At 40.9% G+C, this 121,896-nt stretch overlaps 1 long non-coding RNA gene and 1 other non-coding gene across 2 annotated transcripts; one reads left to right on the forward strand and one right to left on the reverse strand.

Annotated features, from left to right (window-relative positions):
- The first annotated feature begins 13,472 nt into the window (after positions 1-13,472).
- trnar-acg (transfer RNA arginine (anticodon ACG)) lies at positions 13,473-13,545 on the forward strand. The gene has a single exon. It is a non-coding gene; the product is annotated as a tRNA-Arg (tRNA).
- A 12,862-nt stretch (positions 13,546-26,407) lies between these two features.
- On the reverse strand, positions 26,408-120,883 carry LOC112842786 (uncharacterized). Its single transcript, XR_003214806.1, has 3 exons — positions 120,775-120,883; positions 28,378-28,474; positions 26,408-26,466 (listed from the first exon to the last, which is right to left on the reverse strand). It is a non-coding gene; the product is annotated as an uncharacterized LOC112842786 (long non-coding RNA).
- Positions 120,884-121,896: the final 1,013 nt, after the last annotated feature.

The raw sequence follows: 121,896 nt of genomic DNA on the forward strand, positions 1-121,896 counted from the left end.
TACAACTGTGCAGACACACTGTGGGCCAAACAGAACAGAAACTATTTGTATTTTTGCTGATATTTGTCACGCTGTTAGAAAAGTTGCATTTGAAATCACCTGTCACTTAAAAAGCCTTACTGGCTTTATTACTGCTCCAATTCTGTAGTGGTAGCTAGATGCTGAGTACATCGACCAGTGTAATAAGGATTAAATGTGCTTACTTGCTAATAGGTCAATGAAGCATGTTTATATTCATAGTTTATATTAATATAGCTGTTAATTACTTTATATGGTGGATCAAATTATGTATCATGTCACTTCTGTGTTGTGTTTTATAGCCTTTTGTGGGTTTTTTCTATTTGTGTCGACATATATTATGTCAGATAGTTTGAATGAATATAACTCTCCATGAAATATATTTTATGTATTCCAGTTTTTTTCTCCTCTGTTTGGTGGTTGTCCTTTTAAGCTGGTATTCAGCCTTCACTGAGTGTATGTGAGGAAGACTTTTTTAGTTGATACGCGTAGGCTGTTTATTCTTTGCCGTATTGTTCCAACTGTTACATATTTTTATCATTTGTATTAAATAATTTTATTATTCCAACCAACATGAGTGCCTCGGGCATATTTCTGCTTTTATATATCAATGAACTACTTTTCAAATACATCTATATTTTGGTCAAAAATTTCTATGAACTGTGTCAGTTCATTATAAAAATGACTAAATGTTGGTATGCAATATGTACAAAGCAAAATGTAGGTTAGAGGAGAAATCTAATAGTTTCTTTTTTTTTTTCTGGTGCAGTATGTTAGAGAAAGCGCTCTTGTTGTTTTTTTTTTTATTTTTCCCTTTCATTAACTTTATCTCCAGGTCTCCTTTCTTATTGTGTTGTATGAGAAGGCAAATTAGCTTCTTTTTATTTTGAAAGTCTTGTCAAGACAAGTTTTGTGTTCCTATGACTTGGAATTGGAGAATCTTCCCCGGTGGATCTACTACACAGACCGAGGTCCCCCTACAGTATCTAGTTGAGAATGACCGAGCTAAGATCCTGTGTGACTTCCAGATACAGACACACAAACTGGTGTTGGCTTACCAACCAGACATAGTAGTGATGGACAAGCAGATGAAGACGGCTGTAGTGATAGACGTAGTGATACAGACCAATAGCAACATCAGGAAAAAGGAACACGACAAGCTTGAAAAATAACATGGAGTGTGAAGCAACAGTGCCCCCAGTGGTAATCGGAGCACTCGGTGCAGCGACTCCCAAACTGGGCGAAAGGTTTTAGCAGATCCCAGGAATGACATCCGAGATCTCTGTCCAGAAGAGCGCAGTCCTAGGAGCAGCAAAGATTACTGCAGGACCCTCAAGCTCCCAGGCCTCTGATAGAGGACCCAAGCTTGAAGGATAAAGACCGCCCAGCAGAGCGACTGGGACTATACTCTCTATATAGTAACTAGTTATCCTTCCATTGTTTATTCCATAATTTTCATGCAAACATGTGCGCTCTGCATCATTGCCCCATAAATATATATGTTGTTATTGTCTGCTGTCTACTCTGTAAAGTACAGCGAGAGCAAAGCGTGCACGCGCACTTGGTCAGTAAAGCTGATGCTGAGCTAAGTAACTTTTCACGAGTTAGCTGCTATAATATAATAACTTCCCAATTTTCTAGATAAATAAAGTGTATCTTATCTCGGCTGGCCTGTGCTCATGAAATTTTAGATTGTTTTTACTCCTTGGCAGAGACCTGCTATGTCAATTGAAGAGAGGTTGTTTTTTTTCCAACATTGTTCCAAATTTTGCTACAAACAATGCTATTTCCTTCCTCCCCTCATTGGATTGTATATATTTTAATATAGATAGCTTTTCTTGCAGGGTCTTGCTCAGCTGACCTGTTGCTTCCACTTACAGAACAGTGAGATACCACTTGGTTGGAATTTCTTATTTATCTGTTGTGGCTGTAGTGTACAAAGGTTTGTTTGTGTGTGATATATAGAAAAACGCAGGATTGACTGGATATTGCTGTGTGACTTGCTAAGCCCTTGTCCTTGCCTTCTCCTCTGACAGCAAATAAAAAAGTCAGACATCCTAGAATCCTGGATATCAGCACCTATGAAGCAGATGAAAACTGCCAGGATTGTGTGGGCGAGGGGAAAAGAGAAGTAAATAAATAGCTTGGAAAAGATATTTTCTTCTAAGATTTTATGCGTCTCAGAGAGGCGACACAGTTTCTTTGTAAGGGGAATATTGGTGTGACTTGACAGGAGTTTAAAAGATTTATGAAACACACAGTGAGTGGTTGTGTGTTCCTGTATGTGCAGCCTACACTCCTGTAGAGGGTAAAGAAATATCTCTTTCCCCCTTGCTTTAAATTCAAACTATGATGCAAGTCTGGAAACTTACACTGTAAACTATAGATGTTAGGGGACAAAATGTGATTACTCTGGACTTGTCTGCATGTGTTTTGCCACTTTCTATGCTTGGCTTCAGATGAGTGCTTTCAGGCCACTAATTGGACAGCAGACCATGCCTGCTGAATGGCATATGTTTCTGCCTATAATGACCCTCCTGTAGTAGCTCGGTGAGTGGACAGGAGGAGAAGAGGGGATGCCGTCTGACCTGTAAATGTGCCAGAACCCCAGCTCATTGCATGTCTTTGATGTGGCATTTTGTAGTTCAAATCGTGCTACGACAACGTTGCTCGCAGACCTGAGTTCGTCACACGGACATGTTCTATGTTTGTGAATGTTTCTGAGTCCAATTTCAATAAAAATGCCTTTACTGTGCTGATTAACAGGGCATAATCAATGGCCTTCGTCTCCACTCCAGAACTTAGCCCTAAATTAAGACGATTTTCATTGTGAGAGTTGAATTTCAGTGATAACACTCCCTGCTGTGTCCCCTATTCAGATGTTGAGTGTGGATACATTATTGAAGGTCAAGATAGAGCCCAAAGCAAATGGTCTGAAAGGATAAGACAGAGAAAAGGGAAGAGAATAAAGATCTTCAGGATCTGAAGATTCTCTGTCTTTCAGCTTTCAGGCCTGCTCAAGGATGAGGACGGCCATTTCTTTAATTGGTACTCCAGATTTTTGAAGCTTTCTCCTTTAGCTCAGTCACGACACTTCATAGGATCATCTCAGCCAAAAAGACAGTGAAAAACCGAAGGAATAGAGATAAAGGGGTCTTATAAAGAGATTAATACCACTAGGAAAATTACCAACGCTAGGTGCAAGTCTTCTTTTCAAGCAGGGCTCTTTATATATGTTCCCGCACAAGCATTTGCATTTGATTTAACGTGCCGGATGTTCAAATGTAAACAATGGCTGGAAGCTGTATCTCGTGGGAGAGCATTTGTAAAGGTATCCCTGCACAAACTAAAGTGTCACAGCATGACAAAAGTACAATCATACATGAGCGCCACCATTCATCCAAATATCTGTCCAGGTATCAGCTCGCGAGCAGCTTGTTCCTTCAAACTGCTCATGCATCACGTGTAATCTTGAGGGAGGATGTATCCCGTCAGTGTCTGCAACGGAAGAGGTTTACTGGCGATTTGCTCTGAGGTTTTTTTTTCCATTAACTGAACTGTGTTGCTTCCTGAAATCAGAAGCCCCAGACTCAGATAACGCAAGTGGATGTAGTGTGTATGTGAAGGGTGGGGGGGGGCACATGCAAAACAGAAGAGAGGCAGACTGAATCAGAGGAGAATTCGTTTGATTGGTTTTAGTTTAAATACCAACAAATTAAGCAAAAACTGATGACTAGTGCTCCCGTGTGATATATACACGTTATTTTAACGAGTAGTGTCTTTGACACAGTTTTTGTTTAATCATTCATTTCCAGTCACATACACAAAGAAGACACACAGGTATGAAAGATTGTGCTGAGCACTCAAGTATTGACAAGCAGTGTCTGACAGCAACAGGAAGTAAGTTTATTCCAGTAGAGGGAAACAGATGGAGAGCAATGGACTAGCACCACCTTGTGGCCTTTGGACCATTTTCCTGACCAAGTAGAAAAATAGAACTTTCTCAAATGGCCACTAGAACCAGTTTTGTTCTGTCTGCGTGTGGAAAATGTGAATGTTTGAAATCTGCAGATGAGCAATGTCACCACCAGCAAAGGAGCTGCACTGGATTGGTCTGAATGTGGAGATGGCATCGAGGGTCAGGTAGCTCCATGTGCTGTGAGACTTCTTAGAGTATTTTTTATAGGCACAAGCTGCATGGCTTTATCACTCAGTCTGTCAATCGGTCCATGGACAATTTCAGTCAAAACAACTATTATACATGGATTGCCATGCAGTTATATATGTTCATGTTCCCCTGAGGATGACTCTTAATTGTTAGTGAAGCCCCTTTTCTACCATCATTGTGAGGTAGAGTATGTTTATCCCATTATGTTCACCTCACTGGTGCAATGCTTAAAATCTAGCCAGCAATTAAGCATCATTTAAGCATGAGGTTTTCATTGGTATAAAAAATGGGACAAAAGCATTGATTGGAATGTCATGAGATTCGGTACTCACATTCATGCACAACTTCAACTCATTAAATATAACTTTTGAGGTCCTTTGACTTTTTACTTGGTGTCACTATAATATTTTTTTTAAACTTTGTGATCAATTGATTGCAGCTTTAATTAGATTTCCATCAACATTTGGATGTGCAGTCATGTGAAAAACAAACTTAAAAACAAATCTATGTAGTACTGTGAAAAAGTACTACCCCCTCTGTAAAGAGGGGGTAGTACTTTTCTTTCCAAGCTCCTTAGACTACCCCCTCTGTACAAATTAAAAGTATAAGTAGCAGCCAGATGCTGAATGCATTTGATGCATTTGAACAACTGATCATCAGGAAGTTCGACAACCTCTATAAAAGCTTTGGCAGTTTGCGGGTCTGGAGCGTTCACGCGTGTATTAACACAAGGTCAGATTGTGCAATCAAGCTACATATCAGGCTCAACAGGTCTCAGTCAGCATGTTAAATGTTAAAGTTCATGACAGCACAATTAGAAAAAGACTGAACAAGTATGACTTCTTTAAAAAGTTTACAAGCCTCTTTCCTAAAAAGAACATGACATCATGATTAGATTAGAAAGTTTCATTGAAGAACAAAAACAGAAGACTTCTGAAACAATGTCTTTTCAACAGACAAGACCAAGGTGGAGACGTTTGACCATAATTTACAGCGACATCTTTAAGGAAAACCAAACACAGCTTATCAGCACAAACGCTTCATACCAACTATCGAGCACGGTGGTGGAGGTGTGATGATTTGGGCTTGTTTTGAAGACACAGTACCTGAGCACCTTGCAGTCATTGAGTCAACCTCAAACTCCTCTGTACACCAAAGTATTCTTGAGTCAAATATGTATCTGACAGCTAAAGTTTGACCACAATTAGGTCATGCAACAGGATAGTGATCCCAAGAAAAACTGCAAATCTGCAACAAAATGACTGAAAAACAAAAGAATCAAGAATGACCCAGTCAAAGTCCAGACCCCAACCTGAGTGGCTTGCTAGTGTGGGACTTTAAGATAGCTGTGCATAATCGTATACCCGCAAAACTTGATGAACTGAAACAACGTTGTAAAGAAGAGGGGGCCAAAATCCCTCCACAACAATGTGAGAGACTCATGAAGTCAAAAAGAAAATGATTACTTCAAATTATTGCTGCTCAAGGTGGTTCTACAAGCTATTGAAGCATGGGTGGCACTTAGCTTTGCACAGGACTGTATTGTGAAAATACTTTTCACAGGACTGTGTTGTTAATTGCCATCTAACAACACGGTTTACATAGTACCTACATGTATGTCAGCAATGTAATTGTAAACAATGTTAGTGTACTCATTATTATTCAAGACAAAGCACCACTGTGCTGAAGCGTCTAGGGTAACTTCAAATATTAAGTCTTAGAAGTCGGAGCCGATTTATTTAGACAAATGGTATACAGGTTTTTTGAGTTAGCCACTCACTTTAATATATAGTATATTATTAAATATGATATATATCCATCTGCATTTATTCAGGGAATACAATACCTCGGTCTGCTTCAAAGGGTTCATGCACTCATTGCACAGTCTGCCTGATAGGCACACTTGACGGTCAAAGGACGCGGCTGTCACAATCCTCGAGTGACTCCTGTGATTGACAGCCAGATAACAAGTGTCACGTAGACCATTTGCAATTGTTCCATGTAATCAAGTCTTTACCTGGCATCTGTGAAGTGCCACTGTGGTCACTGGCAGCATGCTGTCTCAAAAACCCTTGACACTTTTGTTGTGCACCTTGCCATCCCCTCTATTATCACTCTACACCGCCCGCTCTTGTTATTTACTCTCTAAATTCATCTGCATTTTTATTTATTTATTTTTATGACTTTTTTTTTTTTTAATTTCAAAGCTGCCTCACATTACAAGCATCAAAAAAATAACCTGCACATTCATCATCTTTCAATTTAGAGCCACGAGATCCAACCTCCAAGATGCACTAATACTCCAACAGGGACGCAGATATTTGCATTTTGATTAGTGGGGGGCCAACGTCTCCTGTCTCTCTCTCTCGTGTTCAATTCCCCCCGGCAAAGCTGGCAACAGTCAAACTGCAACTGCACAGATTGAAATGATACAATTAAATAATGAATCGAACGGGAGGGTTGCTTCGGTGCCATGTTTGATGATTACTTTAGAGTAGTGTTTCCCTGTCATTTAGTGTCAAGAGAGACTCTTAAAAATCTCTTCTGCTCTTGCTTTTCAGCTTCAGCCTGCTTTTTTTTTTCCCAAGGTTTGGAATCTGTGACACCTCGTATTGTTCGGCGGTTTAAATAGGGGGAAGGAGAGCAGTTGTTTGAGCTGTCTTGTGTCACTCATAAAAAGCACGCTATAGGGAAAAACCTGCTAAATTCAAACCAAACCTTGTGGGAGTCGTTTATTGCTTGTATTAGTAAGAGCTCTTCTTTGATGTTCCATCTCCTACAAGGGCTTGGATGGGGAGAAAGGAAAACAGCAAATGAAATAAAACAAAAGTTTTCATCTCCCTGATGCCTTGCCATAATTCAGTGTGCCAGAGGAGCTGCGCGCTGTCTCCAAATACTTTGTTTGTGTTGCATTAATTTCACAGGGTGTCTTGTATAGCGAGAAAGAGAGGAGAGGGAGAGAAAAAAAACACATCTCTTTCCAATCAAATCTGCCTGACAAATCGGTTCATTTGTGTATGCAGACAAGCTTTTGCTCACATGTATTCTCAGCCAGACCTGCAGAAAACGAGCCATCCCACCCGCTGAACAAAAGGCTGACCGTTCTCTTTAGGGAGCACAAAGGAAATCAGAGTGGCATGTGTCAATCAAAGCTCCGGCGTTGCCATCTTGTAACTGTAATCGGGGTGAGCATGGTTATGTATCAAAGGATGGAGAGTGAAGTAATACATTACCATATGTTTGCATAACCTTGGGACTCGGTAACCTTGAAAAAGACAGCTGTTTCTCAGCTTGGATGCTCAGTCATCGCGCAATAAGATTTCAATTACAAGGTGTGATGGCAGAATGAGAAGAATGAATTTCATGGCTCTTTCTTCAATGCCTCACATTCCTTCTGCTTATATTCACTGATTCTGACCAGAGTTTGAGTCTTTTAGCGACAATTATTTTTAATTAAAAGCCAAACGAGAGTTTTAGTTGAACTATGTACTATCTCTCGCTCTCTCTTTCTCTCGCGCGCACACTCTCGTCCTCCCAACCCTTCTCCCTGAGGCCTTTCCGGTTCCAGTCGCTGTTTGTCTTGGGGCATTGTTTTATTACCTTCAAAACTCTACTGGGAAAATCTTAAGACAGCAGTTGCCTAGCAACAAGGACCTGACGGTTCCGCCACAGGAGCGGAGTGAAGAGCGGCCCGGAGCGAAAGGGAGACATGGAGGGGAGGGGGGGAGGGGATGAGGTAACACTCTGACTGGAACAGCAGCAATATCGTCACAGCCGGAGCCGTGGGTTAGGACCTGGTGAAGCAGCAACAGCACGCTGACCTGTCCCCTTTTGAATCGCTGGTGGAGGCAGAGAGGGGTGATAAGATGAATGTGAATCAGTTTATCTGGGGTTGTAACTGTTTTATCAGAGGGTAAGTGCTTTAAAGTCACTTTGTTAGAGGTATGATTACAGAAAGTTCAATGTGCAGCTATCGCCTGTTTTCTTTATTGATTAAGTCGTTGTTCAGGGAGATAAAGTTTTTTAACACAGAGACTTGAAGCGAGCGAAATGAAATGCATCAATTTAATTAGCTGTGGAGGTCCAGGCAGGCAGGTTTGGTTATCTTCAGACGGGTCAGTTATCATGGTACGTTTGTACACTGTTGCTCAATTTAAACAATTCTAGTGGTACAACCTGAATGTCGTACACTGATGATGTCCGCACGAGGAGCAATTCACTTGTCTCCAGTGCTGGGCGTAAAACTGGGTGTACTAAAATTAGTAATCTCATTACAGTTACAAAGGTTTCCAAGTTATGTGTACAACCAGGAGATAGAAAGAAAAAAATCAGTGCACTTTCACTATAGTCATATGATTTTGGTTGGTGTAGCATAGAAATGGGTTCTACAACTTTAAAGCATTGGAGATATGGTAAAGTGCAACTGCCTTTTTGACAGAAACATCTGCATTATACTGCTAACACAACTTCAACTCTTTGCTAGCATTTGCACAGACCGCATGCTAACACAAAAGCTAGCTGAGAACCAACATCAAAAGGTAACAAAGCCATTGAAGAGCTTGTAGCTGCCATTGGTACCAGTACGTGTTTCCACAGTACAATCAATATGGCGATTGAGCTGCTGTCTCTTTGGGCTGGTTTTCAACTTTGCGTTTTGTTGTCAGTTTTGTGTTCACACATAAAGAGAAAGATTGTACATCTGTGCTGTGTGACTGTGTGGCGCTTTAGCCTTAGCTAACCATTATGGGTCAGTGCAAATCAGGTGACGCTCCAGAGTAATGTCAAAGTAATGTAACGTGTCACTTTCTTCAATGCGTACTATATATATACTTTACTACTTTACTGTATTACTTGCTAACACTTTAAAGGACATTGCTTTGTCACTGACACTTGGTTGCTAATGAATTTTCTAGTGTAAACCTCTAACATATTTAGCACCCTTTTATATGTCAATCAGTAGTATGCTGCACTCTCATTGGCAGTCACTTTTATTGCTCATCTCTCAGCTAACATCTGCCCACTTTGCATCACCAGTGGTTATTTTGTCACTTGAAGTCACTCAATAAGATTGCTTCCCTATAGCCACTGGTTACCATGACGCTGCAAATGACTTCCTGTGTGAATGGCCCTTAATACTAAATGATGACAATCAGCAGTGAGGATTGTACAGAGTTAGACACTATTTGACCGTTTAAACACTATAAGACAACATTTGTGTACTTGTAGCAAATATTACATTGCTGTACTTTTCAGGGTGAATGTATTTACACCAAAAACAGTCAAGCGTAAATACAGGAGCACACTGTTTGATACCAAACACCAGATCTTATCATGGACATTATGAAGGATGGATATGGTTTCCAGGTTTAAACAGTGGGGCTAGTGCAGGAGGGCTTTAAGCCATCATTCTTTGTAATTGTCAGCAGGGGGGACTCCTCTGGTTGCAAGCAATTGTAAACATTTTCCTGATGAGAGTGTTTGTTAAATTGCTAGTTTCAGGTCAAGAAAACATGAAGTCCATTTTCTAAAGGATTTTTGTAAAAGTCAGAAAAGGGAGATTATCTAGGATGCCCTCATTGTGAGGACAACACACTCAGCGTGGGGTGTCCTCGGTTTCCCAATCAAATCCACTGGTCACGACATCCGGTTTGAAACTGTTAAAAAATGCTAGGCTTGGGGGACTTCACAGACCACACCGATTACATCATGGTGACTACATTCATATTTAATACTGTCTATGGTCACAATGTGGGTGTCTGTCTTGTCATCTAAATTCTACACAGCAGAACTATCTATCATGAGCTCCAAGTCTACTTTTGTTTTCTCTGACAAACAGCCCGAAACTTTAAGACAAAAAAAAAACAGATTTGCCATTTGCAGTTAATTGTCCTGTAGACCTGTTTTCTCAGGACTGGAAGTGTGAATTGTTTTATATTATTCTACTATAGCAATTCTGACGATCACCATAAAATCAGATAAAAGACTTTTCCAGTGCAAAGTCAAACTCTTGACTCGCTGTCAGTGTCTTGTATTTGTTAAAGGAGATGTCAGTGGCAACTGGTCTTTTTCAGTGAGGACCTGACACGGTGTCAAGCCAGGAGGCTTTCTCTTTAACTGCTGATGGAATTTGCATTTGTGCTACTTAAAGTGCCCCTCTTCCCCTGCCTCTGTATCCACCCTTGCTTTCACCCTTTTGGTTCAGGAGACTTTGATAAGCAGCAGCCTACAGGCAAAGAAAAATCAGAGCTGTGGTTACAAATTGAGGTCACGAGAGAGAACGCAGTGTTTGCGGGTGCACCTATTTAGGCTTTATCTGTGTTTACAAGAATGAAAACACAGTAAAGTTCCATGCATTCACTTCACTACATTGCCTTAAACCAATGCAGAGTGACTCCTTGACATTTGCACTACTGCTAGCTGCACTAGAGATTGCTTTGCTGGCACCACACCAGATATTTAATCATAATTAGCCAAACAATTACCAGGCTAATTGTTATTGGTGCGATATTGGAGTGCAAAGAGGAGAAATGTCAGGTTTATTGGCAGGGGATGTTCATCCTCTGGCTTGCCTTTGTCTCGCTTCACTTTAGAGTGTCAAACTCATCCCTCGCCTCATCTGATTCTTCAACACAAAACCTTCCGTACAGACACGGCCCCCCAAAAAAGACAAGGTAACACACATCTGTACATCGTCACCACTTGGTCGAGCCTATTTGTGACTGTTCTCTGACGGAAATAGAAAAGAGGGGAAAAAAGGAGTAAAAAGCCATTTAAAGGCCAATGTGAATGGCAGCGCCTTTTGAGTATCAGCATTGTGTTTTACAAAAAAGAGGTCAGGCTCAAAACTGTGTGACTGATAAGTGTGGATGTTTCAGAAGGGTCACGCAGTGCTCAGTGAAGTGAGGCCTTTGCTCTCGCTATTGATAGCTCCACCAATACACCTCATGCAGGGTGGAAATCGATGTTATCTGGTGACTGTGAACTTTGTTTGTGCTTCTGAACCCCGACTCACATGAAGGCCTGGAAGATTTTATCCAGAAAAGGTAATTATTTTTATTTACTGCAAGTGCTTCGCTTTGCTTGTTAAATGAAATAACCCACCCTTTTTTTTTTTTCCAGAATTCCTTCGGTGCACTTTTAGCAAGAAAGTTTTTTGCTCTGTGCAAAAAACAGTGGCTCAATTGTATTTTCTGTACAACAGAAGACTTGAAAGAGAAACTCTTCATTGTTCTGGCACATTTGCATTGTTTTTTCTTTCCCCTCATAAATTCTGCTGAGCTCTTACAGTTTACACTCACTTTGATTCTGCCTCCATCTGCCATTCCCATGAAACCCATAATTGCTCATCTATTCATTTTGTCAACAGTCTCTTTTAAAAATCATCTTTGTGAAACGATTAGCTAAAGCAGAGGAAATCATAGGAGATTTAAAGCATATGATTAATTCATTCCTTGTTGTTTTGTCAAATGGAAGATGACAAGGGTGTCAGATGACAGTTTATTAGATAGATTTCCTTTCTCCTTCGAAATTACAGTCTCATTGTCATTAGCCTTTGGGAGGCCTGCTATTGGTCTAAGAGCTAAATTGCATAATACTTGGTATTTATGCGTGCTGCTCCACTATGATTTAAGCTGAAATTAGTACAAAAGAACAAAAAAGGCAATATTTGCAATTGAGATTAGAGTGATGCAAGTAATGCATGATGGAGGCCAAATGGCGATCTAAGTTAGAAATGTGTGATTTAATCTTGATTATGACTTAATACACCATACGCTTCTTGCAATTAGCTGTCCGTGGATGACCCTCCTATCATTTGTTAAGAGTTCAATGTAGCGTAAAATCTGGGGCAGGTCAATCCCAAGTGTTTAATCTGCTCTTGGGTAAGGGAGATAAAAAAAACGGCGACGTCAGCCGCGCAGGGTAATTAGCCGGGCGCATCATGTATGAGAGGCTGTATCCCTCTCCCGTTCTTCCATTCGGGCTCATATAATGAGTTAAGCAGGAACGGAGCAGACGTGTTGAGAAAGGGGGGGAGAAACGTGAAAGAAGCAGGAGCGCACAAGGGTAAGGGAGAGAGAGGTGCAGCAGAAGATGAGACATTCTCAGAAGACCGAAGCAGCTCTGCAGCCTGTCAGGAGCAACTGTGTGTCCATCACATATCAGAGCCCCAGTGTTACAATTCTGATAAGATAAATCCTCGTATTAGACCATAGTTTTACTCTTGAACTGTATCACAAACATTGTTGAGAGCTCATCAGCTCCTGATTTTCCTGTATTATCTGTTTAAAATGTAGGAAAAAAGGATCTGAGTAAATGTAGTTTGAATTTACCCATTTAAAATTTCCATTGTAACTAAAAGTAATTTATGGGATTGTTGTGTCAGTTGGATGGATTTAGAACCACCTATATAAGTCCAGGCTGGATTATAACACGAATATGATTATTAGAAATGAAAGTGTGTTTCTCAAAGATTCAAACATCAGGACAAAGCACATCAGGCACAAAACTTTTCTGCCTTCTAACTTTCAAAATGTGAGATCTCAGAGTACCTCATAGAGCTTTGTTTTCGTTGTTTTCTATGAGGATTTTCTTCTTTTGTTTACCTTATACACAAATATGCTCATACACACACACATATAAGAAGACTGTTATCTAGTAAGCCCAAAAAACGTATATATTTCCAACTCTGACTGTAAAATACTTTCAAATAAAGAGAACAGTAGCCAAACAAACAAGCCCTGAGCAGAAAAGTATGAAATAAAACACAATCCAAATTCTAAATATAACCTCCATGTCAACAGAGAGGGAAGAGGCGTGTGTAGCTCGCAATCCTGGCGAGGAGTTAAAGGTATGAAAACTGGAAAGCAGTAAAATAAGAAAAAAATCAATATATTTTTTCATGTAAATCGAACCAAATTTTCCTTGGTTTTGTGACCATTAGTAGGACTTTGAAGCAAACATAATTTAAAGGCAACGTATGTTTCATGACAGCACCGTGTGTTTTTCCATTTTCTTCATCATGCAAGAAACCAGGAAACTAGGAGCTGTCAAATAAAAAAGCATACGAATAAAGAAACTGTAAAAATGTTAGTCCTATGTGGGATTTGGGTGAGTCAAGTGCTGCATGGATGACTCTTTCATCTGGCCAATCCACAGTTAGCATCACCCTGGTTTTCTAGATAAAAAGCCAAACTGATTTTCCCATTGGAAAACAAATTTAAGATACATACATGTATTCTTAAACAAATCAACACCACATTTTGATTTTGTGGGAAGACTGCCAGGTGGGCCAGTGGCGCAATGGATAACGCGTCTGACTACGGATCAGAAGATTCTAGGTTCGACTCCTGGCTGGCTCAATTCTTGAATCCAGAAGAAATTTAAATCCTGAATTTACGACTTCTGATAGAAGGAAGGGTTTTTATCACATTACATCATCATCAAAGATTAGATTTCCATACCAAAAGTGCAAAATTGTTACCTCATTTCCAGTTTTTAGGATCCATTACAGCCCTCAGTTGGTCTAATGGATTATACCAAATCCTAAACTGGACATGTTACTATAATTTAATATCATCAGGAGTTGAGGAACCAAACTTCTCATGTGTGTACATCTTATTTCCTTGAAGGTATCTACATCAATAATTATGACTTCATCATGTTGCCTAGCAACTACCTAGAAACACGCTAACAATACAGATTTTTAGCATTTATGCATCTACATCAACTGACGAGTATCTTTTTTAATTTTATGGCAGTAGCATCTCATTAATAGCCACTAAAGTTGAGTTATACTATATAATATACTATGATAGTATCAATTTTCCTTGCAGCCATATTGCAATGGGTTAAAATTACCAATTTTTAGCATCTACCATCGATATTTTTCTGCTTTTCTCGGTGTGATCAAGTATATCAGCCTGTGGTCTTAAATCATGAATACAAATGAATAAATAAAAGTTTCAGTAACTATTTTGCCAAATGCTTTCAGACTTTGCAGAAACAGTTTTTGTGCAAAAATAATTCCTTTTCCCGAACATGTGTCAGCAGATCCAATTTATTTCACCAAACATCTGTCAAAACAGTTAACAAGCAATCAAAAAGATCAAATTCATAATTAAGTATTTAGCTGCATACAACCCATATGGGAAAAAAATCAGTAAGAAATATTTGTGTTTGACGTATATTTTGTGTTCAGTGTCTGTACTAGACTTACAAAACTTTTATTCTGAAAGAGTTATACTGCAGATAAGGGATAATTGTGCTCATTTTCAATATAGGATGATTTCATCTTTATTCCGGTCATTTGTTCTTATAAATCTGCCCTGCCTCTTTGATTAACTTGCACAAAGTGAGCGCTAGAAAGTTGGTGTAGTTCCTCGACCACTGCTCGAACAGTTACCCAAGAAAACACCGCACTTAACTTTGCAGACCTCAGATGACCAGAGCAGCCACCAAACACGCACAACTCTACAGCGATCGCATTCTTCAACCTGGCCCGAGAGCGCGACACCAGCAGCTGAGCCCCCTCCCTCCTCCGCACGCTCGCACCCTTAATCAAGGTTGGAAGATGCATTTGGTGAATTCAGAATTTCGAGCACCTCTCTACTCTACCAGTGTCTCGACTTCGCCTGATTAAAATGATAGAGGGGCTGGAGAATGTTTGATCTCCAAATCAATTTACATTTAAGATTCAATTTTGCACCTGCAAGACTTTGATTTTGGAACTTTACGCCTTCCCCCGTCTTGCGAGGACGGAGATTAATCTGCACCAGCTGTTGAAGGAAATATTGTTGATTTTTCTTTCTCTCTCCTCTCTTTTACTCATAAATAAATTCAAATAAATTCTCACAGATGAATCAGCCTGTGTGATATGTTAAACTATTTTTTTTTCCCCTCGATTAAAAACGTGCCTTTAAAACTTTGTCTGAGGTGAATATTAACACGGAGTGTGATCTAAGACTATCTGCTCCTTACAACTAATATACCCAGGGACACACATAGATGAGAACATGAAAACTCTCGCACTCACATGCACAGAGAACAAAGAAGCAATCCAGGTCCTTTGAAGCATAGAGGGAGTTATTTATTTGGGGGAAAAAAGATCCAAAGGGGTGGAATGCAATCGATGCTGAAAGGTGAGAGAAGAGGAACTGTGGGTGCAACAAACAAACAACAGGGCCCAACACTAAATCAGAGCTTACAGTCTTAATGTACACCTCCAGGGGGACATATCTGTTTTAGAACAACCCCAATGACTTATTGATCCTGGAATTGAATTACCCGTGCCCTCTCCCCCTTTATACAAGCCCACAATATTAAGACATGTTTGATGTTTGCATGCATTTAATTAAAACAGTTCTCAGGAGAAACACTTTAAGAGCTCGATTTGCAGTGTTTCAACAAAAAAGAAAAAGAAAGCAAGCTTCACTTCATTGCTTCATGATTGCAAAATTATTAAAAAATAAAGTTAATACTATAAAGCAGATATCCAGTTAGTCCTTCAACTGAATTGTGGGAGGAAAGTAATTGCACTGTTTTATTTTTTAGGTATATTTTAAATGTTCTATTTTGTCAGCTTGGAGCTAAATTATAGTTCCACCTTTAAAAAGAAAAATAATTGCAAAGCAGTGTTTTCCATCATGGAATAAGTGGTATGCTTAGACAATGATTAAAAAAATAGTTTCTTATTTGTTTATTTAATGCAGTTTGGTTGTGGCGTGGACGTGATTTACAGATTTTTATGTCAAGGATGCTTTTGATTGATTTTTCACTTTTCCTACCCGAATGCAGACGTTAGATTAGACCGAAAGGTTAAAGCTACTTTGGAGTAAATATTCCTGTCAAGTTGACTTGACAGGGATTTGATTTGCAGTTTCGCTGGGAAATGTTGGTGAATTTAAAGTATGTTACAGAATATCATAACTAGACTGAGAGGTCTTCAGCCATGATTGTAGCTCTGCGCTCTTTGCGCTGACAAGCTGCCAATAATGAGGCGAATATGATGATGTTAAACAGGTAATTACCATGTTCGCCATCTTAAACTGGCGTGTTTTAAGGCAAACATTGCTGGATAATGTGTAATTATTAGTCAAGGCAAGTAGGCAAGTAAGTCAGGGCTGACTGGAATTTGTTTCATGAACGTGCGCTAAAAAACAGACTCATAAACATGAAGCAATCATTTGGAGTAAAATGCAGCTGAAATGTATAAAATCAAAGGTTTATTTATTCAAATAATTTATCATTAAGGAGAATGTGCTTGGTATACCGTAAGTTACATTTATAAATGTCGAGGAATTTTTATTTTCCAGATTTATTAAATTGTACTTACATACAAACTTGTGTTAAAGTCAGAATTTGGGGCATAAATAGTGTTTTGGGTGAAATGCGATAAGTTTAAAACCACAGCTCATCTGGGGGATGTAACAGGGGAGGGATGGAAATTTGCTTTCACACTAGACCTGTCTCTCTCATGGTGAATTAAAAGCAACCAAAGAAATTACGATATATCATCTGCCAATTACAACATTAAGCACAAAAGTCGGTGCTAATCTCTCTAGTTATGAGTTAAAATTGCGACATTACTGTTGCAAAAAAAAAGGACTACAAAATCCACTAAAATCCATTCAGTGCTTTTTATTTTAGTAGGGACCAAAATGGTTGATTGATGGACGAATGTGTCATTGGAGTCACATGTCAACCTGCACACACTTTTATAAATTTGTAGTATGCATACATTAATGAATTCTACATGTGCAACTGCTTAGCAAGAATAACTTATGAAAACGGTAAATACGTGTTCTTTGAGATGCTGCTGGTGTAATAGAAATATGCACATGGTGACCTTTGACGCTGGTGCTTCGAAACGCCAACAGCAACGATGTTGGAAGGTGAAAGGTAACCGTCCCTTTTTTAAAGAACGATAATGTCTGCATGAGCAGACTGGACATGCACGTCGCAGTTTTATCAGCCGGCGAATCGCGGTTTGTGTTCCATTTGGGAACTTTATTGAGTTTAACCTTTTATCAGGTGGGAATCGGTATTTGATATTTGGTAACTTTAGTGGTCTACCTCTCCGACCTGTCTTCCCCATGTGATGTTTGTGTATTGTATGTACGGTCGGAGGTTTAAGGTGGAGCTGGTTGCCGGTGTTCTGACAAACCCCCCCATTATACCACATTGGAGCTCTCAAACTTAAACTATTATTAAACTATTCCATAGCTTGATAAACTACCGTAAGTAGTTTATGCACATTTCTGCTGTCACAGAGTGATTCCAGCACAAACTTAAGTGGTTTGCTACTTAAATTTGCCCATCAGAATATGCTTGTAGCTCATAGTTATAAAGCCAGGACGGTTTGCCACTTCATTTTACCCGTTAAAGTATGCTTGTAGGTAACATTCACAAAGGTAGCATGGTTTGGCACTTAATTTTACCCGTCAGAGTGTGTTTCTAGCTCTTATTAACAAAGGTAGGATGATTTGCCACTAAATTTTGGCTGTTAAAGTATGCTTGTAGGTCACATTCACAAAGGTGGGATAGTTTGGCACTTAATTTCGTGTTGTGCGCATGCGCAAAAACAACGGGTGGGATGGTTTGTCAGGTAGGATGGATTCCCAGAACACCTGTTTCCTTTGGGATCAATAAAGTATTATCAATCAATCAATCCAAATTACTGCCCCTCTCCTCTGTTTTAGGTCATAGAACTACATGGATTTCTCCCAGCCAATCAACAGAGATCAGGCTACATCACAGATACTGGCATCAATCTTATCTGTAGCTACTTCATTGACCTTGATGGAGATCTTGTAATAGAATAATAGAAATAATGACATAATCTTGTAATAGGTTAATTTTGAATTTCCCAGTATTTTAATGAGTACCCTGTAGAGGGTTACCAGAAGATTAAGTTACATTTTTTTTTTCCTTTTACATCATTAGTGCTAAACATTTTTATTTAAACTGCCACACTTACCCAGAATGTTTAAATGTGACACAAAGGGATCCTTTGTAAACATGCATATGTAAGCAGTTCAGAGTGGCAGACTCCTCTCGCTACAACCCACCATGTCACAGCACAGACACAAAAGGAGACCATATGTGTATCTGTGAGATGCCAGCTGCCTTGACAAAAAGGCAGTGTTTGACTGGGAATGAAGCAGGCTGATACATCATGACATACATGCTCGAGGAGTCAGCCTGTTTGCTGTGTGGACCGTGCTTAAAATGCCGGGCTGCGTGCCCTTGTCATCATGGGCAGGAAACATAAAGTTCATATTGACCCATCAAGACATGCGGATGTGAAAATGATGAGTTTTATGTAGTTTATATATACCAAAAGAAACGGTTTATTGTAAAGACTTTTATTCTTGAAAGGTGTGGAGTAGGCTGATGTTCTGGAAATTTATGGAGGATGACAATTAATTAATGTGTATATGAATTACAGGAACCTGGAGTTGTATTATCTTTAAAAGTCAACCCACTGTCAAAACTCTGCACGCAAAGAAAGAGCAGATGACCACAGAGTCCTAATAATCTCCCAAGTTAGCAATTATCCTCGCAGACAGATGTTGTGCTGGGATGATGGCAGAATGGGTGTGGGTGGCCATAAGGCTGTCTTATGATCATGGCTGTGCAGTAAAGAGTATTGGGTCTTCAAAATCAAACCCACTTGGAGCATAAATGCACACACAGAAAATATTACGAGTTGTGAGGTACAAGTGTGGCATCTCGCTGACACTTTGAATATCATCAATATTTGCCTCTCTCCCTCCTGGGAACACAGCAAATGCCTGGCCAACAAAGCTATCAGTGTTTTGTTGAAAAGTTAAGTTGACTAATGGCAGCGCCAGAGAAAACGTCACTGTCACAGTCACCATAATCAATAGGTTTCTTCCTACGAGATGGGTGAATGTGAGCCACAAATTTCGTGCCAGCCTGGCCGTTTGCTCCTTAGATCTGTCAATCATCAGTACTGAGGCTGAGGACAATGAGGTCATGCAGTGTATAGGTTTTTCTTACCATGATTAAAGTAATAACTTTTTTTAAAGACCTTGTCTGAATGATGAAATGCCTGCATTTATTGGCCTCTCACCGATACCAATGTCAAATGACTCTTGTTTTAGATAGACTTTAAAATGTTCCCCACAGGCTCGTGTAACCCAAAGATTTAAACTGCATTATTTATTAAGTATTGTAGCAAATACTTGAAAGTCTATCACTGATTCTAAGGAGCTTGGAAAGAAAAGCATCTGGACTTTTTTAGGTTCCTTGAAGATGTGTCACCTCTCATCTGAGAAGCTTCTTTAGTTCTAAGAGCAACTGGTGGCGAGTCCCAGATTTTAAGCCCAATGTGTGTGTCCCCAATCAGGGTTATGGACCCCCTATTGATTCCTCTATTGGTGTGGGTCACAATCAGCCAAGGATTTAGGTGAGCTCACTGTGAAACATAGCCCCACCCTATCATGTGATTTACTGAGGTCAGATGGCCCAGGATGTGAGTGGGCGTTAAGGTGTCTGGGAGGGATCTCAAAACTGGATTATAGATGGCAGACAGTTGGTGTCGTAAACCACCGCCTCTGTTCAAAGATGGTCGTTCACAGTGGACATAAATGGCCTCTTTTACTCCTCTTTCAAACCATCTGTCCTCTCTGTCCAATATGTGAACATTGGCATCCTTGAAAGAGTGACCTTTGTCCTTTAGATGCAGATGGACAGCTGAGTCTTGTCCCGTGGAGGTGGCTCTTCTATGTTGTGCCATGCGTTTATGAAGTGGCTGTTTGGTCTCTCCAATGTAGAGGTCTGAGCATTCCTCGCTGCACTGTACGTAGTGTATGCTGTACAGTGCAGCGAGCAATGCCAATGTTCACGGAAATACAGTATATAAAATAAAAACAGAGTTTGTACAATCCTAATGTGCTTGAAAATCAATGGTTGGTATGACCACCTTTATTCTTCATCGCAGCATGAACTCTCTTAGGCAGCGTTCTTCTCATTTCTATAAGGAACAGTTCTCCAGGCTTCTTGAAGGACAATTAAAGCTCTTCTTTGGATGTTTCAGCCTTTTCTTCTGTTCTTTGCCAAGATGATCCCACACTGCTTCAAACACATTGAGGTTTAGGACTATGGGGAGGTCAATCCATGACTGATAGTGTTTTATTGTCTGTTTTTCTAGCCAAGTGATTTTTATTGCATTGGCAGCGTGTTTGAGATCATAGTCATGCTGCAAAATGAAGACAGTCAGATGCTTTCTCGATTGCATTGCATGGTTGGTCAAAATCTAACAGTACTTTCCTGTGTTTATAAGACCATCAGTTTTAACACGATCTTCAACACCCACTGGCCCCAAACCATGACCTTCTTTGTGTGTGTGTCTTTACCTATTTAAAGTGCCTCGATATATAAATAAACATAAATTGAATTGAATGTGCGAGGAATATTTTCTTGGCACACTTTGGGCCCCATCGACCTAACTGAGCATCACTTAAATCCCACCACCTACCTGAATATTGTTGCTGACCATGTCCTTCCCTTTATGACCACGTTTTCTGATGGCTGCTTCCAACAGGATAACTCACCATATCACAGTTCAGATCATTTCATACTGGTTTCTCGAACATGTCTGTGAGTTCACTGTACTCAAATGACCTCCACAGTCACCAGATGTCAATCTAACAGAGCACCTTTGGGATGTGGAGAAACGGGAGATTCTCATCATGGGTGCACAAACAACAATATAATGTAACATGGACCAAAATTAAGTAATGTTTCCAGCTCCTTGTTGAATCTGTGCCATGCAGAATGAAGACATTTCTAACGTCAAAAGGGGGCCCAACCCACAAGGTGTACCTAAGAAAATGGCAGGTGAGTATAAAGGACAGTATTAAGTGACGACTGAAAATTGCTTTAGCTCAGCATCACCATAAAGCCCTCTTACTACATGTTACATTCATTTGCAACTGGCATGCAGCTAATAACACACAGTTCACTCTTAAACATACAATTTGGAAATTATTATCCATCAAAATATAATAAAAATTCTTATTTGAACTCATCAAACTGTGACAAAGATGATCAATGGATTTTATTTGCCAGACGCAAATTCCTTATTACGTTATTTTGATGCTGCAGAAGGTAAATTGCCTCCTATTTTTGGCCAGTAATTTCCAAATTGATGCCCTGCATAGCTGAAAGCCAAGCCGGAGCAGCTGCAATCAAAAGATCAGCCTGCAAGGTATTATTTAGAAAATTATTTTTAAGCCATGTTTGCCTGTTTGTTAGAGAGTACAAAGTGAAGACAGGCAGGGATGATAGGGGAAGAGTGTACGAGCACAGAGAGAATGTAGGGCAACCGTGGTCATGAGTCAGACCCAAACTTAAAATGCACCCAGGGACCCCTTAAATGTATTAGGGTTTCCCATAAGTGTTCCATAAGTGTTTTCACAGAAACAGTCACCAGTGGCAGATTAAGACAACAATTATTTGACACTTTGGAGATAAATCCAGATGTAGAAAAAGACCAAATGATCATCACTTAAACCAAGAGTTCCACAGATATGTTTAAATTATTGTCAGCAACGTTAGTATGACAGACAAACTTTCAGAAATATTTCAGTTTTACTTCAAACCCATCATTATAATGAGTTGGAGAGCCTTGAGGGTTAATATACTACACTATACTGTACTATTCTACTATATTGTGCTATTCTACTGTCCCCCTTTTGCCTTCGGTGTGATCCCAAAGGAAACATCTTTTATCTAAATGTCAAAAGTCTCAGAAAGAATTCACTGCAATGTACCTGCAATGAAACTCATTTCTGTTTAAATTATAACTGTAACAGTACTAAGAACCCAGATAGGCGTTCTTGCATTCAGAACATCTACTGGCACATTAAAAAACTTTTCCAAAGACTATTTTTTAGCTTTTTTGGAGGTTTTTGCAAGTTTGAGGAGGCGATTGGTATCCCTCTTTTGTCTGAAAGTTGAACCAGTTAGCTTAGCTTGATCCACAGATAAGCTCTGTCTATCCGAAGCCAAGCATTACCTGTAAGCCAAGGCAACAATCAAGGACCCTGTCCATGTGATAGTCCTGTAAAACCTCAATGTATTGTTCATAGTTAAATGACCTGTTACATGTTCGCTGTCACATGCACAAACATGCAGCTCTAAGTAATATGGCTCTTATTTCAGCAACATGTTAGCCATAGCATGTCCATTCTAATTGTCTTATCTAAATCTTGTCAAGAAAATGAAACAGCATGGGTTTTAAAATGCCCAATTATTTTTTAGCTAATACGCTAAGTTAGCCAGGCTTAGCTTAAATGCTGCACAATGTGGAATGAGCGATTTTTACCAGAGTAAAATGCAAAAGTACATTTGGCCCCATGACGCAATCGGCAATCGTGCAGCACTGCATACATCTTTATGACTAGTTTCACCTACTGCCTGCCAGAAACCTCCAGCAACCAGTCGGGGAATACACATTTTTTCCCAGCAGCCAGTGGTTACTTGCTGGTCACTGACTGGTCTCTAGGTCTGTGTGACTGGGGCATTAACCAATATGTAGCATACATTATCAGAATGCAAAATCAGCTCCCTTAACCTGTGGCATTTCAAGGCAGGCAGTGTTAGCTCAGTCAAATCTAAAAATAAACATCAATTTAAACACACCAAAGTGAATATCACACATAGCACATTAGCAAGCAGCGCTTTGACAACAGAGAGGATACGTAAAAGCCAGTTTAATAAAACAGGCAAGGTGATAGGTGCAGGCTCAGCCAGCACTTTCTGTTTTGCATATCTGAGAAACCAGTACTAAGTTTCACCAGCACACCACCTTCCCTGTATCTCCCTGTAGATATAGACATCTGACCATATCACACCCCTTTAATTCAGCTGTTTGTTTGTTTTGATTATGTTTTAGTATTGTTTTTTAAGAGATGCAGGCCTGTGTTTTCATATGATTGAAAAGAATATGATGCATAACTGCAGACTGAACAGAGCAGCTCAAGCTTAACCATCTGCAGCAGTAATACTGGTCCATACAACAGTGATGGGGAACATTTATCTACAGAATAAATACTTGTACTTTTGATGCTTTATGTACAATTTTCCAGTAATGCAGTTTTATGTGTAGTGTTTTCATAGTGTTTGCTAAATGGATAGTGAATAATTTTGGCAATACAGTAGATAGTATTTTCCAATTCTTCAGCCAGGAGGGAGTTCAGAAAGGTGAAGACGTCCAGGAAGAGAGCAGCGAGCTCTAAATATATTTGGCATAAGCACAAAATAGTATTTTGTATTTTTTCTGTAAAAGTCACGCTGCCTGTAACATAAATACAAGATAATAGTATTGTTTCAATTCAGGTCTGATATTTTGTTTTTATTGATACTATATTTCCAAAAACTTAGTAAAATAAGGTTTTTGTCTACAAACGCTCTTATTTAACCTATTTTACTATGACAACAGGGAGTGAACAGACTTTCTAATCTCTATCTGCATCAAATCACTGTATCCACTCTTATTAAAATGGTAAAGTTTTGCAAAAAACTAACTACACTTAATAAGTGAATGAATAATTAAATACATGCTATTTCTGGCTTTACAAACTTCCATAGCCTATATTGAAAGCATTAGCAGTTTTAACTTAGCAAAAGATAACTTTAAAGGTTAGCAAACTTACTCTGTTCTTGATCAGCCTCATGCTTTATTCAGCCTCATATCAACAAAGTAGACCATGTGACCCGGGGTTGAGTTGACTCATCATCAAGCCAAAGCCATGTTTTCCTTCCTTTCTGCTGATGGGAGCAAAAAATAGATTTCAGTTGGGAGGAGAGAAAGACTGTCAAGGATGAGAGGGAGCGTCAGTTTGCCAAGATCAATAGGTGAATCAAAACCACTGCTGATGTTTCACTCTTCAGTATCCCACTTTCATGTATTCACCTTCCTTTTTCTCTATCAAGTCTTTCTTCATCTGATGCTGCCAGAAAGCCAAAAATGCTGACAAACAGTTGTCTGGGTGCTTCCAGCATCTTTATTTGCACTCGATCCAAGAAGAAGAAAAAGAGGCAGATGAAGAAGGAAAAAAAAGCAACCTCCAGCCGCCCTACACCCCCTCTTAAACACTTTGTCTCTCCCACACTCTTGCAAAGCTGCTCTCCATAGGTGAGCGAAACTTAAGTGCTTGTGCCCCCGAGCTGAGGAACACCCTGGTCCCAAACCTCTGTGCAACCAATTCTCTTACTTTGCTACGGTCTCATCTTCAAACTTTCTGTTTCTGCAGCTAGCCTTTGCTTTGTCCACCCACACTGCGAGCTTGCTGCACTGATCAGTGTTTGCTGCCGTTATGCTTCCTTAACGCATTTTAACAAATTAACTTTTTGCTTGTATAACATATTTTTGCTCCTATTATTAAAGCTTCCAGCTTTTGTCTTGAAAGAAATACAAATTAACAAACAAGCTCTGAATTAATTATGGAGAGATTCACATATGTTAACCATGCAGGGCATGGAGAAGTGACTGTCATTTAGCAAAAAAAACCCAAACAAAAACAAAAAGACCTACACCTACACCGGAAGACACTAGAATGGCATAAATATAGACTATTGTTTCCAGGCTTTCGTTGTCACTGCGGTTTGAAAGAATTAATACAAACCAAAGGCGTGTGTGGGAGACACTCACAATGCTTGATCTGATTTTCTTCAGGGAAGCAACCGTCCTAAGCTACGAGCCAGAGCCTCCTCCACCGGGCTATTCACGCTAATGTTGATGTTTTGACAAATGGGCAATAACAGCGAGTCTGCTTTTCTAACTGAAATTGAATTTGTATAGAGATGAGTGGAACAGGGGTGTAGGCCCAGGACAAATAACTTAACTCCATCAGATGCTCCTGGCAAAACTGCATTAATTTGAATCTATTAAGAAGAGAGGATAGAAAGAGGTGCAAGCGGATGACACTCTTGCTCTCAGTTCCCTATAGTCGCTTAACAACGAACGGCAAAGCCATTTTATTGGTCTTAAACATGAGCATAGGATGAGTTTCACAATAAAAGACTTTGCATATGCAGCAACTGCATAAGAAAAAAATACAGCATAAATATATATAGATTTGTGTGACACAATGACACAGTGCAAGCCACGCTATATATTTAAAGGCTTAGATGTATGTAATGGGTTATGGGCGATCACAGGTACGTGGCGATCCCATACTGTACCGTAAAGCACTTTAAATGCAGTACGTCCTGGGGCAGATGGATCCCATAAATGGCCTAAACTTTTGAATTCACACATGCCAGCCACAGCACACACCTGCAGATCATTCCTGCCAGGTGAAAAGCTTCCATTGTGAAAATTTGAAGTTCTCTGAAGGAAATAGGCTCTTTTTAAGCCATCCTGCAGAGCTTATTGGATATTCTCTTATATTCTCAAGAATTTTAAGATTAGCTTCTAAGACATAACTAAAATGGATATATAAGGACTTTTTGTGCCATGGCCGTCTACGCTGACAATATGTGGACACACATTATTTTATAGCCTTAAAAAAACACTTTAACATGAAATAAGCCTTTCACATATTGCCCCATGCCATTTTATTAAATATTCAGTATATGAATGAATGAATTATTCTGAATCTCATCATCTGGAAACCCCCAGGTAAAACAGCCTGCAAGGTCTTACTGTATGTTCATCTTCCTAAGGCTGTGAGGTATAACTTGATAAGTAGAACAAAATAAGGGGGGAGTTAATGTTCACGAATTGTAGTGATATATATACATGCATGGTAAAAAGAAAGTACACACTCTTTCATTTCTTGGGTTATAAATAAAGAAAATTGTCCAGTCAGATCTTAAAAATTATTGAAATTCGACCTCAGATGAAGAACAACACATGAAATATTACACCGTGTCATTATTAATTGAAGAAAAAACTGAGCCAAAGTGCAGAAGCAGCATGTGGAAAAACTAACTACACCCCATGACTCAGGAGCTTGTAGAACCAACTTTAGCAGCAACAACTTGAACTTATTTCCTGTTTGGCTTGTGGTCCAGTCTTCTTTACAGCATTGCTTCAGTTCATTGAGGTTTGTAGGATTTCATTTATGCATATCTCTTAAGGTCCCACCACAGCCTTTCATGCAAGGTTGACATCTGTCAACATCTGGTTGACACCAAAATTCTTTCCTTTTTCAGCTGATCTGTTATAGATGTGCTGGTGTCATGCAACAGGACAATGAGTTTCAGCCACCTCTTAGCTGTCAGACGGATGATCTCAGGTCCTGCTGCTGCAAAAGAAACACTAATAGCTCCAACCATGATTGATGATTGGTATGAGGTGGTTGTGCTGATATGCTGTGTTTGGTTCTGTCCAAACATGGTGCTGTGCAATATGGCCAACCATCTTCACCTTGGTCTCATCGATCCAAAGGACATTGTTCCTTATGTTAAGATTTGCTCAGATGCAACTTTACAAACCTAAAATTACAGATAATTGTAATTTATTTGAATACTACTTATTTTTTGCACAATTGGAGCCAATGCAACAAAATCTCATTGTGTACTACAAGATGTAAATTTGAATGACAATAAAGTATGTGTTAAAGTGTTAAAGACGCTCTCTCCTGATAGGCTTGTTCAGTCTTGTCTTAATTGTGCTGTCAGGAAGTTTAACAACAAATGACAAAACACACCATGTACATGTATGTTCATGTATATCGTGTAGTACAGGAACTATACTACTGGAAGCAAGGGCGTAGATTTGGCATGGATGGAAGGGACATGTCCCCACCAATATCCAGCGATTATTGAATTGTCCCCACCAATAATTTGATCTCTTCGAGTAAAGAAAAACAAACCCGATAGAAAGAAAAAAAACGATCTGTGAAGGTCTCAATCACCTAGCGGTGCAGAAAGAGTTAAATTACGTTCTCTACTGGAGTCCTACCTCATGTGACAAATATGGCCAATGTGATTGGCTGTGCCTTTCAGGGAGCTTTGTTTAGTTTTAGCAGCGGCAAGCCTGCGCTGCGAGGACCTGCAAGGAGGAGAGGAGGATGGCAGCAAAAAGGAAGAACCTGGATATAAGAAAGTATTTTTCAAAGAAACCTGTAAGTCACTTAAAGTCAAGTTCACTCATAAAATGTGTCATAATAACGTTACAGGCTATGCTAGGCCATACATGCCAACATTCCGGGAGAATCCTGAATTTCAGTGCCCCCCCCGAAAATCTCCCAGAGCCACCATTCTCCCCAGTTTCTCCCGATTTTCCACCCGGACAACAAAATTGAAAAACCATATCCCAGATTGGCCCAGCCAATTCCAGTTTCCATCAATGGCTTCTATTACTGCAGCTACTTAGTTTTAATATTACTCTTATTACTCTTTCTGGGTCGCAAAATAAACTTTTAACATATTTTCAGGCGAGAATGTAGCTGTGTAAACTTCAAATATCTGTGTTATTTTACTTACATTATAATCAATAAGCTCCCTTTTGGCCCACATCAGTCTAAAGTCGTATGTAACCATGAATAACGTGATGCCATGTCCACCAGGAGAGACTGGACGGTATAGATGTAAAACAAATATGCCAGCAGTTTATCTCAGTTAACGAGAGGAGAAGGCATGTGTTTGGCTGCTTCACATAGTGGACATTGAGTTGTTGTGTGGGGGCACCAGTAGTCCATGTCTGTTGCTGTAACAGTAGTTCATGTTTAGAATAAAACATCCCAGCTGACTGGTTTGATCGGGGCAATAGTGGCTAAAATGTTGCATAATTTTGCTGAGAGATCTTTTACTTTGTGGTAATCTCAGATGAGTAGTTTTATGGACAAAACCCACCAGGTCATTCAGTGTTCCCTTAGTGCTAATGTATCAGAGATGTTGGTGTACTATAACTGAACTAAACTGAACTAAAAGTCATATTCTTTTATTGTCATGACTGTGTTTGAAGCTATTTTTATTTTTGTATGATACCTGATTGGTGGTTGAACCATCCGTCCCCACCAATGCCAAAACCAAATCTACGCCCTTGACTGGAAGGGTGCAGTAGGGCTATGACACACAAATAGAATGAAAGAACATTAAAAATGATTAAAAGCTTTAAAAATAATTATGCTAATACATGGGTTAGACTTTTACTAATGAAATGAAAACATTTGTGTGACCTTGCTCTTTTGCCTTTACCTTTGGGACCTTACCTATCTCACCTATCCTTTATCTGGCATCAGGAATAATATGGCTGTAGTTCACTAAAGTGAGCATCTGTTTCTGTTTGGAGATGCTCGTGGATAGATTCTGCAAAACAAAGCAAAAAAAAAAAAAATCAGTGAAAAGATTTCTACAACCAGATTTAACCAGCAAATGTTTTTGCTACTAAACCTTCTGGTGAGCCATGTTAAACCGACCGGTATAGACTTTGCCTTTATTGCAGTAAAGCTGTGTTTTTATTCCAGTTTGCAAGAGATGTGAAATTTTAAAATGTTCACCTCCAGCAAAGTAAAGCAAAAGAAGATCCAAGCACTCTCCTTAAATGAACAGCAAGCAGCTCGTCAGTGCAATTACTGTGACATTACTGTTAAAAGGATTTCATTTATTTTTTTGAGAAAGAAATTCAGGATATTGGATCTATCCTGCTCACATTATAGGCTGCACAGGCATTTAATACAAGAAAACTTTATATTGAAAAAGATATAACCTTTTTACGCTGTAATAACACTTTCAGTGTTCCCATGACTCATAAGAGCTTTAGCATACTCACACAGTAAGGAGTCATTTACAGTATAGTTTGGCAAACATTGCCCCCAAACGACTTATAGAGCGTCATTAAACCGTCCTTATGGTTGTATATGATCTCATTGTTTTTCTGGCTGGACTGGCAGCAGCGCATGATTTGTTTTCTTCTCATTTCCTTTTCATGCCGATTAAATTTGCATGTCGGAGAGAGCAAACTATATCCTCTCTTGGATTTGTTCCAGAGTTGAATGTTTTTCTCTTTTCCTAAAAATAGAAATAAAATGTATTGTTTGCACCATGATGTGAGTGGATAGTAGGTGTTTTGTCCATAGTGTAATTGGAATTGTGGGTAGCTTCTATTGCTGAAGTGGAGCTAAATCCAAACATATGGCTAAAATAGAAATTGATAAGAAAAATGAATAAATGTGGTAGGAAACGGTGGAGAAAATACGGAATTAGTGAAACAGATTTGGAAGCGATGATAGGTGAACTTTAAATTTAACACAGAGGCACCTTCTCACACAGATGGTTTATCATGAAGCAGTAGCATCATAATCCAACGAATGGATTAAAGTGATTAAGTTCCAATTGTGGAGCTAAAAACAGACTGCACACGATTCCTCTTGACAAAAGTGTGTGTTCCTGTGAGGCAGAGCAAAATCCGTGCCCCAGTTTTGGATTCTTATCAAATTTAGACAAACCTTGTCACATCAAGCTTCACTTATCTCTCCGAGAGCTCCGCTCCCCTCTGTCCTGACGAGACCTCGCCCCTCCCCGCGACACATTTCATCTTTTGACCTTGTCACCAGTTCACACATGACCGGCATTGGCCTAAACCCCTGTCAACATAAGCTTTATCTCTTCCGATCGCTAACGTTTTTTGACAGACATACGGGTCTCGAAGAGCCACGGTTGAGATGAATCTGCCACAATTTGACCATGGATCACGCTTGATCCGGGATAAAACACTGCAATCTTGGCCCTGTCATGAAAGCTGACAGATCCCCTTTGTTCGCGGGGAGCAATCGGACAACCAAAACTCTTTGCTGTGGCAACAACTTTGCCTCCATCTTTGGGACACAGGGGTCCATTTGCGCTGTGAGCTGTCGGTTTGACGGTGCCCTGGGCGCACCGTGGGACTGGAGATCCACACACTTTGCACAGAGTTGTCACTCTGTCAGAAAAATGTGCCGCGGAGTCGTCACGAGCGTGGCTTGTGCGACGCCGCCAATGTTTTCCATCAGACGCGGTTCACCTCACATGGTTTAGGAAATATGTTTAGCGGAAAGCGCAGGTTGTAGCTAAGGTCAAAGGTCGTGATGAAAGTCATTGCAGCTTATCTTGATCCGTGAGCACTCCATCAGACTTCAGCATCAGCTCGAGATTTCCTCGCTGCCGCTTGCTGAGAATGACATCCTTGGAAATTACGATTTTTTTTTTTAGGAAGTTAACTAATACTGCAGAATGAAAAACACTCTGAAATCCTGAAAAGATGGATGGCGATGGAGAACGAGAAATATTCAGAGGTATGGAGGAGGGAAAAAAGCACCATAAAAAAATATATATAGGAAAATGTTCCCACCTCTTGGTGCTGCAATGTGCACCATCAGATTCTTCACCCGGGGACTGTGGAGCACTTAACTCCGTGCTGTCGTGATTTCTCCAATTACGGGTGACAGCTTCCAATCCGCGTGGGAGGTGGATCACCTCTGGAAGTGCCAGGCAGAATACGAAGCGCACCACAACATTAATAATTCACCGGCAGAACATTCATATTCAGTCTAAGCGCTGCAGTTTGGGGCCCATTAGTGATAAAGGCGAGCCGACGCTCCCTTATACCTTTCAGCTTGATGTTCAATCGCAGGTATAAAGCCCACATGTTTGATTTTTAAGAGCCGAAATGCTTTTATTTCATTGCCTCACACATGCAACCACGGGAACAAACATCACGAATGCTCCTAAGACTCCAGACTACAGGTACTAAAATACTGCAGGGAAAGTTTGTTATGATCCTAAATGGGTTTAAATGAGTTGTCAAGGCACTGTTTTCACTACGGACACCAAATTAATCCATCAGTGGCTTAATTATTTACAGAAAGAGAAGTTTGCAAAGGCAAAATAAGTCACAGAGAAGTTTGAAAGACATGCTGAAGTTTATTGTCTATTGGTAGCGATTACTGGCATCGGTGCCCAGCAAGTACACGATGTACCCAACCAACTGCCTGGGCTCAGCAGGCTGCGGCACACGTTGCTTTTTCATACAAAAAGAAAAAAAACACACCTGTTCTCCAGAGGACCAGAATAAAATGAGCTGAAACACAATACAGAGCAGGCATGAAAAATGGATTGCATGTGGGTGCGCGGGAAAGAAAGCTGGAATGGCAGTCATAGCAAAGCGATGAGCTTCGGTCTAGACGAGTTTTTAAGCAGCCACGAGTCTAAATTATAGCCACAACACTTTCGAAGTCGGCCTTTAGGAAAGATGTGAATTATGTCTCAGAGTTACATTCAGTTAGGACCTGTTTTGTTGGGTGTGAACACGCATAATTGCCGAATCAGCAATTACAACTCTGAATATAACAGTTTATAAACCATTAATAATTAAGTTTGTGTGCAAACACTTTACATTACATTCTTATTGAGTCCTTCGAAGTATGACCTCAGGCTACAGAGGCTCTAACAACAGAGTTTCTTTCTGTCTCCTTAGTCAAAGTAGAAGTTTAGTTGTTCAGTGAATAACACTGACAATAGCTCTGTGCCCATGTAAACCCCGACAGTGAAGCCTGCACGCACTGGTGGACCTTGAAACACAGAAAGAATTCCTTCATTTCATTCATCATTTCTTCACACCTCTGCTTTTTCTACTGTGACATGTCAAAATGTCTTCTGTGAAGAAGTAGAAGACAGCTAATCTCAGTCTGTCGCAAAACCCTTTAAAACTCACCAGAAAAAAAGTAGCGTTGAAACTTTCAGGGAGACTAAATGTTCTCAAGCGGCAGCTAATTTGCTTGATGAACATGTTTTTGACAAAATGCTTTACATGTTGGCAAAAATGCCTCCGCGTTCAGCAGGTGTGATCTGCACGATGAGCTGCAAGCGTGTGGGAATTTAGGGGTTGATTGTGTCAGTTAACAAAAATGCAAAGAAGTGAAGGGTTTACAAATAGCCGAACAATAACTGTAACGAAAAATAATGTCAAGTGCAAAGAAGTACAATTTGCATACAATTTCACAGCCTCAGCACAGCTGTACCGCCTGTGTATCGGCTTATTTATTACTTTTGGCTTGGTGCGTGTGTGTTTGTGTGCGTGTGCGCTTCTCAGTTTTTGTATAGGCTCCTTTGTTGTTTGCATTTCAGAGTATGGACTTTCCGTTAAATGGATAAATGTTCTAGCGGTGGGGATTCAGCTCCATTACAGTGCTTGTCACGTTATCCGACATTACTTTTAAGACGCGACTGGTAGCATCCTATACAAATAAAAAAAAGTATTAAAAAACTATTTAACAATTTGTTTTTTTCCACAGCAGCCGAGTTGTTTTGACCCAAAAACCCCAAATTAACTAACAAAAGCAACAGACTATTAATCTAATACGGCCACAGGTGGAGTCTCCCAAGTAAGTTATTTTGAGCTTGTGCAGGCCACCCAGGACTGAGAGAGATGAAGCAGCAGCCTGGCTGCCCACCTCCTTACTGCCCTTCCTGCAGGCCCACTCATACCTCTCCATTCCCACAGTGAGCGAGATGGAGCAGGAAGGCCTATCTTCCTTCAATGTGTATTCCCCTGACAAATCACTACACAGATGATGTCACTCCCCTGTTAGAAAGGACACTGAAGAAGAGCTAAGGAGTAGAATTCTGCCATTAGCCCCACCTTTCAATAATGTTCTGGGCACGTTGCTTCCCGAAAAGCCAGATAGCAGTGCTGAAGGATGAAAAACCCTGTCTCTTGAGGGATAATGACTGTCCCTCAGTTGAAGGAACTAAAAATAATTTCAGCTTTTTAAAAGTTATTTTTTAGTTTCTAGTTTGGCACAATGGTGCAGTAGTACTGTAGCCTCATGGTAAGTAGATTCCTGGTTTTAACCTGATGGGCTTTTCTGCATGGTCCTCTTCACTCCCTACCCTCCAACACAGCAACACATTACAATTACAGCGTCTTCAATATTGTTCAATGTTCTATTGACTTGCCTAAAAGTCATGTATTACAGATTACTCATTGCTTTTCTTAAAAGCAATGCAGTACATTACTTTATTACTCACTGGATTGTATTACTCCATCAAATGGCCTGAAACACACTGTTACACAATTATCAGTTAACAATGTAAACCTGAGTCCCACACACCGACACAGATCCTCAGTCCTAATGAGGACACACACACTGGAGCTTTGTTGTAGTTTTAATGTACGAACACAAAGCAGAGTTGAAAAACAGCTCAAAGAGCCTTTAAAGTGACAGTGATTCTATTCCAGAAACACATACAGGAAGAAATGGAGACCATAATGCTGCAAGCCTGGCTTCTCATCACTGCATATGTTACCTGTTGAAGAGCAGACTGGTTGCTGAGTTGGTGTTGACATGCAATCTGGGTTCTTGGCTAGTTTTGTGTTAGCAGTGTTGTCTGTGCAGATGGGTCCAAAAAGTCGTGGACGCAAGTGCATGACTTTACCGTCATGCACTTTTGTGCAATAGAAATAGAAATAAAATTAATTTCCATATCTTCATTCCTCAAACGCTGTAGAGCAGGTGATTGTAGCACAAGTTTTTTTTCTTGTATTAATTTTATTTATGCAAGTGTGATATATTGACATTTTGTAACTCTTAAGCTTTGCCCTCCAAAGGAAGTTAATGCATGTTACCCCATATGTGAAGCATCACAAAATTTAATGCCTGTTATTTTATAAGCTTGTTCATGTATCCTGTTCAGTCCTGTTTCATTTATATAGTACCAGTTGACAATAATAGTCATCTTCCATGACCTCTCCATGATAAATTACTCATACAAAACATAAACAAAACTGTAATATAAGTGCGTGCCAGGAGAGATTAGTCATTATGTGTGAAGCAGTATACGAGTATGAAAAATGTTTATTATACTGAAGGCACTTTGAAAATGCCAGTCAGGTATCGACCTAGAAGTATAGTGACTACTCTCTGTAGGAGCTTACTAGTATTTTAATTCTAACCAGTTAAGAACAGGCACCAATTAAATCCTGCTTCTGGTGATCATTCACTGATGAGTCCTTGTGATGTGATAAGCATTCTCCATCAGTCCTGCCGATGCTTATTATTAATTACAGAGCAAATGACACGATATATTGGCATCCACTTCACACTTCAGATGCATTACAACAACTAATACAAGAGCCACAAAAGAGCGTTCTTGAGCAGCATCCCAGGACAAATAAACTACCTCGAAACTGCCTTTCACGCCACGAGCTTGGTTACTGTTTCAGAGTTACTGATGGAGAACAAACAACCACTGCGCTATCCTCATTCATCAGAGCAGAAAAAGAAAACACTTGAGCACCCCTGAGTCACAGATAAGTGAATTTTGAAGCCTATTTTTGCTGCCAGAATAAGTCATTTTTATGACAAATGCTACTTCATGAACACAGTTTGGCTGGGAAGGAGAAATTTCTGACACCGGTTACTGAGTTACACTTTACAAAGTCTACTTTTTAAAGTCCTTTTTTTGCAGTGGAAATGTACATTCATTGCGAGCAGGGCTTCAGGGCTGGGAATGCTAATCCGTTTACAGGTCCAGCACTTTGGTCCAAACCGACATCTCAAGAAATCGGATGGTTTTCCTTGAAACTTAGTACAGACATTCATCATTCAGTGCAGTGGTACGCAGTGACTTTTAGAGAAAGGCAAGTAGAGACGATGACCTCACACAACACTTCCTCCACTGTTTAGCAAGACAAATTGGTAAAGTTTCATAATTTTGTGCTGCCCAAATTTTATTTTTTTATATACGTTGACAACCTCCTGCATCTTGCTGAGCCTGAACCTGTTCCACTTGCTTGCTTAATTAAACCTGACAAGACAGAAGTTTCCCTCTCTATCATCAAGTCTTTCCTTCCTAACAGAGTTATTAAAAACTTCACACTACAATGTAACTCCTCTAGATCACATGCTGGGCAAGTTGGTTAGCAAAACCAATCCGTTAAGATGATGCATCACACTTGTTTACTTGTTAGTGGTAGCTCTATTTCCACATACTGTGCAGATCCTAAATCAGAGTAGTGAAAGTAGAGCCAGTGACAATCTATCACCAGCCTCCTCACAAAGACCAAAGGTTTATCCATAATGTGCATGCACAAACAACCAATAACCAATATAATTAGAAACAGACACTAGAGTTGGATGTCTCGAGACCGGTCTTGCACTTGAGACCGGTCTCGAGACATCCACTTTTACGTGGTCTTGGTCTTGTCTTGGTCTCGACGGACGTTGGTCTTGGTCTTGTCTTGGTCTCGACGGACTTTGGTCTTGGTCTTGTCTTGGTCTTGTATCCCTCGGTCTTGTCTTGGTCTCGCTGTCTCGGTCTTGCTGTCTCAGATCGACATAGTGGTCAGGAGATTTGGAGTCAACAGTATCCATGACACACAACGTAATGTTCGATAATGTGTCATGCACAAAAGCATCAGCTCTAAGAGCCGTGCTCAGAGAGTGCTTTGTAGTGAATCAGAAGAGTCGACTCCCATTGAGCGAGAGCCGGCTCCTCACTTAATGTCCTTTCGCTGCTCAGCTCTCACACAGTGGCTCAGCTATGCTCCAATCCCTCCATATTGTGGCCAATCACATGTGAGGATATAGGATAATATCATTATGTGAAAAACAGAGAGGGTGAGAGACGAGACAGTCAAGTGGAGCGTGTGTCTGTCCTCTCAGTAAGTGAGTGAGACAGTAGACAGTGGTGAGGAGGAGTGCATCGCAAAAACACATAAATAGGCCTGACACCCGTAAACAAAGCAGCATCTGGCTGCAGTTTAAAGACTTTTTTGTCTCGGTCTTGGTCTCGTCTCGACTTTGTCTTGGTCTTGACTCGGTCTGTCTTGGTCTTGGTCTTGTCTTGGTCTCGATACCCTCAGGTCTTGGTATTGTCTTGACTACAAGTCTAACAGACACCCAAATCAGCAGCTACTACAGATTCCAATGGCTCAAAGTCAAGCAGAATTAATCCTGCTTCCAGAGACAACAGCCAACTGTGGACACACGATGGCAGTAATTTAAAGGACGGAAACAGACCAGATGTTTTTTTTCACAGAATGAAGTTCGAGATAAAGCAATTTTTCTCGTTGTAACTTTTTTTTCTTTGTGTAATATCTTCCAACCAGAAGTGGATATGGTGGCACGGTAGAGTATGGTCTTTGTGGTCCATGCCTGAAACCTGAAAAACTACTGGATGGATTTGGCTTAGGCATTCATGTTCCTCTCAGGAAATGCAGCATCTCCTGAGTTATTAAGGACCAGTAATACATGATATTCTACATTTTTTCTAATATTTGTTTACACACCCTATAAATATCTCATCGACCTCTGCTTGGAAACATTTAAACGCTACGGCAAATGTCAGCATTGTAACATACTACAATATTGTAAACAAACTAATGCTGTTAGTGATATCATTTCTAGGTTAAGTGTTGCTAGCATGACTTCTGCATTGTTTATACCTTCACCAACGTGCCAAACACAAGAGTAATATCTGCGTTGTGTGTATTTGGTAATTAAATCTTTTTTAGTTTTACTGGCATGTTCATTTGTACTTTAATTGGTTCGGAACGTCTGAATTTGAGCTAATTAGTAATACCCATGACAATGTTAATTAGAAAAAAACAGAGAGGGGAAGCTAAAGGAGAGAGATGAATATACTCTTAGCCTGAAATTCAGGTGAATAGATGCCCTCAGTGTGCACCGTTATGTCTTATGTACGCCGTTTCACATTCCCACGGCTGAAGAGCACAGAGAATCTTTTTAATAACAAAAAAATAATAACTCATATTCCTGTTGGCAGTGTTTACAGCCATGATCTCAATAGCTGTTGCACTTTAAAAAAAAAGAAATCTGTGTTTCTTTGGATCCCTAAATGAAGAGCTCGATTTCTGTCTCATGATTTACTCTTTTTAACACAATTATACATTTCATCGCGTGTAGCATATAGTTTACATATTGCGCGAAGATACTGAAAAGAGCAGCGCATGGCGATGCTTTAGCCACGAAGGCGTGTAAAAGGAGTCATTACTAAGTTTAAAGGAAAGTGATGACATTCGCCTGTCAGCAGGTGAGTGTGAGCTCCATGAAAGCCATATGACCTTTTCACACAAAGCCTGCTCTCCACTTAGAAAGAAGTGAAAAGGGTGAAGAAATTGCAAGAGGAAGAAAAATATTTCATTTAAGATTATGAACTCCGTATCAATGGTGGCTGCATAGCGACACCTGATTCTTAATAACATGATTTCTTCAAAGGTATTCAGCAAATCGCGGTGCATTTACATTTCAAAAGGAGAAAAATTGCTTTCATTTCACTCTCCCTGTACCCCCCCCCACACACACTCTCCTCCTCTAAAGGTGACTTTTATTTCTGAAAGTGTGTTTTTAAGAGTTTATCTTAAAGTAGGTTTGTCACGAGTGATGTCACATCAGCATATGTTTGGGACTATCTCTGGAAAAGTCCTTGGGAATCATCGCAAAGCAGTGACACAAATTGGTGGCTTTTACATAAATGAGCATTGGTTCAAACAGTTTTGGGGGAGAGATTCAAGGAGAGGCATGAGTACACATTTTCCTCTGCCGGGCTTGCACAGTTTTAAGTGTTACTTTTTGCAGCACGACATGATCTAAATGTACCAGAGTCTGCTTGATCCGGCAAAGCCATATTCCGCAGTCATACTGTATGTGAACTTTACCTTTAGTCCCTATATATGTCTATGACATAACTGAATGCATGGTTTAGCTTCTGTAGTGATTACAAGTGGCTTTTGCATAGGCTCTGCACTTGAATTCACAGCACTGTTTCAGACAAGTAGCATCACGGTTCTGAATACACCTCCCATGATTGCTTGAGGTTGAACGAGGTGTTAAAAAAAAAAAAGGAATACATTTAAAAGAGTAATTAATCATCTTAATCTCATGGATGCAATGCTCCACTTTGGTATTTGCCTCAAACGCTGTGAGCTGTTCATCAAAGCCAGCCATGTAGGTAATAACTTCCTCAGTGCTTTAACACCCTTCCTGAATTTGCATTTAGATCGCAAGATGATCCCAAGCAAGCTCTTCATAATGTCCATTCATCCCTTATAAAGCTGCAGCCATGCGGTATGCCATGCTGGGTGGATACATACTGTAGTTTGATACAGCAGTAAGTACATAAATGCCAATTGATTTGTTCCGTCTATTGCTTGTTTCTTCCAGGGCCGAATGAAAGGTCTGTTGTACCTTTATGACGTGCATCTTAGCCGGTGAGTAAGCCTTTGCGGGTAAATGTCACCAAAACAATATCTCGTGTTTTTATATATCTAACGCAAGACCGAGCAAACACGGAGAGCTGACAGGCGGGCTGTGTGCAGACAGGTGAGAGATCGTGACACGCTCGCCATGAAGAGAAGCACGCAGCTGCTTAGAGCAAGCAGTCAACAGGGAAATCACCGCTTTTAATTTCATCTTCGCCAGTTAAACACATGCGCCTCACTTCCTCTTTTCTCCTTGTACTCACAGAGAGGCACGCTGGGGGATCGTGCACTGTTTTGTGGGTCGTTACAGAAGGTCACAGTCATGGACCCGTGCCAGTTTGTGAATTGTGCCAGGATGTTATGGGGAGAACAGCCTGAAGTGTTGCTGGTTGACAGCACGCGTTAGATTTCTGAAATCTGATGGTTTCTTTAGTTGGATATGTGTACTGTGTGGCTTAATACAAAATTAGACAGCCAGCAAAGCAAGCTAACTCATCTACTGTTACTTGATAGGGACTAGTATTTGCATTAGCTGTGTATAGAGTCAGGGGTCTGTTATTTCTTTAATAAATTTATAGTTTAGTCCATGCCTGCAGTACAGTAGGATTAGTATCTCCAACTGCAGGCATTCACATTTGACTGTGCATAGCAGCAAGACCCCCTATATAGAACAGACCATGCATCACTGACAACAGATATCAAACTGACACGGCATAAAAGAGGCGCGGAGGTTGAGGCAGGTTGTAGATGAGCGGTAAGCTGGCTAAAGCAGCTTAAATAATGCGCCTTATAATAGATCTGTCAATTGGATGTGTAGAAGGATATCAGGGGAGTCATCGGCTGATGTGGCCCGGCACTGGGATCACCTGGTTTACATGGATTCGATGTAAAAACTCGCTAAAATGTTATATCATTTGTCCAACTTCACAAGAAACAACCGCTAACATTCACTGATATACAAAGATATTACTAAAATATTATTTTAGCGTAATTTCTTGTTTTATTGAAACTGAACTCTTTTTCAGTGTGGCAATTCAGTGCTGTTTCTTGCATGAAAGTAGTACTGTTTTATCACTCTTCTTTTTCATTATGGTAAACCTTTTTGCATCCGTTTCTGCCTACTTTCAAGTTGGCCCCAAAATGTGTTATATCTTTAAAGAAAGTATATTCAAGTAAATGAGCTGCCTAGTTCGTTAGAAATATACTGTTATTATATAATATATTATATGTTATATAATCAGCTCAAGTTATTCATGTCCAAATCAATACATATTATCCATCACCTACTCCTACATAATGTTTATATAAAAAAATATAATACTAATTCCCTTTAAAGTAAATATTGCCCAAAAGGTGAGAGGTTTGCTCTCTCTAAGTGCTTTTTGTTCTATTCTGTGATCTCTCGCTTTTCTGAGAGTCTGTAATTTACCAGAAAATGTCGACTTTAATATTTATTTCTCAGCTTTAGAACTTTAACAACAGGAAAAAAGTGTCCCTGTAGTGTAGTGGTTTAACAAATGAACGATCCTGAGTTTGATCCCGGGAGGAGACATACTGTAAATCCCTTTGACAGTTGCAGCAGGAAGGGCATCTGGTGGAAAAATCTGCCAACTCAAACATGCAGAGTTACCTGCTGTGGTGACCCCTTGTGAATACAGGAGCAGCTGAAAGTAGTTTTACTGTAACAACAGTCAAGAAAAAATAGAAAATTGCTATAATAATACAGGAAACTTTAACAAGTCACTGTTATTTGTGAATACAGTAAATTACTGTAAATGCTGATGAAAAAATATGAACCCACATGCGGGTCATGGATTGTTCACGAGTCAGTGTTGAACATATTGTGAGTGTTAGCAGGTTAAAACAACCTGCTGCACAAACTCAGGTCTCGCTCTGTTTGAATCCACCCAAAACCCGTCTGCTCAAAATCAGGCTCACTGCCTCATTTAACACACACTCAGCACAGACTGAAGAAAGTTGGTGCAAACTACTATAACAATTCGAAGAGGCAATTGCTTGGATCATGGACAATTTTTGTGCTTGCAAGCTCAAAGACTGTAACACCCACTTAACTAATAACCTATTACCGGATTTTCGGACTATAAGGCACACTTAGAATCCTTTAATATTCTCAAAAATTGACAGTGCACCTTATAATCCGGTGCGCCTTATGTATGAATTCTGGTTGTGCTTACTGACCTCGAACTGATTTTATGTGGTACACGTTGCTCACAGTGTTGCCAACTCCTCAGTAAGGAAAATCGCTATTGGCTGTCCTAAAAGTCGCTAAAAGTCGCTAAATGACGTCATCGCCTAATTTGCATAATTGGTCATGCTAATATAATTGTAACCTACGTTGTGGGAGAGAGAAATAACATCTTGGAAGAGACAAAGTGAGTAAAAAACGTCCTAAATGCATTTAGAATTTATTTAGAACTACAAATTAAATTTATTTTAGCAATTATTGTTTTTTTTTATGTCACAATTCCAACCCTGCTCCTTTATCCGGGCTTGGACCGGCAAAAGTGACCAAAATAGGCACTCAGGTGGAGTTACTTTGTGTGTGTGTGTGTGTGTGTGTATAAGTAGTTTTAAACCTCGTGATCCACAAAACAGCAGAAGAGTAAAAGAAGAACTGACTGCGTTACAGTCAGTGCGGGAGCAGCGGCTTCGCTCATGCGCGATTCATTTGCAGTTCGGACGCATAGGTGTGAACATCTCCTGCCCTGATAGCAGCGGGGGGAGGACTATCCTCCGCCCGTGAGCGCTTTGGAACGGGTGAGGTGCCCATGGCAGCACCCGCTGCTTGTTGAGAGTAAAAGCGATACCCGCTTTCATGTCAAAAAGTCGTCATAAATAAGTCTCCAATAACACCAGAAAAAGTCGCCAGATTTGTCGCTAGTCGCTTTTTAGAAAAAAAGTCGCTAATGGGGTCTGAAAACTCGCTAAATATAGCGACAAAGTCGCTAAGTTGGCAACACTGGTTGCTCAAAAATCTATCAAAAAAGTTTTTAGTACGACATTGGTAAGCTACGAAGCCGCACCGCTTGACGGATTGTTGGAGCAATACGGCTACAGCTTTAACAGAGTAAGAAGTTAGCATGAAGTTAGCTCGCTAGTTTCTACCTAAACATGATATAGCATGTTCTTACTGAGAGATTTCTGAAAAAATTAAAACATACAGCTCTGCTATCACTTCCAACATAAATGAAGACAGAAAACTAAACAGCAGTGACGTTTGTAGGGTTACTGAAGTTAGACTAGCTGGTATATAATGATGTGCTACGTGATCGCTAGTGACACAGCTATGTTAGCATAACAAACAGTGAAGCTGGAGGATGAATGCTAACTTTTTTCCACTCGATAAAAGTTAACATGACGGTTCCTGATGGTTAGAGACAAATGCAATCGCATGGCAGGATGCTGTAAACGGACCAAACTTCAGTCAGGAGAACAACTGAGATAATCCACAATACGAGGTTAGTCATTAATATACTTAAACAACATGGGAATAGAGCAGCTGCGAGAGAATTCAACATTAATGAATCAATGGTACGGAAGTGGAGGAAGCAAGAAGAATGAGTTGAGTAAAGTTTGACTTATCTGACTGTTTTGTTTTTCGGACCATAATGCGCCTTATAATCCGGTGCGCCTTACGGTCCGAAAATACAGTAGTTAATAAGTTCCGGTTTTGGCTGGCTAAGAACAACAGCGAACGTTCAACTAGCACTCGATCACCAGATCATATTCAGGCAACCAAAGCCAAAGAACTGACAGTATGATACCATAAAGGCACTGTTGTAGTTTTACAATAATAACAGTATAATCCTGTAAATGCTTAACTTCTTAAACTTCTTACAGTTTAATGGAATTCAATTCAATTAATTCAGTTTTATTAATACAGCGCTAAATCACAACAACAGCCGCCTTAAGACGCTAAATCCTGTAAGGTAGAGACCCTACAATAATACAGACAAACCCCAACAATCAAACGACCTCCTGTGAACAAGCACGTTGGCGACAGTGGGAAGGAAAAACTCCCTTTTGACAGGAAGAAACCTCCAACAGAATCAGTCAAGAATTAAAGCCATGTAGATCCTTGACAATGACTAATATTTGCTTGGATTTCCAGCCACACCCGCAGCTTTTATTTGACTTTTATTCGATCACCTTTTATAACTCTACCTTAAACATATTGAAAGAATACCATACTGATACACAGTGTGACCTTTCATTTGAATTGTTCCTCAATACCACGCGTGAAAGTTTCGCTATAGTTCAGCGTTTGCATTTGATAGTGTTGTGATAAGATGTGAACACTAATGCTGTGCTGAATCTGAGTCACTGCGGTCCTCGGTGTGATTTAGTCACTTCATTTGCATAGGTTAATTTCAAACAGCACCTCAAATTAGGCTTGAAAGGATAATTACTTAATCTTACCTCTCCTCTCCTTTTCCCCTTCTGCCTCACCGCTGTATCTTTTTTCCACCCGGGTTATATAAAGGAATCCTCCAACATCTCCTTTCCCCGGCATCTGTTTTCACGCACAGACCAATCCCGGCTCTGCTTCTCTCCTCTCTCCCTCATAATATTGGTTGGACTTTTCTTTAATTCACTCCCACTCATGCACTCTCAAGCACATTGCCTACACAAACCAGATCATTTTCTCAGCATACCATCAGCTGCAATTTGACAGCACAAGGGCAACTCCATTTCCATTCAGTTGCGAACGCAGATACACACATCTGAGGAGAACAAGCACGTCAACTTAGTTGCGGTCAGTGACAGTAATTGTCTTTCTTTGAGCAGTAGTCGTGCAGCATTCATCTACGTTTTTCTTTAGAAGAAACTCCGCACGTATGGGATCGAAGGCAGATCCGTCCTCAAATCTCTGACCACAAGGAACGAGCAAGACACAAAACAGTAATGTAGATATAAAGGATTCATTGATGTGCTCACTGTACATACTACACCACAATTGTATATGTTTAAACTCATATTGATGCCAAAAAAAATACACAAAAACAACTGAACAAATATTTTAAGGTCGACAAAAGTTCACTTTTTTTTTATTTGGCATGAAATAGATGAACTTTGAGTATGCTCCAGTAACCCTTTTTGCAGTGCTGAGATGACCTTTAACCCCTTCCACACGGCCACAACCACTACAGGACTTTAATTATATAACAGTTTTGATAGAGCCCAGAATGCAAAGCATTCAACAAATGCCCCAAGGCCAAAAGATCACAAATTCTTAAGTAATCAGACTGTATAGAGCGCAGTACCTCCTACTTCTTTTGATGAAACGTGTGCATTATTACTTAAAGTTAAAACTTTTGTTCTTTGTTTGATTTGACACGAGATCGTTGTTGTTGGGGGGTTTTTTCCTCCCTCCTCAGAAGTTAGCAAAGCTTCAATATTCCCAAAGTGCCTCCCACACTGCCTGTTCCTTGCTATACTGGTGTTGAGATTCAAAAAGATGATGTTTTATCATTCAGACTGAAGATCCAACCTATTTACAGTAACAGCAGGTAGCCACATCAAGGCCTCCAGTCTGACTGCCTTCATCTTCAGTCCTGAAGTCAACTCCCGTATCAGTGAAAGGAAAGAAGGTGAAAATATTTTACCTTGTTGGAAGAACTAATACTTATTGTATTTTTAAAAAGAAGGTGTACCGTATTATTCTGTGCGAGCAGAAACCAGAAGCCAAGTGTCTACTGCCACTCGTCTGAGCGATGGACATTTAACGTGTCCCCACTGGAAGGGCGAAGGTTTAAGCAGAAAACTCTCAGTGTAGTCTCCGATTCAGCAGCTGTTTTATTTGTCTGAAAATCTAGCATACTTAAAAAGCTCTGGATTTTTCACAACTACTAAAGTACATAGTTAAGTCCTTGCAACTGTGTATTTTGTTTGTGGTAACCTTCAAAGATAGTATAAAGCAGAGATGTCCAAGTCATTTGGCCCACATACAGCCCAAATGACCTCAAGTGGGCCAGAACGGTAAAACCATTTCATAAGAAAGCACAGTTTTAAAAATGAGATGTCTGAAAACTGAATTCAATTTATATCTCTTTCACAGTACTGTGCAAAAGTCTTGATTCTGCCCTAATTTCCTTATATTTTGCTTCCAAGGAGCCAGACTGTCTTGTCATTTTTAATGAGAATGATTTGGGCAATAGTTCTCTGGGCTTTCTGAAGGTCTTTCAGCCATTGTCCAAAGTTTTTCTTTGGACAATGGCTGCTTTTTCACTGATTTTCAGTTGAGTCTTGTACCTGACCATTTTCAGGGGAATGGGGTTTTTTTGTTAGTCTTTTAAGCCACTTTCATAGGTCACACTGACCTATGACTCATTCAAGCATAAAACGGCACTTAACTCAGTGGATAAACCAGTGTTGTGTCTACACATAACGGACAATTTAGCAAAGAACCAATTTTAAATCTTACCTTTTGGCACTTTGTTACTAGCAGCCTGTCACACAGATACATAATGAAAAAGAAGAAGAAACTGAACAAGTAGAGGACAATAGAAGAAGTGCGAGGCCTAAAAAATATCTACAGTAGATGAACAGTATCTGAAAGTCGTGTCTTTAAGAAATAGGAGATAGAGATAGAGATGTATCTGGCCCTCTAGTCGACACAGCCACTGTTCACTGACGCCTCATCAGAAATGGTCTCAGTGGAAGGCTGACTGTCAAGAAGCCTTTCATAAAGAAGGAAAACAAGGAGAAAAGACTGAGGTATGCCAAATGACACAAGATCTGGACTGAAAATCAGTAGCAACAGGTCTGATGGAGTGGTGAATTCAAATTTGATGTTTTTGGTTAAAATCATCAGTGTTAATCATCCAGTGCGACCGCCTCTGTCTCCTTCTCCCTCTCCCTTATCTTTCCTGCTTGGCTTCTCATGTCTTTTGTATAGTCTTGCTTATTCTCTAACCCCAAAAGAGTCTCCCAGACTTGTTCTTGTTCTGGAGTTCTTTTTTCTCATCGTCTTTCCTCATGTTGTGCATTTTCCATTGTTATACCTCTCTGACCTGTCTTCCCCATGTGATGCTGTGTAATGTATGTATGGTTGGAAGGGTAAGATGGCGCTGGCAAAAGGTCGGCAGCCTTAACCCAATTTCGGGGTCAACCTTCAGGATCAATAAAGTTTTATTGAATTGAATTGAGACACCTGAACAAAATCGAGTGTCTACAGCCAAGGTACACGGTGGAGGCTCTGTTATGGCTTGGAGCTGTGTTTAAGCCAGTGTTGTTGGAGATCTTTGTCAAAATTGATTGAATAATGAACGCAGAAGAGTAGCATTTTGATCTGTCGTGGAAAACCATCTGAAAATGATCTGATTGGCAACAGCCTCAGTTTTCATGAGGATCATCCCAAACACACTGCCAGTGCTGTAAAAGCAAACCTGGACAGAAAAACACACAATGGAACACTATCAGTCATGGATTGGCCACCTCAGAGCTCGGACCTCAACGTTATTAAAGCAGTGTGAGATCATCTTAACAGAAAACAGGCAGAAAATCTAAAGAAGAGCATTGAATGTCCTTCAAGACGCCTGGAGAACTTTTCCTGAAGACTACTTAAAGAAAGCTCAGGCCGTGATCAAAAACAAGGATGGTTATACGAAATATTGACTTTCAAGCTCATTAGAATTGTGCAATCTCTTTTATTATTCTTATTTACAGTATTTCCATGTATTTTTGCACAATTTTTAATAACTCACTGAACCTATTGCCCATTTCCTTGGAAAATATAAATGCCGATGGGGTAGTTTTAGACTTTTGCACAGTACTGTACAGTACAGGCATCACATGTAAACTATTAATATTCATGAGCAAACACAAGACAGCCAGATGATTGATTGCTGGTTGGGTTTCGGCTAACTTTTAGTTCATCTCAGAAATGGGAATCATCCATCCCAATGAGGCTCAGATCAGTCAAAAGTCCACTTTTTTGTCAAATCCACAAGTCAACAGACGACTTCTTCAGACTACTCTTTAGAGCTTATAGAAACTGGAAGAAATACAGAAAATGTGGGATAGAGAGAAAACAACTGTGCCTCCCACTCACAAGTAAATAACAATTGTCTGTTTTAACCCAGGGACATAAGTCAGCAGTTTAGCGGGCAAACATCATGATGAGCCACCTGCAGCTCTCCCTGCTAATACTATCATTACAGGGTTGATATACACTTTATCACTTACCACCCCCACAGACACCATCTGTCCCAGCACACATAAACACACATACGATTATCCAAAGACAAGCAGCCCCTGCATTGCTTTGGTCAGAAATTAAATCTTAATCACATTGCTTAAAGGAGAAACAAAAAGAGACAAAGAAAAGTGTCTTCATTTTTATCCTGGCTACCACCCTGTGCTCCACTCTCAATGATTTGTTTGCTTCTCTTTGTCCTTCAAGAAGCTAATCTCCTGCACCCACACTCTGTGGAGATAGCCAGACCCTTCGAAAGGTTTGTGTGTCGACGTGACGCTTCCTTCGCCACATACGTATGCGCTCCATTCACCTTGCAATCACAGCTTTTGCTCGTCCAGACCCCGAGCGCAGGTGGTCCATACAAAGCTCTTCATCAGGAGACGAGATGAAACCCCCGAAAGTGCCCGTGCTGTAGCCAGAATGGATTTGTGTGCTCACAGAGCAGCAACACTCATTTCAATTTGGGGCATGATAACACAGTCGTTTAAAGTACAGAGACAAGCTTCAGTGTCATGTGATGTTGGCATTTTGAGCTGTTGTGCTGGTATGTGGTGCATTTGAAATACGGCACGGCACAATACGGGGAATTGTAGGCCATCGTTGTCTGCTGAGAGATGAAGCATCCCCACACGCTGCCGTCTCTTTCTCAGCCCTTTTATGTGCACACATCTGACAATGGGCCTCGGGCACAAACCGCAAACTAATTTACTCTTAAGTGATAAATACATGAGATCTAAGATGGCTTGCCAATTTGTGACGAAACAATGTGTTGCTGAGAGTTTCGGTGATGTTGTTTCTTTTGGTTTTTTCATATGAATATCATCATTTTTTGAAATCTCGTGGATCATTTTTATTTATGATGCTTGCACAAGCACAAGGTTTTGTTTATGAGGGTAAAATACGTTCAAATTTCCCATATTTATCTCCTTACTCCATAACTGCTCCTTAGTCTATAACTGCTGAACTACATGCATGGCGTATGTGTAGTAAATGCCCAGTCCTCAACTCTTGATGAATGATCCTACAATTCCCATTTAGATATAGTCTTTTTTCTTCTCCCTCCTACCTTTCGGACCAGTACAACAGCAATCAATAATTCCCCGCTGAGTTGTGCATTTATGAGTTCTTTGATCCACTTTGGAGATTATGGATTACGTGTCAAACAATGTTCTGCGCATTATTCCTCTCCTCAGTGACCTGCGATAAAGGTAGACTGCAGTTTGGAAATCCAAGTGGGAAAACCGAGAAGTTGGAAATGCCACGGATAAGAAATGGCTCAATGAAAGTAAGTAAAACGCCTCAGAACAAACAGTGAAACTCGGTGGGAAAAGGTGATCAATACGCAGTGATTAAGAGTGCTAATTCAAATGCAAATATTCGCATCACATGTCACGGCTCAGTGCGTGCGCTCAGAAACTGTGGAGAAAAATAACCCGAGTGTGTGTGAGAGAGGATGGAAAAATATGGCATTGGAAAAACAAGCGGTCTGACCACCAGGGTAATTAGTCAAACAGACCGTTCTCCTCATCAAAGAGGGCCAGCGGCCATGACTCTGCTGCCACATTATCAGCCTCGCCTTTGTCCTCAGAGGTAAACAAGCAAACTAAGGCCAGACAACATCAAAACTAAACTCCAGAAATCCCTGCCTATAACGAATGGAGAGCCGGGGGGCGGCTTTTCTCTATCAGGTATGCTAACAGGGTAATTTAGAAGCAAACAACAAAGTAGATAAAATGGCTGCTATGGCGACGGCACTTTGCTGTTTACAGTCAGTGTGTTTAAAGAGATGTGGTATCCTCTAAAAAGATTTAGCATTCTCCACGCACGATCCAAAGAAGTAGAGATAAGTAAAGTCGATTTTACTGTAAATCGTGTTAGATTTCCAGTCAAAGGACAGGTTCAATATCAGCCGCTCTAAGGAATAATCAAGCCACAGAAGGAGTGTTTATGATAAGACACTTAAACGCATCACATTTCATTTCAAGGCTCACTTGACGCTGACCCTCTTAGGCTCGCTTTAGCCTCGACGAATGTTGCCCTCACACTTCAGAAACACAAACTGGCTGAATGAAGACTTTGGTGGGGGCATTGCGCTCACTCTTGAAGGTCGAGAAGGTTTTGGCAGAAAGTGACAACTTGAGGTGAGATTGTCTCATTTACAGGTGGCAGCCGAGCTGGAAATCACGCGGGACGTCTCAAGGACAAAATCTTTAGCTTTGATTACGGGCCTAGACGGATGCGCTCGATAATGTCTCTGCTTTTAGACAGTCTGTTCTGTGCTACGCTGTCGAATCTTTTATATACTTTTTAAACGACAAGAGAGAGAAAAAAAAGTCATTTCCATTAAGAAATAAGCTAATTCAGTAAGTCTTATTTGATTTCTTGCCAAGACTTTGATGAGAAAATAAATACTCACTAAAATTATATTACACACTGTTCACAGCCCTGCACTCCTACCAGAGCCCCGAGGTCTAGAAAATGACTACTGTCGGGCATTGCTACATCCAGGTTTAACAACAGCTGCAATAGGGCCTATGTGCAATATTAATTTTAAACGCAATGTTAAAACAACATAAATACAAGCAATTTTAGAAACGTATGTTATGATATTGAAGTTGGTGTAACTGCATTGTATTATCAGCTGTAACAGTTTTACAGTGTAGATGTACGTGTTCTTCAAATGTTGATCAAAGAGGGGCTGTGGTCCAATATTTCCATGCTAGTGTTACCTAATTTGGAACACTAAGCAGACATTAGTGGTGTACGGATCGATTCCTCCGATACCAGTCATTCATGTTCTAGAATCGATTCTCATATTAAAATATCGATATTTTAGTAATTTGGGGTAAATTTGTAGTTTATCACGAACAGGAACACAGTGGAAAGAAACTATGTCATTCGGTCTAACTTGGAAGGAACTACTTCCTTTTCTGCCTTTCTTAGTCATATGCGAAATATGACTGTATAAAGGTGTCGCAGCCAATGGCTGAGCGTAAACGGAGTCATGTGTGGACGTCTTTTACCTCCACAAACAGCCAAGACGCAGTTTGCGATACATGTGGCAAGACAGTGAGGTGTTGTGGCAACACCACTAACCTCGTCAAACACCTCAGAGTAAATCATATAACAGAATCCGACGAGCTTATGTTGAGACAAACTGAAGAGGAGGAGAGGACAGGTGCTGCTAGGACGAGACGGGCGTCTCTTGCGGAGTCCTTTAGTGCTGCAGGCAGGTGTTCAAATAGCGCACAACTTCAGGTTTTTTATTTCTATATGATAATTCTGCATTATTAAGCAATAAGAACATGTAGTCTGATGTCCTGTAATCATTATGAAGCTATAATTTGAAAAACAATAAAACATTAAGTTTTTGTATAAAGTATCGGTATCGGATCAGTATCATCGATACCACCCTGAATTTTACTTGGTATCGGATCAGAAAGGAAATCAGTGGTATCGCACATCACTAGCAAACATTAGGACGACAGAAACCCTGCGTGCAGTCTGCTTTGGGTGCTAGCGGACTGCATGGAAGACACCGCCTTGCCTGCAAACCTTCTCTAACTACTCACCAGCGACTAATGGACCTGTGAAAAGTGCAACTGAAAACTGGAAATGGAGATTGCCCACCTACAAAGTAAAAGCTGCACCTTTTAGTTTTTATTTTGTTATCGTATTGCCGTCATCAGAAATAAACAGGTAGCTATGAATAAAATTGTTGGTCAGCGAAATTAAGACTGGCAAGTATGCTTAACCCATGTTTGCACAGAAGTCAACACCAGTATGGGCAACTACAGTAACCTGCAAGCAGCCAAAGCGATTATAAGGAGGCTGTAAAAGCAGTGTCCTGCAGACAGCTAGCAGACACTTTCCTAAGCTAGCTCACGAGTAACTAAACTGCGAAAGTCATTTCTAAGCAAAGAACAAAATAGTATCTTCATTTATTACTACAATATTCAGAAAACTCCATATACTTTTGGTAATGATTTGAAGTCCTGTCCTGTTTTGCTGGGAATAGTAAATGCAGTGTTTCAAACGTGTGTGGTCATATCCACAGCCTTACCAACTGAAGTTAGAGTTATTTATCTGTGTAAGGCTAGCACATGATTTCACAGCAGAGAACTAATATTGTTGTGCAACATGCCATGTAATATGCCTCAGCTTTTGCCCACTCCCTCATCATCATAATGAGCACTTCAGAGGCTGCTGGCTGCCAGCGTGTTTTTGTTGCGTCCTCGTGTTCTGAACTGAACACTTCAGCTATGCTGTCTGTGCTCACTGGCGCTGGTGCAGTCTACAGGGGCATCTGTAAGCCTGTCTGGGTGTACTCACAGGATTAGCCCCAATAAGGCACAAGATGGTGGTGAGACTGGATGTAGGAGTGTGTGTACATTTACTCTCACACGCCGCCACTCTGGAAATCCATGCACCTCAAGTACCTTAAAAAACACTGTTATTTTTAAATCTGCGCATTTTCAGCCCCTCATTTTCTGTTTTGCTTTTTGTTCACAGTCAATGACTAACCTGGGCTTTGGGATGCTCTAATCCCCTTATTAGGTAGCAACTGGATTTTGGAAAAGCATGTGTGTGTGTGTGTGTGTGTGTGTGTGTGTGTGTGCGTGCCATTGATGCTTTGTCACCCACTGATCAACCTACCGCTATTTCCAAAGCCCATTCAGTGTGTGAAATTACAGTTAAATTTCACTTTCCTTTTATTTCAAAAGTTAGATTGCAGATTACAAAAACCATTGACTTTAAAGTTACAATTTTCCATATTTTTTCCATGGAGAAAATGTTCTATATTATTTTGATAGCGATGTTCCTTTTGTAATGTGACATTGCAAAGGGAACATCGCTTGTAAGGCTGAGTCTTTAGAGAATTAACAACCAAATTTGCAGCTTCCCACGTTTCACCGAGCTTCATGGCACATTTTAGGTCACCTGTTTCCCTGTGGTGTCTTTTTTTCCCCATCCTCAGCAGCTTTCATCAGCGACAAAGAAAAATCACATCCAAGCCACATGCACACAGCTTCATCAGCACAGCCAAATGGCAGATTGACATAGTTGGCAACTAACAATCGTGTCACCTGGATTTTTTTAGGCTAATACTAGGTTTACAATTATGTCAAAGCCATGTGCCAGATTTCTCTATTAGGTTACCTGGATAATGGCCATATACAGTAAACATAACACATACAGTGGGGATATACAGTCCTGTGAAAAGTCCTGTGTCCCTTTTCCTTATTAAAGGCTCTCCAAACCTACGTGATCCTATGTGAAAAAAATAATTGCCTTTGTAAATCATGAATTAACTATGATTAACCATGTTTTTTGGAAAGCTAAGTTGAATTTCACTAGTAACTGTCAGACCTATTGAATCAAGAAATCCCTTAAATAGAACCTGTCTGACAAAGTCTCTCGAATAGCAACACATCATATCACGATCTAAAGAAACAAACTCACTGACATCTAAAATCAGTGAACACATGGCCCAAAATGTAGATTGTAACGTATTCCGTTAAGTTACTTAATGTGAGTTTTGTATTCTGAATACTTACTTGATATATTGTCATGCTTTTTACAACTACATGAATGTACTATTGCTGCGTGATTTATTACTATTACTGAAGGCTACTCGCCACCGAGCTAACATTGTTAGCTAGCGTTAGCTGAAGTTAGTTCATAGACCTCAGACTGTTAGACTTGAGGGCGTTAACAACCTGCTAGCTGCAAATAATCATGTGTAGTTCTGAAAGCAACACCAACTAGATTTTTAAATCTTAATATAAAGTGAGTAACAGTAGGGTGGGCATTAGGTAAGGCTGCACTTTTTGCAGTGATCTCGTGTAGAAAACTATTTCTGTATCAGTAATATGTTTTCTTTATGTCTGCTTTCAGAACTGCACATGATTATTTGCAGCTAGCAGGTTGTAATGCAGCTGTCTTTAATAGTAATAAATCACACAGCGATAGTACATCGAAGACACTGAACTGGAACTTAACCCAGGTAGCTACCACAACTAAAACAAGGTAGCTGCAGTGGGCTAACATTAGTTTTTAAAAAATGAACTTCCAGATGTTTCTTTAGGTTGGAGTCTTTTGATGCTTAGAGCAGCGTGGTTGCTGGCAAACAGAGTTTGCATTGCACAGTCAGACATCCAGTCAGAGCCTCTTATTGCGAGTTTTGTTTGGGTTCCCGGCAATAGAGACCCATATGGAAAAGCTATATATAAATCTTATAAAGTTTGTATCTGTCTTCTGTGAAACTTGTATGAAAAGCATACAAGAGTGAAAACAGATATAAGATCCCTTGAAAAATTATATAAATGAAACTTGTATGTTTTGGATACTTCCTAAAACAATATATGAAAGTAATGAGAAAGTGGCCACTTTCATGAGTAAATCATATAAGATTTTACTATTTCTTTTCCATATAGGGAGGGGCCAGCCTAGCATATGAAACAGGAAAAGACCGCTGTGCAACCCATTTATTTCAACAAAGTAACTGTATTCTAATTATCACCTATTTACACTGTAACTGTAACAAAATTAATCCAAGAGCGCTTTGACGACTCGTCCAGGACGTCACAAAAGAACCCAGAACAACATCTGAAGAACTGCCGGGCTCACTTGCCTCAGTTAAGCTCAAGACTTCACGGCCAAAAAACTGCCAGCTCTCACAAATGCATGATTGCACTTCATCCCTGCCAAGGGTGACACAAACTTAGTTATTAGGTTTAGGGGCCAATTAGTTTTTCACTCCGCACCAGGTAGGTATGGAAGTTTTCTTTCCCCTTAATAAATTTACTCAGGTTATCTTTGTCTAACATTAAACTTCATTTGATGAGAAACGTGTGAAAAATATGAAAAAAAGAGTAAGAAATCATGAAGGGGGGAGGCAAATACTTTCACACAGCACTTTAGGCGAGTGCTGTTAAAATTGCAAATTAATAAAACTGGGAAGGTGAAAATGGTAGATGGGTATGGAGAGCGATGTGGAGTGCAGGTGAGAAGCACAAAGAAAAGGAGCTGGCTGGGGATGTTAGTGGTTGGTTACACCGATACGCCCACGTGGATCTGTCCAGGGGATTGGGATCAGATACTTCATTTGAGCAAAGCAACACTACATCAAAGGCATTCAAATGAAGTAGTCTTCTATTGCAAATTAAGCTCCAGGGGTGTGTATGTGTGAGGATGTGTGCGCAACTGTGTGCTCGAGAGTAGAGAGCAAGTGACGAGAAGCAGGGGGGGCAAAAATCAAGGGAGGAAGAGGCTGAAAGAAAGGTGTGTAGGCCTAAGCTCTTTATCCATATCTAAAAGATCTATAAGAAGTGTACACACTTCATGTCTGTGCTCAAATCTCTGTAAGATATTGAGAACAGTATGCAATGCGTGCCCGTGTGAAGATATAAAGCACTTTGATGGGGGAATTCTCGGCAAACAACACGGAGATTTGACCGTGAAAATGTTTAAATAGGGAGATTTATTCATTCTGACCCACCGGATATTAAAAACATTCTTTCTTTCTTTTTTTTTCCTGATGACTTTGTCACCTGGACAGTATTACATGTCAGCACATTAACGTAGACAATAATGCACGGCTGCTACAGCCCGGTGCTCCTCTCTGAGGTAAATAGATCTACAATTAATTCTGGATGTGTATTTAACGTGGGGGGGGCGGGGGAAGCTTTAGGTGGCAAAGTAATTTCCACAATCCTGCCGCTATCTCCCCCACACGCCTCCACGCCAGATCAATAAGCTTTTAACTGATCAGCTCCGACTCTAGCAAGCAGCCAGTCTTGTGGTTTTTACACAGAGAGCTGAGAGCAAGCATAAAAGCTACTCATAAACTTTTACGAGAAACAAGGAGCGAATCCTGACATACGGCGGAGAAATTTCACGACTTCTTTGCTCCGAAACTGCTGGTTCTGGTCACTCGGCGTGGGCGGTGAGATTCCTGCTCTTTAGAGGGAAAATAGGTTATTTCATTATTAAGCACAGTGTTCAGTGCTGCCCCTTGGAATATTATCACATCCAAGGGAGGCCTCGAGCAGGCGCTAATCGGCTAAGGTGCTTTAACGTTTTTTGCTGAGTGTGTCATACAAAATGCCTTTTTCTTTAATATCTCCCTGTTCAAAGTAAAATGTCCACTAAATAGGCCGGTAATAAGTGTTTATGGGATGTAGGTACGTGACAGAGAGAGAAGCTTAAATCCCCAACCCCCACTTTCAATGTTTATTTCCTCCTGAAAGATTAAAAGTACATAAGCAAACAGGACTGGGTGTGTTGTGACTGGCCCCCACCTTGGCTAATGTGCTCTAATCGCACGAGAAAACACCCGTCTCCTTGTCATGCGTGACGAGCGTCCGACTGGCCAGAAACTTCCCGTGTGGTGGTATCTCGGGCAGGTAATACCATCCCGTCGCAGCTTTACACCTTCAAAGCGCCAACGCTATCTTGTTTCACCAGAGACAATCGCAGGATTTCAAAGGAGCTGCTGGAACATTTACAGTACACACACACACACACACACCAGAGTAAATCCTTATATTTCTGACGGGAAGTTAGAGAGGAATTTTTGGGTGCTTGAGGAATGCACCTCTGTGCTTTGGACCTGCAGATAAACCAGTGAAGAAACTAATCTTTTAGTAATTTACACAAAACCTTTTTACTGCCGGCGAGCATCTCCCGGCACGATTAGCAAAAGGATTTATTTTTATATTCACCAGACTGGGAATTAATATTTAAGTCCCCCTGGTAGCAGCATTGTGTCATTTCGAAGCTGATAAGTGTATGGATGTGTCTATGAGATTTCTCTCCACTTGCTGGTGGCACAGAGGAAGTAATCTTCCTCTGTCTTCACTTTAGACGCGTGAATTTATTGTGGCATTTATGAGTTGTTGTTCCTTTTTTTTTTTGTATTTTAATGAAAAGTCGCTTTCTTTAAAGAACCATCAGGATAAGGAAATGTCCTCGCATTTTTACCGGCTCGTGTTTTGCGAAGCGTTTTACTGGCTCGCTTACATCGCTCTCGGAGACGGGTGAGGGAGGGGAGCGTGTTGTAACTCTGTAATCTGCTCAAATAAGCAACACGGTTTTATCACAAGCTCTTTAGTCATGCATTAAAAGTAAACACGAGTCGCATTCAATATACTGATTAGATGGAAGGTCATAAACAGGTTATAGTTCTCGTGTTTACCTTAAGATTGCAAGTCTCTTTTGCATGGTAGACACACTTCACATTGACTGATGAATCTTCATGAGTGGCACCTTAAAGGTCTTGGAAACGTGTGTAGGTAAATGGAGAGAGAAGAAAACACGTCCCCCAGAGAGATGTGAGGAAAAGTGCATGGAGATGGAAATTAGCTTGCAGGCGTGGTGCATTTGTTTGTGTGTTTTTTGTGATGGCGTCTCTGCGCACATGCAGTTGCCTGGATGTCCTTTGAATCCATATGCATGCAGAGCGCATAAAGAATATGTTCAGCAGTGTCAAGCTCAATGGCCCTTTTGTTAGATACATCATTCTGGTACAGGATTGGACCTTCTCTTGTCTTCAGAGCTGCCTTAACTCTCCATTTCACAGATTTAACAAGGTGCTGGAAGCATTCCTCGGAGATTTTGGCCCATGTTGACATGACAGAATCACACAGCTGCTGCAGATGTGTATTTTCCATTTTCCCACATCCCAAAGGTGCTCTATGGGATTGAGATCTGGTGACTGTGGGGGGTCACCTGATTACTGGTTTGCTGAACATGACTCGTTGTCATGTTCAGCAAACAGTTTGATTTGAGCTTTGCGACATGGTGTGTTATGCTGCTGGAAGCAGCCATCAGATGATGCATGACTACACTGTGGTCATAAAGGGATGGACATGATCAGCAACAATACTGGGTGATGGAGCTCCGGCCTCTCCGCTATCATAGGGCAAGAAGCAGAATACACCCCAGTCTATCACAGGGCTAACAGAGACGGACAGACACCCATTTACAACTATGGGCAATTTCGAATCAGCGATTAACCCACTCAACCCACAACTCACTCACTCAATCTCTTTCAGACCAGTCTCTGTAAACTCTACAGATGGTTGTGAGGGAAAATCCCAGAAGAACAGCAGCTTCTGAAATACTCAGACCAGCCTGTCTGGCACCAACAACAACGGCACACTCCTTAAGTCACATAACATCTACCTGTCTTTTATCCTGTCTCATGTCTTTATCCTGTTTTCCTTCTCTCACCCCAACCAGTTGCAGCAGATGGCCCCGCCCCTCCCTGAGCCTGGTCCTGCAGGAGGTTTCTTCCTGTTAAAAGGGAGTTTGTCCTTGCTCATCCTTGCTCATAGGGGGTGAAATTATTGTTGGGTTTTTCTCTGTATGTATTATTGTAGGGTCTACCTTACAATATAAAGCTCCTTGAGGCGTCTCTTGTTGTGCCTTGGCGCTATATAAATAAAATTGTATTGATTGAATTGAATCTACCCCATTCTGATGCTCAGTTTGAACTTCAGCAGTTGAACATGTGTACCTAAAAAAAGAAGGCATTTAACAGGAAAAAGTGTATATGTATTAAGAAGGAGTAGATGGTCAGATTTAGTTATTTTACAAGGACTAAACAAATTTTGTTTCACTGCATCTTTAATTGTCATAGTTTCGTCCTTCATCAGCTATGATGATATTTCTTATTTTTCTAGCAGAGTTCCTCCTGAAAACTGTGGAAACTGCTGCAGCACGTCAGAAGGGCACACAGTTAATAACCAGACAAAAATAATTTGCTAAAGAAGAAACACACACACACAAATATGACAAATTCTCAAATCCAGAGTTCAACCAGAAAGTTAGCAGATGACCTGATTTCACAGCGCCAGTAACTCCTTTACTTTAGTTTGATCTTCAAAAAGTCTCGTTACCCCTTTTGCACCTGTGACTCATTTGACAGGCTCCTCTTCACAAATGAAAGGCGTCGTAAATTAATGCGCGAGTCACAAAGTTTGTTTCGCTTTGTTGTGTGCGCGTCAAAAGTCCTGCTTTCTTTTGATCAGTCAAATGTGCGGAAAAGAGTTTAAAGAGCAAATTATCTCGTGTTCCAAGTCGCAGCTCGTGTGTCGCAAATTTGGCGAAACGAGCTTGTGTGATTCTGTGACCTCTTGCGGTGTTTTGCCCTGCTGGGTTTCTTTTAAGCAATGTCGCCGCACTCCAAGGTCCCAACAGTTATCTTAATGAGTGCAATGTTGTTACTAATGGTAAGACATAAAGGGACACTCAAAACACATAACCGTATATAAATGTGCCTTTCTTTTCTTTAGGGGAGCACTACTCGGCCTGTAAAAACAGCACTCTAATCTCTTGATTGTGGCTAAGCTTTATTAGGCCTGCGAAAATAACATTGATTAAGACATCAAAATTATCTGTGGTTAGACCTTACATTCTGTTTTATAGGGTGGAGGTGTGGTCATTTTTAAACATAATGATATTTAACAAGGAGGAAATTTAAGGGTCAAGCAGTTTTAAAGCTACATTATAGCTGTTTTAACACATGAACTGAAGACAATGTTGAGTGTTTCCTTTCACATATAAGACACACTGCAGTAGATAATCAGCTTCAGAGGTTCTCCTACTAATGGGAATGCTTTGCTTAGGCCAGGGGTCTCAAACCCTTGGCTCATTCACCCATCTACAGTGACTTGCTGTGGCTTTTAAAATAAGACTAGATGAATAAGAAAATTAACCTCTTAATTTTGCTGCACGTGATAGGCTAAATTATATTTACAGCTACTTAGAGTGTCACGTTCATTAAGCTATGGTAAGAAAGGACAAGATAAACATCTCTTGATGATAAAGTTTGCCAACTTATGGTTTAGATCAAGAGGCAACTTATGGGACTAAAAAATGAGTCCACCACAGACGTGCTGTAAAATGCAGTTCATGATGTGGCCAAAAGTGAGTCCATCCTCATAGACTCCTATATTAAAATGTCGGTTTTGGTCTCTATGATATCTTCTGCCTTGATAATAACTGGACATAGACATGTCTGCCTTTACTGGCTGGTTGCAGGAGCCAGCAGCTCTCTGCTCTCTGGAGGATGAGGTGTGCAGGGGACCAGCTTGGCCTGAGCCGGATCTCCGGGCGCCAGAGGGACTTGCCGTGCCCCCCGGTAGAGCGGCGTCCTCCCCCGAGGCTGGTGCGCCGGCGGGACCTGCCAAGCTGGAGACGGAGGTCATGGCCCGCGTTGGGTCCTGCCAAGCCTGAGTTCGGCGTGCTGTCCGGTTCGGCCTCTCTTCCATCAGAGGCTGGCGCGATGTGTGGTCCTCTGCGCCGGCCGCCTGCCGAGCCGCCGGGGAGCCTCAACTCACAGTCCTTATCTGCTAAATTTGTGTCCTTAAACTGGATCTCGCAACCACGTTTGCAGTCTTGGTGCCGTTGGAAGCGTTTTGAAACCAATTATCTGACATATAACAAGTTTGGGCGGTGAGTGAAATTCTAGCATTTTATTAGCCAATCGGTTAGCAAAAATTAGCTGGTGTCTTGCCAATGCACACATGAATGCTGTTGCTAACCAGGCTTGCCAATGTCAGGCCTACATATTGTTACTTCTGGTTTGAAAATAAAATAAACCTCTATAATAATATGAGCAAGCGCTTGGTGACAGAGGTATGGAAAAACTTCCTTTTAACAGGAAGAAAGCTGACTTTTTATGAAACAGGGTTAAATAATGGGGGTTTCCCATACCTGTTTGAAGCAAATAGTCCAATGCGCATGCACCCAGTATAAAGAATGTCTGACACAGGACCAGGTCCCCACCCCCCAGAGCCCGGCTGCTTGCATGCAATGTCTGCTGAGTTACACAGTAAAAGCTTACAAGGAATCACGAATCCAGCGTCTTTACTCAGCATCAAACACAGAGTATGGACATTATGGCAATTTTGTACCCCAGCAGAAGCCCAGCATGTAAACAATCGCTTAATTTCTGATGCAATTGTGCTAGAACATTTCAGTTTTCCCATGCAGCTCATGTCAAGAAAGTCAAAGCTATTGTGCATGTGTGAAAACAACGTTTTGTGAAAATGAGAATCTCAGCAATCTCGACCTCAGGGTCAAGGTCAGAGGTGAAGTTTTCTTAAAATCTTGTGAACACAATAACTCCATAGGTGCATCTACTAGAAGGCTGAGGGGCTTTTTTTCTGTCTTAAGTTCACCATCTTTATGGAAGTGCTATACTTACAGTAATGACTGGAGAGCCCATTTAGGTTCTAATAAAACCCGATTATCCTTTAACTTGCTGTCTGTACTGACACTGAACTGAAAGTGGCCTAAGAACCGGTGGTAGCGGGACGTAAGCCACTCATCAGCAGCTTCTGTTGCTGTGCTGATACTGCTCCCACTGTACTCCTCCACACCAGAGGCAGTCGTAAAGTGCTTTAAAATAATAAAGGCATTTAAAGTGGCCATTAAAGTCAATGTCGCTTCAGATTAACACGTGCGCCCCTGCGGTGTGTGCGCGCATATGAAACAGACATGACGCTTCATTTATTAAACACAGTCACAGCTACAGTGTCGACTGATCTGCTGATTAAAAGCCGCAGCTAGATGAGGTTACACGCACGCGCGCGTTCACGGGACGAAACAATAGTCAGCATTGCTGAAGTGCATTTTAATTGAGGGCAAATTTGCACGTTCTCTCCCCCCGACTGTATCGCCGCTGCGTCCCTCTCGTCGGCATGGTGGGTGGGTGATGAACTTTATCATCTATCATCGTTCTTCTTCCCTTTGCATCTTGCTTTCTTGCATGAATTAGAATAATAACTGAGCTGACCGAAACTAGTAGAAAGGCAAGAAAGTGTGGAAGGGGCAGGTGGCCCCACTTCACACTTGAAGAATTTCTATGCTGGACACATTGGCTGATGCCAGCCGAAACACGGAGGAGGTTAAGTTTGATACAAATGCTGCGAGACATGTGCCCGGACTATTATATGTTTTCCTTACCACCATGGATTTCTTTCTCTTTTTTTTATGCTACAATTTTCTCTCTTTTTATCTTTCATATTTTTCTGTTTAAAATCCTTTCCTGACTTTTTTCTCCTTGGATGAATTTTCTTTTTCCCCACTATCCCTATATTCTAAGTTACAGCTTGCAGACTCTAAAGTCTCTCCTCCCTTTACTTTATCAACCTCCTTTGTCCTTCTATCTCCTTTTCACATCCTTATCTAAAGGCTGGGTCTGATAGATGGATCCGCTACATTTACTTGAATCTGACAAATGCGGCGCTTCCCTCCACAAGTCATCACACACTGTGGTGTGACGTGGAGGGCGGACGGTAGAAAAATACAGCATCTTTGGCACTTCCATGAACATGCAAACAAACATTGGGGGCTGTTTGGAGGTAGCCGCATGTGTGCCTGTTTGTGTATGTGATGGTCCAAACCCTCGTCCGCTCCACTGCCTCCATTATCAGGGCTTTTTTTCTATTATTTATGCCCTTTATTTGGCAGCATGCTACAAAAATATGTTTTTTTTAGCAAACTAAATTATTAAAAACTATTAATAATGCAACCTTCAAAGCCACAGTGATTTAATCCGAGTTACATTCATTTGTCATTCATATCCTTTGACTTCACTAAGCAACAGTTTAATATATACAATAAAACTTTTCAAACAACTTTTTAAACATTTTAATTATTTGATCGTGAGGGCTGCCAAATGAGCACCAAAAAAAGAAGCCAAAAAATAACAACAGAGCAGGTTCCCTCTTGTAATTGTGCACTGCTGTTTATTTCACTGAGCTTCAGGAGCAGTAACATTTACACCAATCAGCCACAACAATAAAACCACTGAGAAGAGAACTGAATAACCTCCATCATCTCGTTGCAAAGCAAGGTAATGCTCAGAAACCCGGAGTCCTCCTTGCATTCACTTTTAGCTTGTACCACCCAAACATTGTAACAGACAAGCTGGGGGGCAGGGAGGGGTGCCCAGCGGCATAATGCACCCTACCACACCACAAAGACTCCTTAAGAACAGCTCAGGGAACAAAACAAAGCAGTAACACAGGCTTCAACCTCTCTAGACTCCAGTTGGGCATCTAGTGTACACCTGAACCGACCCACCCCACAGTGAAAGAAAAGTCTTCTTTCAGCTGCTCTCTTTAGGGGTCACCACGGTAACATCTACCTCCACCCTATCCTCAGCATCCTCCTCGGCCACACCAACCCTCTGCATGTCCTCCTCCACTACATGCATGAAGCTCTTCACCATCCTTTGTCCAGTATATCCACTATCCCTCCTCTGCACATATCCAAACCATCTCCTTGTCTCTCTAACTTTGTCTCTAAACTGCTGAGCCTGAGCCGTCCCTCTCATGTACTCATTTCTACTCTTGTCTATTCTGCTGACTACCGATGAAAACCTTAGCATCCTCAGCTCGGCCTCATGTATGGCAACCGTCCTGTATCTTTACTCCTTGAATCTTCACTGTTCCACCTGTCTCTCCCTCTCATTCACACTTGTGAATTCTGTCTTTTTTCTATTGTCTTACTTTCCCTTCTCTCTCCTGGGCATACCTCTACCTGTCACTGCTAATCACAGTGTCGTCTGCAAACAGCGTAGTCCACAGAGACACCTGCCTGGCCTCATCTGTCAGCTGGTCAATCGGCGCTGGAAACAAGAACGGTTTCAGAACCGATTTGTATATTTATTATGTATAAGTTGCAGATCTCCCGACACAGCCGTGAGGTCCTCAGTCAAGGCTCCCACAATCTCGGCCAAGGATGATCGGGCGTTTTGGAATAATCTCCATGCAGAGATCTGATGGGTGAGTTCACTTTCATCTTCTAAATCCCTTTTAAATACCTATTTTTATTAGCAGGCTTTTTCTGTGCTTCCTGTTTAAGTTATTGCTGCAGTATGTTGCTCTTCATAATTATTTTATCACCTTCTCATAGTGATCTTTAACTTATTTTAATTCTTCTATATTTGCTTTTAATTGGCCTTTTTTGTTTTTATTTTCTTTATTCCATGTTTTGCATTTCATTGTGTTGCCAGCATTCATATACCTGATGTAGTTTCACCTTCATCTCTTAAATATTTTATTTGCTGTTTGTTTCCCATCGATCAATCACTCTGAATTTCATTATTATTAATTATTATTCATCTCTGGCTCTCTTCCACACCCGGTCTTTTTGTTGCCTGATTTTTTTTTTTCTGTATTATTGTTAAGTCCTTACTTTAAAGTATAAAATGCTTTGCTATATATATAAAATTAAATAAACTGAAATTTTTTCAGACTCATTTTTCTTGTTGGTTTTATTGCACTTGCTTCAGTCTCCTGTACCCAAAGTCCTGGACAGATTGCCACCAGAGCCAGAAGTCCTCCTGGTTATTGTGCATTTATAGGGAGTTTCTCTTTTAGGTCCCTCATCTACTTCTCGGTAGCCACTGTTATTGTCATAGAGAAAGCTGATGTTATGGAGACCCTCCACATCTGTCTGGGGATGTCAGTAAATAGGGTTAAAAGGCTTCGCTTGTTTTACGCAAAGGTGTCGTACACATTTGCCCCTCGTTCAAGCTTATCGCCTTCATGTGCATGTGGAGTAGAAGACGGTAAGAGAAACTGATGCGGGGCAGTAAACAGGATGGTGCATAATGGGTAAACTTTTTCCTATATGTCGGTTTGATTTCCTTTGACAAAAAAAAAGCGCTTTAAGTGGATCTTGGAAAGACGGGAGTTTTGAATGAGGGGATAAAATGATAAGAGCATGACAAAAGATTATGCGCATACAAATGGAGAACGCCGTTTTTAAAACAACTGAAGCACTCAGAGTGAGTGAGAGACAATAAATCCAGCAATTTGACAACATGCGTGAAAGGTGCCATTTGTAGCATTTTTTCCTTTCATTGTCATTTTGTACTTTAAAACATTTAAAACATTTAAGACACAATAGACAACCTGGCCATGACAGCGGTTGGTAGCTTTTATTTCAGGGTATTTTTTAATGTGCTTGTTTTGTTTTCTTGGTTTTTTTAGTAATTAAAGCTCCGTGTCTATTAAAACATTTCCAGTTTTACCCCTTAATTACTCAAAAACACGCTTTTTCCTTTGTTGATTGCTCGTCAGTCTCTTCAGAAACTGCAGAGACTTCTGCATTTTCTATAAAATGTAATTGTCAGTAATGAATTCAGTTAAATTAATAATACTCTGATTACATTTTTTGTCCATAACATCATAACTTTACCTGTAGAATGAATTAAATGACCACATGTAGTTTCAAAGAGGTAGAGTCTGCAGATTAATCAAGGCCCACATGTGTTGGTGTTTACAACTTTAGTAAGAGGACAAAGAAACTTCTTTCTTCTGGTCACACTAAGAAAAATGGGGGGAAAAGATGTAGGTTATGATGTGCAAATGACCTGTGAGTCATGGTTCTGTGTTGTGCCCTCAGGTGTATCTGGTCTGGCCCGATGAACTAAAAGCCAATAAAAAGGAGGCAGGACGCTGGTTCTCTCTCTCCCTTGCCTTCTCTCCCTTCTGGCCACTGAAACAGCAGCAGTTCGTGCTGATTTAGCTTTGTTTTGCTGTTCTCTTCTCTTTGATCCATCCTGAAGTCCTTTATGTTTTCACACTGGGTTAGGTTAGAAGGAAGACACTCAATCTTATGGAGCTTTGTGGGCTGGTCTGAGTGGATGAGCAGCTTCTCTTCTTTTTGTTAATTTTGGCCACCCACCAGTCTTCTGTTGATGTATGGTAATTTTTTACTTGATTTTAATAATAATAAAACTTGTGGCTTTTTTGTATTTCTTTCTTGTAGCGAGACCTCTGGGGGCTGATAAGCAAAAACCAATTACAGCAGGCTGATTTTTGTAGCTTGCGGTGTATCTCACTCTAGTATCTGTATCAGTACTGCTAACCTAACTGGGTAGGACATATTTGATCTTTCCGAGTCTGGTTTGCGAGCCACTTCCAGGGCTGGATTCTGTGTCTTGGAAAAAATAAAAAATCCCATGTAAACATGTGCAACACATTATCAGGCAGCAAAGCCAAAATTCTTTATTAGGCACACCTTGGTATCAGGTTGGACCCATGTTTTTGCCTTCAAGACCGCATTAATTCTTCACAGCGCAGATTCAACAAGGTGCTGTAAACATTCCTCAGAGATTTTGCTCCATATTGAAATGACAGCATCACACAGTTGCTGCAGATTTGTCGGCTGCACGTCCATGATATGATTCCCCTGTTCGACCACATCCCCAAAGGTGCTCTACTGAATTGAGATCTGGTGACTGTGGAGGTACAGTGAACTCATTCTTGTGTTCAAAGAACCAGTTTGAGTCGATTTGAAATTTGTGACCATCAGAAGATGGGTACGCTGTGGTCACAAAGAGGTGTTCGACGATTCTTAGGTAGGCTGTCGTGTTTAAATGATGTTCAGTTGGTACTAAGGGGCCCAAAGTGCAGCATGCTTTCATATGAAGCGGCATGCTTTCATATTGTTAACAAATAATGTTGCAGCAGAAATTGAGCCTCATCAGACCAGGAAGCATTTCTGCTGTCCACTTTCGGTGAGCCCGTGCAAATGACATCCTCAGTTTCCTGTTCTTAGCTGACAGACGTGGCTGACTGGTGTGCTCTTCTGCTGCTGCTGTAGCCCACCTGCTTCAAGGTTCAACATGTTGTGCATTCATAGATTCAGAGTGTCTATTTGAGTTTCTATTGCCTGGAAGCAGTTTCGCTATTCTCATCTGACTTCTGGTATCGGACATTTTTTCCCAGAGAACTACCACTCGCTGGAATTTTTTTCCTTTTCTTTCTCTATAAGCCCCCAAAATGGTTGTGTGGGAAAATCCCACAATATCAACAGCTTCTGAAATATACCAACAACAGTGACACATTCAAAGTCATGATGACGCTCAGTTTGAACATCAGCAGCGCATCTTGTCCATGTCTACATGCCTAAATTGAGTTGCTGCCATGTGATTGGCTGATTAGATATTTGCTCTAACGGCCAGCCAGTGTGTATATATGTATCGCTCACATTATATACATATACATATATCAAGTCTAAATAAAGTCTGTTTGAAAGTCTGCACTTCCACATAGGTCTAATTACTCTTAGCCCAACAGATGGAGCAAACTGTTTTAAAGGAGGAAGAACTGCACAGGGAGCACTGGGGTGTCATGTACGACTGAGCAGGGTTGGCTACATCTGGGTGCCATCAAAAATGTGTTAACACCATCATCAAACAGCCAAACCCTAGTTAGTCACTGATTCACAATGGCATCAGCAAAAAACTACAAAGAGAGGGAATATAGGACTTCTTCTTGACATGTGTGAGACATGAGCCGATCACCTTTCCCACTTTGTAAAGTAACATGTCGTTGTTGTTGTCAGGCTTGTTCTAGGCTGAAAAAGAAATCACATTACTCCTTTAAAAAAAAAACGCCACTCATGTGAATAGCACTGAAATTCTCATATTTCTTATTATCTGTCCAAAAAAAGTGAAAATACAAACACCCCCGTGTTCCCTATCTGACATCTCATAGCAAAGAGCAATGTGAGCGCCGCAGCTCTGTGCCTCCCATGCAGCGTCTGTAGCCAATAAATGGGCCCTCGCTGCGCTGCTGCTAGTTGTGTGACCAATTTGACCAAAAAGCCCTATCAAACCCCTGCCCCTCTTGTTCCAAAAGGTCACAAGCACTTCAAAGGGGAACCCTTATTCAGCCAGCAGTGGGGATATGAAGGAGTAAGTTCCAGTGCGCGAGCTTCCTGCCTTTTCCTCCCTTGTCCAGGCTGTATTCAGAAGCTTCTCGGGAGGATACGATCTACAAATCAAGCCTTGCTCGTGAGTCATACCACCAGCCGAATCCCCCGCCCACCGCCCAGTATTTTTTTTCCTCCTCTTTTTCTTTTTCTTTTTGAGCAAACAAAGGTGTTTTGCTTTTCATCTCAGCCGACATATGGGAATACAGAAGGAGAGTAAGGGAAGAAGAGAGGATTTGTAAGTAAAACACCATGGGGGGTCATGAGATAGACTGTGAGAAAAAGTGGACGGGGTATTTTATATGCTTAGGTGTTAAAAAAGAAATACAAGCAACCCCCCTCCATCCTCTCCTCAGATCTGACATGCTATAGTGATTGCAGTCTGCGTGGGTTGGGGGCGTCAAGTTGAATGCTGCGTATATTTGTGTTTAAAGTGTGTGCGAGATCAAAACCACACCGAATCTCAGCTCGTGTTTGATCTGATTTTCAAGATAATCCAATGCGGGGATGACAAGGCGATCCAGGCTGCACGTAATAAAGAACAAAAAGGAGGATTAAACGACCATTAATGCATTTCGCTTTGGATTCGATTCCCATGAACGTCACTTTGCAGTTTTCACACCGTGTTCACGCAGCACCAGCACACTGTGTTCTGCACATCCTCACTGAGGAGTGCACGTCTTGTCTAGAGGTGGGGAGATCGATCCAAATATCGATAGTATCGATACCAATGCATGTATTAGTATCTGATCGATACTAGCCTGGTAGGATCTATCCTCTAAGTTCAGTATGTAGCTCACTGAAATTTCCAGAAATTAAAAAGTTGAGTGTTGACTGTGATGTCCATTTTACTTACAGCCTACGCCACATTTAAACAACAGAAGTCGGCCCAAAGAGCTTTTGAGTGGGCACATTTACATTCAAGATCTCCAGAAAACCCAGTTTCAAAATACATGAAGAGCTGAAAGTTGTGTTTTGTTGAACTAATTATTGTTAAAAGTAAAAATCGCAGTGATTTAGTCATAATTAATATCTATGCATAATCTGCCTTCAAAAGTATCGGTATTGGTATCGGTAATAGTGGCCCTGTATTTACTTGGTATCAGATCGATACCAATACTTGAAGTATTGCACAGCACCAGTCCTGTCATATGTGTATGTGTAACTCCAGTAAGAGATTTTAGCTGGACGTTGATTGACCCACTAGCTTCCCGTAGGCCCCGGTCCAGTATAGAAGTGATGGGAAGAATTCATCAGCAGGAATCTTAATTGTTGCAAATTCTGCTTTATTTACTTCTGCAGGCCAACCCCCTTTGTGTTCATTTGTACTTTTGAAGTTTATTCGTGAAATACTTTGGTGGCTCTCTGTCATTAACTCGGGCTTAATTGCACGCCATTAGTTTCACAGGAGACTTCCCTTTTTATTTGGAGAAGCAGAGAGGCAGTTCTGCAAAGGAGAAAAAAAAAGTGCTACTCAGCATCTTAGCTCTCGCTAAAATGCACCGCTAATACAACATTAATTAGAAAGAATTAGTGTTTGAACCTTTTTTTTTAAAGAGTCGCTCTTGCGGTAGATCGGGGTGGGGAAAAATCTTTACCTGGAAATTGATTTGTGAATGGAGCCAAGTGTAACAATTTCATTAGACACACTGTAGCACCGAAAGATGCTCCACCATCAGCGAGTCAATTTCCAGAACCTTCTTCTTCTTCTTTTTTTTTATATGTAAGTAAATTTGCGCATTTAAGCATCAGAATACACACAGTGAGCATTAAAGGGCTTTTCTGCAGATATCTGTGCTTCACTTCATCCCTGTCCGTGTCTCCAAGAGTGTTAAATACACCCAACTACATCAGCAGACCATTTTCTGCCTCCGTGTATCTCCATAACCCTCCCCACCCTCCTGTCAGAAGATTGGACCGCACAAGCTTCACCAACACCAGCTCGCCTAGTGTCACCTGTTTTTTCCCCCCCTTCTCCGCTCTCGCGTTCTCTCCGTCTCTCACTTCTTTCTTGTTTGTTTTGTTTGTGCCCCTCTCCTCTCTTCCTCCTCTTTTCCAATAAGAACAATAGGTTATGGAACGCATTTTCCTGCGGCATTACTCACAGGCACCAGCCGCCACATGCCATTAGCCTCAGCCGAGAGGAGAGAGCGAGAGAGGAAAGCGTTGGGCGGATGGCGCTTTTGGGGTATATCGTTTCTGCCATCTAGTGGTGCGCGGGCAGAAGTGAACGCAGAGAGGGAGAGCGAGGAGATTGTGTTCATGAGCTGGTTTCTAGATGGCAAATTTCCATCCAATTTGTTGAAAGCAGAATACAATACTTGTTTGTCAAGTTGTTCTTTTTTCTCCAGCTGAACAGGTATGATTGGATCTAGCTCCAACCCGTGCCGTTGCCATGTCAGCCTCTATTCAAAGATATTGCAGCGCAACATGGTTTTGCTTATTACCAATTATTAAGAGATATTCTTTAATGGGATACAGATCCAATAAAGCAGTACCCCCCCATCCCCCAACCCCGCACGTGTTTTTTGTGATTTTCTGAAAATTAAAACAAAACAACACACATTCAAGAAGCTGGCAAACAGTATAAATTAATTCTCGACTGTGACATTTTAATGACATTAAAAGGCACCATGGGGATTTCCAAACAAAAAAACCCAAACATTTCATGATGTCTTGGGGTTCATTAAGTATAATTTTCCTGTCACACATGAAAAAATACCTTCAGCACGTTGACAATTTGTAATCAGTACCTTTAATGGCCGTGATTACTCGTCCTTGAACTGAGCCCGAGCCTTTCTGATGTCACTGTCCAGCCCACACGTGCACAGAAGCCTCTTCTGTCGGTTGGTTTCCTCCGCTGCAAACTGCACGCTACTTTCCGTGCATGAAATCAATCGTTTGGTAATTTTTTTTGTACCTGCAGAGATCCGTTGAGTTGCACAGCGGGTGGGTTGTTTAGCATAAGCCAGAGCTTTATGAGTGGAAGGATAAAAGCTCTGTCATATAGGAGATATTATGTTCAGCATGTAGCAGTTCCCGCTGATACACATTGTGGCCACTCTCCAATAAATATCACTTGTTTTTTCAAGGTTTTTTTTTTTGTTTCTGATAGCTTATGAAAAGCACCTGCCTGAACATGACCATCAGATTTCAGGACTTTAATATTAGTTTGTTTGACTATGAAACTTGGCTAAAGCATCGCATTTGTGCTGAGTGCTGCAGCTTGGGGTACGGGGGGCAGGGTGGGCGGTAGCTGTATGGGTCTTTTTTGTGGAAGACATCTAGACATGACAGCGGCCGAGGCCAAATCAAATGAGTCATAGCCAAAATTCGGTATTATTAGAGACTTGTTATTTTCCACTGTCACACTGTTCTGCCTTACTGGGACACTTAAATAGAGAAAAAGATCCATTTACTGATTAGCAGCACTTCTGATAGTGTGAAACTGGCTCTAAAGGCCTTCTGAACTGTCACATAAAGTCAACACATGTTGCACGTGTTTCGAAGTAGCCCAGTTAAGACAGGTTTTATCATTGCTGGAACAACTCTGTGTGGGGTTTTTGTGAGGGTGCAGAAGGCGGGAAAGTGGAAAATTACACGTTGACTCACACTGGTGCGATCCAAAACATCACCCGGACTTTGGACAAGGCAGCCAGCCACTAAACAGGGAAAAGTAGCGTATGTCTCTAAATAGCACTCATAGGTGTGGTTAGTTTTACATGTGATTTGCGAAGGTTGAACAGTTTTCTAAACCAAGTTCATTTCCACATCAAGCGCAGAAAATAAGTGGTGCTTTTTTCAGTGTTAAATATCGGTGCAATTATCAGTATTAGCACTAATGCTAATAGCGCGCTTGGCTTAAATATTCTCCTCTCTGTTTTGTGCCATGACAGAGGAGCTGCCAGAAACACATATGCAACACGATCAGTTGTGGTGCTGTACGATAATTTTGGTGCCAAATTGATACAAAAAATATACATGGCCAGTATTGACGATACCAATACCGATACCAAATGAGCAGTTTTCTTTATGAGATCATCATCATCATCATCATCAATTTCATCAGTCACTATGATTTTTACTTTCCACAATACTTAGATAACACATGAAAACACACATTTCAGCTTTTCATGGATTGTGAATCTGTGTTTTTTGTACTTTGGGTCAGCTTCTGCTGTTTAAATGTGATATAAGCTATAAAAAAATACATGTGACAGTCAAAACAATATGTTCAGAAAATTTTCATAGTACATTTTCATTTATTTAAGACAATTCTGTGGAACTTAAAGAATAGAAACAAAGTATTGATCCTTTTGGGCTAGTATCGATCCAATACCGATACCAGTGTGAGTATCGATATTGTCGATACTTGTAAATACAACTATGATTTTTTTTTTTAGTTTTTATGTCAAAAAGGCATAACGCATTAGTAAATCTGGGCCTTAATGTCTGATCTAGCTGCATTTTGCACCTTTTGCTGTTTCTGGCAGTTCCTTAATCGGATAATAGTGTCTTTAAAAGTTGCAAGCTCTGCTGCACATGTGAAAGTGGCTTCAATTGATGGCCTGCAGGCTGCTGGTGCTGGATCATAGGTCATGCTGTGACATAGCAAATATGTCAGGCTGCAGAGAGGATAAATACAACAGAATACAAGTCAGTACAATGTTCATCAGAAATGTTAAGGCTCAGTGTTACATGTAGTGGAGAAATAGAGCACTGATCTAGATGATGCTCTCATCTGTATCTTTTCTTTTGTTCGTTTTTAAGCATATTGTCCATAAGCCATTTCTTTCATAGGTAATCATTCCTTCTCTTTCTTCTCATGTTTACTGTTTGCTTCAAACGGTCGACCTACCAAATAGAGACAAAATGTAACAAATGGATCTTTGGATGCAGGATTACATGTAGTTAAGTTGTGTTTTCCACATTATTTTGTTATAGCTTCAATATTCTGGGTCTCCATTAAAAGGCTAACAGCCAGCTGCAAATTTCTGCTGCTGGGAGTTTGAGGTTCAATCATTTTAAAAATATAGGGCCAGCTACGCACTTACAGTTTAGTCACTCTGAGACCATGTGTCTCTAAAATCTTCTATTTACTCTTGAATATGCAGAGAATCAAACAGGAGTTACCCCCACCGCATCTGACTGCTGGATTCAAATCACATCAATTAGAAATTGTGTGTGTGTGTGTGTGTTAAAGCTGCATGAGCGAATGTGAGCAAGACACGGAAAATGGGTGTTAATGTCAGCGGAGAAAGAAAAAAGCGGCGCAGCACCCCTGAGATGAGGGAGGTGGGGGGATTGGGCGTGTGCAGACTTCTCAGCCCCCTGTTCTCGTTAATCTGACGGGGAGAACAATCCACGAGTGAGCATCAGCAGGCAGCCTGCAGACAGTGGGTGAGCTTTTTCTATCTCCCTCTTGTTTGGCTCCCCTATCTCTTTCCCTCCCCTCCCTCCCCTCTCCACTTATGCCCCTTCTGCCTCTATCTCTTTCTTTAGCCTTGCCTCTCGTCTCTTTCCATCTCCTCTCCCCCTCTTGCCGTCTCCTCTGATAAATCTCCCCCCGCTGCTTTTCTCCTCCTCTGTCTCTCCCCATCTCTCTTCTTCCCCCTGTTGGCCGCTCCCATCTCGCCTGTATCTATTGCTTTATCTCCTCCCTTCCCTCCCTAAGCCTCTCCTTTTGTTTCATCCCCCCCACCCCGCACATCTCTCCCATCCTTTCGCCCGCTCTACGTCTCTTCCCCTTTTTGCGTCCTCTCTCCTTCGCTCATTTCCTCTTTTCCTCTCTTTCTCACTCGGTCTCCGCCTGCAGGACTATTCAGTAGATTAAGTTCAGCGGTGGCGGCAGTGTTGCTGATTCAGCCATATTCTTTCAAATGACCTAAATCCTCAGTCTGGAGAAACCTCACACTGATTGCATTCTTCTCCTACTGTCTGTCTCGCCTTCTTTTCATGCATGCAGTCACACACAAATACACACCTCTTATTGATCTCTGAGAGTTGGCCTCTTCCTTTTCCTTTTTTACATTTTTTTGGTCGAATCCTCACTCTGTTTCTAAGCCGTGTGCGTGTGTCTGCGTGTTTGCTCTCTCTACAGTTGCTATATCAATATCAGTAGCAAACCTGGAGGCTTATTTCAAGACTATTTTTCTTCACCGTCTCCAATCTTCTTTGTTTCTCCTGATCACAGTCGAGCTGCGTTGGCATGTTCATGAAGATAAGGCCGTATTTTTCCCCCCTCTTCAGCCGCAACGTCAAAGCTGCTTGATAGAGAATGTCTTCACAGCCGTGTCTACAAATGAGTTTTGAATACCGCACATTGAATGTCACTTGCAAATTGACGCCCCGACTACATACATTTTTGCTTTCTTTGATACACCCCATATTTTGCTTTTGTTCTGTCAGGAACATGGCACTTTTATTGGCACGACTTGAAAGGAAACAAGAAACCAAATCAAAATTTGCATATGTTATTCCCATGACATTAGACAGCCCCGCGTCGAACGCAAGAGAAAGAAGAGCAAGAAAGTTTTACAGAAAGTTGCTAAACTAAAGAAACAAGTTGTCACCAGCAAACTGCAACTCTGCTCCGGTAATAAGGTGCCTTGGTCAAACGTCGGCTCATTGCGGAGTGTCGAATGGGTGACGGCAGCAGCTCTGTCAGGCTGTGTTTAGCCCTGCGCTAACATGACCTTTCACTGAACCCAAAATTATTTCAAGCACATTTCTAATATGTGGTTGCGGGAACACTGCAAATGTTCAGTCTGCAGCTGCATTAATAGAAGTGTGCTATAAATGGGCTACATTCATCTATGCATAGATGGAAGTATAAAACGTACCACAGCAGGTGAGGCTTGGAGGACCAGAGTATAATTAGTTATGGAGTGAGACTAATATAATGAACAGAGTTTTTAAAAATACAGAAGCAAAACTTTGCTCATACTACAATGCTCTTAGTTCAATAACGCTAAAGTCATACTAGTGAAAAAAGTGCTTTCAGATGTGTCTGTGAAGGTTCTCAGTCATCCACGTCATCGTAGTCTAAGGAGCTCGGAAAGAAAAGTGTCTGAACTTCTTTAAGTTGCTTGAAGACATTTCACCTCACATCCGAGAAGCTTCTTCGGTTCTAGGGTCAAATGGTGGAGAGTCCCAGATTTAAGCCCTATTGGAGTGTCCTCCACATGAGCCAAGGTGTGAAAACGGGTGTAGGTGACAATCAGACAAGGTTTCGGGTGAACCCATTGTGAAACCTAGGCCCACCTATCCTATCATGCGATTTCCTGAGGTCAAATGACCTGGGATGTGAGTGAGTGTTAAGGCGTCTGGGAAGGGATCTCAAAACTGGATTATAGATGGCAGACAGTTGGTGTTGTACTTTCACTCCTCTTTCAAGTGCTTTCAGACCTCGACATGACCAAAATTATAGTGTGCAATTAACAATCTCAATACTCTTAAAATGATTGCCTCATAGATTTGGAAATTATGCCACAAATAATGATGTAGGCATTCAGCAACCTTGCTTTTATATAGGAATATAACCAAAAAACAACCAGTTGAGTCCCTTACTGTAAAGAGGGGAGTTGCACAGCTGTGCACAGCTGTGCACATCGTGGCGGCTGATGTGTAGGCAGTCTGTTTGCGTTTATAAATCTGACGGCAGTTGCTTGGAGACCTTTGCTAATCTATCTGAGAGTGATCGCAGTCAGTCCAAGTCGGAGCACAACTGTTTGGGACAGGTTGCCTTCCACCAGGCGACCTGTGCAATGGCCCTGCAATCAAAAGTAGTCATTCATAGAGGTTGCGGGTATTCTACACTGAAGGTCTTGGCAACAAGTCACAACAACTTGTACCAATTTCCAGATGCATTCAAAGCAATCACCAGGTAACCACTAATTTTCCATAGCTGATCTTTGTGTAGTTGTTGTCCTATTTTTACTTTGCAATCGGTCACTGAATGCAAAAAATTCTGTACAGCTGAGAAAAATATAGTTTTATTATCCTGTATACATCAGTGCAGTTATGTTCTCAGACAGCTGCATATGTTCACCGAATTACTCCAAAGACAGTGGACCACAAACGACAGCTTCATGGGGCCAGTGGAAAAGCAGTAGTGTAACTAAAGTGGTTAAGGTGCATTGCTGAAATGCTTTAAACGTCCAAATCAATTTTTGGAGCTGTCTAAATAATTGGGTGTAATCTTTGACCTGCTAATGGCACTAACTTAAGTTTCATGGGATCAAGAGTTTATTCAGTTTTATCCTCTGAGCATCGATTTTCATAATGTCATTTTTGGCTTTCGGTACAATCAGTCAAGCATTTTACTAAGAAACCAAAAAGTCGCCTTGTTGATGATGTTAGAGAATAACTAATTATCAGAGGCTTCAGGGTTCCTTCTCTGAGGATAAGAAATGCTTGCAGTTACATGTTATGGTAACTCATGTAGCTGACATGTTACAATGTGGGCCAGGCTGGTAGAGCCATTGTTTGGCTTTTTCATCCCTGGAGCTACACTAACAAAATACTTGAGTTTTCTAATGTTGCCTATTTATTGTAAAAACAGCCTGAAAAGCACTTTTCTCATCCAACACCAATTATTGTCAAGTTGTGGAAAGCACTTAAGCCACAGTTGCTAAAGTGCTTTCCAACTGTGACCAACCAATATCTCTGATTAGTAGCACTTAAGGGTGTTTTCACACTTTGGCTAATTACATGAGTCTGAACTGAAGTCAATATCTGTGATAATACAAATATCATTTGTTTGAGTCTTTCGGACTTATTCACTCATGCTAACTAGGCACTGAAATTGAATATTTGAAACAATCAGCTATGGCTATGTTTGTCAAACAAAAACAGTTTAGACATTAACCGTAGCGTCTGAATGTGGAAACACTGTTAATTTGAGCTATACAGAAGAAACGTCATCACATCTAACACATCTTTCCCCCTTTTGTCCTTTATCAGTATGGCTTCTTCAAGCTATCCTCTGATGAAAGGAGACACTTGTTGGTTCTGTTTCCATGTTGGGCAACAGTTCTTTATCCAGTGAAGACCACACCACAAGTCAAAACGTTTTCATGAGAATAGAAGCAGTCGCCCCTTAAAAAGTTTTAAGAACTAATATTTTGTTGTTGCTGTTATTATTCTTAGGATGAAAAATATGTCTTTGGTCATACTGGTAGACATGCCACCAATGAAGAGTTGCTAATATACTATTGGTATAAAAGACAGTAAGGACAATGCAGAAGCGCTTTAAACCTGCATAATTGTTATTGGACAGCAGAAGACAGCTCCCGTGGATATAAAATAAAGTCTGGTTGTACACAAGTCTTTGATTAGTGTTCCTACTTTGATTTATGACCTCAGTAAATACTTTCATGATCAGTTTTTGGTGTTGCTAGTGTCAATGTATTTTTTTTTTTTTATCAACCCAGCACTGCGTTCATTTTCTAAACTATGATCACATTGAAATTAACATAAACACTTTGGCAATTTGCAGGATGACTTTAGCAAATTATTTGCAGTTAGTGGGGACAAGTTAATTGGAAACACTAAATTGCCCATAGGTGTGAATGCGGGAGTGAATGTGAGCATGAATGGTTGTCTCTGTCTATGTGTTAGCCCTGCGACGGACTGGTGACCTGTCCAGGTTGTACCCTGCCTCTTGCCCTAAAGCAGCCGGGATAGGCTCCAGCGCCCCCCGCGACCCTGACAAGGATAAGCGAATGGATGGACTTTGGCAACCTTGATGTTTTAGAACAGCTGTCTAAAAACTAATTTCTAAGTCACATTAGAGTAAAAGCAGGACAGCCTTAAAACTAAGAAGAATCAGTGGTTGCCCAGTGCATTGAAAGTTTGTTCCATTTGGCAACTGATTGCAAGTAGCTGCAGCGACCACGTTCCATCACAAGGTGACTGGACAGCTCGGCTGGTGGGAAGCAACTTGTTTCAACTGCAGTCTATTTCAGACCGTCTGGTCTGCAAATGATCACTGTCTAATTTATGAACAGAAAGTTAGTTTGATACGGGATATGTCCCTTTGCAACAGGGGACTCAAGTAAACTGGTGTCCAACTGGTTGGACTATGGTTACATTCCTATATAAAAGTAAGGTTGCTGAGCCCTGTGTCATTTTGCAGTTTATTTGCCATCTAGCAGCAACTATTTCACTATCTGTGGAGGAATTTCTGTTTGAAATCTCTCTGTTGACTGTTCAGTCTCTTCACACAGTATTAAATATGTGTTAAATGATTGCTAATGCACCTTGTGAAACCTTCAGCTGCTGATTAAAAGCGATTACCTGCTAAACACAAGCTGGCTTTTACTGAGAAGCAAGTCTGTCTGTAAGCAGACACGCTAGTTTGCTCTTGTGTTGAGTTTCTCACCGCTCAAGTTTTTGATTGGTATTAAACAGTTAATGTTATTGTGGTATCCACAGGTTTCACAAGTGGCGGGCTGCTTGTCAGATGCGGCGAGACATTTCCTAGTGACTTAAGGGCTGTTTTAGCTTGAACCATCAATCTGATGTTATAGCAAAAAGGAGCAAGTTAACAGAACTCCTAGAATCCATGCATAAGATGTCATCTCGACCGTACACTGCTCTCGCTCTCACTACAGTGTAAAAACACTCATAGCCTGCCGATGGAGGAGACATGGAGAGGATCAAGATGCAGACAGAGATGTAGCTAAATACTGAAAAATAAATGCGAGTTACGGACCTGGTCAGGCAAAAACAAACAAAAAACAAACTAAAACTAAAGCTATTTATATTCAGTCATCAAGCAAAGGCATCAATTTGAACATTTGACGTACAAAACGAAAAGCCTATACCTTTTAAACAGATAATAAGATACAGAGTGAGAACAGTGTCTGCATGTGTGCATTCATATGTGCTTTGACTGGTGATTTTTTGGGTGCACCCATAGCCTTTGAACACTTTCAAAACTCAGTGTTCATATTTAGGAGAGTTAGTATATAACTATACTAGTACTGAAGATAGACGTGTTATTAAAAAAAAAAAAAACTAAATTCAAAAATATAAATTACAAATCGTTCTTTTTGTATGCTTTTGGAGAGTTATTGGTACAGACTCGCTCTATCTCAACTTCCTGTCACTCATACTTTGAGTGCAATTTAAATGAAATGGGCTAAATTAAAGGTGAATTTTACTATTACTGCTTTTGTTCTTTTTTTCATATTTTCTGTAGAAGGTAGCAGATATCATTACAGTGAATTCTTTTGAATGCTCATGTAGAGAAACTCTGAGACAGCCTTAAATTGCACGCCTACATAGTTGGTTTGCATTAACAGACTGGGCTCGAGTGGAGTTGAATTTCCAGCCTGAACTACTGGGTGTCACCAAATTAACAATGACTTTTAAGGGCTAAAGTTTTAGAAGGAGAATGTGTGTAAAATCTCACCACTAGATGTCAGTAGATTGCACCTGACTTCTGTTTTCTTACACCTAGCAATATAACTGCTAGCTATAGATATACGTTCACGTCTATTTACTCTAGAGGAGGCTGTAAAACTTGGTGAAAGGACTCTGATACAAGTCGATGAGTCAGTGAAACACTGATGAGTGTGATATTGAGGTCAGTTGTTGAGGATATACGGAATTTTTCTGTCAGTAAGCGTTGCTGGTTTTTCTTGTTACCCTGCTAGCTGATGCTAGCTGGTTTTAGCTGACGCTAGTGAAACTATCTTTGAAGTGGCTCTAACACTGTAGACTGACTTATGATATGATGTGAGAATGTAATCAAACTGGGAAAGTGTGACTTTAGGACACTCAAGGCTAAAATTAGCTGGCATAACGTTAGCATATAACCAGCTATTGTTGCTATTTAGCCGACTCATTGTCAGCGATCTGGAGACAGAAGATTCGCACGCCTAATCTGCTGACAATAAGTAGTTGTGACAATATCGGGAATAAATAGGCATGTTATACATGTTTTTATGTGTTAGAGCTTTGACTTTAATTTAAGGCAATGAGGCTTGAGGTGAGGAGGAAGAACCTGAGGTGGAAACGAGCGAGAGCAGGGTTGGAGGAAGAGAAGGAGATGAAGAAAATATATATATGTTCAAATGTTAAATGGTCATATATTGTTTTAAAAAGAGCTATTTGTGATCTTTAAATTAAAAGTAACTAATAAGGTATGCTACATATGTATAGGGCCGGTCTCAAACAACACAAACAATTCCCCGCTCCAATGTATTTTTAATGAATTAATTCAAAGTTAATGAGAATGCGTCAGTTTGTTGGAAGATGTTAATTACCCACTAATCAATGGATATTTATCAGTACAACGCTCTGTTTTTTCTATTAAAAACTTCAAATTGTGCAGATTGTAGCTTTAAGAACTTGTCTACACATTTAGAGAAGTAGAAAGCATTGTGAAAGAATGTGTTTCCAGGCTGCATGCAATTTCAGAAATTCAAGCTCAATTTAAACTCTTCGGGGGGACTAAAAAAAAAGCTCATAGTGCTGCTAAAAGAATGATCTAATGCTATGCATGGCAGTGGTGGGAAAAGAGAGCGAGCCATTGCTGTATATTCACTGGATTTGATATGTGGAATGTGTACGTTCCCTCTCGCTTTCAAAGGAAACCTTAGTATAGCAGTCCACCTCATACCTGAGACCTAATGCAATTCAATTCCCAGGAGAGCCTGGACAAGGTTAGACATTAAGAGAAAACAGCAGGAGCTCGGGCTGGTGTCGTACCCAGAAGTGCTGTACGTGTTCATAAGGACAACCACTCAGCGTTGCCTTGAACACGTCTCCGAATCACCACCTGCTCAGTCCTCTCCAGCTCCTGAATGATGATTAGCTAAAACTCTAAGATTTAATGTAAATTATCAACGAATACTTGGCTGTGTGTGTCGGGCTCGCCCTGCCGCTCAGCCCAGCATGGTGCTCGTGCTAAGATCCGCTTGATGCAAGGCTTGCCGTTTGAAAGCAGAGCCCTGTGCCACATGGATGCTCGCAGCAGGGTTATCTAGCTAGAAAACAATAGCTGAACAGTTGACCCTTGCATACATGCAGACATGCTGTAAAAAGAAGGAAAGAAAGCAGCGTACGCTCAAATGCACATGCCAATACACAAACACATGGGCGTCCCAGCTCTTGCTTGATTTGGGGCCCTCTGTTGGCGTTTTGATTGACCAGAAGGGCTCCCTGTGTCTACACCATGCTCCGCTGGAAGGAACAAAGGGCCTCTAAATGTGGCAGAGCACTTTAGACACTTCGTTTAATAGGAAAACAAAAAATGTTTGATGTCAGAAAACTCAAGCTAAAAATCTTCAGCCTTTTCTAGAGTTCACCAAACTATTTTTTTTCTTCTTTGTTTGGCCAGGCAGCTTTTTCCCCCCCCTCTGCACATAAATGTCGTTTTTCCTCTTGTGTGATATACTATCTGGGTTATTACCAAGCGTGTAGGTGTTAAAATGGAGAGGAGTATAAAAGAGAGGAGCGACAATGAAAAAGGCAGAACGAGAATGAAGAAGAGACAGACGAGGAGTGTGTGAAAAAGTGTCAGAGGGGCGCGGGAAGCCGGGGTGGAAAAAAAAAATACGAAGGCTCCCGCTGTCCCAAATTCAATCAAACATCGAGGAACATTCGAAGGCTTTTTGATCAATTAATCTAGCAGATGGCACAAGTGCAGTCAAGAGATAATGCTGAATGAGTGAGCAGGAGAGAGGGAAAGAAGCAGGTGGAAGGTGTGAAAGTTCCTCCTTTCATGTGAAAGCAAAGCTCCTCTGCTTTGAAACGCGGCAACTGATAAGACAGAAAGAGAAGTGTCATGTGACAGACAGTTAAGAGCAGCTCGTGTTGTCGTGCGTGCATATCCTTGTATGCTTCTTATGGTACATTTGTACTCCTATGTTTGTTTGTGTGTCTGTCAGGAAGGGGCGCAGCAGATTGCTAATATAGCTGGCGGCCACAGAAAGAGCGCAAACATCCAGCGATAATCAAAGGAAGACAAGGCTGAATTCGTTCTCTCCTGCAGAAGCTACCTGCTGGGCAGAGCCTGCCCTCCGCTAACCCCGTCCTCCCTCCCAGTCACTACACAGAGTTTAGCTGTGGAAGTGGTTCGAATATAGCCGCTTTATATTATCATTTGAGTGGGCTAAAGAGCCACTTATGATACAGTCAATGGCAGCGAGGGAGCGGCGCGAGCAAACCCGAGAGGCACACCTGAGATGCAGCTCCACGTTCACCTGCGAGCGTGAAGGGGACGCTGCTGAAAAGACAGGAAGCAGCTCGAACACCCACCTCTCGTTTTGTCTTTCACGCTTCGCTTTTTTCACCAGACAACTCGGCTCGAGAGCGGAACCAATCAGGGTCAGGCTGACTGCAAGTTTACCGCTACCTTAATTTAAACCCCGCGCATAAGTAAAGACAAAATCAAAACAAAAACAAAAGCGAAAGGCTCTGCCGGGTTCTGGATTAACCACAGGCTGTTTTATCTCCGAAATAAATTGCCTTGTAGACAAAAGAACTAATTCACAGGGTTAGAAAAACAAGAGGAACTCGATGAGGAGCATTCTCCCTGCACGTCGGCTCTCTCTCCCGCCGACGCAGCGTCTCTAATCGATGAATATTGAGTGGCTCCCGCCACCAGCATTTTAGGGGGGGGGGGAGAAGCACCCACCATCGTTCATATCTCATATTGATATTTTCTTGTCCTATTTTTTTCTCCCTCTCTCTCCTCTTCCTTCCTTCATGCTCCTGAAACCTCAGTCAGCGGCGTTAAAAGTTTCTCCGCTCTAATAACTGTTCTAACTTTCCAGCTGTAATGACTGTAGGTGTTTTGCTCAGTTGATTTTTTTCTTCTTTTTTTTCCCTCTCGCCGTTTTTCCTAATGAAAAGGTTGCAGAGGACCATGTTCCTCACTGTTATTTACTTTGCCTGCATTTCTTTTTCCTCGTGTTTGACATTCACAGCTCAGTGGTGCAGCAAGCCTGAAGCACGACGGCGTAGGCTAGAGCTGCTCCTCAAGGGGGGGGGGTGCAAGAAAAAATATATTAAGGAGTACTCGTTTGCAATTACATGAAACACACGGGTGTGTGTTAAACACACGTGTATTCGGCACACACAAGCCGGCGCCACTGAGCTGAACCAGATAGAGCATGTACTGCTGGTTAATAGCCCAATTTATTCAGAGAATATTACTTATTAATTTGCATAATGATTCCGATGATTCAGACATTTGTTAGAGGCGGAGTACTGTGATTGATGGAAATTTAATTATGACACCTCTTAGTTATTAAACGGTAATCACGCTAAGCCACTTATCTTTAATACTTACCTTTAGCACACAAGGGCTGGAAGAAATTAATGGCAGGCAGTCACAGGTCTTAAACTCATAATTTCTTTCTTATATGTTATCATGCTTTCGACAGTACGCTGGTTTCAAATTTAACTACGGCACAAGGAATCCCGCTAATTAAAGACAGGCCACATTGTGATTTTTTTCTCTCTTTTTTTGGGCCTTTGTCTGTTATTGTTGTGGTTTTTGCTAAACTGGGCTTTCACATTTCCCCGTGCAGGAGAAGAAGTGTTAGGAAAATTCCTAAAGGAGAGGTTCAGCACCCCGAGCGGCACTTTGTTCTTTAACCTGTTGTACCACGTTCTTGACTGAACCTCTTTAAAACGAAGGCTCGCTCTTGTGCGTTTTAGCTCGCTTAAGAGGAAGACGAGGCTCCCGCCGAAAACATAAATTGCTTCGACAAATCACCGTTGAGCTGGGGAGGCATTTATCTGCCCGCGTGCAGCTAAACATGCAGGTTGCGATATGGATACCGCATCAGGACTTCAAAATGTAAGCAAGCACAGATAAAACGGCAGCGGCTCAAAGATGCAGCGGCGGCTTTGAGCACCGAACTGAAAGTAATTATGCGGTAATACCGTTGAAAATGTCACATATCTCCCTGTTTACATTCTCCCAAGGAGCCGTTGTGAAAGAGCTACCGTTGGCGAGGAGTGAAAACGCAGCAGTGCTGAAGCACAATAGGAAGAAGCAGACCTTTATGCGGAGGAATAAGTCGTGCTGGGAGAGCTTTGTGTTCCCGTGACAAGAAGGTCTTATGCTGTGCATTTACTCTGCTGAACCCAGTTTTTCCCCATTTGCCTCCTAATTCTCTCTTTTACCGTCTTTGCTACTATTCCTCAGGATGTCTGTGGCAGCCACTGAGGTGGGTTTCCCACTCAAACACTGCACATCCTGAACTGGTCCATTTCACTGATTACTCATCGTGTCTGCAGATGTCTGTGTGAACTTGCTCCACCTGCAGATGCTGTGATACCGCAGCATTTCTACGCATTTGCTTATGATTGAGCTCGCATAATGAAAGCCCCAATACTCACTTTTCTATACTGTTCTAACTCAGCGTGCAAGGTGTGTGAAACTGCAGGTAACCATAGCAACAATACTTCTTCATGATGTGTTACCAGTTAACTGTCACTGGATCAAACTAACAGCTTTACTCCTTCATTTGCTGGCGCTGGTAAGCAAGGGTTTTAAACCCTCATGCTGTATGGTGTAATTCAGTTCAGTTTTATTTATATAGCACCAAATTACAACAACACTCGTCTTAAGGTGCTTTATACTGTAAGGTAAAGACACAATAATAGAGAAAAAACACAGCAATCAGATGACCTCCTGTGAGCAAGCACTTGGCGTCAGTGGGAAGGAAAAACTCCCTTTTAACCGGAAGAGCCAGCTCGGACTGAACCCCCCGGCTGCTGCCTCCCCTCACGCTGGGGCTGAGGGGAGGGAGACCACACAATAGACACACTGTGTAAGAGAGACTAACTTAGCTGACTGACAGCCATCTATAAGTGATCTTATTACCGGTTCTACTCTACCTGGGAACTTTACACAACTTGCCTCATTCACCCATTCATACAAGCTTCTGTTCTTCTTAATCTAACATTCACACGCTGATGGAAACAGAGAGCAACCTGGGGTTAGTATCTTACCCAAGGACATTTGGCATGCAGACTGGAGCAGTCAGGGATTGAACCAGCAACTTTCTGACTATTAGATGATCTGCTCTGAATCTTGAGCTATGCAAAAGATCCCCAGTTCAGTTCTGGGAGACACAGAACCCTTTAGGATTGTGTCATGAAAGGGATCGGGCGTCAAAATCTGCTCAGTCAAACATGCACAGCTACTCAGTGTAGCAGCCTGTTGAGAATAAGGGAGCAATTGAAACAAGTTTTCTTAATTGCTTTTTAAAAGCAGTACAACAATAGATTAGCCAGTTATTAGAAATGGTCATTTTTTCGACTGATCGCCTATGACCAGTGACCTGCAAGACTTGCATGGACACACATCACAGCGTTTATAGTCTAAATTGCTGTGCCTGTCCTTAGTCGAGCTTTTAAAACAATGAGAAGAATCTGTACAATAAACTATACAATACAATAAATTAAGAAATGATTGTGGATGCTGGAGGGGATCATAAAGTCAGGCCGAGATATTCTACCTCTGTTCTAATATTCAACCATTAATCTTTAAATTGAAATTTCACCACATGGTTTTTATCATACTGTTTGTTTACTTCCACTGCTGCAGAATTTCGTCTGGCCTTTGTGATTAATTAAATAAAATAATAAGCTTTTGAGTCCCTCAGTTCTTTAATAACATGCTTTCACAAACCTTTATAGAGCCACTCATACGGTTTTGAACCGACTGATTTACCCAAAGGTAGCAACGACTTTCCATTTAAGTGTTTGAGCTCTGTCAGAAACTTGCCAGCAATACCCATAACTATATTCATTAGTTCCTCACAACTATTTTTCATAACATTTCCCACTGCACTGAACTTTGTTTAGTTCATTTAAATTATTAGTAGAAAAGCTTGCACACAGGTTTTAGAGTGGCTTTTTTACACAGCATCGTTGATAATAAAACCATGTTGTGATCAGACAAGTCAGTTAAGAAATTGTATGATTTAATAATTCGTACTTCTCAGTTTGAAGAAATTAAATCTATTTGTCACCTGGAAGCTTTTGTGATTTGTGTAGAAAATACTATACTCTTGTTTTTGTCTCACCAATGTTAAACTTCAGATTCATGGGAAATAGATTTTAGTCATTTCTCCAAATTATCATAAAATGTACCGTCACACAGAGGAGGTACACCCGCACACCAACTGGGAGATGAAATGGCTCAGTCACACTACGGCAAAAATAGGACAGCAACCTTCTTGTGACTAGGAAAAAAATCAATGGTTACCCGGTGACTAGATTGAATATTTTCCCATTTGGCGATCGATTGCAAGTAGTTCAGGAGAATTAGAGGTTGAGCGTGCAACACTCTTAACCTCTGTGTGACCACTTTCGATCACAAGGCGATTGCACAGGTGCAACCGACTTTCAAAGAATTGCTGTCTAAGTCAGACTGACTGCAATCACTCTCAGACAGATTGGCGAAGGCTTGCAAATCATTGGCGTCTAATTTATATTAGATCTAAGCATTCCGATTAAGTTTGTTAGCATGATATCGATAACATGAATAAAAAGTTAGAACACACAATTTTCGAACTTTCACACTCAACCTGCAAAACAGCATTTTTTTATTATTTTTCCCGACAACCTCTCCTGGCAACAAGTGCATGTTTTATGAGTGGGCAACTTACATTTTGCACTTCATTTAATCTTTCCACTAACCTTTCTACACCCACCGTGCACCCTGGCCTCTGAGATCAGGGGAGATCCAAGATTTCCAAAACAGAAATATCCTCTCCATGCTGAATACCTCATTTTCTACACCTTGCCTTTTTTATATTTCAAGGCTACTTCAAAGTTATGCAGACTATCTGCGATGTGCTTTCCACAGAAATCATGTAGAAGGAGGGGAGGTACTTAGCAAGTTGTTAAAAAAAAAAAGACAGAGCCAGCCTACATAATATCAAACCAGTCATTCATGAATGACATGAAATTATGCACTGGCTTATGCAACAAGAACATTAAGCACTCGGAAAGAAAAAGTAGAAAAAGCATGTCAAAACAAACCTCTGTTCCTTGATTAAAGGGTAAAAATCTTATTAGGACAGACAAAAGAAGGCGAGCTAATTCAAATTAGGATCACAAGGACAACAGCGTGTATTAGAAGAACGATTAAAGCCCTAAAAAGAGCAATAACCTGGATACTGTCTTGCACAAAATAGAAACAAGATTGGATAGAGAGGGCCTTTGGATACAGCTGTGGGTACGGTAGCAGGAGCATCTATATCCACTGTCAGTACAATTATGTGGGGCCGACAAAAGATAAGCAAGCCAACATGCACGCACGAAACCTCACTCTGAACAAACACATTCAGCTGCAGACTGCAGAAGACTGAGAGCGTGGGGACGTAGTATCCAAGAGGCAGCCCTTACCGGGCTCTTGGGGATGTAGTATCCAAGAGGCAGCCCTTACCGGGCTCTCAACAGCAGGTTCAGGCATTAAATGCTGTCTGAGCTGAGGTAAGAGAAGAAACTGTAAAACTGCCCCCTGCCAGGAAGTGAAATCAGATAAATTGTCAGTTTGGATTTTAAGGCTTCCACAGAATTTGCTTCCCTAATCACACGAGGGAGTCGATTCCAGAGATGGAGAGCTTGGCTGGAAAACACTCTGCTGCCTGCTGATTTCTTTTTGCCTTGAGTGAGGCGGGTGACCGACAGGCTCGATCTGAGGGCGCACGAGGATACAAAGAAACACTGAGGTCAGATAATGCGAAGCGATGGTGTAAGGCCATGTAGTGACCGCTTCGTTAATAATGCTGAAGTCACAAGTAGCCTGAACTGGGCGCCGAGACTCTGTGTAAAAAAAAAGCTTGAATATTTTCCCAGTAAATTATTCATGTGAAATGAGAACATGAGGTGGAGTTAAGTGTACTGTAAGAGTTTTAGCACTAAAGCGTATTTAAATGTCTTTGACACGAACTAACTTTGTACTTTTCTCCTCCGTGTGAAAGAGACTCACGACAAACTAAAACCTCCATTATGCAGACATTTGCACCACATGGACCGAGTCCAAGTGAAAGTAAAAGGCAATTCGGCAGACAAAACAACCTTTCATTTAAGTTTTAGTAGAGTTAAGACGCAAATTTGTAACAGGTTAGATTGCAAAGGTGCTCCAAGGATGTCTAACTGTGCTGCTGAATCCAGAACATTAAAGGATGTTTGAAGGGGGCTTGTATTTACCTTCACAGGGGGTCTTACTGCTTTTGTTACATCTAGACTAGACTAATATAATGCACTGTATACTGGATTAGTCTATAATGTTGCAGACAGATTACTGGGACTGCGTTACAGAGTCCAGTATGCTGTTTGTGTTTAAAGCATAGATGTTAAAGTAATTTTACACTGTGGGCCACACACAGCCCAGTTTGATCTTAAGTGGGCCCGACCAGCAAAACTACATGATAAATGTGTAAAATTACAAAACAGGTTCAGCTGACTTGTTATTATAAAAAGTATAAAAGTATAGTTGTTTTTAATTCACAGAAAATTTCCTATTTTTATTTGTTTTATTATTGCAGAATCACTGTAATAGTGAACAAATTTCTCTCATTTAGTTGTTTATCTGTTAATTGCTGTGGTGTACAGTACTATGGATGCCAATTGGGGGACTTTATCAATAGTAAAAAATAAATACAAAGTTCAAAATCTATGCAATCCTCTTTAAAGCTGTCCAGCAGCCCAGATTGGAGTCGTTGCCTGGCCTATTTTAGCCCCCGAGCCTTATGTTTGACACCCCTGGTTTAAAGCCTTAAATGGTGTTATATTGTGGGCCACATACAGCCACTGTCTGTCAGTGTAAAGACATTAAACTGCACACTTAATCCCAGATATCTTAATGAAAAAGGTGTCATTTCAACAGTATGTCTCAGCTTTGCTACATGATAAGGAAATGTTTCTGTAGTTAATGAAAATTAAACCTAATAAAAAAGAGTTTTACTTCACAGAAAATGCACTATTGAGTTATTTACTTTGCTGTACTATACTTTTCTGTCATTTATTAGTTCATCTATTACTTTATAACAGTAGGGAGCTCTGTATCAGGAGGATAACCTGTAAAATGTATGAAAATACAGTAAAAGGAGGATTGGTTGTTGTATTTTCTATCATAAAGCACTTTGGTTTTAAATTTACTATATAAATAAAAGTACTTGCCCACAGCCTCCTCCCTTAGTTTAAATTGTGAGCTCCATTAAAGCTGTTGGGACTGTATTTTTTTTGCAGGTCATTTTCCTCTTTGGCCAAAACAATTTTCTACTGCCTGCTTTTTTCTGGAGTCAGAATCTCTACTGAGGTGGCAAGTGCAAAGTTGGCAACAGACCGGCATCAATTATGAGAATAAGACACGGCTTGGGAAAAAAAAAACAACCCTTCAAATATGTAAAATGTATTTTTGTCGATCGAAACTCTCTGGCTGTTTTTGGCTGGATTTTTTTTTTGACATCTAATCATCCCTAGACTCGAGGAACATTGTTTTGTTGCCAGGTCTTTCTACCGTCTCTGTCAACTATTGAATGAATTAATATTCTTAAAGCAAAAAAAAAGTATTTCTGGATCCATCTTTCTCTGGCTTTTATTACATTTCCCCATTGCTTGTTTTTGTCTCTTCTTTTGTGAGATTCTGTTTTCTGTCCCCAGACACCCAAAAAGTGCATTCCAGCGACTAATTTCCACTGTGCTTATTTACACCACGCCTTGTTTCCCTGCTCTCTGACAGCAGCTGTTCAGAGTAAACATCAGCATGTCAGCTACCCCACTATTTCACCCTGCGTTTCTCTGCTGTAATTATATGTATCAGTTTCTGGGCAGAGAAATAACTACACAGCACTCCCCGCTTCTCAGAAAAATTGTGACAGGGCTCCCTCCTTCCTGGAGAGGAGAATCTACTGAGTTTGTGGAAGTTAACATACAGCGTATCGCTGATTTAGGTGCGGAGAGGAGATCTGCCACGGAAAGGACAAGCCTCAGATGGGATGCCAGTTGTAATGCGTTTTGCCAGCGTTTGCTTTCTTTCTCTTTTTGCATTTCTTAGTTATGTCTCAACACTCTTACATCAACTTGCTAGTTGTTCCCTTGCAATCTGCACCCTTCAGAAGCCAACAATCGGAAAAACCATAAACTCCAGTTGAGATACTAACTGGGAACCAATTCAGTGAGGAAAAAAAAAACAAGACAAAGTGTCGCTTTGGCGAAAGAATCATGTTTGTACGAGTTTGTGGAACTTTTTATTCGGTTGCTAGTTGGTGAATTTTAATAAAAGCGTGCTCCAGATCTGTCCATGAAAACAATTAATTTGGCGACGATGACTTAAGTTTGCTTTTGTTCACGCTTCCCTTTCATTTTTATCACGATTGTGCAGCTCAGGAAATGTGAGAGCTGCGGTTGTATCAGCATGAAATAGCATCAAGCAGTTTCTGCTGAAGGGAAGAAAATAAACTCTGATTTCTCCAGCTATGCCGACTGCTTGAAGGAAAACTGGAAAGCACAACAACGTGCAAAAGCATTAATATTATCCTTGTTATCCTTTAATGTCAGCGTGAGTGACTGACACATCCGGAAAAAAAACAGAGGGACCTTCAGTTTGATGGAGCGGGACGGAAAACCGCAATACTTTGTCTTACGGTGACTCTCATTTGTAGCCCACAAGAATATATCACACATTTTTATCACTGTCACCTGCCACTGCTGTGCGTCTCACATACACACGCGCGCGCACACACACACAGACCAGTACACGGCATGTAAGAGCACACGCGCAAAGCTTATTTCATGGCAGAGCAGAGGCCCATCTGTGTGGTGCAGACGGACGCTGCTGCTGCAGTGAACAGCGGCAGGATGGACGGCAAGGCGAGGGGCTTTAACGGCCGCATTGTGCTCCATTGAAGGAGGAATTGATTAGGTTCACTTGGATGGCTCCGTGGCTTCTCACTGGAGCGGTGGTAGACGTCTGATGGAGCGGTGATAGGGATGAGCTGGCACTGAAGAGGTTTGTAAAAGGAGGGTGCCAGGGCTGCCGAAGGGACAGATGGGTGCTGATTGACAGAAAGATATGGCAGTAAAAGTATGTACTTTTGGGGTGTTGCCTCGTAATTAACAATTCTCAAGGCATCACGTTATATAAATCTCAGCACTGGCAAAAAAATAACCTTCCCTCAACATTAGGACCTTTAAACTATTGGCCAAAAGCAAGCCATCTCACTAGCAGTGACCTGCAGATGTATGGAAGGCCTTTGAGGCCAAAATAAAGAAATCAGTCATTCATAATTCGTTATTGGTTGTGCTATAACATCTGTCGGATCGTATACTACTGTCCAAAAAGAGGACTGCTTGCAGATATGAGATATACCACAAGATATCAAGTAGCATAAACAGTTTCATTACTGACAAGCACAGTTTTCGTCCTCTGGACAAGCTCTAAAAGTCTCCACTGGAGGAAATTCTTCCTCATTTAGTCCTTCACTGCTGGATGAATCTGATGTGTAGCAGGTGTTTAGTTTGGTTGGTCACAGCAAATGATTTGCATCTTTTCATAGCAATCAGTGACCCTTTTTGGTCTCCATAGAAGCATCTGGATTTGTTGTGATTCCCCCTTTTTTTTGACGATTCATCCAGTATTTTGTCATCTGTCTATAAAAAAAAAATCCTGACTCTCTAGAAGATTGCTTAACAACTGTAAGAACAGTCAGCTTTTTAAAAATAAAACTATTGTCTTCTAATAAAACTACATTTTTAATTACTTCAAACCACTGAAATTTTCCAGTTGACTGGTTGGGTATGGCATAATGTTGTTTCTGTAATGTCACATTTCAACTAATGCTGTCAGCGTTGATCTCGTTAAAATGACGTTAACGCCATAACCGCATTAACACGGCAAATCTCCGTTAGCGAGTCAACACGGATCGCCCCGTGTGGGGGGCTGCACGGTGCTAACGCGTTAACGAGCTAACCGCGCTAACGCGTTGACGCCATGCAGCCTTACATCATTTTAACAAGATTAACGCTGACTAATTTCAACACTATATCTTTCATTATTAGTAGCAAAGTTGGTCACTTGCATGCGTAATATATACAGTATGAAGTGTTATTATTTCTGTAATTACCTCAAATTTCTCTGTAATGTGATGTGATGTAAGGCGTTACTGTTCCTAAAATTCATTTATCACATTGCAGCTAAACGAACAATCATGTGATGACTTGTGTTGCAAGCGTTCCACACCAGGTTACGCTCAGGACTAGATTTTGTTTTAGCCAGTATGCTAATTGTGCGTTATTCTAAGGAAAACACTGTGCTAGGAAGTTTAGTATAGGCTAGTTTAGTGTAGGCTAATCTGGTTAGCAGCATTGTGGTCAAGTTTACAGAGTGGTGGATTTGTGCAGAGCGGCTGCGGTCTTTGCAGTCAGTCTGAGGTGACATCAGGCTAAATCACCAAAGATAATACTGATTAGATTCAGTAAACTTAGTAACTTTTATGGGTTGGAAATCTGCTATGCTAGCTCAGCTAACATCAGCTAAACCCACAAAGAGGAGCAGCAAAGGCCAGCATATCATAGCTACCAGAGCTCACACAGCAAATTATGTGACTTATTTCTAAGTGATTCTTTTCCCTACACTGCACCCCTACTTCCCAAATCCCACTTTAATCCCTGCTGATGACCGCTGTTTTCGGAGTAAAAACACCAAAACTGGATGCAGCACGTTAAAAGTGGTCAGTACTTAATAGTTTATGCTCTCTTTCCTTTTTTTTATTTTTAAAGGTTGCAGTTACAATAATCTGAAATATAAACTGCACAAAAATTGTCATCACTGATGAGAACGACATACTATCAAGAATAATGCTAAAACCCACTGCATGGAATCTGAGTTCAGCTTCAGCCTATACACGGCAATCAACCATTCATTGTTTCCAGTATTTAATAATATTCAGTGGGTTCTCTTGTCACACTATTTTTTGCTAGTGCAATGACCCATTTTCCCGACAGGGATCATTAAAGTTACATCTAATCTTAATAAATTGTTCGACTCCTAATAGAAAGATGAGAATTATGGATGGAAAAATAGAGCAACTACTCACAAGCTGTCTGCAGAGAATCCTTGAACTGAAGTCAAGCACCTCCCCTGTCTACAGGCTGTGCATAGTGAATGGAGAATGGATTTCCATCTCTGACTTTATCCTTTTTACTGTCTGCTTTTGTGCTGTTTGATTGAAGGCAGCATAGTTTCGGAGCTGAAAGAAAGCGACAGCTGCAGCTGTGTCGCGCAGACTTCTCTACTCCCAGTGCGTTCACAGAGTGAAAGAAAAGTTTTAATAAACATACTGGAAGCAATGAAGATAGCGTAGCTCTTATTTTTCTCCCTTTTCCATTAGGACTTTTATCCATTTGTCAGCACTTCCCCAACTTCAGCATGGATAACTGTTTCTTCTAGTGTTAAACATACTTGAAGAGTGAAAAAAAAAAAATCGCAGTGATGTTAAACATGCTCCGAAAGCTCCAAAAATAGTTTTTGCAACATAGATTGAGTTTGCACGTGAAAGTTTACCTGTTGATCGGGTTTCGTGTCTTTTTGTCTTGCTGCAACACAGTGCTCTCAGGTCATTGCAGAGTTCTCTCCCTGTTGTCCTGCAAAAGCTAGAATTGCTCATAAAATGGAAACACGGTTTTAAAGTTGTGCATTAAAACAGCAGTAGGTACAAATCTAGTGAAGATTAAAAGTTCCAGAATTTGGAAATGCACGGCTTTTCTCCTGCAGCTCTCCTCTCCCAATCCCAACTTTCTGCCACTGGAAGAGTGTGGGTATGTGCATGTACTTCGTAGAAAATAAGTCGGTGCTTTATTTGGACTTCACGTGGGACTCGAGCCACACTCTGCCAAGCGAGTGCCCCGTGCTTAACCAGTATCAACCTTTATGGACTTTTTATACCGCTCACCTAATATGTGGTCTGAAAAAAAAACCTACGATAGGCCTACATCTCCCGTCGAGGGTTATATTTTCTAAAGTCTGAAAACACTTCCCACGAGAGGTGCAGGAGTCTAGTTTTCTCTCAGGGATCATGGTAACCTTTTAGCATATTCTTAGGGTTCTAACTTTAACTCACACAATACGTCAAATTCAAAGACAACTAAATTAATAATCAAAACATCATTATTTATTATATACTAATATACATTTGTGTGATATGTTGATACAGTTAAAGATATACCAAAAATGTATTTGTGAGGCCACGGTGACCTTGACGAGTTGATCCTTATGTCAGAGTTTATTCAGTTCAGTTTACGCAGAAAGCCTTTAGTAGTTGCTGTCACTGGTATTCATGCATATGTATGTCTGACGGTATGTCTCACGTTAATTTACGCCTCAAAAAGTGTGATCTACACAATAAGACAATGCTATGAGGCTCCAGATAGAAATAAACTCAGCCAATTAAAAATGCTGTTCCTTCAAAGTGCTGTGATTTTTGGGAAACACTGCACTCTGGCAACTCCACGACTCTGAACTGCTGTTAAGAAAACCAATGGACTGCACTCACAAGTATGTCACGGACCCAGAGTTTTGAGTTTCTGTGAACGGTTTAGGATTCTGATTTGGTTTGCATTGTTTATCACTTTCCTTCATCTCCCTGTGGTCTCTGTGTTCATGGTTAAGCAGTATTTAGCTTGTTCCCTTTTGTGTTCCCTTCTGTTCTGGTGTCGTCTCTGGATTTCTGTCTTTCAACATCTCCTGTAAGAAGCTAATCTTGGCTCCACATTCAGCCGTGTCTTGTCTTCCTGTTTTATTTTGGTGAATGTTGTTCTCTGTGTTTTGTGTAAGGTTTCTCGTCCTTTGGCTTGTTGTGTATATTGTCCAAGTCTCCCCTTGTCCTTTGTCCCATTACCCCTCATGTACCCATGTACCCTTTAGATTATTCCTCAAAAATAGAAGCAGCCCAAGCAGAGAAGCCCAGACCTCCCTCTCCCCAGCCACCTCCTCCAGCTTATCTGGGGGAACACCAAGGTGTTCGGAATTGCTAAATTCTTATTAATTCCCATCCCTAACACGACTCTCCCATCATCTTGGTAAAAAATTAATGCAGTTTTGGATGGGAAAAACTTAACATGTGCACCGTCTTTACCGCTAAAGGCCGTCCAAAAAAAATATTACAGTGTGTGACTTTTCAACAAAAAGGTTTTTGTCTGATTCGATGTTCAAATTGACAGTTCATCTCGTGGTTTCTACCACAGCCAAAGTGAATAGTCTGCGTCAGTCTGTGGGGGTGTCTTAAATAAAGTTCCACTTAAAGCACTGAGGGGTGTCCATAGCAACAAAGCCCAGCAAAACACAATGGGATCCAGACATGGTGCTAAACTACGTGGAGTGGATAAAGTTTGGAGAGGCACGTCTTTATGACATGTCAACCCACCATGTTTATTTTTTGTTGTCTCCACCTCCGTTCTTTGGTCGGCATTTTGAACAACGAGCTCAATATAGGCAGAAGGTGGAATACAAGAAGACCAGAAGTACAGCGTGCAAATAGAAAGAATATGATTGGCTATACAGAAGGCGTAGAAGGTTATGTAAAAACATCCATGTGTCTATTTGGCCAACACAAATAGCTGCACTTGAATTTGAAGCAGTTTCCGTTGAAAACTTTTGCATGCTCTTCTTGTATTTCTACTGCATTTCTCTCGCCTTCTCAAAACAAACGCTTACTTTAAAACTCAGCCAAAGAGAGAAACTGAGCCCTCCTAAGTAAATCCTTAGCGTTGGGTGCTGGCTGGGTGCAATAAATCCAGCCAGGCCGGCATGGGTGGGAGGAGAAGAGAGCCAGGAGGTAATTTGTGGACAAAAAAAATGGAGCATTTTTCCTAGCTGCTCATAAACTAAAACACCCAGCCTGGCACACTAATCCACGGACCACCAAACTCTCCCCTCACCAGCAGACAGGTTGACATCACCTTCGATCATGGCTAAGCTATTGCGAAGGGAAAGGCCGTCATTTATTTCCCATGATCCCGTGGGAGGCTGGAAGAAGGCAGGGCAAAGATGTGAAGGCAGGATCACACAGAATATTATGACCTCCTTCTCTCACCTCTCCCGCGCTCGTCTTTCTTCTGCTTTTGAAAGGTGGACGGGAGCAAACATTGGTGTGTTTGTGGGTGTGTGTGTGTTTGTGGGTGTGTGCACATGTAAGAGAGACAGAAAGAGAGAAGAAAAGCTTTGATTATGGGGAGTGTGTGTGAGATAGTAGCAAAGAGGGAGATTGTGTGGGAGGGATGTCAGTTGCAACCAGCAGAGAAAGCAGCGCAGGGCAGTTTTTTCCTGATGAATCTTTAACACACACATGGGCAGCAACACACACAGACACACAAAAGAAAACATTTAATTTTTCCAGCAGCACAAATAAGACCTCTCCACCATGAAAGCAAGAGACACCTTTATCCTTTTGGCTCTTCTGTGTGCACGTGTGTCCGGCGAGGATCGCATGCAGCAGTGCATGTTTATGCATGACGGTTGCACTTTTTTGCCCCTGCGTTTAAGGTTAAGAACACACATCCTCTGCTGCTCAGGTTCTTTGTATGGAGACATATGCATCTCTTCGGTCAGTGTTATTACCACCTAAAAGCTTGCTGGCTGTGGATTTATACTCGTGTGCGACTCTGCCTGTGTAGCCCGTCCCTTCATGGATCAATGCATTAAAGCCCGCTGCTTTGAATACCAAACAAGGCTTTGGCTTGCACCTCCAGCGCCGCTGTGCTGAACAGATTGCATGTGGTCACTCTCCTCGCTGCACACCAATTGCCTCCCACAGAAATGCCTTCTTCTCCCCGAGCAGCCTGAGAACCACTGTGGTGCTATTTAATAGCAGCCCCAGCCACCCTCTCTTGGCGCGGCACGCAGCCTGCCGAGGCTCGCTCGGTAAGCAGCGCTCCCCGTGCTCCTACATGCAAAATTTATGACTGCAGCAAAACACAAAAGAAGAGCGGGATCCAGTTCTGTCTCGTGGAGCAGATATAGGTTTTCAAATCCCAGACTCCTATATCCCAAGACATTGTTCAGCTGTGTGTCAGTGGCAGAAGGAGTAAGGAAAGAGGGAGAGAGGGAAAGATTAAAGTGTGCCTGTCTAACACGTGTCTATTTTCATCCTACTCTACAGAGTATAAAAGCTTCTGTCTTACAGTTAGAAGAGGGAGCAGACTCCCGAGCACAACTGGGCTGCCTCTCGTCTCCCTCGTACCTGCACTGGGTACAGCTGGAAGATTGGCCCATTTTTCTGGTGCTATAAAGGCAGCGCCCTCGTCTAGAGCTGACTCTCTGAGCAAACAATGATTCAAGTTTGGAGAAGAACGTTAAAGTTTGAATATTATGGTCTGACTTAACTGTGCAGCTGCACAGATAATCACAAAACACAAGAAGACTCATTTCAAAATAAGATGTCTGATGTCCATACAAGCTTGGAAGGAATAATGTTGACCAAATGGTATTGCTTATCAGAACTTAAAGACATGCATGTCATTTTCAGTTAAACTAGTGAGCACATGGAGATTCTGTCTCTTATCCATCTAACACCCCTTTCAGATAGGCCCAGATGCTGGTTGGTGACAACCTGACAACCACGTGTAGGGAAAAATTTATATTCCGCAAGTGGTTATGAGTGGTTGCTGGAGATTGCTAGTAGTTGCTTGGTGAAAAGGTGACTGGTGCTCCAGAAACCCCCTTTGTGATTGCTTTGGTTGCTTTGGTTGCTATTAATCTAATAATCTAATAACTTTGATCTCAGCCAACCCGATTTACTCCGGAACAAATAAAACACCGAAAAAAGGCAAACAATTACATTTTTATGTTATCCGAGTGACTTATATATCATGTTTAACCTGAGTAGTGAAAGAGCGGGGGTCTGAAAATGATGAAGCCGGGAGCCTGCTGCTCTCGCCGGCTCGAGCGACCATTGAACCCCCCCCCCCCCCCCCCCCCCCCGGCTTGCTATCGAGCGGGTGGGTAACAGACGTCTCCGAAAACGTCGGCGCACTTTTGCAAATATGCGATGTCTTGATAAACCAAGCAGATATTTGAAATTTACACCGCTACTTTCTCGCCTGAAAATATGTTAAAAGTTTATTTTGTGACCCAGAAAGATTAATAAGACTAATTTTAAAACTTAGTAGCGGCCGCCATTGTTGGCAGCTGAAATTTGGCTGGGCCGCGCTATGAATTCTGGGATATGGTGGGCCACGAAGGACACACCCGACCCATCCTTCAAATTCGGGGAAATGAAGGACGCATTTGTCGGCCGCATTTGAAGGAGTCGACGAATTGGGACAGCCTTCGTCGCCTGGCTGTGACGTAATCGGCCTTCAAATGCGGCCTCCGGAGGATGCAGCCGACGTTTTGGGACACAGCTTACATTTGTATGAAAAATCCCACACGCATTATCTTCTGTTTCAACAAAAGTTGCACATTAGCAAATGTGACTTTGTTTAACATTTATCATGTTTGGCATGGTAAAATACTGACTCAAACATTTATACATGACACGCACAAGCCACTATTGAGTTAAAAAAATGGCAGGTGCTGAATAAACTTGGAAAGCTTTTTAAAGTAAGAGTCAACCAAGCACTCAAACACACAGGAGGTTTTGCCTGCTGGATACCGCTGAATTTAAAGTCACTCATTACATGCTTGACCCCCATGTCATCTTCACTCCTTTCGAAACTCCTGTGCTCATTAATCCATATTCTAAAATGTCATTTGGTCATCCCCTTTTATTGCCGCTCAGAGTAGGAAGAAGTGATAAAAGATACAACATGGGTGGATGCGCGGGTAATAGCTTGCCCGAGTTTGTGTTGTCCTATGTTTTCCAACCAGCTGCACAATTGATTGGCCTTAATGATATTTTCAAGGGCAAGAAGCCGAAGAAACAAAGCTGTCCAAAGTCCTGATAGAACTCTGTCCATAAAGTGCCTGTCAGTAATTCCAAGGTAGGTCTTTTTCCCCCTCCTTTCATCACCTCTGAAACAGAAAATAAATGCCCTACCCACATTGATTTAAGCCTTAATAACTGAACTGCTCAGGCACTACATAAAAAGTGAAAAAGAAATTGCCAAAGTGGTCACTGCTTTTTGTCACCTACCATTTGGACACTGTCCCTGCACAGAAAATGACTGCATGGGCTGTTTGTACAGGCTGTTATTATGACCCACAGCTGTGTTTTAAAGTTGTGGGACTCCAGCAGTTTTATAAATGAGTGTATGTAAAATGTGGGCTGCTGTAGCCACCTTCAAATGCAAGTACATTCCTAGTGGCTAGAAAATTAGACTTTTGAACATGTGATTGATGTTGCAGACATGTTCTTTCCTAATCTGGAGTATTTGGGGTGAAAACCTATCCACATAATGATTTAAAGTAAAGCAAAAAAGGCAAAAAAAATATCCTTGACGAGAATTAAAAAGGTATTTGTGCTCCTTCTACCAGTTTTACTGACTTTTTTTGTTCTTTAAAAGTGGAATCACCCCAAATGCTTAGATGAATTGCTTTAGAAACTCTTCATCTAACATGCTGGTTAGGATTTTGTTAAACTAACTTTGCATTGTCCAAATCTGATATATTGATATTCAAGTTTTGCTTTCTCTGATGTGTATGGATGGTACTCTGTCTCTTCTGTCAGCTTTTTTTTTCTCCAATTTATAGTATCAACCACAAAACAAAAGACAGTATCAATCCATCCATCCATTTTTCTAACCATTTATCCAATTCAGGGTGGCAGGGGGGACAGAGCCGAGGCAAACCCCAAACAGGTCACCAATCCATCAAGGTTGAAAATATCAACTGTTTGCACTAATTGTACAATGTTAGCATTTAACTTTTGCTTGTTAATTGGTGAAATTTAACTCATATTGTGCCGTTTGTATGCACAAATTGCTTTTTTCTGTTACTGTGGTAATAAGGCAAAAATCAACCAATAAAGCAAATCAGCAGTCCGTCATTATTTAAAGACTTCTGGGTCAGTCAGTTCATAAACTAAATCTAACATGGTGATGTAATTGCCTCTCATAGAGACCACCAAAGGAAAGACCAAAAGTTCTCTCTTCTGCAGAGGATGAGTTTGTTACAGTTACCATCCTCAGCAATTGCCAATTAACGTCACCTCCGTGTTAGGGCTATCTGACCAAAAAAGGGGAGTGATTGAGTGCTGCATCAGACAACCTGGCCCCCGCAATCACTCAACCTAAACCCACTTGAAATGGTTTGGGATGAGGTAAAAGAAAAGCATCCTTGTGCGCATATGAGGAAACTCCTTCAACACTGTTGGAAAAGCATTCCAGGTGACTACTTCATGAAGCTTGTTGAGAGTAAGTGAGAGTGGGCTGTTATCACAGCAAAAGGTTACTTTGAAGCATCTAGTGGACAGTTCCCAACTATTACTCAGTCCATTAGAACAAAAACATCATCGGCGTGTCAGACCTCACTTTGGCTCTCTCCGTTTCCATGCTCACAAAGTAGAGATCGATCGGACACAAAATGGGTATTTACAGTAAACCCGATTTTGTCCTTTGACAGTTTGATAAAGTTTTGTACAAAGATGTCTCTGCACAGTCAACATGGTTACAAAAAAATTTTTGGTCAGTTCAGCTGGTAACAAGGAAGGGGTTAGGATCGACATATTTTGTTGGTGCATTCAATTTTGAGTGAAGTTCCACTTTGCCCAAAAAAGTCAGAGTCAAGCTGACTGATCTCATAAATAATCCGATATTGTCGAGAGAAGTTTGGTACGAGAACAAAATAACAGTTTGCTTGAACAGGGATTCATAGGTCAGACCATTAATTGGGTGTTGTGACGCCACTCAAACCGAACGTGTTTGCAGTTAAAAATAGGCTTTATCCATACAGTGTCTGCTCAGGAATAATTGTTTAGCATTGAGTGGTAAATAACAAGTGAGGCTTGTCTCCCATTGTGATGTCAGTGCTGACCTCGCCGACCGATCTACTGTAACACCATACTGTGCATTGTTCACTAAATGATGACTAATAAATGCTGTTGGTCTGCTTTTCAAATACTGAATATGAGTGCACAGTGTTTATGTGATCCTCTTTAAAGTCTAAATTGTTATGTATCATAATAAAAATCATCTGATCCTTAGCAGGTCTAAAAATTAGATAAATATACTCTCATGTTGACTAAAGCACATGTCTGTGAAGGTTCTCAGTCATCCAGGTCATCGTAGTCAAAGGAGTTTGCAAAGAAAAGCGTCTGGACTTCTTTAAGTTGCTTGAAGACGTTTCACCTCTCATCCGAGAAGCTTCTTCAGTTCTAAGGTCAAATGGCCGAGAGTCCCAGATTTAAACCCAGTGGGAGTATCCCCCCAAGGAGGGACAAAGGACCCCCTGGTGATCCTCTAATCACATGCGCCAAGGTGTGAAAGCGGGTGTGGGACCTAATCAGCCAGGGTTTCGGGTGAGCTCATGTGTAACCTGGCCCCACCTTGTCATGTGAATTCCTGAGGTCAGATGGCCCAGGATGTGAGTGGGCGTTAAGGCGTCTGGGGAGGGAACTCAAAACTGGATTATAGATGGCAGACAGTTGGTGTCGTAAACCACCGCCTCTGTTCAAAGATGGTCGCTCACAGTGGACATAGATGGCCTCTTTCACTCCTCTTTCAAACCATCTGTCCTCTCTGTCCAAAATGTGAACATTGGCATCCTCGAAAGAGTGACCTTTATCCTTAAGATGCAGATGGACTGCTGAGTCTTGTCCTGTGGAGGTGGCTCTTCTATGTTGTGCCATGCGCTTGTGAAGTAGCTGTTTGGTCTCTCCAATGTAGAGGTCTGGGCATTCCTCGCTGCACTGTACAGCATACACCACGTTGTTAAGTCTGTGTTTTGGAGTTTTGTCTTTTGGGTGAACCAGTTTGTGTCTGAGTGTGTTGCTGGGTCTGAAGTACACTGGGATGTCGTGCTTGGAGAAAACTCTCCTGAGTTTCTCTGATACACCGGCTACATAGGGGATGACAACGTTGTTGCGTCTGTCTTTCTTATCCTCCCTCGCTGGTGTCTGATCTTCTTTTCTGTGCCTCTTTGCTGACTTTATGAACGCCCAGTTCGGATAACCGCATGTTTTCAGTGCTTCCTTTACATGTGTGTGTTCCTTCTTTTTCCCTTCAGGCTTAGAGGGAACATGTTCTGCCCGGTGGTGTAGGGTCCTAATTACTCCAAGTTTGTGTTCCAGAGGGTGATGGGAGTCAAAGAGGAGGTACTGGTCCGTGTGTGTGGGCTTCCGGTAAACTTCAATGTTGAGGTTGCCATTCTCTTCAATGTGCACAGCGCAGTCCACCTTGTCAGGAATTCACATGACAAGGTGGGGCCAGGTTTCACAATGAGCTCACCCGAAACCCTGGCTGATTAGGTCCCACACCCGCTTTCACACCTTGGCGCATGTGATTAGAGGATCACCAGGGGGTCCTTTGTCCCTCCTTGGGGGGATACTCCCACTGGGTTTAAATCTGGGACTCTCGGCCATTTGACCTTAGAACTGAAGAAGCTTCTCGGATGAGAGGTGAAACGTCTTCAAGCAACTTAAAGAAGTCCAGACGCTTTTCTTTGCAAACTCCTTTGACTAAAGCACATTATGTTGATTGACTCCTTTTATAGAAATAGAATTTTTATTAGTTTGGTGATATTGTTGTGTGTTAACACAATGCCAAGGAGGAAAAACACCAGCAAAGATCTTAGAGAAGCTAAACCCTGCTTCCTGGCCCAAACTACACTGCGTTTAATAAGGCTGTTGTCTTTTTTTACAAGTTTTAATACTTTGTATCTTGTTCTATTTAATCTCAACAAGCCCTAAAAACAGTCAGTGATCACTGTCGGCCCCTTGGTTTTTATTACCGCTAATCATTTTAAAGCTCAGTTTTTAAAACCTTACAATGTAACTACAGCCCAGCCCATGCAGCAGTATATGAATGACTAACCTCGTATTGTGGATGGATTATCTCAGTTGTTCTTCTGACTGAAGTTTGGTCCGTTTACAGCATCCTGCCATGCCACTGCATTTGTTCCTAACCTTCAGGAACCCTCACGTTAACTTTTATCGAGTGGAAAAAAGTTAGCGTTCATCCACCAGCTTCACTGTGTTTATGTTATGCTATAATAGCTGTGTAGCTAGCGATCAGGTAGCACATCATTATGTACCAGCTAGCCAAACTTAAGTAACCCTAAAAACACCACAGCTGTTTACTTTCCTGTCTTTATTTATGTTGGAAGTGATAGCAGAGCCGTACGCCTTGATTTTTTTCAGAAATCCCTCAGTCAGAACATGGTATATTATATTTAGACGGAAACTAGCGAGCTAACTTCTTGCTAACGTCTAACTCCATTAAATTTCATAAATTCTGTTTTCATGGATGCCTGGATGTTAAACTTAATTGTTACACCTGTTAGAACAGCAATGCTGATCATTTTATTAAAGATGAAAGAATTTAGACAGTTTTTCAACTCTCAGTAATGCTGCAGCGTTTGTTTGACTTTGGGACCTGCAGCGGAGTTTGGGCCCAGACACGGCTAATGACGTCAGACTTAAAGACCGGATCGTTGTTGCCCATCAATCTGGAAGGTTTATTGGGGCATAATTTCAAGTCCAACATTCAGTAAAGTGTGAAAGATTGTTGACTGTACTGAAGACAGCTGCCATTCGTCCCAGGAGTGTACATCCCAGGAAAATTCACCCCAAGATCGTGCAATGCTCAGAGAAACTGCAAAAAAGCCTGTGAGCTACAGTTGAGGCTCTGCAGGCCTCAGTTAGCATGCTAAATGTTAAAGTACAGTTTTTATCATGACTCTGTGTTGTACATGTAACGCTGATTTTTTTTTTTTTTTTTTTTTTACTACAGATTGTTTCAACTTATTTATTTGGGTCTTTCCACTTACGTTTGTTTTAACTTTACTTTATATTCAAATGTTAATTAAAGAAAGTTAAGAAAATATAGAAAAATCAGGAGAAGTCTGGATACTAATCCACAGGGCTATTATTTTATGTGCTGTTAACTCCAGCTCTCTGTTATTACATGCTTGAACACACAGCTTTGCTAATACAAAGGCCTTGCCCTTTCTCTAAAGTTTTACCCAAAATCTATTAATTATTGCCGTCTGTGACATTCTCTTTTCTATTTTAAATGTATCCAAGAAATATCTTCATAGTTTCTGGCAGGCTTCCTAAAATGCCCATTAATCTTAATTTTGGACTTATCCGAGTCTCGCTTTCCTCTCAGAGTGATAGTTAGTATTTCCACTGGCGGAGAAAATAGCTTTTTAAGACTGCCATGATGTGGCAACAAATCACATTCTGACATCACCGAAAAGGGGTCAGAATCAATCAGCTGCCCAGTGGCCTTTGACATTCAATAAACGTCAGCGGGTATTTATATGCGTCCTAACAGCTGGCTAAAATAACAGGCCGCAGATGACAAAATATGATAACAATTAGACAGGCCGAAGCGTGTGGGCCCCTCACATCTGCATGGATCACCGGCTGAATCACAGCCTTGGTGGGAAATAGAAGGAGACAGACTGTAGGGAGGGGAAGATATGAGGAAGATGGAAGGTGGAGGATGAGGATGAGGGGGCTGGGGTAAGACAGAGTGAGGAATCATCGCGCTGATGTGGTCATTTACCAGAAAGCATCGTTCAGCCCACACAAACCCAAATGCCACCATCTAAATCCAGCCTTAATTAGGCCCACGCTGAATGAAGAGGACAGGAGGCTGAGGGGACTAACAATATCAGTTGTTTACAATAAAATCAACCGCCTTGTTATGGCGAATGTGTGACAAGGTGATAAGGTCACACATGGGACTCCATTATAGCAAAGTAGATGCAGCTTTATCTGCTGAAATTGATCCCAGCACCCTTTGCTTGTTCTGGATTACACATTCCTCACGGAGGGAAACACAAAAGTATCCCAGAAAACCTCATTCACAATCCAGAACTCGTTCTAGTATCCGTGTTGTGCCGCTCACTGGAAAAATCCAATGTATACGTTAGTAAATATGACCGGGAATCTCAACTTCAGTTGGCTGAAGGATAGAGACGAAGCATCCTGCCCTGTGCATAATTCATGATGTATATCATCAGCGTAACGTGTTACAGCGAGAGCAAACAGTCGCAGGATTGAGATTAAAACACTCCCGACGGCTTACGCCCTGCGTATGTGTTGGCTGGAGATAATGGCCAGTGTCCAGCGTGCCTGGCTTTATTCATATTCAGCTTTGCTCACACGCCTGAGTTATGTCCTTCCACAGGTGCGGAAATAACAACCCCACCGCTGCCTTAATGGGCAGTCTCAGCACACTCTGCCTTCTTCTTCTTTTTTTTTTTTCCTCACCCTCTCTTTGATTGATTGTTTTAATTTAAAAATAACCCAAGTTATCTATTTATTTTTGGTTTATTTATTTCACTGAAAGGGCTCCTATCGGTCACTGGCAGGTCGCACAATTCCAATTTCCAGAGACGTTCCCCACCAAAAATGCAGAATGAGTCTAATAATGGCCTTTCGCTCTATCAGCCTCCCCCTCCCGCCCCTCGCCCCTGACACCTTTTGGCTCGTGTTGTCAGTCAGTCATTGTGTTCTTCAGAGCGGGGAGATAGGTCAAAAAGACAGACATTTGGCATTTCATGTGAGGAAATGTGGTGGAGTAAGTTAGCCATTAAACTGTCTACAGTAGTGGAAAAACTTATTCAGCCTTAAAAATGCAGGGTATCAGGTCAGTGCTTCCTATAATTCGAGTTTTTGGTAAATGGTTATGTATACATCCCACATTAAAGCTGACGTGAGTTTCTTTCGCAGTATGTGACAGTATGTGACTACTTGTAGTCACAATGAGTCTCGTTGTTGTTAGAGTTCAGGGGACAATCACTACAGTGCTTCGTGCTGATAGGAAGGCAACAGTAGGTCAAATAACCACTTGTTACAATCAAAGTATGCAGAACAGCACCTCTGAATGTACAGCATGTCAGACCTCGAAGCTGATGGGCTACAGTTCATTTCAGTTCAATTCAATTTCATTTATATAGAGCCAAATCACAACAGTTGCCTCAAGGCGCTATATATTGTAAGGTAACCCAAACAGTCATATGACTCCCTTTGAACGAGCGCTTTGGCGACAGTGGGAAGGAAAAACTCTCTTTTTACCAGGAAGTAACCTCCGGCAGAACCAGGCTCAGAGAGGGGCGGCCATCTGCCACGACTGGTTGAGGACTAAGACGTGCTGTGGAAGAGAGCCAGAGATTAATAATATCTAAAAATGAAATGCAGAGAGGTGCATAAACACATAGTGAGTGAAAAAGAAACACTCGGTGAATCATGGGGTTATTGCAAGTCTTATTGCAGCATAAAAAAGGGAGGATCCAGCCCTAACTATATGCTTTATCAAAAAGAAAAGTTTTAAGCCTAATCCTAAAGGTACAGAGGGTGTCTGTCTCCCGAATCCAAACTGGGAGCTGGTTCCACAGAAAAGGGGCCTGAAACCTGAAGGCTCTGTCTCCCATTCTACTTGTAAATACTCAAGACCTGGTGCGTCAGCTAAGATCAGAAAACTGGGGCTACAATTTACATGGACTCACTAAGAAAAAAACTTTAAAAAACCCCACATGAAACCATGAATCAATCCTGCTTCGTAGCCAAGATTCATGCTGTTGGTGATAGTGGTGATAGTGTAGCCAACTTTTGATGGCTGCTTTTTTTGTGCCATGCCATGAGGTCAAATAAACTCAAATTCGGTTCTTGAACATGACACTAAGTTCATTGTATTCGAATGGCCTTAAATTTACCTGATTTCAATGCAATGGAGCACCTCGGGAAGAAGAGCTTGACATCATGGAAATGTAGGCAAAGAAATTTGCAGTAACTGTGTTGATTCTTTAGGTAGAAGGGTACTAATGGAAGTTTTCAAACTGAGATATAGTGATATAGTGAAGGTAAAGAGTCAGACATTTCCATCAAAACCTTGTAGTCACCAAAATAGAGCACAGCACAGCTCATAATAGTTATTCTCTGCCTGGGGAAACAAGGAGTTACTCATACTTATAGTCAGTTGGCAGGGTAAGCTAAAATGAAAGTGAATATTGGACTGCGGTGGTCATAAACACAACTCTTCCATCCATCCATCCATTTTTGTCCTTTTCAGGATCACTGGGGGACAGGAGCTCATCCCAGCTGTCAAAAGGCAAACCGTGAGATAAATTCTAGACAGCTCGCCAGTCTGTCACAGGGCTAAACATTTGTATTGAATGTTAATAGCTCTTCATGCTATCCATGTATCTATAGCCAAATTCATCTAGTACAGCTACATGATGCATCTGGCAGACATGCAGATCATTGCTGTATTGCAGGGGAACAGGACCACATCTGTGCAAATCCACTTCCTTAGACAGACGTGATTACATGAGATTTGTCTGGCTAAGAGTACAGAGCACTCAATGTGCATGTGCAAAGCAGGTGCAAGAATTCAACCCGTGATTAATAACTGCATCATTTCAGTTTAAAAGTTGTTGTCAGTTCAGCTGTGTGCTTGCCAATCCTAAAGCTTCTTACTGTGGATATCAACACTGGATATTCAGAAGACGTTATGAAGAAATATCATACAACTTTGACGTCAGCTCCATAGGGACGCCTTTTCCTTGTTTGAAAAAAACCTTTTAGATGTATTTAATTAGCTTGACCTCGATGAACTTGTGAGTGTGAAATGAGCTTTGTTTGTTCTGTCATCATTTAAATTAACCGTGAAAGGGGGTTACACGTTTCCAAAAATCAGACGCACATATAAAACACTGCGCTTCAGTGCAATGTTCTCTTTGTGAGCCACAGAATAACACAGCATCTTGTCCAGCTGAAGTTAAAACCAGTATATATCACATATATCTACCCACTAGCATTTCATTTAGTGTGTGTGTATGTGTGTAAAGTTGCACTTCAGGATTTTTCCTGCCTTGCAATTATTACCACCCAGCCAAATAGTCTCGGGGACCTTATGGAATGTAATTTCCAAGAGGCGCCCCAAGAGTCCTGGCTAGGTTGTGGGAATTGGTAAACACAGAGAACGAGCTGAGTCCCTGAGGCCCTGTAGTGCCTAAGAGAAAGGGTAAGTGAGTGTGGATAACACTGCTATCAAACAATGAGACAGCACAGTTGGCCAGAAAGGGACTTAAACTCATTACAGCTCAGGAAGGCTGGGCTCACATGGTGGGTTAGAGTTGTCTACTTATCGGTGTGAAAATTAGGGCTCTCTAAAGGAGATTTTGGAAATGTCACTCGGCGAAATGAACTCACTTTCAGTGTTTACAGTGTTAACTGCTATCCTGTAGTATATTAGGGCCATTGTGTTGAACTTGCGATGTTGTGTAGAGCAGCTGGAGAGTAAAACGAAAAAACAAGAGTTGGAATTCGTTTCGAAATCCACCAAACGCATTTCCAAGCGAGGCATCCAAGTGTCTGTTTATTTATCTACCAAATCCACGAATCTCTATAATCACAGATGCAGATGAAGGGAAGAAGATTAAAGAGCATTTGAGAGATATATGTGAAAAGGAGCGGGATGTTTAGGCCTTGAACTAACTGTGCGATAAAAAAGCGTCTGGCAAGGTGATATTGTTGTATATACTGTACTGCGTGTTTCTACTTGGCAAATGATTTTCAATTTCCTCAGGTTCAAAGATCACAAAGTAAGATTTTAAACCAATTTAGCAGTTTCCACCTGTTCTTTAAAAAAGAAATAGGTCAGCTCTGCACAAGCCAAATGAAAGTAATCTGAAATGCTTTATTGAAGCAGAACTATACGGGCTAATTGGCAACTTTCAAAAGACTCGGAAAGGCTGCATTTTAATGAACACAGTAAAAACTAATTTGATGTTAATAAGTGATGAGGAAACTGAAATCATGCCAAAATTAGTAAAATTATTTGTAGCCTACACATCACAGTTGAAAACTTAAGCATTGCAAGGTTGACTGCAATTACATTTATGACATTGTTAGAATAGAAGTTGAATCCAGCACTTTTTTTTTTAAAACTGCTGGCAGCATAATTTGCAAGGATATAATCAAAGCTTCAATGGAAGAGTCAGTCGGAGTTGTACTTTTGTTACGAGAAAGTGGGCTAATGAATAGAAATTCTTAGCGGAGTCAGCTACAAGTAAAATGTTGTCAGAGATAATCAAAATATGTCTCAGAGGTTTCCCTGAGAGGAAGAGGGCTAAAACGTCTTCAGCACATCAAGAAGACTTCGAAGAAAAGGGAAGCTCCTCGTGTATGTCAGTCACTATCAAACGAGCACTGATTCATTATTATGCCAGGACGTAGATTACCGGGTCTGTTGAAGACCAGCGAGAGACAAAAAGGAGGAAGATCCACCAACAAAGGTCACTGAAAGGCTTTTGTTCTGGAAGTATGTAAAATGCACATTAGCCTTTAATAGTATATTTGAAATGTCAGTAAGACACAGCCTTCAATGACATTTGATTATCTGTATATTTAGTGACATATAACATCCACGAAATATTGCCATGGACGTGTGCATTTTAAGGCTTTAAAGACCAATAAATAAGAAGCGATTGTGTGTGAAATTACTAGATTTTAGCCAGCTGCAGGAGAAAAACTACTTTAGTTCTTTGTAGAACATTTTCAAAGGTTTTAATGCGTTAAAGCCCAAATTATACTCTGTTACGGACAGCTCAAACCTGAAGGTCGAGGAGTCCTTCCTGTTAAAATATTTTGATGTATCCTTAAAGTCCACCGCCTGGGTAGCAAGTGTAGTTGGTGTATCTTAATGTAAATGCTCGATGTGCGAGCCTCAAAAACCAGGTAGGTCCGCAGACATCCGGACGGACTGATGACAAAGTTTATGTCACTGGGACCCTAGTGGACTCACGAACATGCAAAGTATTATCTATGTTTAAGATGTAAAAAGTCTGCATGTTAATAGCAATAGTAGTACATAATTGTTTTTGTACAATTGTACTATCATCTAAGAAATATTTATTCCCACAATGTTAACATTAAATCATTAAAATTTAAAAAAAAATTTAATTTTCCATGTAGCTTGTAACGTAACTTCATAAGAAACTGGTCAAATAAAATTTACTTGATTGGTAATCAGTTTAATAAATAAACCCAATTTATGTATTTCAGTTGCGTTTTACTCGTAATTATTACTTTGTGTTTATGAGGGCAAATTTATGTATTTTTTTAGTGTATGCCTGCAGTAAGTGAAGGCAACTTATACTTACAGAGAAAACTTGAAGTGAAAGCACAAACATGAGGGGAGCAGACCACCCCAGTTCCCAGTAGAGGTAACACCCAAGTGTAGACATGTACCTCACTGTACACAGATAATGAGGAAAATGTATTTGGGAGTCAAGGCTGTTTGATTGCATCTGTGACGATTACCTTAAAGTTACAGATTTAACTCGGAGGAAACACTGGGGCCGCCTTAATTAGATCCCTGCGGCCATATGTTTGAAGTGAGAGAGACAATGAAAACAACAAGCGCAAAGAAAAACAGAACTCAGCATTTCCCACTCACATTTTGTCTCGGCATTTAATAAGAGTCCCGCCTGACCCTCGGAGGCCGTCCCACAACAGAAAGGTCACGTGTTGACCCATTCCGTCTCCCCAGAAAGTACTGATTACACTGTGTAGAAACTGCTGATTGAATTGTTCTGTGTGGGGAAAAGAAGATTCACATAATCCAGCTTTCCAAACTGTGTGGTGTGAATACATTTCAAAATAGGTCACTTGAGTGTAGTTTTACCCTTCTTGATGCTCTCATCATTATTCTTTGACTTAAACAAGACCCGTTTGGGCCAAATACGACCAGCTGACGTTTGCTGCTACTGTTTCCTTCCCGTTGGCTTTCTTTCCATTTTCCACAGATTTAACTGGAACTCGTGTTAACAATCTAAAAATTTCTAACCCTATGAGAGTGAAATGAAATGTTGGGACACTTACTTGGAGTGGAAATCCAAGGGCAGCTTCACTGATTTCCATCACACTGTGGATTCAAAATAGGAATTTTAAAGAATTTTAAAGTCTGGTTTCTATTTCAAATAAGCACCACTGCCTTCTTGTTTTTAATCAGTCAACCTCAACACGCGCAGTGGTCAAACCTAGCAGAGGTTAAGGTCTAGAACAGCGGACCCCGACCTTTTTTGCGCCACGGACCGGTTTAATGTCAGACAATATTTTCACGGACCGGCCTTTAAGGTGACGCGGATAAATACAACAAAATTCAAATTATACAACGAAGACAAAAACTGTGGTATTTTATAAATATAATAATAAATGTGAATTCACTGTGTAACTGTATATCTTTATTAGCAGCGTCTTCCTGAAGTGCGCCAACAACATTGAGAGTAACATCCTCCTCTCTGCCCCTTAATGCTCTCTGGTCGCTATGGTAACACGTAAATATTTCTTTCAAAATAAGACACACAACTACAACAGGGGAAAAGACAAAGGGAAACAGAGTCAATGATAAAAACCTTGAAAACCATCAATTTTACACCCGAGCCTCAACTCTTGCGGCCCGGCACCGATCCGTGGCCCGGGGGTTGGGGACCGCTGGTCTGGAAGCTGCTTCAAAAACAACAGATTGCAAAGCATTTTAGCTGACGCAAGACTTTCCCCTTTTAAGTGATAGCAGTTCTTTTCCTCTACTTTCTCTGGTCATATACTACACTTTTAAAAACTAATATTTTAAATTATTATTAAAAATCGTTCCACTACATAGACAGCCCAGTTTTATGACATGACTGTGTTTCCAGGGAGTGAAGTGCCTCATTGAGGCCCGAGAATCACAAACAACCGGGTTATTTCGGCTAAATCTGGCCGCAAGTGCTACAGTCTGCTGTCCTTGTGCTTGTAAGAATGGCACAACCTTTCTATTATCACACCCGGCAGCGCGGCGAACAAATGCCAACAGGATTTTTCCAAGCTAAAAAGACTGACGAGACAATGTCCTAAATGTCCTTAAAAGGATCTCGTTCGGTGAAATACACGGTATTATCAGTCACTAATGTCCTCAGGTCTTTCAGTATTGTGCTTGATAAATGTCAACCCCTCTTGAGTGGAAAGCATCATTGTGCTGGGTTAAACAGTTCCCTATCTGTGTCTCTCTCTTCTATCAGGATGATGTATGTATTTCTTGCATGAGCACAGTTGCTTCTTGATTGTCACATCCTCCTTTCTTCTCTCTCTATCTCGTGTACAAACTTTGTTCTTCCACTGCTGCTGCCATCCCTCTCTGTCACCAGACTGCCCCCTTCACGCTCCCTTTATATATGTTTCATCTCGCGGTTCTTTGTCTTTTCACTGCTCTCCATCCACCAGAGAGTCCATCTTTTTGTCATGCTTCTTGGTCCCTCCACTTACATTTTTTACCAATTTATTTTTTCTCATCTGTGTTTTCATCTAGTTCCCCTCCTTATTAATGTCCTCTCTGACAACGGCAGCATTTAGAGCTATTAGATATTAGCTCTAAAGTAGCTCGTTTCTAAGTCAGTTCACAAAACAAGCTTGTGGCAACGGCATTTTGCTGTTCTGCTGGATTTTGTGCATAAGATTATTCCTTATCACGAACACATTTCGGCATTGCAGACTGAAACAAAAGTGTTATCTATTTTTAACGTTGCTAGAGGAATGAATTCAGAGTGAATGCTTTTTTTTTTTTTACCCGACAGGACGCTATCCACCAGCACAGAAAGCACCTGTTTCCAGGTGGCCCAGTTTACCCTCCATCATCAGTCTTTGCCATCGGTCACCATGAAAATTAATGACGCTGATGAGCCACGATCTATAAGAGAAGACCCTTTTTGCACACATCTCAGTAACTAATCTCGGTGTTGTAGTATAGATGAGAGAAGTTTCTCAAGGCCATACCTCTTGAAAGGCACTTTTCAAAAAAAAGTAGCAGAGTGCAATAGATCATCTCGTGTCATGTTCTGTGTAATCTGTCTTGACCTGTCTTGTACCATTAGATGGCTACTGTACCCTGCTGCTGCGACCTGCGTTTTGTCATTTTCTCCGCCTTGTCTTCTTGAAAGTGTTCTTGTACAATGATTTTCTTATTACCAGTGTAACATGATAAATATATTCAGTTATAATGTATAAAAAATAAAACTTGGGGGGATTTCTAATCACACATTTTGGAGACACATTCACTGCTTTGTTTTGTTTTTTTATAATTAGATGTGTAAAATAGTGATGTGTCATTACATTAAACCTTAATACATATTTATTTAATTATTCCTCAGGTAACAGTAGTGTGTATGCCGTCCTGTTTAATTAGAGATTTTGACAGTACAGCAGAGAAAAGGGCAGGTGAGACAAGGCTGGGACATGTTCCTTCAGCCAGCACCGGGTTGTCTGTCATGTCAGAATCACAGTATTTTTCATGTAATCGTGCCTAATATACATCACACTGGTACGGATGTTAACATCATCTTAAGGTCAAAGGAACCCCCAATGAATATATAAAAGATGTTAAACTGCGATTAAAAAGTGATTTCATGTTCTGCAGGTTAGAGTGACCACATGCATTCATTTTTAGCTTGATATTCATTATGACATTATGACATATCAGAGAAGGGAACTAAAAGCAGACAAGCTCAGGGGAATAGCAACAAATGGAAAACTTTAATCCAAGTTTTAATATTAAAGCTGGACAGAGCCACTGGTGTTAGATACTGCACTTTGAAGCCTTAGCATTAGCAATTTTCCTGCTGCCGTGTTCGCTTTCTGAAGCCGAACATAACCACATTTTGAAAAGCGCCAACTTTTTAGCTAACGCTATCACGCTAGGTTAGGAGGCTACATCCATAAACTGGAGAGGTGCACCACACCAACGCTTGTCCCTGCTAGCATTGGTGATAGCTGAGTCTCCGAACTCTGCTAAATGGAGTAGCCATGAACTCTAACTACATTATCACAACATGTTCTCACTCACAAAGCGTAATATTTTATGCTAGGTGACAAATCGTCAACATATTACGCTTCCGGGCACCCAAAACGTCCCTAAATGCCGAGATTGGAAAAACTAGGAAACATGAGAACCGTTTGGAATCAATCTACACATGTTCGTTTATTTTACTTAACCTTCTAAACCCCAAAGCCCCCAAATACGGGGACAAAAGGCAGGAGATCAGTTAGGCGTTGCAGCTTAAGAGGTTAAATCGCTTTGGAAAACACTATTTAACGTCATTAAAGTGCCGGTTAAGGTTAGGGATAAGGTTATGGTTAGGGCTGGAATACATGGCTGGAACGTGTATTACCGCGGGACCGTCATTCTACTGGATTTCACCCATAACCTGGCGCGTAGCAGGAATGCCGCGGGACGTGACAAATCGTCGGAATGTTACGCCTCGGGAGTGAGAACGGGCTGATTATCAAGGTGGATGAGTTAAAAAAAAAAAATCAACTCTCTGGACACACCTATGAATCAATGTGGCCACACCCACAACTCAACTACGCACAAGGATGAGTTATAAATAAAAAAAATTACCACAGGCAGAGTTGTTATGAGGGGAAAACGAGTGCTTTTTGTAGCATTTAAATGAAAAAATGGATGCAAAGAAACTACATAAAAAACACGGGAACACAAGGGAAAAACAGATGTAGCATAGACATAATGATAATAGAAGTATTTTGTATTATTCTGTACCAACTATGAGACCATTTTAATTTAATTTCATCGAAATGCATCATAAGTCAAGGAACACAGCAAGTATGACAGCACAAAGTACAGACTGGTTCTAGGATTCTAGTAAATCCACCTTATATATATCATCTTTTATAACCTGGCGTTTTTATATACTGTAGAGCTGTTTATGTGGCATTTTTAGAAGAATTCCAGTTGAAACACACTCAAAAGAAGCGCTTAATTAGAGCAGATTCAACAAATTTCGAAGGGTAACACGTTTTCTAGTGGAAGAGTGAATAATAATTGTTCATTGTTTTAAGATCATGTAATAAAAAGTACTAAAATTAGACAATTGGCATATATTCATGAGCATATAAACAAACGTGTGGTGGGGTGTTTTTGTGTTACTTTATCTGTGATTGTTCGATGGTCGTGAATTTGGATCTCTTTTAGCTAGAGCTAACAGCCTTAGAAAAGGATTGTGTGTAGGCCAAAAACTCATTTCACCCATGTTATTTCCAAAAAATGTTGCCAAACTGGGTGAAGAGTTGAATGCCAGTGTTGAATATTTCATGGACAACAACATTTTATCACAGTCCACAGTTCAGCCATTATTGTATAAAGTGCAATATGCTGCTGAAAAGAGTTGCAAAGATGATGAGAACTGAGAGTCAAGCAGATGCCACCAGAGAGGGGGGAGTTGTGATGAACAGAACAGCAGCAAATGCCCAGAGTAATACTAAATGCTGGTTACTGCAAAGCAATATCCACAAAGGACTGAAGGACTCGAAACTCTGGAGCACGGACAGGTTCAAATTCACAGTTGACATTAGTGATCATCAGAGTTCAGGGTACAAATCAGGAAGGAACATTTCGGGACAAACTGTCTGCTGGGTAGAAAATTCAAAGGCGTGACATCCTAAAAGTTCTCAGACTTCAAATGCTCTTTGACAATTGCAGCAGTCCAACTTATGAAGATGTCATCCTTCTCGAGGAGTGGCATTACATTACTTGTCTTTCATCAAACCAGTGGGATACATATACACTCAGGAACTCAGATGTCAGTAATGACAATTCGCTGCACAGACAGAGGTGGAACAGTACATCTGGTTGAATAGGATGTCTGTTTTTATCCTCCCCCTTTGCAGACTGTGATCTCAGGTAGCTATGAAGCTATCCGCTTGACTGTGGATTTAAAGAGCCTCGCCACTTCAGTGGTGTTTGTGAGTTATTCTTAGCAAATAGATATAAAATGTGGGAAAAGTTTTCACATGTGAAGAGTGAAGAAGTGCCTCAAACTTACTTTAAAGAGGTTTCTCGCAGGTTTCTCGTTCACAAACTGGTCAAGAGTTGTCCCTAACTGTTTGGCAAGTGGTTTCCGGAGGCTGATTATCTTTGCTTGGTGAAACTGACCACGAAGATAGTGCTGCACTAAAAACCTCCTGCAGCACATTTTCACGATTACCTGTAGTTTGCGTGGAAGATGATAACTTGTCTGCGAACTCTAAAAACTAAAAGTTTTACTACTGCTGAGTCACTACTTTCCTTTGTGTTGCAGTTTTCACAGTTTTAGTTTGTAGAGTAGTATTTGCATATGAGTTGGTGTCAACCTGCTTGCAACAAAAGCAATTGCAAGGACATTTTCAACCAGTGTTTAGCGGGGGGGCGGGGTTACTTGGTCTACATGAATGGTACTTTAGCAATCGATTGTACAGCAACTACCGCCACCCTCCAGCAACCACTAGCATCAGAAAACTGTCGGGAATGCTTATTTTTTCTCTGTGACCAGTGGTTGCCAAATGGTTGCAGATCAGTGTGAGCAATACCTTTTTCATTTAACCTTATATTGTCCCACATCTTAAATAGTGGATGAGATAAAGTCAGGTGGTTAGCTGTCACATGACTTAAGACCACTATAAAAACTGACAAGTTTGTTGGTCTCAGTCGCTAGTTTTAAGTGTTCATTACAGCATTCATTTGGTTATTTGGAGTAGAACCAATGACAAAGCAGGGCTAACCTTTGGTTATCAAATGTCAGCCATTCAGCACTGGGTCTCTCAATGCTCAGCATTCTGTGGTACTCAGAGGCGGACTGAAAGAGTTCATTATCGACTCGTTCTTTCCTGCCATTCTCCAACTTCCAAATAAAAACACAATAAATAACTGATGACCTTGCTAACCAGGCAAGCTAGCACTACCTTATCAGCATTTAAATATGAAAAAAAAACAGAAAATAAAATGGTGATAACTAAATTTAAGGACTGAAATCTGTATTCTCTTACAGTATATACAGTCTGTGACAGCATCTTAATATGCTTTACTAAAAATAAAGCAAATCCAACTCATTAGACAGATAATCTGGTTTTAATAGATCTGATTACACAGTAGATGATAGATCTTTTTTTATATTTTAAGTCTTCAGCTGAGTGTCTTCTGCTGATCAGATCCGAGACGTGAATCACAGGAAGAGGCAGGATGTAGAAATCCTCAGTCGGTCAATACACGAGCCCCTAAATTACCTCAGCGGTACTCACTTTTGAAATTGAATAGGCTTCCTGAATGATTTAAGGGCCGGCTTTATGGGAATAATGGAGAGCAAGTGCGGTAACACAGTGCACACACGGTAACAAGCTCCAGACAAATAAACAGAGACACAGAAAAATGTAATAGCATAACTTCTAAATGGCTACAACACAAAAGCTATTTGAATACACACAGTGCTCACTGCATTTTTTTATATGTGTGGAGTAATTACAGATATGTTACTTGGATAGGTTTAGGGATGAAAACCTACTCAGCTTCAGAAAAAATATTAGGGCTTGGGTTAAAACGCAATAGTAGCCATGTCTTTGTAAACTCTGGTTGCCATGATGACAGCTCTCTGCTTTTTCAACAAAGAATAGATGCTTCTTACACAATGTATGACTCTTGTTGAAACGCATTACTTACAAATTCTTGTTCACTGATGCAAGAAACTTTTCATTTTTCACAACTATTTCACAAACTGCTCTGAGCACAACTTTTACCTTCAAGCTGAATGTTCCCTGTTTCCAGTTTGCATGGCATTTTTTTCAAGTTTCATTACTGCCCGGAGAGAAAATGGCGAGATTTTGCAGACAGGTTGGCGTCTTCTGTGCAAATTATGAGCAACCGTGTGAATCTGTGCAAAATTCTGGTGTAGCACTATCTTTTCTACTGATTGTACCTGACAGCCAGCAACCATTAACCAACTGGTCTGGTCTACATTTTATCCCTAGCAACCATCAGTTGCCAGAGGGATGCTGGCCACTTTCTAGGCCTATGTAGCCTATGAGGCCGTAGACCATCTCCTTGGCCCATAAGGTTAGATGTGCCATTATGCCAACTAGAGCAGCTTTGATGCCTTCCCCTCTGCTCCTGTTAGAAAGGGCATGGTACAAACATGACTGCTCACACAGAGGGTTGTTAAATATAAGTATGCTGGACTCTTTGGAGATACTTGAGGCAATATAAGGCAGCGCTGCCTCTCGACCTCTTTGTTCCTGTTACGATTTCCTGTCATTAACTCGCAGTCAGTCTGATCTTAGGCCTATTCTTCCTCGCTATTCACCTTTTACACTTCATACTCTTTCAGCTTAAATTTTTGAAATAGGCTCTTAACTCCAGAAAGGCAATTTGACATTTACAATGGTTTTCATTAATGTCTTACTTTTTCAAAGGACCATTGTTCATCTTGTTTCTCATCATTCATTCACACCTTCTTTCCGTCTTCTCTCCTATACCACAAAACTCAGACTTTTTTCTTTTCTTCTTTAACACGTTACTTTTCTGAAACACAGCCGCTCAAGCTCATCGGCACTTTAAATTTTCTCCCCTTGCACTTTTCCGTTTTGTCTTTTAAACCACTCTTCTCTTCTTTTGTCCTCCTCTCATTCTCTGTCGTCACCAAAGGGTACATGAATGGAGCATGTAGCAGCTGTATTTTTGACAGGACTAATAAGGCTGATATTTTACCTTGAGCAAGGGCCAGGGCTGTATTATAACTACACTGATCTACAGTTGCTGTGCAAGTCAAGAGACATTGATACCAAACTGCAGAACCCTTAGATGTATTGCTGCTGTTTGGTGATGATTAGCATTCACTTCACATATCATTTGGTAGCTGCTTTTATCACGTCTTGCTGCCATGCATACACATGTACAGTTTTATCACGCCCGACCACAGGGGGAATCAAACCACTACCCCGACTAGTCTTACTGTCACGCTTTGCCAGTTAAGCTATACAGAAAGCTTTCTACTTGCGTTGGATTATTCAAAAATATTCAGCAGCATAGGACCCAATGTTAACATGAATTCCTTGACTGCCTTACTAGTTCATGAGTTCATGAAAAGCAGAACACTTTTCCCATTTTTCACACAGGCTTCAAGTGTGCTGCAGTCTTTTGGTGCAACCAACATCCAATCCCAGCTCAGTCAAAGGAAATGCTAAACACAACGACTGGTCAGGAGTGGTACATTTTCAGCAGAACATTTTTCACTTCATACACTACAGTAAGAAGTCCTGATTTGTGTGAGCAGTGATAATTTTCAGGTGTGCACCATGAAAAATACAGTGTGTACTACACACGCACATGCAAACACACATACAGATGAAAAAACGTAAGGTCAAAACATAGTTTTGAATACTAAAGACTTGAAAGCTAAAGGGAAGCATTTTTGTTAGTAGAAGTAGAATTACAGTTGTTATTCAAGCAGTATTTTTTAACTTTAAAGGTGAATTTCCAGTGTATGATATGTATCATATTTATGTACCATATTTAGTTTAGTTGTCTGTGTGAGTGCTTCAGCCTATACAAACTTTATAATGTGCTTTTTCCAAAGCTTTACCACTGTGTCAACACTGAACGTTGGTATTATATATATAGACACTGTGCTGTCGCCTATTCGTGATTTAAAACCAGCACTGTAAGAGCCGATGACCCCTTTTGTGATCTGAGGCGTCTTTGTGAAGGGTTTCATTGGAAATGTGCTAAAAGGAGTTATTAAAAGATTCTTCATAATGCATTATAACTTCTCTACATGACACATGTTCACCAAAGTATGAGAGAACTCATCTGTTGATAAATCACAGTCTAATTTTCTTGTTTCCTTACCAATGCTGTCGCTGTTTTCACACATATCTGCCCATGTGTATGATGCACGCAGATTGTAACTTATCTCTGAGCACGCAGAGATAAGTTCTCCCACGCAGTTGTACTCCCACACGGGAAACTGCCATCAATTTCCCGTTAAAGAAAAAAGGTTTATCTATAATGCACGAGCAAACTACCAGAAAACGCTACTGGCACCTTAGATTGTTACATCTAAGCTTTTGTTAACAGGACACTGACAGATCCATGCACCTATGCAAATTATAGAAACTTTCTATAACTTTCTGGTGACTTGTACTAAAGCTAGCTTCTGGAGACAAAAGTCAACTGTGGCCACAAGATGGTCGAGTGTTTGACACGTAACGTTCACTTTGGTATGCTTGAATTGACGTCTAGTTTTAGATTTCACAGGGCAAGCAGTGCTAACCTTGCTTGCCCTGAGAGAATGCCACTGCATTATAGTACAGTATTTTGAGGTATGCAAAAAAGTAACTGACAAAACATGAGTTTTGCAGAAATAAGGTTGAAATATTTATCAATATTAAAACATTAAGCCAAACAAAAATCTTAGGAATAGCTACGTTGTCACACCATGCTTCTATATTTTTTAACACTGAGTTTCTTTTTATCTGTAATTATTAATGTGATACTATAGCGTCTTCTACTTAGCCGGTTCAGCTTAACACAGAGAAGCACAGTCTTAAAATTTTCCATCAGATTGCTTGCTTGAAGTTGTTTTAGCCTGCCTGCATTTGCTGTGAGTCTGCAGGCTGCTTTGCAACCCACTTCCACCCCAGTTCTTTAATATTTTTGACTTAGATGTAACTCAGTGTCGCATCTTTTGCCGTTGAGCTATGCTGGTGGTCTTCAGCTTCCCATCTAGCCATATGGAGGAGCAGGGAGGTATGAGTCATGCTGCCAAAAGTAAAATACCACTGATGAAAATATAAAACTTTTGACTGAACTAAATGCAGGTTTTGTTGTGCAGTTGCAAGTACTGAAGTCCCTACAGGAGCCACCACTTAACACTGTATCCTGCATCGTCAATGCTACTGAGATTTATCCATTCCTTTTACCTTTGGGGCGCTGTTTAAATTAAAATGTGTCTCACAGAATCAGTCGAAGCTTCTTTGTTTGCTCCCCATTGCACCTCTGGCACTTAGTTCGGTCAACTAATCACCGGGATGATTTGATTTGTGCCAAGCGCCTATCCTGACTTGATTTGATGATGTTGTCTTAATCAGTAAGACTGAGCAGCAAAGTCAATCTGATGTCTGTGTTTCTCCTTATCTAGACAACCTAGCTATGGTGTGTAGATACTCCTTTGTGTAAACCAGAAAGATGATTCACCAATGCAGGAAAACCCTTTTATAAAGGTGAACAAATATTCACGTTTTGACACTTTGACACTTGTTAGACTTGAGCTGTTGTGAGATAATATGGATAAATGAAGTTTTAATGATCTCCCGAGGCAGAAATTTGGGACAAGGACAATTTAAAAGCTGCAATGATTTATGAACCTCGCAGTGTTTACTGGTGTGTCTGACCAGACAAAATAAATAAATAAATGCAATGTGTGAGGAAAACATGTTGAACTCTTTCTCTGTGTTCTCTCTCTGACACACACATGGTGTTGGTGTGGATATGGGAGCTGTTAATAATTTCAGGGTAGAGCTGGTTTAGTGCAATCTCAGTCTGGAAACCTGCACAGGGCAAGTCTGCCATCTACTGAAAATAAGAGTGGAGGTATTTTATACCTCAGCCTGTGCGTATTGGTATTGTATAATGATGCATCTTTGTCCAATCTCAAAACATTTTCACTGTGTCAGAAATATTTAAACTTCTGTGAAGTAAAATGAAATATTTTAGTAGTTTAATAGTAAATGTTTTAAAAATGTTGAATCTGTAGGCATGAAAAACCTTCACTAACAACTCTTCCTTACTATAAAGAATCATACAATATATCATACATCATAGTTTTGCTAGCCCAATTCAACCCTTCACAAATCGGTCTGGCATCTCAGCAAATGTACAGTCATTTTTCAGATAGTTTATCTAACTCAACAAGTTCCTAAATACTTGGCAGCAGAAGCATGTCATAAGAAATTATCAGAAAAATTATCATTAATATAGGATACCTGCATAAATGTGGACAGCATGATTATAGGAACTGTGTCATAGCAAAACTCTAGCTTTACTCCCAGGTGCCTGTGCTCATATGGATCCTTCTGCTGTAGGCTATGAAAGATGTTGATATGTAATAAAGTCACAAGAAAGACGCCTTCAAACAGCTGTAAGCAACAACCCAGAAAAATCCAGATTATTTATTAATAAGCCTCATTAATCTAGCCCGTAACAAACTCAATTTTCATTGTGATCATATTATAAAACTGTAACTTGGAGCAAAACTCAACATACATGAAAGGAGTTTTGTTTGCAGACTGTGTGCCAGAAACAGCCTGTGTAACCTTTATATTTTTTCATGAAAGAAGGGCCTTGAGGCTTCACTTTTATTAGGCGTCAGATTTATTTGTGCAGCATGATACGGAGACTGAAAGTGGGTGTCTGGTGCCAAAAATTGCAAGAGCTGAAAACCACACAATCACAAACATTATGAGTGTAGAGGAAAAGGTAAAGGATGGTACAAACCAGTAGCGTTAATCCTCTTGCGAGCACAAGACTTTATGAAAATGCATGAAGTGGGAGACTGACCAGCTGGCAGACAAATAAAGGTGGCGCTGACTGAACTCTGGGTGGCTCTGCTGAAAATAAAAACACAAAGAGACAGTAATTACTACTAAAATATTGAACACATTCAAACACTCCAAACACTGATCCTTAACACTTTGCGAGTGGAAGTGTTAATGAGTGTTTGTACTTGTTGCATCGCATCTAGCTTAAAAATAAAAGCAGCTTCCTTTCAGTTTTCGAGACTTTTGGAAGGATTGGTGTGAAATGGGTGAGATCCAGTGAGAATGTTATTTCTCTGCAGTTTCCATCAGTTGTTAAACGACTTAGCAGCAATTTGACCACCTACAGTACCGCATTGCTGACAAATGTGCTACAGTGAGGATAAAAAAAAAAAAAAAAATCAGTTTGAATAATCGCGTGTGGGCGTACTTTGAATTCCTGCATCCAAAGCTGTTAACTACATTTCTGATTGATTACTTTAAAAAGTAAATCTCATTTCGGTTACTAATACGTCTCCAAAGCAGCCTCCAGCAAACTTAAATATGAATGTCACGCATACGGTCACTAATCACAAAGCTTGTGCAACTGTGGCTATAAGGGGGAAAAAAAAACTCCCACACAGTCACCTCAATCTACACACATCCAATTTTTGCACAATTGAAAGTTGTACATGGCAGATGAAACCTAAGATTGGCTTTCTTTCTCTTTATTTCTTTCTGTTTTTCTTTTTCCGTGCAATGCATCATTCATCCAAAAAACTGATCTAAAGGCACCCTCCCGCATGCGTTGCCCCTACCTGTATATCTTCACATTGTGCGGTTATCTCTCCTCGTACCCAGAGCTGAAGATATACAGTAAGAAACTTCATCTTTTCTGTTTCATCCTGCACAGGGGTTCCTATACTGTGTCACTGCCGAGCTCAAAGGGGGAATCTGTGACTTGATAAGTCCGGGTAACATCAAGGAGAAGAAATGTTTTATTCATCGGCGCAAAGCTCCTGAATTCACTCAAATCAAATTCGCCCGCCTTTGTTTGAGAGATCAAGCTTGGGGTTTGACACTCATAGAAATGATTGGATTT

This window comes from Oreochromis niloticus, linkage group LG3 (genome assembly GCF_001858045.2).
Source record: "Oreochromis niloticus isolate F11D_XX linkage group LG3, O_niloticus_UMD_NMBU, whole genome shotgun sequence".
Lineage (NCBI taxonomy): Eukaryota > Metazoa > Chordata > Actinopteri > Cichliformes > Cichlidae > Oreochromis > Oreochromis niloticus.